Source organism: Melozone crissalis, unplaced genomic scaffold (assembly GCF_028551555.1).
Source record: "Melozone crissalis strain CALT ecotype California unplaced genomic scaffold, PUWL_Pcris_2 ptg000019l_1, whole genome shotgun sequence".
Taxonomy (NCBI): Eukaryota; Metazoa; Chordata; class Aves; order Passeriformes; family Passerellidae; genus Melozone; species Melozone crissalis.
Window position 1 is genome coordinate 18525378 of NW_026535797.1, and position 143012 is coordinate 18668389.

The 143012-nt window shown below is 42.8% G+C and overlaps 5 protein-coding genes across 7 annotated transcripts; 4 read left to right on the top strand and 1 right to left on the bottom strand.

Annotated features, from left to right (window-relative positions):
* Positions 1–2686: 2686 nt before the first annotated feature.
* Positions 2687–5650, top strand: GDF2 (growth differentiation factor 2). The gene is made up of 2 exons (XM_054277365.1): positions 2687–3029; positions 4710–5650. Exons 1-2 carry the CDS (start codon positions 2687–2689, stop codon positions 5648–5650), a joined length of 1284 nt encoding a protein of 427 aa, XP_054133340.1.
* A 6981-nt stretch (positions 5651–12631) lies between these two features.
* Positions 12632–27676, top strand: RBP3 (retinol binding protein 3). The gene is made up of 4 exons (XM_054277371.1): positions 12632–15676; positions 22403–22593; positions 25377–25519; positions 27348–27676. The coding sequence occupies exons 1-4, from the start codon at positions 12632–12634 to the stop codon at positions 27674–27676; spliced, it is 3708 nt and encodes a 1235-aa protein (XP_054133346.1).
* Positions 27677–34415: 6739 nt separating this feature from the next.
* ZNF488 (zinc finger protein 488) lies at positions 34416–52793 on the bottom strand. The gene is made up of 4 exons (XM_054277283.1): positions 52730–52793; positions 41764–41986; positions 37682–37910; positions 34416–35722 (listed from the first exon to the last, which is right to left on the bottom strand). Exons 2-4 carry the CDS (start codon positions 41977–41979, stop codon positions 34548–34550), a joined length of 1620 nt encoding a protein of 539 aa, XP_054133258.1. The 5' UTR covers positions 41980–41986; positions 52730–52793; the 3' UTR covers positions 34416–34547.
* A 3921-nt stretch (positions 52794–56714) lies between these two features.
* ANTXRL (ANTXR like) lies at positions 56715–110680 on the top strand. Its single transcript, XM_054276993.1, has 18 exons — positions 56715–57058; positions 68260–68331; positions 68457–68528; positions 70610–70691; positions 70786–70819; positions 72728–72807; positions 72934–73002; positions 73201–73281; positions 73385–73445; positions 79237–79335; positions 81593–81662; positions 82772–82850; positions 85794–85889; positions 86301–86339; positions 89422–89520; positions 90537–90704; positions 91856–91936; positions 107468–110680. The coding sequence occupies exons 1-18, from the start codon at positions 56898–56900 to the stop codon at positions 107696–107698; spliced, it is 1674 nt and encodes a 557-aa protein (XP_054132968.1). The 5' UTR covers positions 56715–56897; the 3' UTR covers positions 107699–110680.
* Positions 110681–121627: 10947 nt separating this feature from the next.
* On the top strand, positions 121628–133787 carry LOC128937415 (annexin A8-like). 3 transcript variants are annotated; one of them, XM_054277117.1, is made up of 12 exons: positions 121628–121663; positions 124948–125038; positions 125302–125396; positions 126493–126606; positions 127337–127427; positions 128032–128111; positions 128725–128784; positions 129282–129375; positions 130958–131053; positions 131299–131357; positions 132215–132337; positions 133731–133787. In XM_054277117.1, the coding sequence occupies exons 1-12, from the start codon at positions 121643–121645 to the stop codon at positions 133785–133787; spliced, it is 981 nt and encodes a 326-aa protein (XP_054133092.1). In that variant the 5' UTR covers positions 121628–121642. The 3 variants fall into 3 exon arrangements, with proteins under 3 accessions (XP_054133092.1, XP_054133091.1, XP_054133090.1); XM_054277116.1 differs by lacking the exons at positions 127337–127427; positions 128032–128111 and having other exon boundaries at positions 121643–121663; XM_054277115.1 differs by lacking the exons at positions 124948–125038; positions 125302–125396 and having other exon boundaries at positions 121643–121663.
* The last annotated feature ends 9225 nt before the right edge of the window (positions 133788–143012 follow it).

A 143012-nucleotide genomic window follows, 5' to 3' on the forward strand; every position in this document is an offset into this window, starting at 1 on the left:
GATGCTGATGTCTTGGTTCCTACAGATCTTTTTATTTCTTTGAACATCCTATAAACCATTCTGCTCAATGCTTGAGTTTATAGAGAAAGTTACTAGTGGTAAACATAGGTCAAGATAATTCCACTGACTAACCCTAAAAGAAAATGGTATGAGTAAAGAGAAAAAAACATTAAAAGAGCTGATACTAGCCAGCAAAGTGTTAAAACTCATTTTTTCTAAAACAAATCCAATTTAATTCTTTCAGGCCACTGCTTGATTTCCAGAGGTAACAGCAACAGCTACAATGTACCTAGGTTTTTGTGCAGTATTCAATTCACTTGCCAAGGCTGCATAATTCAAATAAACCACCGGACAATATTAATGTGTTTGTGTATCACATTAATTTAAAAATGTCTCACTGCCAAACCTCAAAGAACAGCTTCAAAAGGTATTTCCACTGAGTTAAACTGTTCATTGTTAAGTTTCTGCAAAGCTGACACTTGGCCTGACAGTATTTGACACCTTTTTGTATGAACTTAGAGTCTGTATATAGCAACCCCTAAAGTATTTGCAGGAGGAGAGAGGTGTTTATACAGATCATTTGATCTAGCTGCACTCTATGTAATTAAAATTAATTTTAAAGTAGACAGATACAGAACTTCAGGTACCTAGTCACAAGGAATGGAGGGGCTCCTACTGAGTGCAAGACTGCACCCCTGAAAGTCATAACCCTTAAAAATTTTGTGGCTGTCATGGATTTGTGATGCAGTTTGAGCACCCAGCATGATGCTATGTAGTAGCAGCCAGTGAAAGCTTTGGAAAGATACACACTGGAGCAGTGAACCACACAAAGAAGGGATATGTGATTTCTGCCTGTGTCACTGGTGGACTGCCGCTAGAAAACTAAATATAGCCCTAGGTTTCGCCTTGTCAAGAAGACCTTCAAATTATGAAAGAGAAACAAAAAATAAAGAATTGAAACAGGGAGAGAAAATGTCTTTTGTTACTGAAAAGAACAGTCTGTTTATCAGAAAGAAAACTGAGAAGTAACTTGATTACACTGTGCAAGCACTTTGAAAGGGGAAAATGTCAGTGCTATGGGACTCCTTAAACCAGCCAGAAAGTTACAAGAATTCCTAACTAGAAGGTAAAATCAGGCACAATGAAATTATGAACATGGCATGAAGGGGTTTTAGCTGTAGGTGATAATATTTTAGCTACAAAAATTGAAGACATTTTTGATTCTTTGGCATGTTCAGGTAAAGTCTGTTGGCACTTTAAAAGTTATGTTTATCCAAACACAAGCAATTTAACTGTGCGTATAGGTAGGAAACACAAAGGCCCTGAGAAAATATAAGTCTTGCTATGCAAGAGACAGGATCAATGCAAATTAATCCTTTTTGACTTTGTCATAGGTACATAATTAACAAGGATCTTGGATCCAACTTATCACTTGAATAGACAATAAAGCATTGCAGAAGTCTCGGATCACTTTTAATGCTGTGAATCCACTGCTAAAAAACAAGAGAAATGGCCAAAAAAGGTAAAATATGACCACATGTTTACAATGAGATTTTTGTTAATGTAAAAGCTCAATATTCTTCAGATTTTTTGGCATGTCTACAATATGAATTGAGTAGTTCTTAGAAAAAATGATACATTATTAGTATAGAAAAAGCAATTACATATCATTAGATTAAATCATAATACATTCATTAAGATAAATAAACCTGGTTTTTCTTCTACATCATGAGAAATTCATTTGCCTTGGCCTATTCTTTTCATGCACACTATATCTTCAGAGATAACCTTCTCTATCTTCAAAAGGACTTTTTACTTTCCATGTGGCCTTGGAAAGCCTAGTTCTGTCTTCATTTTGAGGTTGCTAAAAAAATGACTGGTTGTTCTTGGACTGAATTGACCATCATGAATCTATGAATTATATTACATAAGATACTATAAAAACAAGCCTAAATTCCCATACACCAAAGGAATGAAAATGGACAAGCCTGCAAACAACATGAAGCAGACTTGACACAAAACAGATATTTCACTGTGTACAAACAATAGCCCTTGGCTGATAAACGGAAAGAAGTTTTAAGGTTGTTTGTAATGTCATGAGATCATGTCTTGCAGAATCACAGGTCTCCATCAAACTAAGGGGCATTTTCCAATCATATGTGAAGAGATTGTATGAATGATTTGTGAGATATTATTTGCTAATAGCATGATTTTATTCTAGGTTTGTATTTTCTAGTCTTGCTGAAAACAGTGTAAACTTCTGCGTCCCTAAGAAAGCTTCTCTCTGTGTTGGCAAGGAAATGATAGAAGAATGTAATTAAGCAAAGATGACCCTAAAGTGAAATGTGGATTCTTTACAATATACAATGTCCTTCCCACCAGCCACATGTGTTTGTCAGATGTTTACAGAATCTTCATTAACTAAGAGCTTTGCTAGATAACAGAAGCTGAAGCATGGCATCAATGACTCTGATAAGGACAAGTGTATGACCAATCTGCTTGACAACTGACAAGAGGCTGGGGTTTGAAGCAGACTGCAAAAAGAACACCAGAAAGTGATTTGCAAAGGGCATTCCAGTTGTTTGCCTTACATCTTCTTTCCTCTGTCAGTATTGAAACAAGACTGGCAATCAGCTAAAATATCCTTGTCCTCTTGTCTCTCCACCAGAAAGTAAATGTAGAAGAAATGTGTTGTTTTGGAGTATTAGCTGCACTGTCTGTTTTCAACATCATTGCTTGTTTGACAAGAGGCAAGCCTGTGGAAGACTGGGACAGGCTGTCAGGTATGGGAAAGTCTGATGCACACTTTCATCCTGGGGAAGCAGAAGATGAGACCCATTTCAACTTTAAATCTTTCTTGGAGAATATGAAGATGGATTTACTGAGGAGTTTGAATTTGTCAAGAGTCCCCTCACAAGTGAAGACCAAAGAAGAACCCCCACAGTTCATGATTGATTTATACAACAGATATGCTGCAGACAAGTCCTCCATCCCTGCATCCAACATTGTAAGGAGCTTCAGTACTGAAGGTAGGAAAAGTCCTCAATATGTGGACTACAATTTTTAAAGAAGTAAATTAATAGTAAATAGTCAGATTCTTTTAAAATTCAGAAGAAACTGAGTTCCTAACTTCCCCAGATTCTTTAGAAATTAAACATTAAAACTTTGTATTGTATTCTTACTATATAGTTTCTTTCAATCTTTAAAAAAATGCAGTAACCTTTATTTTTCTTCTTTGATATTTTCACTGTACAATATTCTCTTCTCAAATGCTTGAGCTAAGAGGATGCACCAAATAACAAGGTTTACATGAAGCATGTTTCTCAATTCTAGCTATATCAAACTGAGTTTTTATGTTAGCATGCAAACTTTTGATCACCTATGATTGAGACTGATGCTAGAGAGCTTTTCTGTCTGGTGGGCTCTGTACATATTTAAAAACTACAGCAACCAGCTGAGAAATTTATTGATGGATCCAAACAAGGACCAGCACTGCTCCTCCAAAATTCTGGGTTAGACAAAGATTTATATGGAAATGGCTGTCATGCTTATATCAACAGAAAAAATTCAAGATGCCTTTCTATCTAACATTAAATAGACTTTTAAAAGATCCATCAGGCAGTAAAAAAGTTAGAAGTCAGTGCAATCCTTGTTACAAAAATGAAGGAGGGAGAAATGAAGTTTCTGTTTATATGAAAAATAGACATATTTTTCATATAAACAGAAAAATAACAGCACTACAGAGAATGCCAAATTCGCAAATTAGTGTCCCTAGTCCTGAAATAGAAAGAAATCTCAACAATAGGACCTAGATGATAGTTTCCATATCTCACTCTCCCCTATAACTCCTTTACAGGGTAAATGATCTGAAGAAATGGCAGCAGCAGCCAATTAAAATTGCCCTAAAACCCAGTCATGATTAAGCAGTTAGTTTACATTGAGCATTAAACAGACATCAGGAATGACTTTTAAATTTAACCAATCTGATCTTCCAGCCAAATATCTGCCCCTCCCAAGGCAGACTTGCTGGTACTGCACATAGATTTGCAGACAACAAACATGAACAAATCCACACAAACTCAGGGAGTCCAGCCTGGAACAGTCTGGGACCTGGGCATGAAAGGCTGTTTATCACCAAGACCCAGTTCAGACAGAGACTGGAGCTTCAATTCAGGACATTTAAAAACTTTTCTATTTCCCCAAACTCCCAGTCTAAACTGCTTTCAAGCTTATCTGAAGACAACAACAAAAGCCTCAACACAGCCAGTTCTTAAAGACACTTAGATACGTATATTAGAGCAGAAGAGTAGGAAATCATTGGGTTTTTTACAAATTCTTTGCGTAAAAAAGATCTTTAGCAAATTGCTAAATCTGAAAACTCTGTACTTGCCTTATTTATGTACTTAATACTGCCCACCATCATCCACAGTTTGTTCTAGGCAGCCTCTTTATGCTTCCCTCCACACACTCACCTGGCTATGCAATCATAGTAAAATACTACCAACACCAGGGACTTCCATTTCCTCTTTTCACTCTCTGCCCTTGAAACTTGGCCAGAAGACAGAATTTTTCTTTTTTTTTTTTTTTTAATGCTGTTTTGTGTGGTATAATGCTCTTTTTTTTATCTCCAAAATATATCCTGAGTCTTTTAAAATCAATTACTTGGACAGTAAGAAGCACTGTAACCACATTTTAATCTCCTATTGCAGATGTTGTTTCTTTAGATTCACCAGAAGAAAACCCATTTCAGAAACACATTTTGTTCTTCAACATCTCTATTCCACAATATGAGGAAATCACCAGAGCTGAACTGAGAATTTATATCTCCTGTCACAGGGAAGTTGGGTCTCTCTCTAGGCTGGAAGGCAACATGGTAATTTATGACGTTCTAGATGATGGCCACTGGGAAAACCCAGAAAGTTCCAAATCTTCCCTTGTCTCCCACAATATCCAGGAATGTGGTTGGAAGATGTTCGAAGTGTCCAGCGCTGTGAAAAGATGGGTCAGGGCAGACAGACTGGAGACTAAAAATAAGCTAGAGGTTGTTATAGAGACTAAATCTCTGAGTGGTTTTACTTGTGGGAAGCTGGATGTCAGTGTTACCCCTGACACAAAAAACCTGCCCCTGTTAATCGTGTTCTCCAATGACCGCAGCAACGGGACAAAGGAGACCAAAGTGGAGCTCCGTGAGATGATTGTTCACGAACAGGAAAGCGTGCTCAAGAAACTAGGGAAGAACAACACCTCATCTGAAGAGGAACAGCAGGGAGAGGAGAAGGCCATCACTGGATCCCACCTGCATTCCTCCAGAAGCAAGAGAAGTGTTGGAGCCAACCACTGCAGGAGAACTTCCCTCCATGTGAACTTTGAAGAGATTGGCTGGGATTCCTGGATCATTGCACCAAAAGATTATGAGGCTTTCGAGTGTAAAGGAGGCTGCTTCTTCCCTCTGACAGATAACGTGACCCCAACTAAACATGCTATTGTACAAACCCTGGTGCATCTCCAAAATCCCAAAAAAGCCTCCAAGGCCTGTTGTGTTCCAACCAAACTGGATTCAATCTCCATTCTTTATAAAGATGATGCTGGTGTGCCCACTTTGATATATAACTATGAAGGGATGAAAGTGGCAGAATGTGGCTGCAGGTAGTATACAAGGCTGAATCTCTAAACATAGGAACATCCCCTTTTTCTGTCCTGTGTAAATCTGTACAATAGTGATGCTAATGAAGACCATTACAAACAAGGTTTGGAGCAGGGTACAGGGTATGGGGCTGGCTGTTGTTGCTGCTTGTTTTAAGGGAAAATTGGCATTTAAAGAATGGCAATCTTTGTAAATAGCCTGCATTATATATCATGGCAAAGTGAATACTGGATTAAAATGTTGTGAGATTCAATGAACTATGCATTATCTGGTGACAGTGATACAATGTCAATGCCTTATTTCAAACTTTCTGTTTAATCAACTGTATTTAGGTCACAAACTAGAGGACTTTCAGTGGGGGTTTAGAATGTCCTGCAAAGGTTTAACAGCTCTCGAAATCTAATTCTCTCAGTCATCTCTGACATTTTCAGCTTCAGTACAACTCAGTAAATGGAATGTTGTCTGCATGATAAAGTCAGGAATCTAAATCCAGGAAGCCTTTTCTCATATCAGTAATCTCAGAGGCTTTTACAGGCAAATTATTTGTTCCTGTAAGTGAAGATTTGCAGTATTCAAAACAGAAGAGACTCTCACTTATTTCATTCCCAAGTTTCCTTCTGTGGGTAGCAGGTGCCTTAGTCTCAGCTTTCTTATCCTCAATGTCCCTATTTTTACCCCTTTATGGCACACACTTGAATGATAAGAAGTGCAGCCTTCCGCTTCCAAGACACTGTTTCCTAGGAGGAGCAGCTGCCCTTATCGCCGCACAAAGATAAGGAGCCACTTTGACCTACTGCATATTCTTAGTATTTCTTTGCAAGAACATGCAGTCAAATAATGTCCAGCCTTAGAAGCTGTATCCTAAGAGCAGTGGGGGTTGGCAGAGCTCAGCACTTTTGAAAATGTCAGCTTAGGCTGCTTATTTAGAGGCCTAAATTTGTTGTTCAGAGTCTGGCATGAGGTTCTGGTTTTGTAAAAATTTCTTCTTAGGAGAAACTCTATTTTGCATACAAAATTCTTTCACCCCTTAGAAGTCTGGGAAAAATGGAAAACTTCTATCTATGTCCTATTACATTTCTGTATGAGAAATATACTATCATACTATCATTCTTCTGACTTCAGTTTTATTTTCACTAAACAAGGACACCATCTTTCCTGCAATTAAAGTAGACCTCCTTTGATGCTAATGGAGGTTGTGCCTGTAAAAGGACAAACTGTCTTAAACTGGTTGCAGGTGACAGGGGTAAGTGCTGTACAACATCACCATAGTGCACCTCACTTCTACTCCTTAACCACCTTACACACATCTACCTGAGAACCCTTTTGGACCAAATCCTTAACAGACCTTGCATCCATTCAAAAAGGTGAAGAATATTGATGAGGCAAAAATCTAAACATTACCCTAATGTATGGAAGCAACAGAATTTAAATTGATCCATCTGTTTTGAATTAGGACAGCCTGTGGGCAAGACGAATTCATTTGGCATGAACAGGTCAGCTTGAAATCCAATACACAGTTTATTTACTATTGTTAACCTAATACAGAGCAAATGGCAGGTGAGTGTGAGCAGGGCAGTTGTAATTCTATCAAGAACTGCTGGTTGGATCACAAACCATGAGCACAAAGCACGATTCACTAGAATTCTTGAACTGATTTATAGTCTTTTTCTTTAGAACTGGTCTGCAATTGGATCAGATCTGGGATCTGGGTCCATGCAAACTCCATACATCCCTAGCTGCTTGCCATTAACCTCTTAAACTTCCCTCAGCAGTAATCCTTTTGCCACTGGCTTCTGTCATCTTACAGTCATCGTTATGTCTTCCTCCTGCCACAGCCCCCTATTGTATTGTCTCCCTATTTTGTACCTCTCTCCTAAGCTCCTGACATTTTGCAAAACTTCTTTTAAGTGACAGAAACAACCAAACATGTACTTGGTTTGATCACATTAGAAGACTTATTCACCCTCGTGTCAATGTAATTGTAGCTAAGTGCCCTCCAGTCATCTAAACACAAGGTCCTAGTTATATTTTAACTTCACTGAATACAGGAATTTGTCCATAATTAAATGAAAAAAATGGGGAAGGGGAAAAACCTTCACAGAGAGAAATTCTCAAGAATTGAGGGAGGGTGGGGGGTGTTACATTCTGAAGACAAACATCGGTCTTTATTTCCCTTCTTTGGATGGGAAAAAATATACCCCAAACCATTTTTGGCTCAAAACCTCAGCTCCTAGCTATGCTCTCAGAATTCCAGAGAAGACCTACAGATCCCATCACAAAACTGGACTAGAAGTTGCTTTTATATTCAGTGAAAAATATCAGTTGTGCTTCCAGCCAGCTTTAACGATCATACGCCCGCTGGCTTAACATTTTGGTTGGCATGGTAGGAAAATGAAACATGAATCTTTCCATAGGGTAATGAACAGGGTCAAGATGAAATGAGAGCCCAGTAGTCACTACAGCTGCTGCTACCTTCAGCATGGCTGAAGTGCGTGTCAAATTGGTGTTTGGCTTTACATTTAGCAGCTTGATTTATGTAGTTTTGCACATTTAATTTTAAATAATTGTTTGAGATCGCTCAGGTTTCAAATGCTTTGGGATGCAAGAAGTCAGCCAAGTGGCCATGATGGCTCTAGAGAGTCCACAGGCTGTGAAGAACAGGTAAGCATCTTGCCCCTGCTTCAAGCTGGGCGCCACTGGACACTGAGAAAGCCCTCATGACTGGATTGTGAATGTTGACCAGCTATTGAGGAGCAGGTTGGGGCTTGTGCAGTGTTCAGCAGATGCACAGTTAGAATGAAAACTTATTCATTTACCATAAACACAAGGCCGATGTCACAGCTGCACAGCTCAAGGGGCATACATCAACATGGGGGCCAGCAGTGCCAGGAGGAGCCATCAGGAGCCTCAGACCCTCAGCAGAACTCCATGTGGGATCAGATCAGTTTGGGGGCAGAACCCTCTGCGGGAATCAGATCAGTTTGAGGGCAGAACGATCTGCAGGAATGAGATTGGTTTGGGGGCAGAACCATCTGTGGGAATGGGATCGGTTTGGGGGCAGAACCATCTGCAGGAATGGGATCGGTTTGGGGGCAGCAATTGTTGATGGCCACCAAACAAAGCCTGCTGTGGGTGTCTGGACCTCTCACTGCTTCAAATATAACCCCAGGATAGGAGGGCTTGATACAGTATTTAATATTCAGTGTTGATGATTGGCTAACTCTGCTTGGTGTACTGAACATGTAAATCTATCCAAAATGTAGGACACAGAGAATACAGAAAATATAATGCAAGCACATAATATACCGATTATTCAGGGACTGCATGTTCAAAAGTATGTTTCTGAACTAGGTCAGGTTGCATATTTGTAATGCATTTTCTTGATGACCTCCTGAATCTTCTACTTATCTAGAATAGAATAGTTCATCTGTTCAGTGGAGCTATTCAACGTGAGTTTATCACAGCTGTGCTTCATAAACCATGATGACTCTCCACCTGCTCCTGGCTGAAATTAGAGAGATTTCAAAATGGGAACACATTTTTTCTACCCTCACTCAATCCTACATTAAAAATATAAATCATCTTCTCATTCTCTTTTTTTTTTTTTTCTTGATCACTGTAAAAACAGGGGGGAAGGGAAGGGAAGGGAAGGGAAGGGAAGGGAAGGGAAGGGAAGGGAAGGGAAGGGAAGGGAAGGGAATATTTAAAAAATATCAAAATCTAACACATTTTGGATTTAAGTTTTTCTTATTATGAATGTAATCATTAAGCAACTCAGAATGCTATTTTCATTTTTATAAAATGGAAATATTTTAATATTAAAATAATGTGAAAGAAAGCTTCCAGCTTTAATTTTAATCTATACAGGTTTGTATGGCGTAAAAACTGGAAAGCCTTGGGACAAAAAATCTAACATTACTTCTTTGTTATGGGAATTAGAAAGGAATCTGAGGGTGTTATTATTAATTCTTTTTATTTCTCAGGGGTCTAGAAAGCCTACTCAGGAACAAGTTTTCCTTTGTACCAAACAATACAAGAACAGAACAGAATAGACAGTCTCAGACCATACCTATGCAATCCAGTCATGCCTGTCACAGACAGCTATGAAGCTGTACTGACCCAGACTTGTACATCTATAAAAGGCAGTGAAGGTTTGTCTAGAAATACTTATTGAAGTCCTGGAAGCATTAAATATTTCATTAGCATAGTCCTGCGCTTGAGCTAATAAATTCTGCCTCTCAGTATTTGGAAGCCAGCTATCACCTTTAAATTAATTCTTATTCATACATATAATTTGAAAAAATGGCTGCATTAAAGGCTTCACTAAAACCAAAAGTAGTTTATCCCAACTTTCACCTTTATCCTGTTGGCATCTCTGCCAGTGAAAAAGGTGTTCTTGCTGCCACCTTCAGATGAGCCTCCTGCTACTGCGGCTTGTCCGTGACCAAATATCTGCATGAGTCTGATGAGGGAATGGTGGGAGCAGCTGCGCACGAGAAATGGGGAATACTATATAAAATGCAAACACTATACAGCAAAACATTTAATCTTGTGCCTATGGAAGAATTTTAGCATGTGACCTGAGTAATGCAGAGTCTGCAAGCAGACTGGCCTGGGACAGATAAAAAATACCTCTTTTCAGAGTATGTGGGAAATTCATACCCACAGGAAGTCAGAAAATGAAATACCTGTGGACAGATTTTAAAGGATCATAAAGTTTTATGAGTTATAAAAGCTAAAACTAGGCTTTAGCTATTTAGCTCTGCTCAAAACTAAAATCAAAATAAGACTTTGGCTTGAATTATATTATAAATTAGAATAGATGCTAGAGTTACATTTTGGATCTGATTATTCAGAGTTCAATGAACAGACTTGCATTAAACAACATATTTGATAAAAATTTAAGCTATATGTGCCCCAAAATGAGTAAGCAAATAGTCATTCTCCAAATCTTAAGGAATTCACACCACACAGAAAGGATTCTTAACTTCTAACACCATCTGTAAAGAATTACCAAGGTAGCAGCGAAAGTTACATGTCACATTGAATTCAGAAATCCATACTGAATATTCATATTGAATTTCAATAGAAATAGATTACTGAACAGATCCAGTGAGGAAAAATATTTTTTTCCACTGGCCTAGCATTTTAAATTGTGCATGTTGGAAAGAATCCTTAATTTTACATTTACATTATGAAGCTGTTTTTTGGGGGTTTTTTTATGTGGCAGCAATAAAGTACATGAGAATGAATGTGCTTAACTTAAGAGATAAATTGAGCTGTGGGGTTTTGCCTTATCTAATCACAATACTGTATATATTTCTCAGTATTTTTGCTTCATAAGAAGCTCAGCTACCGCTTCCAGCACTTCTGATATGAAAATCTTTATAGACTGTGATAAAAGCAAAACAAATTTCAGGAAAATATAGAAAACTATTTTTTCTTATCTTACAATAATATTATATAGAAATCACAGGCAGGAAAGTGCCATTTTGTGATATTTAACCTTTATATAAGGCCTCACTGGAGAAGAATATTGTTCATAACTGGAAATACTTCTTTAAATGCTATGGAAAAAATTGTCATGTAAAGAGTTAAGCAGTGATAGATAGACCTCATTTAGGTATGGAAGGCAGAGCTAATATCTGCCACACTGATTAAAAATGCTCAGTTGCAGTTCTGTTCTTGTCTCCTTTCTGACTATTGTCTTCATGGCAATTCATCCATGTCTGTTACATTCTGAGTAAGACGAGGTGACTGTTAGCACCTTGTATCTAACATCTGTGACACCCTTTGCACAGAAAGTTGAAAGCTGTGAGTGGCAGGCTTCATTCAGGACACTCACACACCAACAGAGTGCATCCAGCCAGGCTCAGACCATCTTTGGACTCCTCCCTCCACATGCATTCATGTGTGGCAACATTTTGAGAGAGTTCAGAAACACGCTCTTCCCAGATTCCAGAGTCTATTCTTGTGGCTACCTCCAGCAAACAGAGTGGCTGGGGTGGCTATTCATTTCAGACTTGAGGCCAGGAATCCGTTCCTGTATATCTTTGTCATGGAGCTCAGAGTGGTACAGCCTGCATGCTGCATATTCTGATCCTCTTTCAAACTCTTAATACAATAGGGTCTCAAATACATTGTGAGCAGAAGAAAACAACCCCCCACATTCTATTTTGGTATGTTGAGCCTGAAGTCTATTGGCTGGGAGCTGTCATCAGACATGACCATATGTTACCCAACAGTATTACAAGTAAATCCTAATTGAGTGCAAATTGTGAAGATTAAAGTCATCTCAGATTTAGCTGTATTATGTTGAGGCAAATGTGTTTCAAAGTCCTGTTTAAAATGCTGGCAATTCTCAGCACAGAAATTAAAAGGCTGTCATTACCTTGGATTTTATGAGCTGTGCTAAATGCCTGGAGTTCCTTGTTTGGAACCCTTAGTCATAGAATGTATGAACAGTCCTTTGCAGCTCTGACTTAAAAACACCAAAGACAATGTATTGTCAACAACTGTTGAAAGAATATTAAATATTGATACAACTTAGTCAGTGAAGAATCTCCTGGTATAAGCTCTTCATAAATAATGGTAAAAGGCAGGATCATTGCTGTTCTAACTGTGGTAAAAATCAGTATTGCATTTAAGCTACCCACTTTCAGGATAAGCCAGGACCAGTTTGCAACAGGCAGTACACTACCTTTTGGAAACAATTTACTGCTAGAAAGATCTTCCTTGAAGATTGGAGTTCATTACTGTTTCATAAGAGGCTTGTGAAGTAGTAAGGAGCTGAACTTCATCTATTGGTGCACTTTGGATGATGCACTACATTTTAATGAGATTAAAGGTTTAATGCAGATAAGAGATTTGTTCAGTGCACCTGGATTCAACACAGGGATTTCAGTGTGATTCAGAGTCATTGGGGAGCTATGTTCATCCTGACCGATAAGAGCTTCTGACTTCTTTTCTATTCCGTACAACGACAAAATGACCAGGACACATTTCTTGCTGTTTTCAGCATTGATCATATGCAGCATACCTGCTGAGGAAATCTTTCAGCCAACTCTAGTGCTGGACATGGCTAAAGTCCTTCTGGACAATTACTGCTATCCTGAAAACCTAGTGGGAATGCAAGAAGCCATTGAACAAGCAATCAAGAGCGGAGAGATCCTGGACATCTCAGATCCAAAGCTGCTGGCCAGCATCCTGACAGCTGGAGTGCAGGGTGCTCTGAATGACCCGAGACTGGTGATTTCCTACGAGCCATTGCCACATGCAGTTCCCAAACAAGAAGCTGAGGGTTCCCCTACCCGTGAGCAACTCCTGAGTCTTATTGAGCATGTGATCATGTATGACAAGCTGGAAGGCAATGTTGGCTACCTGAGGATTGATTATATCATAGGAGAGGAAGTTGTGCAGAAAGTTGGAGCTTTTCTGGTGGACAAGGTCTGGAAGACACTGATAGACACATCTGCCCTGGTGATAGATCTTCGTCACAGCACTGGGGGACAGATTTCTGGCCTCCCCTTCATCATCTCATACTTACATGAACAAGACAAGAGACTGCATGTTGAGACTGTATACAATCGTCCCTCCAACACCACCACTGAGATATGGACACTGCCAAAGGTGTTGGGAGAGAGGTACAGCAAAGACAAGGACGTCATTGTTCTGATCAGCCATCACACCACAGGAGTGGCTGAAGACGTGGCTTACATCCTCAAGCACATGAACAGAGCTATCACTGTTGGAGAGAAGACAGCCGGGGGCTCACTGGACATCCAGAAGCTGCGTATTGGTCCTTCCAATTTCTATATGATGGTTCCTGTGTCACGATCTGTGAGCCCCTTGAGTGGGGGTGGACAGAGCTGGGAGGTGAGTGGGGTGATGCCATGTGTGGCTACTGAGGCCGAGCACGCCTTGCAGAAATCCTTGGATATCCTGGCAGTGCGCAGAGCAGTGCCTGGCACCATTAGTCACCTCAAAAACATATTAAAGGACAATTACAGCTTAGTGGAGAGAGTGCCTGCTCTGCTGCGGCGCCTGGCTGCCTCTGACTTCTCTTCTGTGCAGTCATCCGAGGACTTGGCCACCAAACTCAACACTGAGTTGCAGGCCTTATCTGACGACCCCCGCCTGACGGTCCGAGTCATGATGCCAGGTGAAGCTGCTGATTCCCCAGCTGAGAAGCCAGTTGGAATGGCCGCTGACTTACCTGACAACGAGCAGCTGCTGCACGCCTTGGTGGATACCGTCTTCAAGGTGTCAGTGTTGCCAGGCAATATTGGCTACATGCGCTTTGATGAATTTGCAGATGCCTCTGTGCTTGTAAAGCTGGGGCCTTACATTGTACACAAAGTGTGGGAACCCCTTCAAAACACAGAGAACTTGATCATGGACCTACGTTACAACATTGGAGGCCCTTCCTCCTCTGCTGTGCCTGTGCTACTGTCCTATTTTCAGGACCCTGCTGCTGGTCCTGTCCATCTCTTCACAACGTATGACAGACGCACCAACCGTACCCAGGAGCACAACAGCCAGGCAGAACTGCTGGGCCGGTCCTATGGGGCCAAGCGTGGCATCTACCTGCTCACCAGCCACCACACTGCTACAGCTGCTGAGGAGTTTGCTTACCTCATGCAGTCCCTGGGCCGTGCCACGCTGGTCGGGGAGATCACAGCAGGAAGCCTCTCGCACACCCGGACCTTCCCTCTGCTGCAGCCCGGGCCGGGAATAACCCATGGCCTGACTATCACAGTTCCTGTTATCACCTTCATTGACAACCACGGGGAAAGCTGGATGGGTGGAGGAGTTGTTCCTGATGCCATAGTGCTGGCTGAGGACGCACTGGAGAAGGCTGAAGAAGTGCTGGCTTTCCACAAGAACATGGGAGTGCTTCTGGAAGGCACCGGGCAGCTCCTGGAGGCTCACTATGCCATCCCTGAGGTGGCTGCTAAGGCCAGCGCCATGCTCAGCACCAAACGGGCCCAAGGAGGTTATAGATCAGCTATAGACCCTGAGACTTTGGCTTCCCAGCTCACCAGTGACTTGCAGGAGGCCTCTGGAGACCACCGGCTTCATGTCTTCCACAGCCATGTGGAACCAACACCAGAAGAGCAGATTCCCAATGTGATTCCCAGCCCTGAAGAGCTGAGCTACATCATTGAGGCCCTCTTCAAAATTGAGGTATTGCCAGGGAACCTGGGTTACCTTCGCTTTGATATGATGGCTGAGGCAGAGACAGTGAAGGCCATTGGGCCACAGCTGTTGCAGATGGTATGGAACAAGCTGGTGGACACGGATGCCATGATCATCGACATGAGGTACAACACAGGTGGCTACTCCACTGCCATCCCAATACTTTGTTCCTACTTCTTTGACCCCGAGCCTCGGAAACACCTCTACACTGTCTTCGATCGTAGTACCTCCCGCAGCACAGAGGTGTGGACTCTCCCCCAGCTCGCTGGCAAGAGATATGGCTCCCTCAAGGACATCTACATCCTAACAAGCCACATGAGTGGCTCAGCAGCTGAAGCTTTCACTCGCTCTATGAAGGATCTACAGCGGGCCACCGTTGTCGGTGAGCCCACAGTCGGCGGATCCCTCTCGGTGGGCATTTATCGTGTTGGGAACAGCTCCCTGTATGCCTCCATCCCCAGCCAAGTGGTGCTCAGCCCGATCACTGGAAAAGTATGGAGTGTGTCTGGGGTGGAGCCACACATCACCATTCAGGCTAGCGAAGCCATGGCTGTAGCTCAGCACATTGCCAACCTGCGTGCCCAGGTGCCACAGGTACTGCAAACTGTGGGCAAGCTTGTGGCAGATAATTATGCCTTTGTGGACATTGGGTCTGTTATAGCATCCAACCTCACAAAGAACATCAACAAAGACAATAAAAGGATCAATACAGAGGAAGAACTTGCTGGGAAGGTGACTGCCATCATACAAGCTCTTTCTGATGATGAACACCTGAAATTACTCTACATCCCTGAACAGGCAAAGGACAGCATCCCAGGGTTCATGCCAAAACAGGTACAGCTCTCTCATGCTCAGCTATAGAGATGGCAGCTGGAATGGGAGCGTTAAGTCAGATACCTTATCTTTTTTGTAGCCCAAACCATCCAGATTTACCTGTACCCAGAGGAGAAGCCAATGCCTGAGTAGGTTTTGTGGGCTGAGCTGCCTCTGACACTTAGGGGACTAGCTTGGGGAATTAGATGGTAGTTCTGGATGCATAGATTTTGGAAACAACCTTCAGGCTGTGAATTTCAATTGCCATATCCTACGAGCAAAAATGTAGGGTTTCAGAGTTAGAGGTAAGATATCTCATTGTTTTTGTGATCCCTCCTCTTTCAATGATGCAGCTTTTTCAGCTGTAATTAATTCAGAAACCCTCTGGTTTCAAACTCAGGTTGTAATTTGAGGGAAGTTTAGTTGGACTGGAGTAAATGCGTACAACTCACTAAACATGGAGCCATGTGCTCTTTGCTGGACCTCTCTATATAAAATTGTAGCAGCTGACATCTATTACACCAGAATAATCAGCAACTCCTTTGATAGTGGCAGTGGAAAATAGTTCTAATTGTATCGCATGCTCAGCATCCGACAGTTTCCCAGTGACCTAGAAATATTTTGGAAGAAGTATCTGGGTGGAAGTTAGGTGACCCCAGGGAGAAATTGATTTTTAATAATCTACTTTTGCCCTTGCTGTGTGGTTTGCATAACAGTCTGTGCTTTGTTCTGAGCCCGAGTGTTTATACACTGGTCTGCCTTGGCAATCTTTCTTGTTCATTGTTGTGCTGGAGGGAGCTCCCAGGAGCACTTGTTAAAATTCCATCTTCAAATTAAATAGAGGGTTAGGATAACCTGATCCCTTTCTTGGATGGAGTTAGCTGCTTTCTGGCTACTGCACTAGCAGGGCTATCAGAGACGTATTTTCTCCAGGGACTCATAAAATTACTTTTGAAGAGAATACATTTGCCTTTGCAATGAACCAGAGTAGACCAAGTGTCAGGTAACTATTAAATGTTTCCTGGGGGAGGAAATCCGTGGACTTCCACACTCTGAAATTTTTGGCATGCATGATTTAAAGTGGCCATGACCTTTGTGGTATTATCACAAATACTAAGGTAAAGGACAAAATCTAGGCATTGCCAGGGATGGATTTTTTTTTCAAGTTTGTTAACCAAGAGATGCTGTCCCCATTCTTGCCTCTAAGATTAAATGGAAATAATTAATTAAAGGAGTTTTCTATTCCAGCACTCTCCTTCTTAATTTGGTTGTGTGAAGAAAACTTCACTCTAAAGATATTTCAATGCTTTTGACTAGAGTCAAAGCAGAGTTCCATGCTCAATCATTATCAACATACCAGTAGCAACACATCATAATTTCTCCCCATTCTACAGCATGGAAAAATCTTGTAAATTAGCCACTGTGTTCATTGAAGGTTGTTAATGAATACTCTTGGTGGTTTTTACTTGTTCAGATCTTACTTTATTCAGACCTTAAACATCAAGAACACTACATAGGGGACAAGTATCTTATTTGTCACATGACATAAAATTCTGATCCTGATAGAGCTAGTGAAGAAATGCCATTATGTTATTCAATGCCTCTGTTTTACCATAGTTCTTTGTCAAGCGAAATGACTAGGAGAGGTCAGGGACACATCTATAAGAAGGAAATCACATCAGTGTGGATGAAAATTAGGACAAATGTGAGATTTCTCCAAGGTGAAATAATGTATAAAGAGTAGAGGATCACATCTCTTATGAGACTAAAATGGTTTCCAGAGGCAGAAGCATTCCCTCATACTGCTGGAGGAAATGGGGAGTCAGACAAGAGAGCATTAAGATGTTAATGAAGACACTGAAGTCATTAAAGGATTTTCCTTGAGATGAAGGTAAAAGAAAATGCACTCATTCCACAGAGCCCTGGGCAGCAAGAGTACCTTCATCTCCTCTTTTGTTTTTGCAGCCATAAGAGGAATGCTTTCTGTGGAACATTTCAGAATACCCAGGAGAGCAAATACCTTTAGAGTACCGTGAAGCATATATGATAGCCCTAGCTGCATTTGTAAATTAAAAAAAAAAAAAAAATGAAATTCAGCAGCCCGATACACGGGCATAGTGGCTCTCTTGATCTATATCACATTATTTCTTAAAAACCTAAGAGCTAGTTTTTCTCTTGTGCTACCTATTGTCCAAGCCACCCTCTCCCTTGACAGTGGAATTTTACTGTTAATGACCTTGATGGTGAAGCAGATCCAACACAATTAACACAGTGATGATGAATAACTACAGGAAGGATGGGATGGGACATGGGAGACAGACAAGTGAAATGCATGCAGACCTGTGCATCTGCTGCACTAGAGTAGCTGCTGAAGCATAGTACAGAGCAGTGAATATGTCTCCTCTAAGCAGCAACAAGGTCACTGCTAGTCAGAGCTGTCAGCTGCATAAATGCCACTTTGCAAAGTCAGACTTCCTTGAGACAAATTTTGTCTATATTTTTTGTGATCCAGAAAATAACATTTTGCTTATAAGGCAGAGCTCTGTAAACTTGCTGACCTGCAGTTTAATAATCCTTGCTTCTTATTCTTCTGTCTCTCCCTCTATAGTCAAACCTTCCTCTACAAACTGAAACATTTGTGTTTGTGACTGTTTACCTGTGGATGAACTGCTGCCTGATTTTGGCATAAGGTTTATGTCCATTTTAAATGATGAGGAGTCACCCTGAGTAATTATTTTGAGCCATTCTTATTGACCAAATACTGTTAGGGCGGTCTTTACACCTAAGGGAATTTTTGTAATGACAGTTTAGATGAGCAGCTGAAAATTATCAGAATATCAGGCAAAAACTAATATCAGAATAATAGGCAAAAACTAATCTTTTGTAAAGAGAGATTTTTCTTTCATTTCAAGTCCTTCTGTTTCCAGATGATTAATATTTATATATAGGAGGGTATTGCACTTGCTGAAGGAGGCAATAGTTAGAGATGTTTCACCAGACAGAAGTACAGTTTATTTGTATCCCTTCATTAATGAGTGAAATCGAAATGGACAGCCTCCAAGTGTCAAAATAAATAATCAAATTCCTACATCTACTGCTAACAAGTGAAAAAAGAATTGTTGTAGGCCCATATCATGTTGATTTATATCAACATAACCACAGTAAAGTCCATGCAAGTTATGCAAGAGAAAAATGTCTCATATTTAACTCTCATTGGCTCTTCACCTTTTGCAATCTTTGCTTGCTTGTTTCTGGGGTGATAGTTGTTCACTGCACAGTTCTGGGAAAAAAGTAGCTTGTTTAGGGGGAGTCCTGTAAAAATGTAAATGGATGCTTCAGAGTTTATAACCTGAGCACAAGTCAATAGGGTCAAGCTGTTGGAGTAAATACTCATCATCATCAAATTGGAATGGATAAGGAAGAATATAATCAGGAAGACATGAAATCTTCTGCTACATTTAGCTCTAAAGAAAATTCATCTAGAGTATAATATGTAAGGTTTTGGGCAATGGTTTTCTGGAAAGATGTGGCTCAAGTATGGAGACAGCAGAAAAGAGGGACAGGAGTAAAGAGAGTAATGAATAAAAGTAGCCTTCAAAAAGTTTAAAATATTTGAGTTGTTTATCCCAGAGAGAAGAAAACTGAGAGGACACATGAAAACAGATACGTAAGAGACTGTTTCAAATATGAAAAGAATAATCTCTTCCCATGTCCATAGTAAATAGGCCAAGAAGCAATGCACTTAAACAGTACAAAGTTACAACTTAGACTGTTTACACTAGATCTTAAAAACATCTTTCTAATAGTAAGGCTGGTGACGTACTAGGGTGGATTGCTTGGAAATCGCCCAGTAAATGTGTGTTGTTAAGAGCAAGTGAGAATGAGCTGTCAGGGCCAGAGCTGAGCCTGCTCAGTCCTTGAGCTGGGGGCCTGGTGAACAATTTCATTCCAGCCTGTGAGGGTACACAAGGAACCCAAATGTTCTGAGAAAAGTGCAGCCCTGCCACTCAGCCCTCCTGATCTCATGGTTCTTAAACTGATCTCAGGGTTTGCAATGGTATCGCAAGGGTGTTTGCTGATAATATTTTCACAGCCAGCAGTCGACAGCACTAGCATCCATAATGGAAGTCAGAGTTATCTTACAACAGTCAGCACAAAAATAGCTATGGAAAAACAGGTTCCATCTAAATAGAAAAAACAAGAGATATATGAAAAGAGAGAAAAGAGGGAAGAGAGGCACATTTAGAAAAGTGGTTTGCCAATGTCTGGCGTTTGTGTCAGAATCAGGGATCAAGCTCCATGCACAAGTCCTAAGGCAGAATCCTAAGGTCCTATTTCGTGTGACATCATGTGTTTTACTTACACCACTCACCTGTGAAAGGGGTCTGCAGAATAGGACTGCAGACCCTTAGATAGTTAATGAAAAAACATTTTTCCTTAGTTTAAAGTGGAGTTAGCTTGGAGGTCCTTTAGTGTAGCCACATTGCTTATAGTGTGCACCTGAGCATTTATATTTAACAACAAGTCATTTGTATGTAAACACTGTCTGACTGAGCAGCAGATCTTACTTTCAGCTGCATCCTGTCCCAGCTTGTCCTTGGCCAGCAAACAGAGCCCTGCCTTCCAAAGGAGAGTGTGTGGCTCTATCCTGAAGCTTGATTTACCTCCTTAGGTATCATTTACCTCCTTACTGTCATGTGGCCCATGTGGCAGTGTCATGAACCTGCAGTTTTGTAGGGCAGCAACTCTCTAATATCAGTCACTGGCTCCTCATCTCTTTTGCTGAAAGATTCAGACACTTTCCCTGGTACCCCAAAATTACGTTCTGAGAGCTTTTCATCTGATTTCCAGTCTTAAAACTTTTAAAATAGATACATTTCATACCTTTTCTTGCAGCCATGAAGAGCTTTCATTTAGATCCTTGCACATTTATTTCACCCCATGAGACCTGGGGTGAGCAACCTTCCCACCATGAAATTTATAATGAATGTATCAAAACTGAAGTTCTCATGGAAAAAAAAATGTGATGCATCATAGTAAAAGAACAAGTAGAGAAAAAATTTATCAGATAGTTATTACTCTTAACAAGTTTATGGGTATGCATTTAGCAGTTATCACTGGAGACAGAGATAAGACATTTGTGTGTTCAGTTAAATATCATTAGCAAGTGGCTGAGATAAACAGATCAGTTTTATTTGTAGATGTTACTAATGAGTGATGCTTTTATTTTCCTCCTTGGGGAGGACCAGTGTCTCTGAACTAGACATAAGTGCTGTCAGAACAATCAATGCTTGCTGGATGTATTTTTCAAAACTGTGATTACTTAATCAAAGTACAGTAGGCAAATTAGGTATTACTGCTGTCACTGAGAAGTGGATTGGAAATGACAAACCCAGCAGTGCTGGACTGATGTGTTTACAGTCCAGATACAATGGTTATTTTCACAAGGTATAGTGATAAAGAAGAGTACAGAAAAGAGTTTGCTTTTATCATCAGGTCAGCAGCTACTGGCCAACAGAGCTTTTAAATTAATGATTGAAATTTTGATAATTTTGGTATACATCAGAGACTGAATGATGAAGTGTCTTATGGAAGGTAATCTTCCCCTAAGTAACCTCAATCTGTGTCAAACACATTCACACACCTTGGAAAAAACTCTTTCTGCTGTGGCAGACCTGCTTTAGGCAGGAGCACAGCTCCAGGCCAGACCCTAAACAGAGGTCAGGAGTCACTTGACTTCTCTGCAGTTGACGAGTGCCCTGGTGCCTGCCCAGTTCTGTGGCATGCTGTAGACTGGGAGAGCACCTCTGGCACATGGCTCAGGCTTTTGAGTGTAAAAGCATGGATTGTCTGGGGATGAGCTATGGCAGAGGGCAACTGATTAAAAAGAAGGTATAACACCATTTTCACAGCAACCCCGAGGACAAAAGACCAAATGGCTGACGGTCATATAAGTCATATGTATTCTAAATTCTTATCTCAAGCTGAGGGAGACTATTCCATTTTCAGATACTGCATACAAATAAAAGTTTAGCAATAGGAGCTGGCTGTGTCTCTATGCATACAGGGGTTACTAGGAGAACTTTATTATTTGGCTACACGTTGTTACTAAAAGATGTCTGCTCTTTAATAACATAAGCTAAGCAAAATTAAATAAATCACAACCTAACACGTGAGGCTCCAGGCACATGGCCACCACACAAGAGATTCAACATATCTGCTTCATGAGCATCCTAGCACATGCTCCACACATCAGGCTCCTCTCTCTCACAGGGACTGGGTCACTAAGAGGGGCTGGGCCACTCGCACCTGCAGCCAGCAGCTGTTTGTGCCATGAGGCCAACCAAGAGATTATGGAAGTCCCAGGTGCTGAGTTTAGAAACAACTCTAAAGGCAACATGTGGGCTTGGGTGGCAGGCCTGGGATCTGTGCTGCAGGCTGGGATTGCTCTTGTAGCCTCTTTGCTTCAAGGAAGTTCTTGTATTTTTGAAAAATAAACTGAACTCTGGGATATAGGAGGCTGATTCAGATTCTGGGTGTGTTATTGATAAACCTTATCCTGTGTAAAAATTCATCAGGCAATGCTAACCTATGTTTAGTGTGCAAAAATATTGTAAAATTTATTATGTTTTTCAAACTTGGTCACATTCCTCACACATATCCCACCTGGATTAAACACAACCCACATAATTTTGTGTCAAGCTAGTGCCAGCAAATGATTTGTTTTGTTTTTCTGTACTCTTTCAGATCCCTCCACCAGAAGTATTTGAAGATTTGATTAAATTTTCATTCCACACAAATGTATTTGAAAACAACATCGGCTATCTGAGATTTGATATGTTTGGAGACAGTGAACTTCTAACCCAGGTGTCTGACCTAATGATAGAGCATGTTTGGAAGAAGATTGTTCACACAGATGCATTAATCATAGACATGAGGTAAACCTTTGAATGGCAAATAACCAAAGCTCTTTCAAAGCAGCATTTTACTTGTAACAGTGAATTAGCTTTACATGGCTTGCTGTCCTGTTTACAGGCTAACATTGCTAGGATTGAATGAGAAAAGGAAAACAGCCAAGGAAAATAATAACAATCTGGAAGCATATCTCAAGATAAATTGTATTATCACTTGAGATGTTTAGAACTATGTAGGCAAATTTAGGGAATAGTTTGCAGAATGAAAATCTGGACCTTACATGTGTTTTATTTCTCTAATCTAACTCTCCATGTGCCACATATATATAAAAATAAGTCTTTTACTTCATGTAGTGTACTTCAAGTGATTCAACAGTCAAAAAGACAGACCCCATTTAAGGCTGTGGCCTTTAATTTAATTTAATTTAATTTGCCATATCTGCAGTGCTAAATAATTCTGGACAATCAGGTCTGTCCAGAATGGACCCTGTGCACAGAGGAACTCAGAGGTCCTGTAGCCTTCCTGGGCCCTGCTGCACCAAGCTGCAGCATCGTGCACCTTCTCTCTGCTTAGAATTCTGCTGGACACTCCGGTGTGTCAACAGGGCTCCAGATCTTATGAGCCATAAGATGTCATCCATTTGTCACCAGCTATCAAAGCAGATTAATATAAAAATGTACATATCCTGAACAATATTTAGGGAAGTAATTCCATTGTTGTGGTCCAGAGCTAATGTGTGTGAGCCCAGAACATTACAAATATAAACCAAAGAGGGACTTTGTAAGAACTTGGTTTTAATGTTAGAACCACTTGCATCTATGGTTATCACAGGGCTCTTAATATTTGGTAATCTTCTTAATATTCTTGTGGGATTTTCAGCATAGGGCAGAAAAGCTGAGCACAGTGATGAGAACAGAGATCTCACTGTGTGAGCACAGAAGAGGCAAGGCAGCAACCAACATAACACACCCATGACTGAATTTGAATTCAGCAAAAGCTCCACCATCTTCCACTAGGCTTGAGATAGCATTGGGACTTTTGTCTTTCTCACCCCAGGTTTCTCCCAAACTAAAAATTTCAGGGCTGAGAGCACTGAAACAGCAAATATGAAATCACATCTCAGGTACCAAATGGCATCATTATAGCTCTTGTCATGTGTTGTTTGGTTTTGATTTATTCTTTTACTATTTAATGAATTTTCAGTTCTTTGAATGCACATAAAAGACTCAGCCTCTGAAGGCATATAAAACCCTAAAAAATCCTTCTGAAATTTTCTGTTAGCCAATCTTATAATTTTAAGACTGATGATTTAAATTTTGCATGGGATTAACTGTAATGAATAACGTTTCTCATTTTACAAGTTGCCCTCCCTGAAACAGCTGGGTCACTCATGAACTTCATATTTGGATAATTTCAATTTTGCATGGGATTAACCAGAATTCATAATGTCTCTCACCTTGATAGTCCCCCTTCACAGAACAGCTGTGCTAGTAACGAACTTCATCTTTTTAACCCTCCCAGCATTGATAGGAGACACTGATAAACTAAAAGGTCTCCCTAAGGTCACACATGACATCTGTAAGAAGGAGTACTAGCATCCTAGAGTTAAGTTAAAACTCTGGCACCTGCTCAGTCATTATTACTGACTAAAGTGTCACTGTCTGCAAGGGGAGTGTTCCAGCACTGCCCGGCCTGCCACCACCTGCAGCACTGGTGGCACCTGCGTGAGCTGGGCCCTGCTGGGCTGGGCTGGCCCTGCTGGGCTGTGCTGGCTCTGCTGGCTGGGCAGCAGCAGCGCCACTATCACGGCACCACTGGGGACACGCTGGAGATGGCTCTTTAACTTCCAGCCAGTCACACTGTCAGTCATACAGCTCCCAAATGCTGAAGAATAACGACTTCACTCTTCAGAACAAAGGCATCCTGGATTGCTGGATCCTTTCCTGGAGGTGAAAAGTCATAGCCATAGATTGAACTGAATAAAGTCATTTTTCAGCAGGTTTTTGCTGGAATGCCTGTGCTGGGTACTCCTAAAATCACCTACAGGAAAGCACTGAATCCACACTATCAGTAAATAGAGTACAAACATTTCTAGAGCTGTATGTGCTCTAGTATTAGTGAAAAGTCACAGGCAAAAATGTTTTGGTAGTTAATTGTGTGTGTTCATAGCAGGAGTTCTCCAATGACAGGCTCTTCAGTAAAATTAATCTTCAGAGACTGCTATGGAATTGAACTGCAACCAAAGTTTTCAATTATGAGTGTGCTAAATGAAGTAACTAACACAATCTTAAGGCACAAAAAACGACCTCATTAAAACCACTAAGTTTTCTCATTTTGTGTAGCAAAAATAAGAACACAACAGTTCTACAAATATATGTTGCTTTAATTGGAATCTACTTTTATGTATTAGGGCTTAGGTTTTCACTCCTTGCTGCCCGTGTCAGGAACAGAATGGATTACCCAGAGGAGAATAACAAGAATCTGATGTTTCTCTGCAGATCCAGAGTCTTTGCTTAATTTCTGGTTTTTTTTTTTCTAGGTAACATCAAGAAAAAAAAATGGACTTTTAAGTTTTGTGTTTGCTTTGGAAGTTAGATGTGGGCAATAACAGTCTGACACTTTTAGACAGGATTTTGCTTATCTGATAGACATGCAAATGCTGGTAGGGGAGAATGACTATAAATATATCAAAATGTAGCCATAAGCCTTTTTGAGACTGATATTAAGGAACAATACTTGGAAGGGAGATTTACTGCCTGACATAAATTTTTACTTGTTCCCTTAAATATGTTTAATTTTTGAAAAGGTACAATATTGGAGGCTCCACTACACCCATAGCAATCCTATGCTCATATTTCTTTGATGAAGGACACCCAATTCTCTTGGACAAAGTTTATGACAGACCCAGTGACTCAGTAAAGGAAATATGGACCCAGCCTCAGCTCAAAGGTAAATGACAATTTATTTTCAGCGTAGCTTTCCATTTCAGATATCTCTCCTTGTCATTTTAAAGTGAGCCATTAAATCCTGTAACTTAGTTGGTAGAAGCACCTGCCATGATCAGCTCAAGCTGTGTAAAGAATGTAGAAACAAAAAATGTCCATTTCAGCCATGTCACTCAATGCCATCTACAAATAAACAATTTATCATTCCTTGAAATAGGCTATGTTAGGCACAGAGGTCCGTAAATTGGTCCCCAGAAGTTTAGCCAAATACTGTGTACAGCAGCTGTAACTTGTTGCTTTTAAAAGTTGCTAAAATTAAAAATTAATCCAGTGTTGCCCAGACCTCTAGTAAGGTCTCTTCCAACACTCCCATACAGTTTTATTCATTGTCCCTACCACCTACCTGCGTCATCCTCTACATCAGTAGATGAAAGCACCATAATACCCCAGTTTGTCCAGATAAGAGAAAGAAAAACACTAAATTTTGTACATCTGGGTGAGTTTGAAGCATTTGGCAATGAGTCACACACACCCTACACATACCCTGCCCCAGTTTGTGGAAGCTGAAAGGATGCTGCAAGATGCAGAAACAGAGCTCTTCAGTGCTCATAGGCTGCAGTTAGAGTGCTAAGAAGCCTAAAACATGGGGGTTAATTATTTCCCCCTCTTAAGCTAAGACAGCAGCAAAAAAGTTAATGGTGTGTGCAGTTGTTGGCCTGGATCGTACTCAAACGGTTAAATTCTATCCCAGTCTGCAGGGCCCATCTATTTTCCCAGGCAGTCAGAGGTGGGTTGTGCTTAGGGATATGATTTCTATGGACACACTCCAGTTCGCATCAAAGAGAACTGGCAGACTCATATTAACTTCAAAGGACCTGGATCTGGTCCTGTATTATATAGATCTACTGTGAAAAGAGTATTTTAATTGTTATTATGTTTATAGTGAAATGAGAAGACAAAAGATAGTGTGAAAATTAATTACCATGTTGTTGGGCCTCTCTCTTAGAATTTACCATGAGAATTATATGTCATACTATTACTTACTCATAAATTGACACTTTTAGAGCAGTTTACTTTTCAAGCTATCAAGTCCTAGTTGTTACCCACTGGTCACCTTTTCAAAAAAACTAAACTATCAAAAAGTATCTAGCATGTTCAGATATATTGAAAATAAGTTTCAAAGCCCTTCCTCTTCCAGTCAGCTGTTTTATGTAAAAAAAGAGATAATTGGCTCAGACCCTAATAATAAAGGGGTATTTGTTGAAGGGTTTGGGACAAAGGTCATGTATAGCATCCATTTACAAACTATAAAAAAACTGTGGGAAACCAGTGTAATTGTACTTTCATAAAATAATGCCTGCACAGTTGCAGGCCAAGCTCTATGACAGTCATGTTCCTAGAGCAGGGATGAGGGTGAAACTGAAGATGCTTCTGGATGAGTTTTGACTACTCCTGCTGCAATGGTGAAAAAAGTCATTTTTCTCACGTGTCTATTCTGCTATTCTGATGAGATCTGGAGCTCCTGTAAAAGTCAAAGCCACAGAAGCGATAACAGTAGTAATCATGAGCTGGCTTCTCTCCTCATGGAGCTCATAGCCAGAAGCTGATGGCACAAGAGCACCACAGAGGGTGACAACCTTTTTTACAGCATGTAGTCTGGGCTAGTGTTGAAAGTACTTTAATACTATCATAGGCACAAAGTAAATTTCCAAATTGCTTGGGTTAATAGCAGGTAGGGAGCAAATCCTCTATCTTGGCTTCTCTTTGCTCTACTATACAAATAACTCTCTGAAAACGGATCAATTTCTGATGGGTTTTTTCCTACCTTACAGGGGAGAGGTATGGCTCTCAGAAGGGGCTGGTGATCCTTACCAGTGCTGTGACAGCTGGGGCTGCTGAAGAGTTTGTGCACATAATGAAGAGACTGAGCAGAGCTCTCATCATTGGGGAGCAGACCAGTGGTGGCTGCCATTCCCCACAGACATATCAGGTAGACGAAACCAACTTCTACATTGTCATCCCCACGTCCAGATCAGTCATCTCTGCAGACAGCCCCTCTTGGGAAGGGAGAGGAGTCCTTCCTCACATAGAAACACCAGCTGAAACAGCACTCATCAAAGCCAAGGAGATGCTCAGTGCTCATCTACACAGCTCTAGATAGCCCAGTGGAGGAACACAGACCTAGTTCTTATGAAAAGAAAGCTAGCTACCCAAATGTAAAGCCTAGAAAGAAGTGGGAGCTTCGTTTCAGTCTCTATGGTCAGTGATTGGGTCCCTGTACATAGCTCAAGTGACTCCTTCCAACATGCTGGCATTTTTCCCCACTCTGTGCAACCCAGTTCTTTCTGTGTGTGATTGAAATACTTGAATAATTCACTGGGGTTTCTGGATTCCTCTCCTGTAGTCAAACATAAATGTTCAGTGTGTAAGTTTTTTGTAGTGCAGTTACCAATCACAGATCTTTCGTATCATAGAAAATCCCAGTTGTCAGTATTGAAAGCATGTGAACAACTTTAAAGACAGAAAAGGCTCTTCTTCTTTGGAAATGGTGTGCATTCCTATTTATACATCTTTAAAAATTAGCAGTAGTTGGAACAGTCTGTTTTTCAAACTGCAAGAGCCAAATTAAGTCTCTTCTCCATTTCACCATTTAGATGTACCAAACATACCATTCCCAGTCTGTCAGGGTGTCCAAGACTCCTGGTATTTGAAAGGAACATGCCTGCTCCTCTCAGTGCCTGTCAGAGGGGAGGATGAGCAGGACAAAGGCAGCACCTTGACTCTTCTACCCAGTGCCCAGGTCAACTGACTCAAGGAAAAGAATCATACCTTTTTTACTTAAGGATAAAATTATTTTGTTCTGTCCTGCTACAAAGACAGAAAAAAAAAAAAGGAAGCTGAAAAATATCCTTTGCACCCTGCTATCAAGCTGCATATGAAGTGATAGTGGATTCCAGAATAACTCACAGAGATATTAACATGAGCTTAATGCACAACATTCCTTGTCTTTCCTACAATTCTTAGTTAAACAAATATCTTTGTAATTATTTAGAAATATGTGTAACTTTAATCTAGATCTCAGATTTTCTCATCTCTAAAAAATGCCGGCTGTAAGATAACTAAATTAGGGAAATGGTCCCCCAAAATTCAGTTGGAGTCTACAGTAGTTACACATTGGTGTTCACCTGCTCATTTTTAAGTTCCTGCCAATTTTTTTTATAAATTGTGTTCAACACTTGACTTCCAGTTTTTACAGGAAGAAAATTTTAAGAACTAAATAGATTTTCCATCCTTTTCATTATTTGTCTTATCAACTACATTCAGTGTGATTGCTAACCTGAACTCTTTTGAGACATTTTCATGTTCTGATTTTTATGAACTAGCTTGTTGTTAAACTTCTCTGTGTTGTGGAAAGAACTTTAATTAATTAAATCCCATACAGAATTTCATGTAAAGTGATATATGTATGAAGAATATTAAATACTCTTAATGTGTAAAAAAATGGAGTAGTCAATGAATGAGTAAACAACACTAATGTACATCTTCTAATGTCTTTTCAACCTCTTTAATATCTCAATGATCCAAATAAACTGCTTTGTTTTCCTAAAAACAATCAGTTGTGCTGTCATGTACAAACAATGTTAATTGTTAAGCCAAATATTTAGAAACTTTAGCCATCCATTCAAAGACAAAAAGCTATACCATAAGGGTACAAATAGCAAATAAATTCTTCCCAGAGTAATATGGGGCATACAGATGTGTCATAAATATGTCTAGAAATTGGAATCCAGTTGGAAAAACAAACTATGAAGATGCAATTGCTGGTGAGTCCATTTTAAATCAATAATACTGTTAATTCACTAAAGTGATCGATTTCAGTGGAAAACTATTGTGCAACCTTGAGAATTTTATTACTTGACAAAATATTATTTGCTATTTCATAGTACTGGCTAATTAATTGAAACTGCCAGGCTTAACAAAGGCCAGTGTGTTAAAAGCAATTTTTTCTGTCTTCACAAACTGCTGTGTCATAGTTATGCTCATCTCAATGAGTTTAGACCTCACAGAACTACAGTCAGTAATTGTGTAGAAAATTACACTGCATTGAAAGGTCTGAAAATCACAAAAGCACAAATGCAAATTAGTTATGCAAAGTCCATGGTTTGTGGTTTAAATGAGAAAGTTAGAAGGATTTTAGGGAGGGGCAAGCAATTTCAGAAGTGCTCTTCCAGAACATAACAGGAAACATGATGAAACTGCCACCCTTCTCTCATCTGGTTCCAGAGCTGACATGGACATTCCACAATTTATAGCACCATTTTCTTATCATCCCACCTAGAGTAATTTCCCAAATTTTAATCCTAATCATGTTCCTTTTAAAGGCAGAAAGAAAGGAGTTATCGTATCAGACTACCCAGCAGTATCCTCTTTCTCCTTCCAGCATTCACAGAACTCTAACCAAGAAATGACAGCCGGCTTTTATTTCTTTTGTGCTGCCTTAGTCCAGTGATTTCCAAACTGTGCCCTGTGGGATCTCATCCAGCTGATATTTCCACCTCAGATGCATCTGCAGAGGGCTTTGACCTCAGACCTTGGCAAACCACGTACTGAGGGGGCACCTGGCCAGGTCACGGTGGGGACTGTGGGTTCTTGGGAGCTGGCATGCTAACAGAACTACCCTGCATTTGGTCAAGCTTCCGCTTCTTGTTCTCAGTTGGTTCAGGGCTCTGTTCAAATAAGGTCATGTTGCAAGTTCACGTTTATGATTGCACCTTTGCACCTCTGCCCCCACACCTGGCTGTGTTTGCCCTGCCCATGGGTCTTTGGTCACAGTCTCTGTAACCTGTGGTCTCCACCTTTGTCATTTTCATTATTAAAGTTTTCATTTTAAGGGCTAGACCGTCATTCCCATTCCTTATTTTGCCAGTTCCACCCAAGCCAAGCAGGGGGATCAAAGTGAACTCTAAACTGCAATAGTGCCCTACAGATCCAAGGAAGTGTACAGACTGCCTTGATTAGTGAAAAAATACCTCATAAAAAACAAGCAAATATATATTTCTGAAAAGCACATCTGAATGTCATTTCGATGGAAAAACACATCTTCATCAGAAAAAATTCAGGGATCAATGATCAGTGAGTGAACAAATACCGTAATCTGGCATTTCCTATCAGTAAACTCATTATCCACTGCAGAAACACAGCCTGCTTGACAGCCCTGTGTTGTGTCCTTTTTCACTGATCCAGAAACACATGTCATGGGAAACAGTTGTTTGATCAAAATTAACAGTTAGTTGCTAGCAAAGACAGGAAGAGAACCAGTCGGCTCACTGCAAATTGTCTCCTCTTGTTTTAAAAACAAAATTATTTTTCCCCCTTCCCAAGAATTTCTACTTGAATAAAAGACAGAGATCCCTACTGTAAAATCACAGTGTTTCACAGAGACAGAATGCAGTCCTTCATTTCTTCACAAACCCCCTGTTCTAGTGGAGTGCTTTCCTTCCAGCAGGATTTCATCTGCACCAATTTAAATTTTCAGACTTCTAGACATAAGGGGAAATAAGCTTCCAGCATGACTCAATTATAGGAAGTTTGTTTTTCTTTGTCTCGTTAGGCTTCCTTCTGCCTGTTCAATATTTAGTTCACTTAGCTTTAATATGAGTATTTTCATTTAAAGAAATAAAATCTCCAAAAATTTTGGATAAGCCCCCTGGTTTATGTAACCCAGTTTAGATTAGACACTCAGTTAAATTTGAGACACATAAAAGACTTTCACTGTGCCTGCACAAAGAGCTGGTTTTATACACAGGGAATCAAGTTCTGGTTCTGTTGGCATCTGTGTGGTTTTGTACTGATACCAGCACAGATGCAGCAGACAACAAGATGTCATATTGTTTGGCTGTGTGTTTTGCTAGGTGTCTAAATAAGTCTTCATTCACAAACCCCTTTACCTCAGAATAAGAATAAATTTGTTAATGCAATCTTTATACTGATAGCCACCTACAAAAAAACAAGGACAGCACTGCACACACTGCCTGCAGTGCAATTTCCATGTTACAAGAGGGAAATCCTCAATCTTTACAGACCAGGACCACAGTGCACTGCCCCTGAGCTGGAGGAGGTGAGGAAAGTACCAGAAATCAAGCTTATTAAAAACTTCTCCTCATTTTTGCATTTTGAACCAGCTCTGCCACTTTTCATAACTGCTTCTCCTCATAATTCTCTCTCTGTGCACAGAAGGCATTCCTACATTGCTTGGCATCACAGTATATAAACTGCTGTGGCTGAGATATGCCCACAAGGAAACTGGGTAAGAGTTCTTACCTTTTCTTTTTTCCCAAAGAAAACAACTCCATGACATAAAGGGAAGCTATTTCTCCCTGTAACCTTGCTGCCTGCTTAGGTCTCATACCATAAGCAAAATGGAGAAGTTTGATTATTGGTGAGTAATCAAACCTACAGGCTGTAGGTCTAACACACTCTCTGAAGAGTTTTGAGACTCAGCATCTGTTTTTCAGTGGTTGATTTTCTACACTTTGTTCAACACACAATCAGTGAAACCGTGTAACCAGCAATATTTGGTACTGTTTCATTCCGATCTAAATTACACACCAGGTGTAGTGCACTGGAAAAACAGGCATTTGGAGCAGGTTAATGTTGAAGTGATGTGCCAAAATAATACTGGAGAGCATTATACAGCTAGTCCTGTCTTTTTCCAGAAGAAATCTGAAGCTAGGTTTCTAATCATAAAACTGTTAAGAAAACATGGCATCTTTCAGTAAGTACAGAAAAGAACATTTTGCAGTAATGGTACCAAAAAATCTTTAGTCTTATTTATACTGGGACAGGCTGATCTTAAAGTAATTAATATAAATCAGGAGTAGCAACATGGAATTATTCTGGATTTTCACTGGAATAAATGAGATCACAATCTGGCCTAAACTACTAATGGGAAATATAACCCTGACCACATATGAATGCAGTTACACCACAGAGTCCTTCATTACACTTTATGGACACTGACTTCACAGTAAACTGGCTGGCACCCAGGTGGAGTGAAATTTGGCCCATTAAACTTTGCCATAAATATATTCCTTACACAGCAAATGTTATTGGACACAAAGTAGAGATGGAAAGATTATAAGAAAACCACACCATCCCCTGCTCAATGCAAGGTTGTTCCCTGTGCTCCATGTTTCAAAGTCTTTGTTCATTTTGTGTTTTAATGATTCAAGTGAAAGAGCTTCCACCACTGACCTGGAAAAGCTGTGTTACAATCCAACCAGAACTCTCTCCTGAACTCAAAGGCATAATGTAATAGTTTTATCACTTTGTGTTTCAAAAATAAAGCCTGCAATAAGAAAAATGTTTCTATTAACAGGAAAGAGCCATGTATTACTGTTCAACAGCAATATATTGGGAAGAATACAATCTCCTGACTTCCAGATATCTCCCAAGAGGTGACAGTGAGTGGGTTTTGTTGGTTCCAGCTGACAGCCTAAGACTGTCAGCCTCTCTTTTTCATTCAGATGTATTTACTTGCTGATACTTGCATTATCAGGCAAGGCATCATCATGGTAACTCAAAATTCTGTTCAGTATTCAAAAACCACTGGAGTATATCATCAGTATGTAGAACATATAGAGCATATTGAAATGTCCATTACCCTCAGCTGGGAAATGAATGGTTTCTGATCATTCTCTAACTGAAAGAGAACAGTGGCCCTTGATGAGGCAGGTGAGGTTCAAAGGCAAGCCACCAAAATATCAGACAACCTGAAAAAATACTATACAAGAGCAGGAGAAATTATTGCTTGAAGAACAAAGTGGCATAAACTATCAAAATCAAGCCCCTAAATGGATTTAAAAAGTAATGAAAGGCTAATTAGATGGCCTGCAGTAACAATAGACAGTGCTTCCTCTCACTCTGAGCAGTTAAAATTTACTGCTAAGACTCAGCAAAGCTCAAAAAAAAGTAGACAAAAGAAAAATGTTTCATGGACAGGCAAGAGAAAGAATATGCCACTTTCTTTTTTAAAAAGGTGGAATTGGCCCATGTAGAAACCAGAGGACAGACAAGGTGGTGCAAGGCAGTGCAATTCGTGTACACCTGTATCATTTTGTGTTTCTCTTCTCAGAACTGAGCCTATCATCCACAATTAAAGTGTGCAGATTCTATCTATCAGTAACTAATTGTATCTCAAATACCCTAACTGCTTCCTTTGGTATATCCAAAACCTGAAAACCACAGGCTGAACTCTACTCCCATTAGATCTGTATGCCTACTAAAGTCACACAGGTCTTAGAATGTTTGACAACAGCTCACATTTTGAAACAGACCCACATTGATTTCACTGTGTAAAAGACATTTCAAAAGCAGCAGAGCCTGGAACAGAACTTGGATATTCTGCTTTACAAGTTCCATCCTCTTTGGCAGTCTGCCAGTCAGTTGTTGACAATCATAGATTTCAAACATTCAGGTCCCTTTGAAAGCCAAGGAGATGGTAAGATGTCAGTTTTTAACTTACAAAATTGGTGAAAGCTGATTCAGCTAACATAAAGGAGTAAGAGTCCACCAAAGCTGCTAGAAATAGTAACTTAGCTTCTTTTGACATATAAGCTCTGATTTTTCTAATGCTTAAAGCTTCCTCATTCAATGATGTGGTTGTTATTTCTGTATTTATGTTTTACTGCACAGACACCAGCAAAACAAATATAAGCAAAGACAACTCTGTTTGCAAATCTATAACTTTGCCCCTACTCTGCAAATTAACACTGCATGTGGATTCTTTTCACTATTTTATTTCCTCAAAAATAGGTTGACAAGGGCTAGGTTGAGTTTTCAAAACTTAAAACCCACGCAGACTCTTGTAAACATTTAATATTTTTTCGCAAAGCATCTATTATAAATTATTGTAAACAGTGATTTCCTGAAAGAAATTAATGTAAACTCAAAAAGAAATGGATTTAAGTGAACTATCATTCCCTTCTTCATCCAACCTGCGGGGTCCCTTGGTGACATCTGCCTGCACAGCTCTAATTATGAGAAGTCATGTGCCGGGATAAATGATGGCGTTCTCGGAAGTACTCGTGGCAAATGGGACACGTCAGCTTCTCCTCCCGCCTCCTCTTGCACTGGGATTCACTTGAGGAGTATTCTTTCTTGTGATGTGACCGCATGTGGAAGACTAAATCAGATGTCATGCGAAAGGACAGGTTGCATTTGGCACACCAGTTCTGGGCAGCCACTCCAAAGGAGGTGAAGGTGGGGGGAAGAAGAGTCAAGGAAGAAGAAGAAGAGGAGGACGAGGAGGAAGTGGTGGTGGTGTTTTGTAGTTGTCCTCCTGCTTGCTTGAGCCATGGTTCTGAGGTATATGGGAAAACACTGCTCCGAGTGATGCTTGTCTGCAGCATCTGAGCATTACACAAATCACTGACAAAGAACTTGGAATTGAGAAGACTGCTGCAGCACATGATGTCTGCGGTGGCAATGAAGCCAGACAGCTCCCCCAGGCTCTTTGTTGACTCACTCATGGGATGAGAGGAATTTACTGCAGCTCTTTCTGTTATGCACTTACTGGGCTTGCTGAAAGCACTCTTCTGTTCTCCTCGAGCGCTGGTGGGCCAAACAAAGGAGAAAGCACTACCAGAGGAGTTCAGCAACACTTCCTTTGACACCTGCTCCTTACCAAGTGGGGCCATGCCATCCTCCTGCTCTGGCTCCTGCAGTCTCTCATTCCTCAGCTTCTCTTTCATCCTCCTGACCTCAGTGAAAGCACTCTGCTTTTGCTCTAAAGCATCCTTCCTAGCTGACTGCCTCCCTGAACTAAGCTTCCTGAAAGAACCATCCAATGCATTCTCTCCCCCAACCTCTTCCTTGCCCCCACAGTTACGCTCCTCAGTCAAGTTATTGGTTTTCTCCAACAGCACTGTTTTCCTGCTCCTGTTGCTCTCAGCCTCTTCAGATTTCGCTCTCCTTTCTCCAATAACACCATGTGCATCATCTTTACAAGCTGCCATTTTAACTTCCAGGTCCCTTGCCAGACTGTGGAAATTCGTGGTCTGCTCAGCTAGGCTGCCCTTTTCAGTTTTAGGGTTCTGGAAGTTTCTCCATAGCAGAGCACTCTTCTCTGGCACACAGAGGAAGCGGACATGGGACAGATAGGAATGCTCACATTTAAAGACTCGGTCGCACTCTTGGCATCTCAACTCTGCAGAAACAGAAAACAAGTGATGAGTTTTGCAAAGGTGGAATCGTGGGTGGATGCAGATCCTGATCCTGTTATTGACACAAAAAGCCAGGAGGAACACCTCATGTCTTACAAGGTTACCCATGGTAAAACTAATGCCAGGGCAGGATCAGGTCCCTTCCTGCTATGCAAAATGGTTCATTCTTATTTGCTTCCATGCTTCCGTGCTACTGGCAGAAATATTCCATTTAGACTCTCAAACCTAAATGTTATTACATAAAATGTAATTATATTACATAAAAGTACAAAAAATGGCCAGTACACCATGATCTAGATAAAACCATTTAGATTTTATAATGATTTGAAGTCTAAACCCAGATTTGGGTCTACATTTCTTAACTAAGTCATTGGCTTTCATTCAGGATGAATGTTAAACACTATGTATCCAAGCAATAATGAGTTTTAGACCAGGATTCGAAGATTTTTACATGACTCTATTTTTAGGATGCTCTGGTAGTTTAATACTGTTCAAAAGCCATCTGACCTTAATGCCTGAAGCCCTTACTCATGCTCATTTGGCAAGCTGTTACATGCCTTAAGGCACAAATGTCTATGGCACAGAAAATGATGTTCAAATTGAAACAATGTCAGTGATAGGCAGGAGGAATAAGGAACACTCTTTCCTTGTGGTCTTCAGACCCACTGCACCTCTGGTTCATTGGGATGATTGACTGCCCAGATGGTACAAAATTCAGCAATCACACAAATATGGTACATCTTAACCCTTGTAAATTATATCCATGTTACATTATTTCACAACACAGAAGTTTTACAGTGCAAGTGATGCCAGACAGCACCTGAGGCCTGGGATAGGAAACCATAGAAAACTTCATAAATTGGTTGGGTGGATTGAAAAATTCCTAATTTGGGACTCAGCACAGCTTACATCACTTCACAAACTACAGAAGCTGAACTTTTTATAAGAAAATAAGGCTGCCGAAATGGGTGGAACATTAAACCTATGAGTTTAAAGTCTTGAGTCTAGATATAGAGTTTGTTGTGCAAGTAACACTCTTCCCTGGTAAATCCAAAGGGCTGGCAGTGTGTGTCCACACAGAAATTAACAGAATACACTGAAACCAGCTGGAATGATTTAGTCAGTTCCTCCTATGAATGTGTCTGAATTACTTTAATACTAATTTACACACAAGCACATTACCATATGAATTTGCTAACACATATCTTTACCAACCTATACCTTTACTAACCAATCTATATAAACTTTGTTTAAATCAACTAAAGGGAATGTAGAAAGGGTTTTGTTCCAGTCTAACTAGGTAAAATTTGGAAAAAATAACAGCTGGAATCAGACTTGGTATGGACCTGACTAACTTGCTTGGTGTCTCTGTAATCTGGATTTTTAGTTTTGTAACAAATTCTAGGTCAACTTCTTTTGGAGCAATGAATTTTCAGCAACATGTCAGAAATTGAAGCTTGCTCTTTTCCTCATTTCCACTGTGTCCAACATTAAATAGGCAGACTGTGCTGCATGCAATACTGTTAGGTTTGTTATGTATTTTTAAAGATCTGCTCATTTGCAAGATTAAAGCTGAACACTAGTCTACACCTGATTTGTCAGTGAGCTAAAAAAGGCCAATTTCCAACTGATACTTTAGATTTTTTAGGATTCTAAGCTATTGAAGTGCAAAGATTTCCACTGCATAGCTCAAGAATTTCAGCATGAATCCCTAGTGCACCATCCTCTGCTAGAAAGTACCAATGAGAATGGCATTAAGAACTGCAAATAGTTTCTTGCTCTGTGCCTCCAGCTCAAACCTCAAAGCAGAAGGTCTTTTCTCTTAGCAGACCAGCTAAGGATTTGCACATGTTTTGTGTTATTACAAGACAACCACATACTAAAGAAGATGCAGACTCCCTTCTGTCCTCAGTGACCCCTGCAATCAGCAATTCAGTACTTACCATTCTGGGGCCTCTGAGCTTTTATCTCATTGAAACCCAAGAGGCTGGAAAGCTCCTCATCATACCAGACAAGCAGCTCCTCATTTTTGCTGATTTTCCTGGTGGAGCGATAGTATAACTGACTGTTTTCCAAGTAAGCTTCCAAGTTCTGCTCCTTGCTATGGGCAGCTGCTTGTACAAGTCTCATCCAAGGCAGGCCTGTGGGACTGTGCACAGATGTGACATCCACCTGTGAGATGGGACACAAAGAAGGGAAGTCAAGGTCTCGAGGCCCAAAGCAAGAGTTCATCCAATCCAAGAACAAAGCCTGGTTTCTGCCTTGCACTGAGCACACATGACAAAGCTGTGAGCCCAAAACATCTGCCAGTGTCACCAAATCCAAAGGCATCCCAGGGAGAAGGCTTCCCCAGTGTGGGGGCTGAGAGCTCTGGGAATGCAGCTGTGTGGGAAGGAGGAGGGGACACAGTGTTCATGTGTAACCCCCCATGGCAAAGCCTTGGTTTGTCAGTCCCTGTCCTGTGCACACCATCCCATGGGACTGTGCCAGGCGTGGATCACAGAGGTACAGGAGGTGGGATCCTCTCTAAGAAGGGGTCTCAATCCTTGGCATATGAAAATGGGAGGTGAGTCAGGAGATGTGCCAGTGCTGTGACTTGGGGACTGAGAGATGTGCAGATCAGTGCAGTGTGAAACTGGGAATGAACATACACTCAGGACAGTTACATGTGGAGTTTTTCACTGACATAAGAGGATATGGATCAGTGGGGGCAAGAAAAGTCATGGTTATTTGATTCAATACCCAAAGTAAACATCTGCATATATGTTTGGCTAGATTACATAAAATACAGATTTTAATATATGCAACTAAGAAGCACTTATATGATCTCTTTCCTTTTTTTCAGAAATAAAATTATATTTTACCTTTGCTAGATTAATTAAATTAATTTCAAGGTATCTAAACAGATAAACCTCATCACATCAATATTTTTTGTTAAATAATTTCTGAGAGCTGCAAGGGGTTGATTTGCTTTCAATTTGTGGGCATGCACATATACCAAACAAATTAAGTTTAAAAACATTTCTCAGGTCAGGCACGAAAAAGTTAAAAAAATAATATTAAGTCTATTGCCCAAATTAAATTTCTGTTCTGTGTGTATATTACAGCATAGTCCTAAATCACATATAATTTTTACTCCACAGGACTCCTGAGTCATTTAGTCACAGGTTGACAAGTAAATAATGTAAGTACAAAACATTTGGTATTGTCTTCCTCACGCAGTGTGTGACTCCAGTCTTACTTACTTTAGTACATTAAATAAGGAATAATTTATTTCTTTATAGATTTTTCCTTGGTGTTTACCACAGCAGGTCTGTGCCCTCTGCAACATTTGAAAGGGAAAATTTTCATAGCTTGAAGGTTAAAACACAGGGTGATCAAAGGCAACATTTATATGCATAAGAACTAATTTTTGACGCACTAAGTCATTGTTTAGAAAGGAAGAAGTTTGCAAATGAAAAATGTCTAATGACAAGTATGATCTAAATTTCACCCCAAGCAATGTATAGCTCTTTGTTTTCCACTAATTGCAGGGCAGCCATTCTTTGGTGTTTGGTACCAGAAACAATATTTTGGCTAACTATTTCTCTGGTTTTAACTGACTATTACCTACAGTGAAAAGTTTGATCACAATAGTAGCTTGGATACAAGAATGAAACATTAAAAAACCATTAGGATGAGAGTTACTTAGCATTAGAGAGAAAATAAATTAGCATGCCCTGAAACTGGTTCTCTCTAAATGCCAAGGCAATGAACAATGATTGAGAAATACAAGTGCCTGACAGCAACCCAGGAACACCCACCCACACACAGAGGCTGTAACTAACAGCTATGACAGAGGCTGTCATATTTTAGTTGCTGTGTTTCAGAAATTCCGAGCAGCCACCCGGTGCTCTAAGCAAAGTCAAAGGGAGCACAGCTCCACCAGGACTCCAGGGAAAGAGCTCAGTCAGCTTCAAGCAGGTGTGGAGGAGTACCAGATGTAATATAAGATCTGGGTTCTGCCGACTAGAATAATGAACTAGCTTTAGTTTTTCCATGTGTCTAGAGACACTATAAACCCAGCAAATCCACCCTCTCCTGGAGGTGTCAATCGCCCAGAGGGACCCTTTGTACACAGATATGAGGTAAGGCCTTCACAGCCCAGCATCTCAGTCAGAGCTGGGCGGTGGAGGAATGTGGCTCCCTTGGGAGACGCTGGAAAAGAAGAGAGGCAGTAAATCTCTTCCTTGAAACCCCCAAGAAGCTGTAAGGGGCAGAGGAATCAGTGAAAAGAGCCACCTGTGCCAATGGCTGCCAAGGCATCTTCTTTGCCCAAGTATACAAACTGGGCCAAGGAGATCAAATTAAGGTCTCGAAGAAAATGAGGGAAAAAAGATTATGAAGTTCTCCTTTGGTCTAAACAAAAAAGCCCAAGATGATTAAACCCTTGTTAGCAATAACATTCCCCAAAGTCTTGCTGGAGTGCTGATGAACAATAATGAACAGAAACCTCAGTTGCAACGAATCCACCTTGCCAATTCATTTTCATGTGTGTTCTGTTTGTACTACACCCAGCAGAGCAAAACTCATTTTTTGTTTTGCACTTCAGTGCCATGATGACAACATAGCATCATTATTGAATTTTTAATTAATTACTTCAAACAGTTAGGAGCCTAATGGTAGTTCCTGATTTCTGGGAGGTTTACTTTTAATTATGAGTAGTTAACAGGATATGGGACTACCAATTGCATCTGAAACAGCTACTTGCACAGAATTTCATGTATTTACTGCCAAAAGACAGAGATCTGAGCCAACTCAGGCATCCAATTTCATTGCTGCATAGCAATTACTTAGCTCAAGTGTAGAAAAACACTAAAGCCATCCCTCTAGAGGGCTCTTCCAATGTAGAAAACCTTTGAGGCTCTCTCTACAGTAATTCAAAACTCCCAGGAGAAATACAGAAATATTCCAAAAATAAAGCCTTTTTTCAGGGCAGGTCTGTCTCCAAAGAGTTTGTTGGTCTCCTGGAGTACTAATAACACTGTCCAAGAAAGCAAACTTGTGCCAGAGACTCAAAACAGTCAGATAAACCCTGAAGCCTCTTCTTCTCCCTCTTAATTTGCTTAAAGCAGAAGTGTAGAACAGGTTATCTCCCAACAACTGTATCTTCCATATTACACATATGCCTTGGGATTTTCTCCAGAGCACAGAAATCTTAGGCAAACCTGGATCTCTCCCAGACCCATCCATGCCATAGAATATGGGAAATTGGCTTTCCTCGCACTGTAAAATACCTCCCTGTCTTCATCTAGACCAACAGTGACTGAAAGGAACTCCAAGACCCAGAAAGCCGGGGTAAGTGGTCAGCATGATAAACAGTGGTTATGAAACAAAAAAAAAAAAAAAAAAGTGGAGAACCAGAGGTTGAGAGCTAACAATCCATTACAAGCCTTCCCTACAGTGATTGAAAAGTGTAGCTGTAACACAGACATACAGATCTAAGGTGACTTTAGGAAGTCCATGTACTAACAGCATAAAGTGCTGGCTGCCCAAAGTGTGTGTGGGCTAGTTGTCTGACTGCCATTGTGGTTTCACTTTCAAGGATAACTGAACACACTGGGGTAGCAGTTGCCTAGATCAGTAAATAAATGCTGTGAATGTACCACCTGCATGAATCAGTGCCACAGTCTTCCCCCACTGTTCTCACAAGGCTGTCATACCTCCTGATAAACCTTCTTTGTCCTGACAAAAGCTGAACTAGAGGTTTCTAAACTATTTGTCCCCCTTCCCTCCTATTCCAAGTCAGATCTGAAGCAGGCCATTAATCATCAGCATAGAAGTGAGACTTTGTATTCTTCCTGCAAAGGACAGAGTTTTCCTTAGGTCCTTCCAGTCTACAGCTCATAAATCAGAAATGCACTGGTCCTTTCTTTGAGGGAGCTGTTACTTGTTCTGAAAAAAACAAAAACCTACCCCTTGCAAAGTTACCTTCTCAGGGATGGTGTACCTCTTTTTGATAGGTTCATTCCTATTTTTCTCATACCTTAAATACATAGTGGACGTTCCGTCTGTCAGAACACTTGAGAGCAATGAAAGCTACAGTGTCCAGCAGGGTGTTCTGGAGCATGCATGGTCCAAAAACAACTTCTTCAGGGATGTCTTGTGTGGTATGAACAGTAGCCAGTATGTCTGGAAAATGGTGATGCAGAAGCTTGTTGTCACTTGTCCAAAGGAATTTAGGCAAAGAGGTAAGTTCCATTATAAACCTGTAAAAAACACAAGAAATCACATTTGGCACAGAGATGAAGTAGAAGGTGGCATCACTACTTCAAATACAAAGATTTCCAGGATCTGTAGGTGAATTGTAAGAGTCTGCCAGGACATTGTTGGTTACACAGTTTACAGCTTTATTAACATCCAGTTCAGAATGAGAAGGATTACTTTGCACTAAACCAAAGTCTTATGTTCGTAAATAAGTGAATTACTCTTCCTGGAATAGGCAGACAGTCCAAGTGTTCAACCACTGCTCTCTACAGACAGGAGTAAGAAGATTTGGGAAAAGTAAGCAAAATTTTCAGTGAGTAGAACTCAGCATATTCTTAGGCATATTCTCAGATATCCTTCTTATTATTAATAGATTGTAGAAGCGTGAAGAAAGGTAGAGAAAGAGAACAGCAACAAAATAAAGCAAGACTTTTTGAAATACATTTTGAGAAAGCTGTGCTTTTATTGCTTGAGTACAACATCAGTCTAGTTTCTGGTTAAGCTGCTACAAAACCAGGAATAATCTGAGTCCTGAGTCTATCCAACCAGAATGCACAGAATTTGTGGAAATTCCTGAAAAGAATTATTTTCATCCTGCCTCAAAGTATATTTTGTCAGCTATTGTTGAGAAAATCAAATCAGATTATGACTCTTTGCATAGTGATACTCCTAGCACAATGTTAGTAGAGATTTCTGTCTTTAGAGGATAAATTTTTCCAGCCTGAATGTAGAATAATATATTTGTCATTGTAGATGCAACTTCTGCAACATGAGCCACAATGCGAGAACTCAGTATGCAGCAAGGAGAAGACAGGCTTGAGTTATTTGTCATTCTAAGCCTCTCTGGGTTTCTAATAAAGATATTGCCATCTCCAGCTCCCAGCTGGAGGTCATGGAAAACCCCTCATTTACACCATCAAGGGCTGGATCAGGTCCATTAGCCAGAGAAAATTAAAGAGAACAGCAACAAGCCCTGAAGAGGCCTTAGCCTAATAAATACTGAGATAGAAGGGCTGAAGATCTAGTCTAATCTTTCTCACTCTCTGACAGCAGAATTGATTTGTTACTCACTGACTCATGACTTAAATTGAAGTGGTATAAAGTGCTCAGGAGAGTTACACTGATTTAACTAAATCCGTTTCTAAATCAGTGTAGTTAATTCAGTATAATTTATTCCTTGTGGGTAAGGTCTAAGACACTACCCTAAAAATACTAAAATACATGGTCAGACATTCCAAATGTATAAACATCAGAAGGAGGAAGGCCTAAACCAGACAACCAAGGCAAAGAGTGGGATAACACATGCCCTCAAGCATCCCTTAAACTCAATATGACAATAAAGTTTGTTTGTTTCTAAATTACTTGTTAACTTAATACGTGATAAGACAAAAAAATCCCCCAAACCTACATGTGTAAGTGCCAAAGTCTCAAAGTGCCACCCTGGCAGCTGTGGGAGCATGGAATTTGACTCTTGCATGGAAGGGTCACTTTTGTGAAAAGCTGTGAGAAGGATGTACTGTGATTACACAGCAGACGGAACAGTGACCGTCAGCCTTGCTCTAAACGCACTGGGAAGATCCCTGTTTTCCAATCACGTGGCGAATGCACCATCTAGTGTCACATCTCAGCATCACACAGTGTCCCGTGAGCAAGCGAAGCAGGGCATCCCCATCTCTGCTGCTGTCCATGCATTGCACGGTCTCAGGCTCTGAGCACCCCGTCAGGCAGGAATCGTTTCTCTCCGGAGTGGCTCATTCTCTCTGCCACCCTCTGCTCAAACAGCAGCTTGGGTGCCTCCTCAGCTACTGGGTTTGATAGGGTCTGGTCAGAGTTATGTCAGGTAGGGAGAGTCATTTAAATCTACAGTGTTGGCTTTTTGCAGTGTTGGCTGAAGATGTGCTGCCGGTACTCAGAGTGGAGAGTGGGGATCCTCTGCAACATCATTAGAAGAAAAAGGGTGAATCTTTTTCTGCAGTCTTCAAATAGCATGAGAAAGCTCTTCCATCTGCATCCACAAGATTTCAGCCTCTGTCACGAAGCCAAGCTCATCAGCAGAGGGATAACAGTGAACAAACATGACTGTACTGCTTTCAAACTGTGCTGCTACCTCTGCAAAGGGACGTGCTGCATCCTGTGGGTTTTCCAACCTGCCCTCGTTCAGGGGTCTCCATTGCAAAGTGCAGATTCATCCAGGGCAGTACTGGAACAAGTCCTGCCTCCTGCACAGGTGAGGGGTGGTAGGGGGTTCTCTGGTAGCTGCTGCCCTTACCACAGAGAACTGAAATACTGCCACAGGGCACTTGCTGGATTGTCAGAGAGGGTCAGCAGGAGTGTGACTGCATTGTGGCACCTGCCAGTGCAGAAGGCTCTATAATGGTCAATGCATACCTCATACCTTGAAACCACCACCAGAGATCTCAGAGCAGCTGAAATACAGCAGCAGCACCCACAACACTCAAAACAGACAGCAGAAATTAGCTAGGGAAAAAAAAAAGTGTAAATAGGCCAGAATACAAATCTGAAAAATCTGAAATACCCTTCAGTTTGGATGTAAGTTTGAACCTCTACATGTTTTTTTATCTGGTTAAAGCCAAAATTTCAGCCACAATCAAGGTGTTTAGAGGTTTCTTTAATAAAACCTCCCTTAAGTTTTCAGGAACTTCAGACTTGAGTCTGAATGAGAATTCTACACCAAACCATGAACCCAGTACTTGAGTTTAATTATAAAATTTTGTTTCAATGCCAATCTCACACTTTTGCCAACAGTCTTCATAGTCAAAGAAAATTAATTAAGAACTTGGAAATGGACTCATAATGAGAAATGGAGAAGGTATGCTACAATGCCTGCCATTTTAATTTGACAGGCTGAAGTAGGTGAATCACTCACATTCTTCCCAGTGAGTGAAGAGAGAAAATTCCCATAACAGAGAATGACTGTTCCCCATGACTTCACCCAACTGATTACTCGTCTTAATGCCATTGATCTCCACATTTTGACTGCCTTCTTTAATGAGCAATAAATCTGCTGTGCCTCCATTTCTTACAGATTCACTAGCTGTTGTACATATGACTTGACTCACTCTTTTCCTACTACACAGCAGTTTACAGAACTGTACCACAGGCTTCATTGTGAAGGTCAGATCTTCAGCTCTACATCCTGCAGGCAATGATATGCTTGCCCCAAACTGCCAGAGCAGGGAGGGCCATTGCTTCCCAGGATCCCCCCATACAACATGATCTTGCTGTTCCCACTCAGGTTCTGCATGAGCAGCTCCTATCCCTCTGGAATTACCCACAGACATCTCTGAGAGGCTGAAATAAAATGAATATTTATAGTGCTTTAGTAGCACATTAGACTCAGATCACCTGTTATGGGTACTCTCCATATTCTATCTGTCACACATGGGAATTCTTCATATGGATGAGTTTAGGGACTTGCTGTTTAATGGACTCTTCATCCCCCAGCCAGTATCTGATACACATATACCATGTCCCTGAGTGATGGATTTTGCATCTTGATTTCTGAGAAGTGTGACAGATCTGTCAAAGAACAAGGACCCATGGGCAGGCAACTCCCTATGGATTATGCAATTCTGAATGTTCCATCAAAAAGCACATTAAATAGATGATGCTCACAGCAAATGCTCCCAGCCTGCTTGCCTCCAAAGCAGCACACAAATTGCTAGTCAACTTTTGGTTTCCTGAGTGTTCTTCCAAGCTGGAACTCCAAGGATAGCCTTCTCCTAGTCTCTCCCCCTTTCCTAGCACTTATATAGCATCCCATTAACTAATTAGGGCTACAACTTCTACCTTCCTGAAATGTGTTTACATAGCTCCTGTACTTCATGAGAAAAGCATGTTACCAGAGAGGAAAATAAAGGAATTTTCAGATCCCTGGTTTTCTACTGCATGGCCTTCAGATGTCACTGCAAGCCCTCCTAAGAAATGTCTGGAAATTCCCAAATGTGGAAGCACTGAGTTGAGCAAGGACTCCCCTGAATTCTATTTTCAGAGGATTTGACCCGATTCTCCTTGCCACAATGACCACACTGAACTGTGTCATCATTTGGAGCTTCTTAGTGGCCCTAAAGGCACTGGTAGCCCTGCTCAGTACTATGATCAACTATGCAAGTGGGAAGGAAACAAACTAATCACATTTGCAAGAGGGGAACGGTTTCATCCAGAAATTATGTAGCTAGTTCTGCTCTTCACAATCAAAACCACAAGCAGGTAATAAAAAGTATTTGTTCAAAATTCATTTGATTTTCAAAATTGTCAATAACTACTTCACTTTCACCTTTACTTTCCATTTTAACTGTAGATTAATTTGCATATATTTATATCACTTTCAGAGCAATTATCCTAGCTGGGAAAAAAATGGCACAGAAGATACTCTTAAAAAATAATTGAAAGTATTTAATCCTGGAAACCATCACCCCACTGTCTTCCCAACCATTTCTGTGTCTACTCCAGACTTTCTCCAGAGCAGGGGTTAATGTAAACACTACAGCTCTGCATTTCCCATGTCAACAAAACTGAAAGCAAAAAAGAAACAGAAATATTAAACACTGGAGCCATCATTTCCTTCACCTTTTAACTTACTCCTTTCTGCTCCAAAGTGTGATGGCATTTTCCCTGAAGCACATAACCTGTGACGGTGCCACTGCCAAAACTGCCTTTGATTTCATTAGGAGGTCTGTCAGCCTGAGGAATCCGTGATCAGACGTGCAGTGTCATGCACAATAAACTACAGATAATAAAGGAATTGAGCTGATGCAGACAGAGTGGTTCTGTCTGCAGCCTTTATTATTTTCTGCTGTTATAAGGAACTGAGGATTCTTTACACATGAAGGAAATTTCAAGGGAATACAAAATAGAAAAGTGAGAAAGTCTATTCTTGGGTTTTATACAATTGCTTCTCTTCTATACCAGGTTTTCTTCTCCATTTATTTAAGCTGTGAACTGCAAAGCAGAAAAATAAAAACTAAAACTGAAGGAAACTGGCAGGGAATCAAATAAAAGAATGGAGAATTCTTGCTTTAAAAAACAATCCCAGAACCCATGAAATAAATCCTGAAACTAAACCCTGTTTCCTAAATTCAGTCACAAGCTGAGAAGTTCTTTAAAAGCATGAAAAGTCTAAACAAGTAATTTCTTTTAGCCCACTGCTACTGCAAGACAGACTTTATGTGCTTCAGCTTGTATGCAAGTCAGGTGTCTTTCTGAGCACAAAATGATTTCTTTGCACCTTCACTGCTGAAAATCCCACACACATGAGGAAAATTGTACAAAAACACTTGGGAGATACAGCTATGTGTTGCCATTCCCTGCCTTTCTGGGATGAAGAAAGCCATCTGGAGGTTTGGTTTGTTACCCCTCAGACAGATATTATACCCCTAGAAGAGTATGCAAAGATCTTGGATTATCTTGGAAAGAATTTCTCTGGATTTTAAAAAAAACTACTCATATGTCACTCATTTCTGAGTCTCACGCTTAGCAACCTCTCCATCTTTGAGATGGACATAAGACAATACACCCCGAATTTCTGAGCTTTGATTATGCTCTTTCCTCTTCCTATTGTTACTGGTCACAAATTTGGATCCCAGCAGTGATCCTGCAGAGAAGCAAGAAGGTGACAGATCCAGAGGTCCCTTTCCTGCCAGTGAGCCATGTCACATCCATGCATTAAGAACAGCCCAATTAGCACTGATGAGGTAAATAAGAGAACAATAATTAAACCTGTAGAGATTGGAATTTTAACCTTTTTTTTTTGCAATCCAGGGCTACAGTTAGGGCAGATTTTGAGTACCTCTCTTCTCAGTTCCTCACAGCTCTTGATGTACTGCTCATCTAACAAATCCCCTGTTCTCCTGGCATGATTCAGTCACACTTGCCTGATGTGCTTACCTGAGCTAGGCATCTAGCAAGAAGTACAAGGAAATACAACTATGCATCAAGGAGGAATTTGCTGACTGCAGAGACGAACAGAATCTGGAAGAATGGAATACAATCGGGACTGAACTAGCCTGATGCATGGAAATGGTCTTCCCTTGGCATTCCAGGCCACCCCAGCTTTCTTTCTTCACACTTCTCTGTACAGCAGCTGCAAAACTCTAACCTGACAAATACCTAAAAATGAGCAGAAATAGGGAAGCTCACTGCCTAGATTGTTCTGGAATGATGAGAAGGCAGCTCAGGGTGTGGAGTTTGGTGTCTAGTTTGAGCTTTTAGAAACTGGGCCCTTATGGAGTGAATTTCATTGTGAATTAGAGACCTTCAAGTTTATGGGGTGCCCATGACTTTGTTATTGTATCATCCCGATACCTTCAGGGAGCAGCTCTCCTGTTCTTACTATTTTAAGGCTGTGCGGTCTTCAAATTTTCCTCCATCATCTGAAATCCCCAGTACATGCAATGTAAGCTGACAGCTTTTGATGAACCATCATTATATCTTGGCTGGATACCCAGCCTAGTGAATCATGAAACTGCCAAATCTTTTTATTTATGAACAATCTCTCAAACTTCTGTGGGAATAATGAAGAAGACAGAGCTAAAATCCCTGATTGGAAATTAACAAATACCTCAAGCTCCACATTTGCTTTCAACAAGTCTTGTGACATACAGGAACCACTGGGAAGTGGAACCTAAAAGAAAAGCTTTCAAGTTTGTTCTTATTTTCTCTGAGAATAGGGAAGTTGAAGTGGCCTCTCCCCTGATGCATGGTAGCTGCCACACAGACATGCAGACCTCCCTCTCCAAAGCAGATGAACATTACATCATGTGTCTAAGACCACCACAAGGATGCAATTTCCAGTCTTTACCTGATGTCAGGTACAAAATGCCTGGGATTGAGCATCATATTTGGTTTGATGAGAAAATAACTGAGATTTGAACAAGTCCCAGCAGATGCACATACTCTCACCCCACTGGCTCTCAAATGGCAGCCCAGCACCAAACTTCCCTATGGTTTTTGGGATTTCCACACTGAACCCCTAATTCTACTTCCACTCTCTTCCATGGCCAGAAATGTGGTAGGGAGGAAAGGAATGGGCTATCCCACACAGCTGGAAACCCTGGTTAATACTCCCTTGTTGGGATGTGTGATGCAACAGTCTCTGCACAGTTCCACATGAAGCCTCCTTGGATTCAGCTGGAGGTTTTGAATCTGGCAGAACATGAACAACAGGGCTACTGAGGTCTCTGTTCCATCTCTTCCAGTGCTCAACCACAAGAAATGCAGTGCAGGCACTGGGAGAACTCTTCATACTTCAAACTGGACAATGAGCAACAGTAATAACATGCTGCATCCATTGGAAAGGATGAAGTACATTTATTTTCTACAATCCTGGTGGTTCAAACAGACTGGGTCTAGGAATTTGGCCTCATGATGCATAAAATGTCAATACTCCTTTCCAGTTGGGTTGGTCCCAAAGACAGAATGAATGCCTCTGTCTGGCACTGTGTCTGATCTAATGAATCCTGTTGGATGGTATTGGGCTGTACAAGTCACTCATAAATCAGACAATCCACCTGTGCATAAAGAGGAGATGACTACAGCTCCACAGTCTACTGGCTTTCAAAGACTTTATTTTTGTGTGAAGGGCTGACTCTTCACTGGTTTACAGCTGTTCCATTTACTGAAGCAGTGCATTTATCCACCACTTCACTCTTGTGGTTTCAAGGCCTAAGACCTAAAAAACAGGGTTTCTGTAGGATAAAGGAAAAAAATGGGTTTCTATAGAAAAAAAGGGAGCTTATTTTAATTTTTCATCCAGGACTGAGGAATATCAAACTGTGAATGTTATGAATACATAATTTCAACTGCTTATACAGCTGCACATGCCATACACTGTATGGATACACTTCAGTTCAGAGCTCACAGTATCTCATATCCAGGCCTGAATTGTGCTAGTGGTCACCTCAGGACTTGGTCTGGTTTTGCACCGGCTGCTCTGGCACTGTTCACATTCAGCAATTGACATAATGCTCTGAAACATCACAGGAAGTTCGAATTTTACAGGGACATCCAAAAAGAACAGAAAGCAAATGTTATTCCATGAGAGGGGGAACAAAGAAGGCAACCATTCATCTGTCACGCAGTCTAGGAAAGTTACTTGTCACACAGATGTGTGTGCCTGCTTTGAGCAAAATCCTTGATTCACATAAACAGCAGCCCTGACCACAGTAATCTGTGCTTACACATTTGTTCTGACATAGATCTGTGCATTGGCTCCTTCACCCAGGCATCCATGCAGACAAAACCATCATTCCCTGTATGCAGCCACAGAAAATGGAGAAACAACAGCCAACCAAACAACATGATCCAAACACAAACAGCATGAATGAAACACAAACAGGCTGAACCAAACACAAACACACTGAACCAAAATGTGTAACTTGTGAAAACAGTCATAAATATTTGTCTTCCATTTTCATACAATTCACATTGATGTCTCTTTTTCAGAAATTCTTTAAAGTTACATTATCTGGTTCAATTTAAAGATATATTAAGATATGCTCCTATTTAAGAGTCCTACCATTGATTTTGGCAGCTTTAAAAAAATGTAATATCTGCTCAAATGTTTCTTTCTGACAGAAAAGCATATACATGTGGTATGTAAGCACATACATAAAGATGGAAACATATATACACATATACATGTCTTCACAGCTGAACATAGAGCCATACATACACCTATTTAAGCCATACATACACCTGATTATTTTTTGTGATTTTTCATGTTCATAATTTGTATTTTAGAAGAAATATTTTTAAACAAAGATCACTTACTTCCACATGGCTGGTGCTGAAGATTTCTTCAACAGTACTAAGCGGCATTAACTTACATTAATCTTACTTACATTTGTGCCAAACTTACTACACATGATGTCAACTCCAGTAAGAGCAAGTGACAGAGCTGAAGGACACTATGCAAGGTGAAATTGTGGGAGGCAACATAAATAAGTTAGTTTTTGCTACAATGAAACCTTTTAATTGAAAGTCATTTGCAAATTAAAGTCTTACCTAAAACAGTTTGTTTTCCAACAAAATATTTTGCTCTTTGACCTGGTGTTTATCAATAGCAATTACAGGTAACGTAAGACTGTGCTGCAGGAAAATTATATTAACAGAATCACAGCATTACAGACATGGAAATATCCATCTGTAAATGCTAGGATTTAGCCAACTAATTTCTTTTTCAAAATCTTTGGTACACTCTGTAATTCTTACCCATAATTTATTTTTGTACTTTCTCATCTGGTTATATTACATTCAGCTAACGGGATCTAAATATTTTGACTTTACATTAGTATTTCTATGGCTACAAAACTATTTTCTCTAGAAAATTAGATCTCTGTAGAGTTCCATAAGGCAGCATCATTTTGCTTTGAAATACTAGAAAATTATTAAATACAAAAAATAATTGCATTTTCAAATAACAGTTTATGCTTTGGTGTAGTTTTATACATTAAAAATCATAAATTTAATCACTCTACCGCCAAAATAAATTCCTCTATTCCTCTCTCTAGTACCAGTTATACTCAATACACGGTAACAAAAGCTGTCAAGTGCTACATTTTAAAAAGCCAAAAATAAGGGAAAACTCCTGAGACATAATTGACTACTAAATGCTGAATTTCATGCATGACTACAACTGCTTTTTATTTGAAAGCAACTGTACTAAAAATATAAAACTATTAAAAAATCTGATCTTCCATCAAATTTCTATTGACATTTTTTTCAACTAGTAGCTGTCAGTTCACAGAAAAAAAAGTCATTAAAATGCTTCAAACATTTTCAGCGGACTGAATTCCTACAAAAATCTTTTAATGTAAAGATTTGCAAATCTAAAGATCAATGCGGCATTTTAAAGTGACAGCAATAGCAGCTCCTAACTCAAGTAAGAAATTTCTACTACATGGATATTCATGATATAAGGAATACACACACAGAGAGAATGAGAGCTATTCCAAACAAAGTTCATCAATTTCATAAAAGCAATTAGACCCTAGGTAAGTACCTAGAACAGCCACGATGCTCTGATCACCTGTCGAAGTTGGAAGGATGAGGAGCGCTGTAACCAATAAAAAGAGCAACTGATGCTCGAGAGCTCTCGGCGAGAGAAGAGAGCCGGGAGGGAGGAAAAGCGCGACTGCCGGCGGGGTGCCGAGGGGGACCCGCCTCCCCCTCCGCTCGGCACGGCCCCGGCAGCCCCGGTGGGCACGGCCCCGGCATTGCCGGCGGGCACGGCCCCGGCAGCCCCGGTAACCCTGGGTCGGCACGGCCCCGGCAGCCTCGGTGGGCAGGGCCCCCGCAGCCCCGGTGGACACGGCCCCGGCAGCCCCGGTAACCCTAGGTCGGCATGGCCCCGGCAGCCCCGGCGGGCATGGCCCCGGCAGCCCCGGGTGGGTACAGCCGCTCTGCCCGGGCCCCTCCAGCCGCACTGGAGCGGGCGGCAGCACGGCCAAGGCTGGGCACCAGTCAGCAAATGCCACCTCCGTGACCCCACCTGCTCCCCGGCCACTCCCGGCCCCGGGGCAGCCCAGCCCTGTCCCCGTCCCCGAGCAGGTCCCGGCCGTGCGGGAGAGCGGGAGTGGCCCCGGCCCGGTCCCGGCAGCTCCGCGGCTCCGGGAGCGCAGCCCGGCCGGGCGGGACGGACGGTGCTGCTCCGCTTCGCCGCGCTCTGCAGGGGCAGCGGCCGCGCCGAGCCCCCCGCCCGGCCCCTCTGCCCTGGCCCCGCTCACCTGGGGGTCCCGCTGCAGGGGAAGGGGGATCTGCGGCGCCGGGGGTCCCGCCGCACCCCGTCCCTCTCCCAGGGTCCCGCTACGGCCAAGTGCCCGCGGAGCCCTCACCTCAGCTCACCCCACCGCAGGGGCCGCCCGGCCCCCCGAGAGCCGCGCCGCAGCCCCCGCCGCCGCACCGCCCCAGCACGCCGGCACCCTCCTCCCGCCGCGACTCCCCGCCCAGAGCAGACCCCGGGAAACGCCTACCGCAGCTCCTGCCCCCGACCCCCGCCGCCAGCCAGGCGCCCCCTCCCCCGGGAGCCGCTGCCACCCCGTCCGCGGGGCCCGCAGCCCTGGCCGAGCAGAAGGCATCCTGCGGACGGCAGCGCGGGGGAGCCACGAGGTGGACGGGATTCCCCCTTGTAACGGGACCATGAACCGAGGAGTTTCTTTTAAAGTTGGGGAGGGGAAAACCATACACACGCACGCCGAAATAAACCAAACAAAACCATCTCCAAAGCCGCCTTTCCACTTGTCCTTTAGATCATCTGACAACGCTTTTGAATAGAAGGCTCTTCTAGGAGCTGCAGGTATTGACAAGAGCCGCTTAAAATGAAAACAACTGTTTTGTAGAAAATACTCGCAGGATAAAAATTAGGACTCTGAGGTATGAAACGATTTGTGGCACAGCTGGTATGTAAAATAAAACCATCAAACGTCTTGTCATAATCAAATATACCCTAAATCTGGACTAGCGACATTGCTTTTGAAAGATGTCGTTCCATATAAATGCCTTTAACGCCTGGTAGAAAATTTTTATGAACATGTTGACAAATGAAATAACCCGGGTTATTTGATTAGTGTCCATGTAATCTGAATATGGGCTTGTATCAGGAAAAGAAACGTCAACCCTTTAATGCTTTTGAAAGGATGGATTTTCGCTGCAATTGAAGAGTAATCTTATACCAATAATGAGGGCGAGCCACTCTCGCTGTGTTTTGTGATACAGGGATTATAGAGGATGAACTCAAGAGTTCCTGTTCTCTTTTAAAATTCGGCTCGGGCCGCAGGAACAGGATTGTTGAGGACAGCGGGGGTTTGGTAGCAGCCCAGCTGCCCTGTAAGCTCTGCATCCTACCAGGAACCGGTGTGCTGGTGGCATCTCCTAATAGTGCTTGGGAAACATCACCTGGTTTGAGATGCAGGTGTCAGGAAACTAAGATGGACAATTCCCACTGCACTTCACATCGCAAGAGTTTATAATTTTTGCAGCCTTTATGCAAATAGCGACAGAAGGCATAAGAAGGGACCATTAGACGTGGTCACCTGCCTTGCGGGAGCTTGAAGCACTGTGAGACACTGTGCTGAGGTAACCTGTGTCCCAAAGAGGGTGAGATGTGCACCTAAGGGTCAGCTCTCCTGGTGCTTGGTGTGATTTTCCTTCAGGCAAGACCCAATCAAATGGCTCCGAGCGCCCGGGTCACGGGCCCGGCCCGCCCTGCCTGACCCCACACAAACCTCACTTGGGCTTGAGGCCGGACAGGCCTGCCCGGGGTGTGACAGCCACAGGAGCGGCTCAGGCCGATCGGAAAACCTGTTTTGTTTGAAACAGGAGGCTCTGGCTCTGCAGAGGCGGCCCGAAAGCTCCCGCCGTGCCCGGCCCTCCTCACAGGGGATGGAGGAGCACGGAAGGGGCGCTAGCAAAGACGCAGGCCCACATTCCCCACGGTGTTTCTGCCCAGCACCGACCGAGGCAGAACTCAGCCGTGTCCTTGCTTTTGCATACGCCCACCTAGCATCTAAGCGTGCCCCCTCGCCGGGCCCTTTGGAGGAGGCAGATGAGCAGGCCATCTCTCTGTGCAGAATCACAGGCTATATCAGAGCCTAGAAAAGGGCAGTGTACATTATCGAAAAATAGTAATTTTTTTTTCTCGGCAGTGCCTTACTTTGCTTTGGAGACTACCTTGAAGTCTGCCGGGTAATTTTACAGTACTATCTGATATTCTCGAGGCACCGAGGGACTCTGACGCTATGAGCATTTTTATTTCGTTTTGAAAGGCTGCGGTGTGTGCGGGGAAGGACGGCTGCCGAGGGCAGGGGTTGCCGAGGGCTCCCGGGACCACGCGGGCTGCGGACACTAGTGGGCACCGGCGAGGCCGAAGCTCGGCGGCGTGAGGGGAAGCGGGGGATTCCTGCTGCTCAGCAGCCGTTTGCTCATTTTTTGTGAATGTCGCCAGGGAGGATGTGGGTTTTTTCTATTTCTCCATGATCTAAGTAATCGCTGGGTCTCAACTGGCCAGTGCTCAAAAAACCTTTCAAGTGGTGAGCTCAAGCAGTGCATTCGGCTTTTAGCTGTGCATAGTTAAACCAGGCAAAGCGGCTGAAAGCCGGCGGACCCTCTAATCTTTCCTTGATAAGTCCCCGACCGCCGCTGCGGTTGGCTGTGTCTGAATTCGGTCCAGCACAGAAACACGCAACTGAAATCGAGATGCCTTTCCCGAAGGGATTTCAGACTGGCGGGCGGCAGCCCACACCGCACAAAGCACGCCGAGGCTGCTTTGCTGGAGGGGCGCGGGCTCCCACGGGCTCCCAGGCGCGCCGCGCCCACGCGTGTCCCCGTCGGGCGCTGAGGGAAAGGGCCCGCCGGCATCGCACTGCTCCCCGAAGAGCCGCACACTCGGCGCGGAGCGGGCAGGGCTGCTGTGTGCGTGGGGAAACAACGCACACGTCCCACGCCCGCAGCCCCGCCCAGGTGGGCCGTGCCCCCCGCGGGTATCACCTTTGTCGGGGACAGGAGATGCCAGTTTTTGCTGCTGGAGCGTAGAAGCGAGTCCTGGCTGGAGCGTGGTGGCGCGGCCCCGGCGAAGCGCTGGGTGTTCGGGGGGCTGCGCTCGGTGGGACAGCGCGCCAGACCCCACAGGGGATGGGTTCCCTCCTCCTTGGCTCGCGATGGGAGCCTCGCCCCGAGAGAGAAATGTCTAGCCCCCACTCTGTCATGCAAAGTGACTCCGCTCGCATCCCTCCCCGTGGCTCTTTTCATTAATTAAGGGCTGCAAAGAGTGTGGGGGAGGGGGAAGCGGCTGGGAGCCACTAATTATTCAAACTTTGGAGACACCATCCAGATGAGCTGGGCAATCTCTTTAGGGCACCGCTTTGTAACCTGTGTGTATCAGGCGGGAGTGATTATGCTACTGTGCAAAGCCTCCATTAAGAGATTTCATTTCATCATTACTCATCGCCTGCAGGATGTGTTCAGACTCCAGTGTGAGTAAACCGAGATTTCCACGAAGAGAAACAATTTGCTGTGGCACGAGAGGGACGTGCCCCTACCCCCACCCCCAAGCAATAATCTTTTTAATTGCACTCAGCTACAAACAGATTTTTCTCAAGTGCCCTCTCGCGTTGTGCCCCCCACCTCCGCTTTGTCACAGGTTTTTGCCACGACGCCCATCTCCTACAGCAACTTCTCTCTGCCTTGTGCTCTGACCTCCTCTGGGCTCCAGCCGCTCCCGAGCCTGCTGGAGAGAGGCTTAGCGGGACGCGCAGCGATGCTCCGGAATGCAGCTGGGCTGCCGCGGCCCCCGGCCGGCTTCCGTGCCCGCCGGCGGCGGAATGCCCGGCCCGCTCCCCGCTGTCCTGCCCCGAGGGCAGTCCGAGAGGGAAGGAGGCAGGAACGCCCGCCCTGTGCCCCGCCGGCGGCGGGCAGTGGTCCCTAAGCTCGGTCCCTCGCTAGCTGCAGCCTTTGCCATATCGGTATCCCGGAACAGGAAAGTCCCGGTTCATCTTGCCCCCCTAAGATCCTGTCTCCCTCCTCCCGCTCCCCTCCCTCTGCCCCTTCCTGCCTTTGGCCCGTGCGAGAGGAGCCTGTTCTCTCCTCGCGGGACGGGGCTGGGGCGCTGGGGGCAGCGGGCAGGGAAGGGGGACTGGGCTCTGGGGACCATCCGCCTGGGCTCAGCCCCCTGCCCGGAGCCAGCGGTCCGGCGCCCGCGGGCAGGGCTGCCTGGAGCCCTCAGGGTTGAGCTGAGATCCTGAAGATAGTAATTTCTTTTTTTTATTTCTTTTTTTGTTGTTGTTGTTGTTGTTTTATTTTGATTTTTTTCTCTGCTCTCGGTGCTTCCGAAGCGCCTGTAAGATTTGCAGAGAGAGAGAGAGAGAGACTGGGGGAGGAGGAATTAAGGAAAGGGAAAAGATGGCGAGTTGCTGGAGCAGTGTGGAGAAAGCGGCATTTTTGTGCTGCCTTTTGCTGGCAATGGGGAGTCTCATCTGCTGCGCCCGGCCGGCAGAGGAGGAAGAGCAAGAAGAGCAGCGCTCCTGTCACGGTGCCTTTGATCTCTACTTCGTCCTGGATAAGTAAGTGACAGTCGCATTTAAAAACGTTTATTCACCCTTCAGTGACTCCTTGCAGCAGCAGGGATGTTGTTTCTTTCCCCTGTCTTCCCGGACGACTTCTCCTGATGCCAAATATAACGTGTGGGTCTCGTTCCTTATTTTTTCTTCCCAAAACTTGCGCATTTTCCAAATGGAGCATTTAGGGGAGCAGTGTCCTTTATGCTGGGTTAGTTGTGCATGCAAACCCGGGAAACTGGGTTGCTTTCACGTTGTAGCGTGTGGGGTGTGGGCTGTGAGTGTTGGATTTGAGGGGGTGTTGGTCAGTGCCCACATCGTTCCTGGAGTTTTGTGTCTTGGGCTGTGTGCAGAGATGTCATTTGTGGGACTTCTCAGTGCTAGGACCATGCAGACCTACCTAAAGATAAGACCAGACTGCTTGTCTGTGTTTTTGCAAGTTCACTTATAAGAAGGTTTTATAAAACTTATTTTTGCTCAGCTTCTTCAGAGTTGTCTAAACTTGTGTTTGAGTTACATCTATTAAAATAGGACTTCTCTTTGATACTTTGTCAGCTTAATTCAGGTATGGGGGGTATGATTAAGCTCATGTGTGTAGGCATGTTTTAGCAAGCACTAACAGAGCAAGTGGTAAACTGGTGCACCCACAGGTGTTTTTCAGAAGGTACAAATTTCTCTTTCTTCTTGTGTACTGCTCTGGTTTGACAGAGGATTAAAACCAAGGGATTAACTCAAGGAGTAAATTGTTAGTGTCCCACAGTGTGATGACTTGTGTTATCTAATACATTCTGGGTTACCTGTGTGACGGAGTATTATGAAAGATGGGAGACCGTGTGATTCTTGCCCTCAAGCCAGGTATAAAGTCTGCATTGTTCTATTTCCTATTTGGGAGAATGGATCAATCCATAAGGCCCTTGGTACAGCCTGCAAGAGGCAAAAAGTCACTGTCACTCAAGATGTATATTTCTGTATTCAAGAGGGAAAAAGTATCATTAAATAGTGATTCTGTTTTTAGAGCAAAAGAAGCTGAAGATCAAAGGCATTCTGCTGTTCTAAAAGATACACTAATGCACCATGTGGTCATTGTTTTGTTTTTCTTTTGCTTAGAATTTGTTCCTGAAGTAACCTCTGTGTCTAGAAAGGGCTCTGTGGGGGGCTAGTGTTAGTTTTCGAATTCATTCTTGCCAGGCTTCCTAGAAGTGACTGACACTGTTGTTCTGCCCAGTTCCCACACTGAATTCCCTGTAAAAATGGATGTTGTGATAGCAGTACGGCTCCTCTGTCTTCTGTAGTACAATTTGTTTGTTACAATGACATTGAGTACCCCAGCAGTCTCCACTGTGACTCATGCTACTTTTCATCTATATTTCAGAATATATATATATTTTTCAGAATATATATATATATGTAAATTAATCAATATTTCAGAAAGCCTTTTTTGCCTGTGCTGTTACCATTTATATTGTATTCAAGGAGATAAAAGCAGAGACGAGGGCAATTTGCTCAGAGATACTGGTCTTCAAACAGTAGGAAGTTGATCATCTAAGCAAGTTCCTCTCTGGTACTCTGGACCTGAAATAATGTATTTTCTTTTTGCAAGCCAGAGGTCTTTCATTTTGTTTCAGGTGCTGTCCATTCACTACAGTGGTCCACTGGAAATTGGACCTGATCACAGTAAAATGTCATTTGGGTTCCAGTGGGAAAATTCTCTTTAGCTTCAATTGCAAACTGAGTCTTTTTGAACTTTGAGAGTTACACCAAATAACTCTCCTTTGGTAAAAGCTGTGTTGAGTTACTTGGACCCCTGAGTGGTTTTAGAATCTATCCCTGCTCCCACCAAATCTGTAACAGTGGGGTGGCAAAGCTGCTGTTGGTCTCAATGAGATTGCATTACAATCCATATGGGTAATATAAGAGTGCCAGATCTTGGGAGCCATAGGTCCTGTGCTGGCTGAGGGTGTATTTATCCCAGCTGTATTCTGTGACATCTGGCACAACACAAGGAGCTTTATGGAGGCAGGGAGGACTGATTTAGCGGATACACCCTGGGTCTTGGGACAGCTCATCAGGAAGGAACTCCAGGTAGTGTTGAGAATTCATTGTTGTTGAAGACAGGATATTTCAGGTAGGGAGAAGGCAGGAAGCCTGTCAGAAGCATCTGGTAAATCTGTCAATACAGTGAACAATTTTTTTTTTTTTAGGGTTGGATACTGACATACATCTGTGAAGAACTCTGTCTGTAATTTCAAGTGGGAGAAACCCCAGAAAAACCCAGCCATACGCATGAAGTACACCCCTATAGCTTGGGGATTGCCTCTCTTTATTGGTGCCCTGCCAGTCTGGAGTTGGATGCATTCAGTCTTAGTTAGCTGTCTAACAGTGGGATTGAAGTATTGGTTGTGTGAAAATACTAGGCTTTAATCCTGTGACCGTGTAGTGAGCTGAGTGACAGCTCCTGTCTCTAAAATCAGCCTGGCTGAACCAAAATGACTTTAAGTCTGGTTTGCTTTGCTTCCCAATAGAAAGATCTGTAGGAGGAAATCTGGAAGAAGACAACAAACCTTTCTCCTTATGCAGTGTGTGTTACTGCAATGACTTTATTGGGGCATGATTTTTCCTTTCCATTCTGCCAGGCAAAGTCTGTGAGGATTTAATCCTGCAGGCAACAACCATCAGATGGAAAAGATCATCTTCTGGTGAAGTTATTGGTATAATATATGTGCTGTCAATTAGAAAAAAGAAACTTGCTGTTTTCTTGCAGTTTTTCTCTGCCTGAGTTTGACTGCCGTCCTTCATGTTAACTCCACAGGATAAGCAAGATCAGGAGAGTGCCACTAAACCTTAGATGCCCCAAAAAGCTGGCATAATGAAAGGGAAAAGCAGTGTGTGTGGGAGGGAGACCAGCCATCATCCTCCTTAGGATTGGCTGACTTTGCCAGAGCTACATTAGGACTTCCTTGTCTCTGGGGATGCTTAAATGAGGAAATCTCTTGAAGCTGGGAGAGCAGGACATTTTCTGGCTGCAGAGGCGGCTGCCTAGAGTCTGCAGTCTTGCTCTGTCTGAATCTTGTGCTTTATGAGTTGTGCAGGCCTGAGCTTGTTTGGAGGCATAGTGGAAGACTTTAAAATATCATAATGAAGCAGCAAAAGTTCTTTTGTAAGCAACTAAGTCACTCTGTGCATGAGGTAAGGCAGTGTACATTGCTGTTGGCACACCCACCTCTCCCATGGCATGCAGTAAGATCAAGTCACTTGTGATAGCAAAGCTCTCAGTTTTACCTTTAAACAAAGTAAAAAGCTTTTAATCCAGACATAATGGATTTTTGAGCAGTTCTCACTTGCTTTGGTTGCTTCATTTGCTTAGGTTGTCCCAGTGCACAGAGAACTTATTTCTGTCCCATCTCAAACTGTGGAGGACAGGCCCTGTTACAGATTTTGGTTGCTTGACCATCAGGTCTTGTAGTGACATATTTGTGCTTGAGAATGTAAATAACTCCCTTTCATCCTGCCTTGCTGTTAACATCCAGCTGTTGTTTGTAATCATACTGAGTTGCACTTGATGAGAAGAAAGGATGACTGACCTCTAGTGTTTCCTAATTATAACAATGCCTGGTAGCATCATTATGATTGTTTATTAATGCAACAAATAGAAACCCCTTTAAAGTAAGGAGTTATACTTAGCATAAATATCTGCTGCTGGCAATGCTTGACAAGACAAGTCTGAACTGCTGAGCTGTCTGTGTTATAATTTTCCAAATATGAAACAACTTCTTGGTTATTTTTGACTGTAAAATAGACAGAAGTTTTCTTATTTTACCTATTTGGGAAGTTTGCTAAAAGTTGTTTGGATTTTGAGGAAAAATGAGCTTTACAGACTTGGGAAAATGCTTCCTTTTTCTAAAGCACAGATCACGCCAGCAGTAATGTATTGGTAAAGTCTTGGCTGGTTTTCTTGGATTGTAACTGTTATGTTGGGAAGTTTGGCTTAACTACATTTTCTTCAATCCTCATCTTCCCCCTGAATTTCTGTATAGTCCCTCTTTCTCTCCTTGGGCCCACAACAATATTGCCTTTCACATCAATTTTACTTTGTCTCCTGTTTTCCCAAGAGCATCCATGTCACCAGCAACTTTGGTAGAGACATCAGTAAAATGTGCCCAGTCTCTCACTTGTAATCCATTTTTCAGCTGCCTCTCTTTCAATGTGGTAAACCTTGCTCCAGAGGTGAATGTCACTGTTAGGGAAGAGCAGAACCTCTGATTAGGTGGAAATTTGCTACCCTGTCCAATATCCTTCCTGATTTTGTTTTTTAGGTCTGTATACCCTTTCTCAGCTTGCCATTGAAAAGGCAGTGGGTGTGGGAAATGTCAGGAGGGAAACAGGTTGATCCTTCCTGATTTGCCAAAAGCTTTCAGAACAAAAGCATTTCAGGAGCTGCTATTTAAGGTCACCTTCTATAATTTTAAGATAACTAGAGGGAGTTGCTGATCTCCATGTATGTTGGTTTTGGTTTTTTTTCACAATATGCTGCATTTAATGCAAACAAATAGCATTTGATAAACACATTATTTGCCCTCCACCCCAATGGTTTCCTTGCCAATGATTTGAATGAATTTAGTGCTCTGGAATTACAAGTACTAGTGAGAACAAATATTTTTTTGCCTTAGGGTCTCACTGCAGTCCTGTGCTTCTTTTCCTGCCTCGTGTAGTCCCAGTCTAAAATCATTGGGATGGAGCTGGATCTGTGGGAACTCCTGCAGCTTCTCTCTCCATGCTCTGAGGCCACTGCCATTCTGGGTGCTGGTTTTGCACAGTGCGTGGAGAGGGGATGAGTGGCTAAACAACTTTGTTGTGGTTGGAAAATCGGACTGCTGGCAAAAAATGAACACGTGTTCTATTACCTACCTTAAATATATCAGAAAAGTTGGTATTGAGTGACTTTTAAAACACTGCTGAACTGTTTTGTCTAGGTAGGAGTATCTACCTACTGCGGTCAGACTTCAGTTCATTGTAAGATGTAGAACCTGATGCAGGTCAGCTGAGAGGAGTTGCTGTCTGAACAAAAGTATCAGCTTTGTTCCTTTGATAGCATTGATTTGTGTGTATGTATTTAGAAGTGATTATCTGTCTTCCTCCTTTTCTGTCTGATTTCCCTTGCTTATAACTTGACCACATCATCTACATGACACCTCTCATAATCTCCAGCTGCCTGTAAGCAATAGCAATATTTTTTTATTGCTTTCAAAATGTAATCTGCTGGTATTTTGCCTTGCATCTTTCTTTGTTGTGGTTTTATTGCAGCAGTGCTATGATTTGCTTACAACCAGGTATAATTGCTTGGAATGTTCCAAGGCAAATTTTATTCTATTTCAGACATACCTATGTTATTTGAACCAGGTTTTATTTGTTTGGACTTTGTCTGATATTTTCCTGCTAGCTCTGACTTCTGTCAGGAAAAAAAAAATATTCAGGAAAACCAGTTCTCCTTCCTTTAGTCCAAGAAAAAAATTCTTTATGAAACACAAGGCAAAGCTAATGGTAATGATTATTTGACATAAAACATGTACAGTTAACGGGAAGAAAAAGCCATGGCAGCTTGTCATTTGCAGTCTATTTATGCATGTAACTAAATCTGATTTATTTGGGGCTTGAGCCAAGGAAGTAAACCATGAGATTCCCACTGACCTAGGATTTTTATTTGTGTGTTCAGTGATTGAGAATTTCATTACTTTTGTCTGGGCTTGCAGGCCAAATGCAATGTAAGCTGTGAATTTGTATGAGGTGTAGTAGAACTGAATCTTCTAATCTCAAATATAGAAATGAATTGACTCCTGTGAGCTATTAACAGCTCAAGAGTTGTATATATCCCTGGTCCTGTCTATCATTTGCACCTTTTAAAGTGTTGCATCATGGCTGGGACTGTGTGCCCTGCTTTGCTCCCTGCGCTGTGCTGAAGAGTACCAGGATTCTCAGAGAGGGCCTTCTTGTCCTGATGCTGCTCAGAGCATCCCTGGAGCTTATCAGGGAGATCTGAAGTGGTGGAATGCAGTGTGAGCATGGCTTCTGAATTTCACTTTGTGCCCTGTTGTTGGTGAGGGACTTAGCAAGAGCTATAGTATGGCACCAGGTGGATAGGATTTGTGAATGAGATGGATGACTGTAGGATCAAAGGGCACTGTTTTGTTTGAGACATGATTTCATAGAAATCTGTCATATTGCTGCAGACTTTATCCCTAGGACAAAAACTAGCAACGAAATTCATGGGTTTGGTCATGAAATTTTTGGATTCAAGTAGTTTGGGTCCTGTACTTGGGTGCTGGCCTAGAATTAAAAGCCATTTTGCAGCCACCTCTCTGCATCTTCCCCTCCCCATTCCAGCCCTTGTCTTGTCCATTAATGTTACAAGTACTCTGAAGCAAGGACTGTCTCAGAATGGCTGTCTCTGCCCGTGTTTCTAATTGCCTCTGGAGCAGATGATGGAAACTAGTCCTTCCTTGCCTGGATGAATCAGCCAGTCAAGGTCCCTTCCCTGCATGGAAGATGCATTGTTTGGGAGAGGAGGATTCTTGTCACTTTGAATGCTCTGGTGGCTCAGAAGGGAGCAGAGGGGTGGATGAACACTTGGGCATGCATGTCTGAAACCACAACAAACTCAGTGCCCCAGGGTTTGCTTTTATTGCAGAGCCATTATTAGCCATGTGCAAGAATTCTGTTGTACAATGTGGTTGTGACCACAAAGAGCCCTCCAAATAACAACAGTGTCACATTTGTGAGCAGTGGACCATGTACAGGGCCACCACTAGCTCAAGAGGGTAGAGACTTAGAGGGACCTACAAACTTAGGTGGTCTTGTACTCCCCTGAAACCATATTCAGACTAAACCCAGCATCAGTAATAATGCTTCTTTTACTTGCTCCAGGGTGTCTGGAATTGCTGCCTTCAGCTAATCTGTAATGGAGGCAAATAGGCATGGTGTGTGTGTGTGTGTGTGGGTGTATGTGTGAAACAGGACAAGGGGCAGCTCTGTGCTTTCAAGGGGTTTCGCTCTGTCACTTTCAGCAGGGATGAAAGGCTCTGGGTCCTGCTGCCTTCTCTGTGTACATATGGTAATGAAAATATTTACCCTTTGGGTAGTGTTGGGGTTTTAACTTTCACCACAAAGCCAGGGGACTGCTGTACATTGCGCTGGGTGGATCCATACATACTCCTGACAGTGAATTCAGCAGAGGCTGTGGAACACATGTGCTCTAGGACAGACACAACTGACCCTCCTGCTGTTTTCCTGCTGAAGTGACTGGGCTGAGAGTGGCACCCTTTATGCCAGCCTTGTGCTGCTTCACTTCGCCAGGCTCCAGCTTCCACTGCTGCTGGGAGTCTGTCAGGAAAGAAGACAAAGTTTCCAACCTATCTTGGCTCTTTGTCTTCACAAACATCAGTGAAATACTTCAGATTGGGTGGGCACAATTCTAACATGCTCAGGGTTTTTATGCTGACACAGAGCTCTGCTAAACCAGAAGGAATCACTCCAAAGTTGGCAGGAGTGGAATCAAGCCCTGGAATCACATCACTTCCTTCCACCCCCAGAAATACTCACTGACCTCCTCTTTTCCCCTTCCATCCAGCAGTAGCAATATAAAACTAAGGAAAACAGCAGCAGCAGCTGCTCCTCTGAGCCCAGTCCTGATGTGGCCCGGAGGACATTTTTTCCTGTGTTGTGGTTTGCTGACTTTTCTCTTTGTCTTGTGTGTAATGGGAACAGAGCTCACAGAGCTGGGAGCATGCTCAAGGCAAATGGCTTCTGTGGGGTTTTTTAACTTCACTTGGGCTGAATTCTTGTTCCAATTGCATAGGGATAAACCTGAGGAAATTGGCTGCTTCTCTGGTCCCATTCCAGGTTTACCCCAGTGAAAGCAGCAGCAGAAACAGGCTCTGAGATGCTTTCTGGAACATTCCAGCTTCCCACAGCAGCTGTTTGTTGCTGTGTACTTTCCTTTACCCTGAGAATTATATCACCTCTGAGGGCTAAAGCCTCACCATCCTGCTTTGACTCTGAAAGGTGCACAAACAGCAGGTCAGCTAAGTCACTACCCTCAGAGCTCCTGTGCTACCCCACTGCTTTGCAGAGAGCATTAGGCTGGCTGGGCTTCCTAGCAGAGAAGGTGCAGGGAGGAGGGCCAGGGCCCAGCAGGGTGGTGGCAGCCTTTGGTTGATGTGAGGGGCTGAACCAGGTGTCTGATGGCTGAAGGCAGGAAATGTCAGAGATGCATCTGCTGCAATACAGTGCAGACAGCCACCGTGCTGTCGTGGTGGCCCAACTGGTACAAACCTCCACAACAGCCTATATAAGATTCCTTGTCTGTGTCACTTCCCCATGGCTTGTCCCAGGTGCTGATGAGTGTCTGTCACACCCCAATGTTTTTGTGCACAGTGCTGGTCTTTGGCAGGCTTCATTTCTTCTCTTGGTCTGGTCCTGCCACAAAGGGTAGCAAGTTAGTTTATGCTGATAATAACAGTGATTCTGCAGTGTGGAAGATAAGGTTCCAAAGGCAGTGAAATGGCTCAGGATTTTCAATAGTGTGGGGCAGTTCTGTTTGTCAATAGTGGATCTCATATTTGATGGCATTTGACAACTTCGTATATTATATATATATATATCTATATCTATATATATATACATACAGACACATGAAGTGGCAAATAAAAGTCCTTTACAAATAGCTTTACGAACATGGATATTTAGAGGGATACTTGGGTAAGAGGGGAGGGTAAATCAGGTTCTTCTCTAAGCCAGGCCACTCCCAGTGGTGTTCATGAGGGCTTTGACATGACTGGCATTGATGGCATTTTGGTACCACTTGCAGTGGGAGGTGACACCTGGGCTTGGAGGAGTGTGGAGAAGTGATTAAATGCTGACCACTTCCCTGGTACTCCCTCTATGGGATTTTAAAACTTACATTTTTGTCTGGCCTTGACTTTTCCCTGTTGATAGATTGGATACTTCTGACACTTCCCAGCCAGTTAGCAACATGTCGGTGCAGAATTCCTCTTAGGAATTCCTCCACTGCTGCACTGAAGTAACTCTGCTCTGCAGGGCTGTACCTCTGTGATGTAGAGCTGGGCGCTCTGAGAGCCCAGTACACTTCCAGTGAGGACTAATCCATGACACAGACCTCCCTAGTTTTTCAGGGATGGGCACCTACTGATTTATTACAGTCAGTTCTCCTCCTGGCTGTACCCTTTCCAAGAAAAAAAAAGAAGTGAGAAAAAAGGAAAAAAGAAGGAATTCTGACCATCCTAAGAAGGTACTGGAAATGGTTTGTTGCAGTTTGGAAGAAAATGTGCTGCTACTTTTTTCTGGATTGCATCAGTGCCTCTACAGCTGGCAGTAGAAATTTGATAGTTCATGTAAAATAGGTCAGTCTTTACCAAGTAAGAAATTATGGTTATTCTGTGAGGGGCATTGACTTCATTGAAGATTTCAGGAGTTGAATTGAAGTCAGATGGCAAGCTGAGAATGAAATTGAAAGTGTCAGCTTCGGGGCGGGCTGAGGGGGAAAGTATTTTAGAGAAGTTTGGGAGCTATAGATGCATCTTGGATGGATTCAAGGAATTTTTGACTTCACCATGTTTAGATATTCAGCATGGGACTTTAATAAAAATCCTGGAGAGCTATAGAGTATTGATGGAGTTAATTAGGTAATAGTGCCAGCACCTTTCATTGGTGCTGTTCACAGATGATAAACCTGTTGTTGTGTGGCACATACAAACTGGGGACTGCAGAGGATCCAGAGCTGTGGTTTGAGAAGTTCCCAGTGTTTCCTTGCCCCCCCTTGCTGCCTGGAAATTTCTTCATTCTTTGTTAACTAGTTTGTTCTGTGAATGAATCACCAGTTCTCCAGAAGAGCAGCATGAAAGCACAGGGTTACACAAGCCAATTTATTCTAGCTTGTGCACTTCAGGAGGCTTCCTTGGTCCTGTCCCTTTGTCTACCCCTTGTCCACTCCACCAGCAGTGCTGCAGGGCAGGCAGTGCCATCCTGCATTGCACATGTGGGCTTCTGTGCCTGACATACAAGGGCAGGAGGAACTGGCATAAGATTGCTTGGAAAGCCCATAGCAGAACTGAGAATAGTAAAATGTACTTTTTCCTCAAGTTTACACAGAAAAATGCCTAACAGCAGTTTGAGGAATCCTATTGCTATATAGTACATGAATTTCAGAACTTTTTTTCAGTTCTGCATCAAAGCCCCTGTGATTTTTTGTGTGTCCATTGTTTCATTTATCTCTTTTTATCTGCCTGAGACACCTGATAGATGAGTTCAGCAAGCAAGGAAAGCAAATGGGTCATTCTTTCATAAACACCACAATCCTAGGGAGGGCTTTAAAAACCATTGACTTTCATGTTTTGTAGCCTTTTTAATGTCTTGAAAGTGTATGGTAAAATCAACATGGTCGAAATCAATAATTTACTGTAGGGTTGCTGTGTGCAAGGCTCTGTTTGAGGTCTCAGTCCCATCAGACTGTGGGGGTCTCTGCTTAAACTTGGAAAAAAGCCAGGGAGGGCCAGTAATACAGTTTTATATAATGGAAGTGGCAGCATGGATGTCTTCTGCAGTAGAAGTAAGTCTTGGCATATAAGTCTTCTGCATGTAACTAAGTTGTGCAAGTTTTCACAAGAAATCCATAATGAAGCCAGGGCTTGACTGTCCAGAGCATTACTCCAGCAAATTAGGCAAGAGTACTGCTTTCTCTTTTGAAAGAAATAGTAATTCGTGGAAAAATTTCTCCAATGCATTCTGGGAGGATAGAAGATCAGTCAAGATTCTCTGTGTGTGGTGCAAGGGCAGAGCTGTGCTCTAGGAAAGCAAATAATCTGATAGCAGATAACTTAATGAAGTCAAATAAAATTAATTAAACTAGAAGAAAATATTTATATTTTATGCTATAAAAGGAACAAAAGGAAATGGAAGGACTACTGAGTTGTTTCAAAATTGTAATTTCAAAAATGGTAAGCCATTTCAGACCTTTTACTCCTTGTCTTGGAGTCAGTGGGTTTTGTCATCATGGTTCTTATTACAGCTTTCAGCACAACTCTATGTAATTTGTGTCCCTAACCAGCTCTGGAGTAGGCCAGGCTTAAAATTCAAAGTGGAACAAGGAATTGCATTGCAAAGAAAGCTTCATGTAATCTGTTATGTTTTGTATGCAGATCTGGAAGTGTCAAAAATCATTGGACTGAGATTTACTCCTTTGTGGAAAGCCTAGCTGAGAAATTCATAAGGTAAAGTTTTTTTAAATCTTTAATTTCCTGTGCATGATCTGTTTTTCTGTTTAGTGCTTATTAGCAAATGAATTTCTGCTGAGGTAAGGAGTGTGATGTGGATCTGGCTTGTTTTTCTCTTTCAGCCCAATGCTGCGGATGTCCTTCATTGTGTTCTCTTCACGGGGCACTACGATCATGAAGCTGACAGAGAACAGGCAAGTTCCTCCCGCTGCCCTGCTCCAGAAACGCCCTCTGTCCCTCCTCTCACACAGCACATGGCCCCACACCCAGAGTTTGGGGTCTGTCTTGGTCCTTGTGTGGCAACAGCTGAAACCCTCTCCTCCATTCCCTGCTGGAGGAATGTTTAGAAGGCCTTGGGGTGTCCCATTTCAATTCTCTTTTCAGCTTTGTGAAAGGCAGCATTGGGCTGTATGTTCTTTGCTGTGGTATTTCAGGGAGAAATTGCATTTCCAGTTGAAGATCCCAGTACATACTTGCTATCCCCAGCTACCCAAATAAGGAAGCTTTTGTGGAAGAGATTTCAGACCCTGAACTGGTGAGCAAAGGAGTGTATGAAAGATCCCCAGTGCCCTTGGAAGGGACTCAGAGCCCTGACCTTTACACCAGGTAGTCCCTAGTGCTGGAGCAGGACTTCACCAGGCTGTGGCACCCCTCTCCTGGATTGCCTGCAAACAGCACCCGTGCCAGAGGTGCTTTGCAAAGCCAAGTGACAGTCTTTGTAGGAGAAAAAGTGGAGAAAGATTCTGGTTGCCAGATTCACAACCAAATTTTCTTTCTTTAAAAAATAAGTGAATAAAAACCTCCAAATCACCGCTGAAAACAGCCCCAACACAAAAAATCCCCACTCCAAAAGGTTATTTTTAAATTTAATTTCCTCTACATATACAAATCCCTGTCATCTGGGTGTTTCTAAATATTTTCTTTCATTTCAGCTTCAAGCCTTCACCTTTGCTGCTCCTGTCTGTGTGAGAGGGCCTCAGTAGTACAGGGCACCCTATAAATCGTGGGAACTCTGGAGCAGGAAGAGCAGCTACTCCCTCAACTTTGTACTCCAGGGACTCATCCTAAGCCAGACACCCTGCAGGGCTCTTGCATTTCTGCTGGCTTTCCTGAGCTTTTGTTTCAGGTCTCCATCATGTATCTTGGTGGCAGAGCTCAAAATTGCTTACTTTTCTCTGGGTGAATTTGCTCTTTGCAAGGTAGAAAGTTCAATATGTTGAACATGGTATTAGAGTGTTCTCTGTCCTTAAATCCTACTCTCTGTACGGATCAGTGTGCCTTTTCAGCTCATTTTATGCTTCAAAAGAGAAAAAATGTGCTTTTTGCACTAAGGGCATCCCCAATCCAAGCTCCTGATTTTTACCTTCATCCCATATAGGCTCCTGTATTCTCTGTAGTTGTGGTTGTGCCACCTAAAATACCTGGTTGCAAAATGGAGTTTAGAAAGGTTCTCACTATTCTCTTAAAGGCTGCCCCACAGCATCTGGAGCTGATGTTTGAGCCGCCTGTGTCTTATCTGTTGAATATTTGTGCCTTGTGTTCCATTAATATGATGAAAACCCTTGTCAAGGATCAGGGTCTTTTGGTGGTCAGCGATCAGTTAAATTATTAATGTCCCTGAACAATCTTTTTGGTTAATAGGTATTTGGGGAGTAAGAAGCTATGCAACAGGGGTCATGGCATGCAAGTGCTTCTGTGTCCAGGAGTAATCTATGACCCAGGAAGGCTGATGAGTCCCTGGTCTAGGATAGGAAATTCTCCTCATTCCCATCCCAGTCTCTTATCTTTTGGCCACTTTTTTAAAATGGAAAAATCCTAATCCAGACTGTCCTGATGACTGATTCAATACAGAGCTTTAATTTGTCCCAATTTTGTGACAGGGTCATAAGTTTTTATACTCTGTTTTGTTCTCCAGTTTATTAAAGTTTAATATCTGGCATTGGCTTTAATTCAATCTTATCCTGGCTGAGAATATACAGGAATGAGGGAGCAGGGACAGAACTTCATCTTTGAAATATGTTGCCCTAATGCTGTACCCTGTGTCTGGTTTTGTGCTCCCATGGGTGTTTGGGTGATAAATTGTGGACTTCAAAAAAAATCGTGGTTCAGCCAGTGTTCCAGCTGATGTGTATGCACTCTGTGCATTTGATTGACAGGCTGCATAATCTAGCTGTGGTACAGGAATATCTCAACAAAAGAAAAAAAAAAACTTCTAATAAAACATTTTCCTGGGATTTTTTTTGTTTATTTGTGTTTGGTTTTTTTCAATCCAAAGGGAAGCCATAAGACGAGGACTCGACATTCTTAAGGAAGAATTGCCTGGAGGAGACACATTCATGCATGAAGGATTTAAAAGGGTACACATCACAGTACCTACTTCCTTTGTTTTACACCTAGAAACTTTGCTGCTGGTATTCTTATGAGCTAACCATGTTCTGCACTTCATTGCAGGCAAATGAGCAGATTTACCATGAGACCTATGGAGGTATGTGCTGTGCAGCATTCATGTTAATGTCTGCATTGAGGAGACTGAGGGATTATGGTTCTTTTTGTGACCTGCAGTAAACCCACTGACAGAAGTGCTGGAGAAGAAGGGCTGTTATGCAACACCACATTCCATTTTGACTGCAGCCCTACTCCTAAATGGGTGATTCATGGTTTATTGAGATCAGAGAAGACCAATATGATCCCAGATCCGGCCATTGCAGAATGCAGACCAAACCATAGCAGTCAGAGCTGCCCATCTTGCACCCAGCAGGCAGGAATTCCCACATTTTCCTGGTCCTTTCTATCCTGATGCACTCAGTCCTCTCTGCTTTGTGGTCCCACATCCTTGTCCTCATCAGTATGAATGAGAGTTTTGCATCAGTATGAATGATTTTTGTTCAGATTCTGAGTTGCTAAAATGTGCATTTTCACTAGATTTTAAGAGGAAAGTGTATTTGTGGTTTTTTCTGTGCCAAAAGAAGACCTAGTTAGTTAACAAGACTTAGTTCATACCTTGGTGTGAGGTTGTTCTCATTTGTGGGCTCATGGTCTCTTAGGAAGATGGAGAAATGGGTCAGTGCCTTTTTATTAAAATAGACTGAGTGTAGGAGCAGCAGCTCTGCACAGTGTTGCAGCATTTCTGCCAGTAAAATCAGGAGTCCTGAAGTGTCCAACTGAAAACAATTCTACTTTATAACATATAGCTAAGAACTAATCAAGTATTCTGTAAATTGAATTAGGAAGGAAAAAGAGTAGATGAGATCTGGATCTAGAAGCTAAGCTACCTGGGAAGAAACAAGCATTGAAAAGAAAACAAAATAAGAACTCCAGTTTTTTAAGCATATTTCAAGTGTTCTGGGCACAAAAAAAAAAAAGGAATCCAAGCTATTTTTTCCCCCAAGTTGCAGGTCATTTTTTTAAGATTTATGTCTGTGTCTGACATGGCATGGGAAGGACCGTGTGGCATAAGAAACCTGTCAGAACTAATCAGTCTGTAATTTCAGACAGTATGGAGGAAGACACTTGAAATTGTAACAGATTATTTTGAAAAGATAACAAATACTTGCCTGAAAGTAACATGTATGTGTATTTGTTACTCTGCTTAAGAGCTGTGGACTCTAAGGTTGGTTGAACCATAGTTTGAATGTTAATTTGGTTTAATTGTGTTAACTGGTTGCATTTTTCTAGGTAGCATTGTATTCTATACTGCATTACATATATACATCTCTGCAGTCTATGCAACCTTTTCATTTAAGTGAAGGGTTGGGATATAAAATGTTGTATGACAATACATGATTTTTGCCCTAATGAACCTGATCTTAAGGTTTCCACATGCTCAGAATCCTATGAATTTCACTGGAAGTTCTTGTTTCTGGAGAACTGTAGGACTGACCTCCCTGTAGAAGCCCATTTCATGCCATGCTCCGTGGGGTTGCTCTTTGAGAGCCTGCTGGAGGGAAAGGTAGGATGGCAGGAAAGATCCTTTTGCAGAAGTATCTCTTACCGCAGTCTCTGGACAATGTTTATGTAGAGACAAGTTTGTCAAGAGAAGAGGGGAAACCTCTCCTGTGTGAACCCATTTTGTCAGTTCTCCACGTGTCTGTCATCTTGGTAGCTGCTCTATTTTATTCAGAACAGAAAAGCTGGTGTGTGGACCTGGTTAGAGCAGCACTCCCCCTGCAGTGATGCTGTGGTGTGAAGGTGCTCGGGTTTTGGCTCGTTGCAAGCCTTGCATCTGGCCTTCAGCTGGTGTCTCACCAAGTCCATACAGACCAGGCTGAGAGTCTGGCTTAGGGCTTTGTATTTATTTGTCAGTGAAAAGGATTGCCTCACTGCAGAGGTTTTTTTCCATTGCTGAATCTTGTGCCATGTGTGTGCAATCTGTTGTTGACTTTCCTCCACGCAGGAGTTCGGACCGCCAGCGTGATCATTGCCCTGACGGACGGCGAGCTGCAAGACGCTCAGTTCTATTATGCAGAGCAAGAAGTAAGTCACTTCTGTCTTTATCCAAACTAATTTATGTCATCTAAACCTCCAACACCTGTGCACATTTACTGCTGACTCCACTGATTACACAGCTTTGCACTTAATGGCACTTCTTGGGTTTTTTAGGCCAACAGAGCCAGAAGCTTTGGAGCTACTGTTTATTGTGTTGGAGTGAAAGATTTCAATGAAACTCAGGTAACTTGCTTATTTTCTCTTGTGTTTTTCTGTTACGCTACTGCACAAGGAACAGCATCAGATGAAGGCATTTATTTAATCACTTGGGGCATAAATCATTTCGTGTCACTGTGATGTCTGTTAGCAAGTATGAAAGGGCCCAGTTTTGTTCACTGTAATTTTGTTTTCCTCATGATTTATGATTGTCTTTCTTTGCAGCTGTCAACGATTGCTGACAGCATCGATCATGTTTTTCCAGTTAAAGGAGGCTTTTATGCCCTAAGAGGAACCATTGATTCAGTAAGTTGGATGTTCTGAAATACAGTAAAGGCTATCCTTCCCTGCATTAAGACAGCATAGATGAAAATGGTTACCAAAAAATGCCTTTATCTAAATCTTTCAGATTCTGAAGAAGTCTTGCATTGAGATCCTGGCAGCTGAACCATCCAGTGTTTGTGCAGGAGGTAAGTTTCCACAAGAACAGTGTGTTAGGCAAATGAATGACACTGATGAAAGGTCAGTAAGTACCTAATGTGGTACTGGAGCTGAAGCCTGTGGATGTGTTAGAGCATCCTCTCAGGCCATGGCTAAAGCCCTACATTTCCTTCTCATCTTGAGAAAAGCATTCTGACAATAAACATGTAGCTGCTGTGGCCGAGTACCAGCTTGGAGAGCTGACAGGGGCAACAAAACTGAGCAATTGAGGATACCATTTTTTAAAAAATCAGAGAGGGAGAGACAAGAAAAGTAATGTAAAGCCAGACTGACAGAGGTATTTCAGGGTCTAAAGGCAATATCTCACAAATTTCTGGAAAGATTGCATTCCTGGCATCTGCTGGGACTTGTCAGCAGTTAGAACAAGATTTTGCAAAACGTTTACAGAAATTCAAGCTTTATTGAACCAAATATAATTTGCTGCATAGGCCAAGAAACCTCTTGTGATTTCCAAAATGCTAATGTTTTATTTATCTGAAAAAAACATTATTCTTTGTGGTAAACATGAAGGATACCCAGAGGAGTTGTTGATAATTTCGTGCCTTTCATGCCTAGTATATTTAACTTGGATTTGTTCTGGTTTATGTTAGCAGTTCTCTTGTTGAGTTTTTTTCTACTTTAGAGGCTATTGCAGCAGAGTAAGAGTGACACCATAAGTTTGCTGGAAGGTACAGTTTTTCAGCACGGTTATTTAGCTCTAGTGTCTTGTGTTCATTTCCTTATACAATGTAAAAAGGAGCACATAAAAAATGGCAATGATGCATGAAAGCTGACCTTGAAAACAGATAAAATATGGAACTCAGAAAAAATTTAGTATCACAGAAGAGAAATTGTTCACTCTTCACTTCCACATGTCAATCTCAATATGATCTTACCATGAATGTTTCAACTTAACATGAACATCATTGTGTCTCTTGAATTATTCCTAAGTATATTATTGTGGACTAGATGTAAAATCTCATCTGTAGAAAATTTAAAGCAATGATTTTACTTTTAAAAGTGTTCTGGAGTTGTGTAGGAGAAAACAGTTTTAAAACTTTGACACTTAAAGCTTTTTATTTCATAATGATACTGTCATATTTTTGCTTACTAATTGTATACCTGACAATTCTTTGTGCAAAGCTTATTACAAACCATCCTGCTCAACAAAAATGCCTTTAGCTACATAAAAATATGAGTATTCCAATAGAAGGGATTTTAGTATTCTTGAAACTGTTTGGGGCAATGTTAAGAATATGGGAAAGTTGAACTGGAAACAATGTTTTTCAAATGGCATGTTGAAAATATTTTTATAATGTATTTGAGAAAATAAATTCTCAAAAAAAATATTATTTCAACAAAATTAATATATTTCAGCATATCAAATCACTTCATTTTTTGCTAAGCTTGCTAGGTAATAAGTTTGACAAATGTGATTAAAATTCCACAAGTACACTTTAAAAATAGTTTGCCCTGAAAAAAAAATTTAAAAAAAGGCAACACAGCTCAAACAATATTGTTACCTTACTTGGATCTGTAGAATTGTTCATTGTCTTTGTGGCTTTCAAACAAGACCAATATAAATTGGGGAGAATCAGTCTTTGGTTGGTGGTGCTGATTTGGCAAGGTATCGGTGCTTCTTTCACTTGAATTCTGAGGTTTGCTCTGTCTATGTTGGCCCAGCAAGGGCTGGCACATGGTGAAGCTTTGCTGCCCAATCTCTGTGCTTGAAGGAGCAGCAGAGAGCTTGAAAAGAGGAGGAAACCAAGGCTGCAGCTCCACATGATGTGCACTGTTTGTATACCATGGTATTTAAAGTATTAAAACCTTGAGCACTAATAATCACGCCTGTGATAGCATTTATCATTATCCCACAAGCCACAGCTGGAATTACCTCCTGCAAGAGGTTTTACAGCATGAGGCTACAAATATTTACATTTGTGCTTAGATTTATTATCCTTTATTATCCCACTTACTTCAACATAACTAGAGGTACATCTTTTTAGATTTGTGCACCTCTGTCTCCTGGAAGGAATCTCCTGGGAATAAGCAACTTTTTTTCATAGTAGTGTGAATCCAGATCTTGAGTTCAGTTCACTGGACAGCTATAGTGTTACTCTATGTGTAATGTGGTTTATTTTTTTAATGTGCTTCATTTGGACTTTACTTCATAGGCTTCACTATTTTTTGCATTATTGTCAGAATTTTTATGCATTTTAAATTTAGGTAATTACTGATAACGTATTGTCTCAAGATCTATAGCCACTGAAACCTGCATCAACATATACATACACTTTCATGGTATATGTACCCACTGGCTGAAAATTAGAGCATAACATTTTCTAGGAATTCCCCATTCCTCCTTGTTTAGGTTAGGAGTGTTTGTTTGTTTAAATACATAATAGAATTTTTCATTTCAAAATTATGATTGAAAAATAATGGACCTTTGGAGAGAGTGCAATGTATTATCACATTCTCCAGCAAAGATACTTGTCTATTTACAGCCTTGAAATATGTCTGTCCACACTTTTTGTATGAAACTTATCTGAGTGAGGAGGGGATAACTGGTTTAGCCTTTATTTAGCATTGCTAGTAATTTTTACAATTTGCTATGGATTGTGAGGGTATTGTGTGGCTCAGTGGAAACAAGGGATGATCAGGGCTTAAAGCAGGGTTTGAGCCCCTCCTTGTAAGTGTTCTCCTAGTTGCTGCTGTGTTGGTGATTGCTGGTGATCTTGGCTTAATTTTTGACTTCCAGAGGTTTAGTGAAATGTTTATGGAACAATTTGTGTGTGTTGACAATTCCAGTTGGGACTCTGGCTTTCTGTGACGAAGCTATCTGGCAAATCCAGTTACAAACTGATCTCGTCATATGGTGACAGCTATCTGATGTTTAATGCTTTTTGACCCTGCAAATTCATTGTCCCCAATGTGGAGCAGTGTAGTTGGGTCCTTCCTGCTCCCTCTGATTTAAAGTGACCAAGACATGCAGCCTGTAAACAGGCTATCAGTGGAGAATCGGAGGTGCCTCATATCCCGTTTGACAGCATCATTGCTTTGATTATGCTTATGGTACACAGACGTGATTGAAGGGTTTTGTTGGATGTGGCATCCTAGTGGCCACATCAAGTACCAGGTGTGGATGCAAGCAGTCAGCTTCTCATCAGAGGCAGAGAAGCGGAGCCGACAGCCCAGCCAGTGCACACCAGCTCCAACCCAGCATCTCGCTGCCAGCGCCGCCCGGTGCTTTCAGTGCTGACCTTTTTCCCTTCGCTGTCTTGTCAAAAGCTGCAATCCATGATCTGACAGTAACTAAGGAGGAAAAGGACGCAGCCAGAGCCAGGGCGCAAAATTAAATGGAATTAGCCATTTCAACAGGGCATCACCCAGAACACGTTCATGCTCCAGAGCAACCGAGGTACCAGCTGGTTACGTTTCCCTGGTATATTTTCAGCTTGTGTTGCTGGACAGGTTACTACCCAATCACTTGTTCACAACTGACTGTGCAGAGTGGCAGTCACAGTGAAAAGAACGGCAGGAGAGGTAAATTGTCCTGACAAGACTAAACTTCTAGATGTAGCTTTTACCTTGGATGTCTTGTGTGGAAATTTTCTTACTTGCGGCATCTTTTTAAAGCCACTGAAGCAGCCACCAGTTAAGCTTTTGTGATTGCTGCCTTTTAAGGCCAGTAATTCATGAGAAGAAAAATTTAAGTGCAATTTTGTTTCAGCAAGCTTCTTTTAAAATACAAAATTGAGATGGGGAGAAATTATCATCTTGGCTGGGTGTTCAAGCCCCCGTGAAGTGTGGACTGGTTACGAGCAAGTCTGCCAGTGTTGGGTCCCAGGCAGGTAGTTCTGGTGGGTGGGCAGAGGCCCAGTTGCCCTCAGGGCTGGTCATGACTCTCAGCTCTGCTGGCGAAAGAAGGGCATGCTCATAATTCTCAGTATGGCAGCTGGGTTAGATGTGCAATGGCTCAAGGCACAAATCTGACTAAGAGTAACTCAAGATTCTTATTGGAGTAAGAAGCAGATGAATCTACTTTACAGTACATTTTCATTTGTTTAAAGAAATGCTCATTACCCCCAGTGTGAACCAGGATGTAAAACTCTTCCCACTAAAAAGAGGCCAAATTCTGATGCTGGATTTGTGTATTTGGCTCTTGGTGTGCTCATTGAGATTTCAAATTTTATCACTTTTCTTTAGCAAGGTACCTAAGCACATGTTTCATTTCAAAATGCACTCCAGTAGATGCTTTCTTTTTCTCCTCCCAAAATACCTTCTTTGATTCCCACGTACCTTGTGGCTTTTGTCAGTTCAGAGCCCTGCTCTAGAGCAAATTACCATGATGAAGACCAGAGTGTGGATTTCCAGTGCATGATTGTATTTTGTAAATGCCCCAGTCCCATTCACCTGGACTTGCATTAGATCTCAATAGAGTGGTAATGGCAGTTAGTGAGAGTGTTTTTGACAGAAACAAGCTGTTTGTACAGAAAAGTAAAGCATTCCACGTCCTTCTGCTAGCTTGCCTTGCAGTAGCTTGATAAAAGTGCAGGCAGATGAGGCTGTGAATGTATTTGAGCCACCTTTGGGCCTCATGTAGTGTGATCCAATGAGTTCTTCCTCCAAAGCATAGAAATGACATGGTAGTGCCTTGTATGGAATGATGCTAAAAGCCAAGTCTTATATCACTAAAAATCATGTACGGCTCCCCTCAATCCTACCAACATTGTTTTGTTCTCCTTTTGAGTATGTTCATCAAAGTATAAATGATAATGCATGTAAACCTGTTCATGGTTTTACTCACTACTAATGGAGTACTATGTAATTTATTCATGTTTTTCAATGTGAAGCTTGAAGACTAATTATTCTTGTGTTGTGCTGTTATACCGCTTACATTGGACTGATCTCAAATGCTGCTCAGAGGCTGGTGTGAGAGCCCTGTGGAGGATTTGGTTAAAGTAGGAAAGTCATGCGTGAAGGTGCAACTTGAGTTCTTTCCCTTGCTCTGTGCCAGCAATCTCAGCTGTCAGCTGGCTGCTTATCTGCAGTGTCAAAGGGAGTTTCAAAAGTGTGCTGGGTACAGAACAAATTTCTAACGTGTCTCTCCACCTGCCTGCATTAAAGTTCTTACCTCTGTGGTGTCAGTGTAGCAGCCACAATGGCTTTTTGTGTCTTAGAGGGAAGTTTCCCTTGCCATGTCCCTTGCTGGTGCATCTTGTGCCTAGTTTGGCAATTTAGGCTTACCCCAGCAGAAAGGGGACTGTGGCTCTGTGTTGGGCCCTACCTGTGCACAGTAAAGGGAGGGAAGAATAGCAAACTGTTGTGTTGTTAGAACTTTGAGTCACAGGAGGTTTGGGAGGCAAGTTTTCTGTCACCATCTTCCTGAGCAGAGCTCTGCTGAAAGCCTGGTGCCAGGAGGAAGGACTGGTACAGGTAGTTGGCAAAGATGTCTGTCCCAAAAGCCATGAAGGAACTACGAGATGACATCAGTCAAGTCAGACTTAGTTTTGCTGTGGCACTCTTAAGGTATTGCAGTTGTGTGTTACACTTGTGGGAGCTGACTTGAGACAAAGAGAAGACTCTGAAGCTCTAATGCCACTGCAGCACTTTGGGACATTGCTGCTGAATAGAGGGAGTGTCTGTGGGGATGTTTTATTTCAGGCACAGGGCATAGAACAGCAACTGTCATGTTTTAATTTGGGTCACTCGGAACAGAAAAGCTGTATTTGAGTTATTTCTCATAAACAAATCATAAATCTTCAATATTTTTCCTTACAGAATCCTTTCAAGTTGTGGTGAGAGGCAACGGCTTTTATCATGCGAGAAACATCGACCAGGTGCTCTGCAGCTTCAAGCTCAATGACAGCCTTACTATCAGTAAGTGTGCAGGCTGGAGGACTGCAGTGACCCCTGTGGCTCTGTCACCTCACAGGCCAGTTCTCATCCATGTTAAGGGGAGCCCTTGCAGCAGATGTGAGAGGGAGCTGGGGTAGAGGTGTGCACTTAAAAGGAGCTTGAAATTCATCCTTGTTCAATGCAGTGACCTGTGGGCACTGTGTAGTGAGCACTTACATGGGACATGGGGCTGTACAGTGACCTTAGCACTGTTGCAGTGATCCACGTGGGTGCTGCATGCAGCAAAAGAGGACTGAGGATCAGGTTTTAAGATGGAAACTTAAAATTGTTTCCTATTCCCTTATCCATCAGCAGTAAAAAGAAATACTGCTATCTTGATCCACTGGTGGTGCTTTCAGAGTTTTTAGTCACCAGTTCAGGAGACAATTGCCATAAAGCCAGGCCTCCCAGGCACTCTGCTCCTCTCTGACACCAGTTTCTGGTCCCATCACAGTGACTGTGTAACATGGAAACCCCCTGTCCTGTTGTGATGAACAGGATCTTTTGTTTGCTGTCTCAGCAGCCAGGCAAAGGATTGAATGGCCAAAAAAAGATGGAGTGTCCAGTTTCTCAGCAGTCCTCTCTCATTCCTGAGAAGCCATGTGTGTTGGGCAGAGTGAAATATGGTATGGGGAGAGGAGCTCTGCTCCTATTTCATATATGCTGCCCTTGTGGCCTGAGCACAGTGGCAGCTTTCATATGCTGTCGTGGCCAGACTAGTGCCTTCCCAGGCTGTGAATTAACTTACAAGAGGGAACACATTAATTGCTCCTTCATTTCCCATCCTGGTTGTCTATGTTGATGCTGCAGTCAAACAGCTCTGGTGGTCTTGCATTTATTCCACTTACAGATATGCTTTAACCAGGATTTGTTTTTTGTGGTTTATCAGTTAGACTTTTTGCTTTTTCTTCCCTTACCCCAATCATTAGCACCTTGACTGGACTTCACACAGTGAGTGCTCACCAGGGCCTGGAAATACACAGGAAGAAAACTACTCTGATTACATTCCAAATCCATGCTGTTTTCCTTGGGTTAAATCTGCAACAGATGTTGTGATGAGATACTGATTGGTGATGCCTTTTTTTCCCTCCCTAAAGCATATCACTGATTTCCATGCCCTTATCTCTGCATGGAAGGGAAATGAGTTCTGTCTTCAGGTGTGCTTGAAGTGGGTGAAGCATGAAGGAACAATTCTTACATCTGTGTTGCTTGAGTCAATTTTTTTCCTACATAAAGAGTAAAAAAGCCTCAAAAGGATAAATAAGATGGCAGCCTTTATCAGCCCTTTATTCCCTTAGGTAGACCACTCTTTGTCCAGGCTGGCAGCACAGCTGTTTGCTGGTCACTCAGAGCTAAGCTGCAGTCACTGCAGTGGTGTATCTGCTCTTGTGCCTCAGCTTACACACCTTTGGTGGAGTGGCAGTGCAGGATTACTGCTGGGCCTCCTGTCTGTATTCATAGGACTTGGCTTTCTGGGTGTGACTTTTGAAAGTGATGGGATTAACACTGCTGAATCTTGGAGCAGTGAAATGCTTCCTCCTTAGGTGGGAAGATGTGTGCCCTTGTGTTTGACCCTGCCTGCACCAAATCCTTAGATAGAAACATGGGCTGTTTACAGATGATGCTGCCACAGAGGGGATGGGTCCAGGAGAAGCAGAGCAGATCCTCAACATAACATCAGTCATGGCCCCTCTCGGCCTGTTTCCTGTAAATGATCAACTGTCTCTTGGGTTTGGTTTTTTTCCCCCAATATTTTTCCATTTCAGCTCCACCCCATCCCTCTCCTTCCTTTTTCTTGGGCTCAGACAGTGCAGCCTTGGATTTCTTTCTCTGTGTATTTGAACATAGGTAGACAAAAATTGAACCCTAAGCTTTTGAGCCCTTGAGTAACTTGAGGACTATTCAGTGTGAGTAGAGGTTGCACATAATTTTCAGATAGACATGATGAATACTGCTCAAAGCTGAATTCCAAATGGCTGATCACACTGCTGTCAGGAACAGAGATAAATGTCCAATTCTTAGCTGTGGTATCTCTAGCCTGATAGCATCATGTTGGCATCAACATGAATGGTTATTCTAGTACTTGGATTTGTAATCAGCACCATTCTGGAGTATTGGTACTTGCCAATACATTGAGTTCATCTGTGGCTGTCATTGGTGTCAGCACTTCCCAAGGGGGTGGCCTGCTTGAAACAGTTTAATTTTTTCATCCCTGAGAGTTATATCCATTTCCTTTCAGGTGAAAAGCCAACTTATGTTCATGATACATACTTGCTTTGCCCTGCCCCCGTGATAGAAGATGCTGGACAGTGAGTATTGCATTTCAGCATGTGTTGAGAGGGTGGACCTCTGGGTGAAGATATCGTAAATTTGTGTGTGTGTGTGTGTCATATTGCAGCCATCTGCTTTGTACCGAATCCTTTCCTAATATGAGCCAGCATAGCTCTGTTCAGTGTTGGGTCTTCAGCACAGTTTAACCAAAGATCTTCTTGGACCATGGCCCCATATCATAGAATCACAGAATGGTGATTCCTCCTCTCTTCCTATATCCTGTTGTTTCAGACCAAAGACTGTTTCAAGACAGTTCATTACATTCAAGACAATTACATTTAATTTTCATGGAAAGGAGATGCTTGATTTGAATTCCTTTGCTGTTATTGCATATGTTGCTTCCTGTATTTTGCTCTGCTGTGTCTAGTGTTGACATTTTTCAGCCTTTTTAGTCCTGTAGACTTCTGGGAGACATGGCAGAATGTCCAACCTACCTTTTTCCTAGGTGATCTTGTGGGTGCTTAAATGCTGTACTGGGGCTACAGGTGAATGCCTCTCTTGCCTTTTGTATTTGTAGGTGAAGGAAATTAATTTGGTGGGGTTTTGTCATTTTTTTTATTATTGCTTTAATAATTTTTTCCCTGGGCCTTTTCTCTGATATTGGAGAATGGCTAGGGAAAATTCTTCTTGAATTTCACTGGCATTTCAGTGTTTTTACCCTTCTTGATCTCAGTGCAGGTGTTCTGGATTTGCTTGGATACAAAAGATTACACTCTTATTCATTAACAGAAGGATTTCTTTAAATAAATAAAAAAGTTTTAGTTTCTTGTGCTATGTACAGTAGTATTGCTGTTGTCTGAGGCATTGTTATGACTCAGTGTCCTGGTGCTCTTTGCCCCAGGTGGGATGGGTTTTTTTAATAAAAAGCATATGTCCCTGCTCAACTAAGGTAACATAAAAAGGTTGGCTCCTGGGTAAGCAGGGAGGCAAATGCAGGTAAATGCCTGAGGCCATGAAAATGCCCTGACTCAACAGGACCCACTATCCATGCAGATTCATAAACCAGTGGTTAAAACAGAGACAGAATAAAGGTAACAATGGGTGTAAAGATGACACTAAAAATAAACATATCTGTTTTGTGCTCTAGGGTGGTTTTCCTACAAGTCAGCATGAACAACGGGCTAACGTTCATCTCCAGCTCTGTCAGCATCACCAGCACACATTGTGTGAGTAACTCCAATGGGGCTTGACAGAGGAACCATGAGACCCTGCAAAGAAATGGTTGTTCTCCAGGCAAAGCCTCCTTGAGTGAGCCTGACCTCTCTGCAGCTTCTGTGTCACTGCTACTGACTGATCCCAGCAGCTCTTGGGAAAATAACCAGGGCTACTTAAGATCAAATTGTTATTGATGGTGGATAGATCTTAATAGATTTTCTGAGTAAAAAATTAGAGTAAGAGGCACCCTGCCCGTTCCTACCCCAGGAGAGAGATCCTCAAAACTAGGATCTTAACAGAAGGAGACCTGAGAAAATTATCACAGGAGCATCAGGGAGCAACACTGTTGAGCCTTGGGGTCCCTGATGGGATTTAAGGTAAAAGGCACAACTCTTAGGACTTCTATCTGGAAAGACCACAGAGAGAAAGGACATGATGCCTGTCCTGCATCATGTGGTCAAAAAGACCAGGTAGAGTGTCAGGGACAAACAGCTAGAAGTGATCCTTTATCAAAATCTGATGTTTAGAATAAAATAAACAAAATTAGGAAACTGACTAATAGATAAGGAGTTGTCTTTCTTGCCTTGGGGTAAAAATAGGCAGTGCTGAGAGCTGGTGTGAGCAAGTACAGTAATTAAATATGTGACCTTGTGCTTGTAGTCTAAATCAAGCTGGCTGAAGTACCTGATAGCAGTTTGTATCATTGTTATTAGTGTCAAAAGGACTTTTATAGCCTATGCCAAATGCTGTCATATTGGTTTGTAATCATTGTTAGCCATTTTGACAGCTGGAGAACAGGAGGGCAGGAATACACATAGAAGTGACTGTAACTTGTAAATCTAATTTTCTGATGTTTGCAGCAATGAGGGTGTGAAATATCACACCAGAATGCTGAACAGCCTGGGTTGTAGGGAAACAATACAGCAGAGATGTGTTTGTTTCTTTATGGGATTATTCTTATTTTGCTAAAACTTTCTTCCAAGTTTTCCATACTGAGGACTGATATTTTCACATTTAATTCCACTCTTTTACCTCAGGTACAGTAAAGCCTTTCAAGTCTGCAGAAGTGTTAACTGATGCATTTAGTTACCCATATGTAATCTATTTCTGATGAAGACTGAAGTGTCAACCCTAACCAGGGTTCCTAAAGGCCAGAGCATGGATGGAGGAAGCTTTTCCTTTTGGTAGCCTTAGGATAGAAAAAGGAATCCAATCTCCAGTCATGTCAATCTGACAGTTTTTGACCAGCCTCTTGCAGATTGAATGTGAAGGAGGCAGGAAGCCTGATTTGCAGCTGATAGAAAAATACTGTCTTGCTCCTGTTCTGTCCTATAAGCAGCTAGGTTGGCAGTCCAGTTTCCAACTTTGTCTTAATTTCATGCGTTTCACTCTTCTTGTTTTAGAGACTCCCTCCATTTCCTTTCCCCTCCTGTTTCCTTTTCTGTGGGTGGCAGTCAGCTGGCCTGCTCAGCTCTCCTCCCCAGCTGGTCCTTCTGTCTTTTCTGTACAGTAAGTATCTTCACTATAATCCAAAAGCCTCTGTGTGATCCCCTTGCTTATTTCTGTTCAGCTGCATGAAGTCTGCTATTTTCTTTTCAAAGTCCAGCTTCACTATGGAGCTTTGTATCATTAAAATCATTAAAAGAAGACTCTTTAGCTTCTTGCTGCCAGCGGCTCCTGAGCTATTGCTGGCAAATGTCTCAGCAATTTATATGTGCAGTTAGCATGGGAAAAGCAATGCTTGGAAAAAAAGGCTACAAAACAAGGAGGTAATGTGTGTTTGGAGTAATAGTAGCAGTGGTACTGCATTGCTACTGTACTTGGATTTGTTTTTAAGGAGTGCAGCAATATTTCTTAAAGTTATGCTTGATTTTTACTCAGCAGTCTGGCTTTACTGAGAATTCATTTCTCTTTAAGTATCTGCTTTCCAGATGCATTAGTTGTACATGGGGCCATGGGAGGGACAGAGAGGGGGGCTTAGCACTGAACTACAGCTGGGTACTGTGTCCTCTAACAGGACTCGTTTGAGCAGGACATTTGGCACATTTTGGGCAATCCAGCTGCTCCCTGGCCAAAAGAAGGTGAGCCAGACAGCATATCCTAACACAGGTGGGTTTGTTGCATCGTTAACCAAAAGCCGCAGAGCAGAGTAGGGATGGCAATGCTGTGACTCAGATATGGGATACTAGGTTACCTGTTTAAAAGCATGGAGTAGGAGCTGTGTTTGTGTTAGTCCCTTATTGAATGTGTCAGTCCTGGCAGCTCTAGGAATTGGCCTGAGAGAGAACTAGGTACCATCTAAGTTGGGCGTTCAGGATCTCACCTAGACTTTGCAAAGTTCTTACCAGTTGGTGCTTTCCACTCTCAGCTTTTTCATTGTGTGAGGGGAAAACAAATGCACTTAGAATAGTGAAGGAAATCCCTGTTGTAAGAAGGGGCTAAGCATCAGTTTCTGGTGTCATGGAAATTCAGCAAGTTTCAGTATAATAGGGTGAATCTCATTGACTTTATCACATAGAAATTACTTTTGGAATTTGGCTTCTTTCCCTTTATCCTTTCACCTATCCTTTGAAAATCTCTTACAACTTCCTCTCTAGCCAATTCCTCCTTCCTCCTCCTTCCTCAGCCTGATTGACAGGCCCCAGGCTTTCCTCTAGTTTCCTGATAAGTTTTTCCTGTTCCCTGATATCTCTGTTGCTGGTGAATTGAACCTTTTCTCAAATGTGGGAAATCTACCATTGAAGAAGTTTCATTTCCCAGTGTATATTAAAAAAAAAAAAAAGGCTTAAACATCAGAGCTAAAGTTAGTATCATTCCAGAACCCAGTACAGTCTGAGGATAGGGCATCTGAGACCTCATAGTGGTGGAAATCTGACTCTAAATGTGTAACTTCAGGACTCCTGCCTTCTTTGAGGCATATAAAAGTAACTCAGAAATAATCATCTTGTTTGCAGCTGACTGGGACCATCCTTTTCATTGCTCTTCTGATTCTCTTTCTGCTGCTGGCTCTGGCTCTTCTGTGGTGGTTTTGGCCCCTTTGCTGCACAGTGGTAAGTAAAGTCTTTTTATTCCCTTGACTTGGTTTCATATAGTCTTTGCCAGTTAAAGTGTTGGAGCGGGTGATTAACCTTGCTTTAAAAAACTGCCACATTTGTAAAGCACTGGTTCAACAATTTGCACTTTAGGCAAATTTTTTTTGCATTTTGTTTGTTGGGGTTTCTTTAATTTATTCAGAGGAGCTGCGGATTCTGAGATAATATCTTTGCACTAACTTGGTAATTATATGGTATTTTTCATCTCATCTGGGTTCATTTTCCATGAGGCTAATGAGAGGATTGAATGGGGGGAATGAAGCAGAGTGACTCATTTGTGACATGGGCAAGAAAGCAGGGAGGATATAGTTATTGAGAAGGATGAACCCTGCCATTGTTTCAGATTTCTCCATTGTTTGTTTATTGCAGGTGATCAAGGAGCCACCTCCACCACCACCTCCAGAGCCTGTAAGTGTGCTATTTCTGAGCTGTGGCACTGCCTGCAGCACTGTAGTGTGCCATGCTGCCCAGGAATGTCAGCCCTGTAGGTGTCTTAATGACATCTTAAAGGCTATGAGAGGAAGTGCTCTGGGTCAGACACTTATTTTTGCCTCCTGGCCTCTTTATATACATACAGCAAAACTGCTTCCATCCAGGGTGAAAACAGTTGCATAGCTCAAAAATCCACAGGCCAGCAGTTCCTATGGTATTTTGTTCCTTCTGCTGTGCATCAAACAGGTGTGTAAGCAAATCTCTGCTTCTCAAGCTGTGCTGACAGCTGTCCCTCCTCCAGTAAAGCTGCCATTGTTCTCAGCAGGAGTTTAGCCCAGATTGGTAGTAAGGAACAGTCTGGCAGCTGGAAAAAAGGACAGCAAAGGCCACATTCTTGTGGCTTTGCTACAGGAGGGGAGACAAAGCCTGCCCTGGCTGTGGCTCTTCTGCAGAGTGACCTTTGGAAGGACATTTAGCCTTTCTCCATTTAGGTTTTGAGCTGTGTGAGGCAGGATTATGTTCAGCTCTTTTGGGGACAGTCACTCACTGACCCTGACCTCAGTTTAGTCTCACCATACTAGTTTCATGAAAATAATAGTAGCAAATCAAAGCACCTCCAGAGAAAACCTATGCCTGCCTTCATGTCTTTCCTAGGCATAGACAATGAAATAATGGAAAAATACTTGCCTAACCCACAAGGGAAGCTTATAGTTTACTGTTAACTTGCTGTAACTTGGCATGAATGTAGGGAGGCAACCACAGCTGCTGTTTTGAGGTTGCTAGAGGCCACCACTAGCATGTATGTGATCCTGCTACTTGTCCTGAGCAGCAGCACTGTGACAATTTAACTTCAGAATGCACACCAGAATTCATGCTGGGGTTAGTGTGATTAGTGCTATCACAAAGCCTGCAGTTGCAGCCATGCTGCATTTGAAGGAGGTTTCAGAGAGCATTACAGCCCTGCAGAAGTTCCAGATGCTTTGCAATTTTAAATGCAATCAAAGAGAATGAACTGATGTAAGCCTCCAGGAACAACACAGAAACAGATGTTATCCATCCCTTTTCTTGGCCTTGTCTTTATCCAGCATGAGTTGTAATAGTCATGCATTGTAATAACTGTAACTGTGTGATGAATTCCATTACACTTAGTATTTACTAGGCTCCCTAGGTATGGTGACCTGCCCTTCAACTGATACAGTGTGGTATTGCTGCTATTAAACTGAATATAGGTGTGTAAAACTTGTTCTAAAGCACAAGCATTCGATTTCCATGTGGTAGCTGTTAATGTTGCTTTGCTGTGTGTTCAGTGTAGGGGATATTTGGTATAAATCCTTTATCAACTAGAGGAGTATCAGCTGTTACTGTTGGCTCTGCCCTGCTAGAGTCAGGCTTGCCAGCAGTAAGAGCTGTTAGACATGAACACTTGCAATCTGTGTTACATTGCATGGAAGAGGCAGAGTATCTTAAATAGTACTCATGTTCACAGTGAAATCAAATATTAAAACACTGATGCAGTTCACTGGGTACTGGTTTAGATTGGCATGAAGTGGGATAAAATTTGTGTGTTTGTTGTACTCTCCAAAAAAAAAGCTTACTGAAACAACACCAAATCCAACACCAAACCACAATACCTTCATTGTATACTTATTTTCCCAATTTAGGATAAAACAAAATAACAGAAAAAAAAAAAAAGGTTAAACAAACACCAAAAAGCCAAACCACAACAATAAAAACCCCAAACTCAAACTCCCCTTACTTGTTAATGCAAATGTCAGCTCTAGTCTTGACTGGCCATAGTAAAGAATTTGTTGGAGGAACTGACCTATTGAACTGTAGCTGAGAGACCACTGAAAAACCTTTCTCCAAGGCATAATCTCAGAGGTAAATACAAACAAACAAATATTAAAGCCTGGTTTCAAAAAGCTGTTATTGTCTTTTGAGCTCTTAATTCCTTTTCCATTCCAATAGAAACGTGTAGGGCAATTTTGTGAAAATGCCATCTAGTGATGTAACAGTAATTTACATCTATCTATAGTATTTGGCTTTTTAGTTAATTTTTTTGGTTTTTTTAAATAAAAAATAAGTTCAGGTAGTGTTTCTGGCAGCATCCTTGTACTGAGGAACAGTAGCAATGAGCACTGTGCATGGCCAGTCCAAGACCAGCATGCATGTCTGCATATAAGCATGAGGTACAATTATTTGAGGAATGAAGGAAATATTGTAGGAGGTTTGTTGTGCCTTCTCCTCAGCTATGTGTGTACTTGGAGAGTGTCAGGCTGGGGCTTTCAGGTATCTTGACTTAGTGTAATGATATGGAGTCTGAGAAATCGTCAAGATGCTGGAGTTGGAGATGTGTTCCCAGGCTTGTTGAACCAGAACCATTTGCCAGCTTTTAGTTAGGCAAGAACAGAAAAATGAACCTGAAGTTACTTCCTGATTCAGACTCTCACATGTTTCAGAAAAGGAATCTTTGTCTTTATGATTGCTCTGATTCTGATTGCCCTAACAACTGTGAAATGCTCCTGTCTGAATCCTTTTTCAAATTGTACAACTTGAGCCAGACTCCACAAAGCATCAAATAGTGTAGAATTACTGGTTACAGCTGCCATGAGAAAAGGATCTGATGCATATGTTAAAAAACTCAACAGTGGTCACTTTTTTCCTCTGTTAGGTGACATTAAGTTCTAAAAGTGCAATTAAGAATTTATTTCTCCAGGCCAACTCATCACTGCATTTTCTGCATAGCACAGTGGCAAGCCAGTTTATGTACAATTCATCTATACTTTGCCTTTCCTTACAAATCAGTGGAGATTTTGGAGCTCAATGCATATTTGATTAAATAAAAGCAGCCTGGACAGAGGAATAGGCAATCCTCTCTGGCTTCCCTAGTTAAAATTGCAGCTGCAGAGACAAGAGACTTCCTTAGTTTTTGTCAGCAAATAAGCATAAAATATAAAGCCAGATATCCAAGGGTTGGACCATAGGATGTTCAGCTGTTTTCCACAGTTTATGCTTTTTATGTGAGAGCAGCATTAATATCTCCCTGTGTTTCCCACAGGACTCAGATGATGAAGATGGATTGCCAAAGAAGAAGTGGCCAACCGTGGATGCATCTTATTATGGAGGCCGAGGTGTTGGTGGGATTAAGAGGATGGAGGTATTTGGCTTATTCTTTAGTGTTATAAACCCCAGCACATTTAATTGAAAACTGTTCCACTGTGTTTTCATGTGATTCTTGAAGAGGACTGGAGTCCGGGATTTAATCAGGGCTTGTGTACCTAATTCACACCTGCTGTCCAAATAACAGGCATCAAGCTGCTGTCATTTGCATGAATAATTAAATGAATCTAGCATTAAGAGCCAGAGAAAATTTGCAGGCTAAGAAATGAGATAAGCACCAAAAGAAGTTTTAATCTCGTGAGTCAAACCCTTTGGTGCAGTTGCAACCAGTTCTCTTGTCAGAGGAAATTCAGGCAAAGCTACACTGGTTTTATTTTTGAGGATGCTGTCTGTGCAGTGCCTGGTTTCTATGAAAGGAGAGGTTTCTCAGCAACTTCCTGCGAGACTGCAGATGAAGTATTACATCTTAATATCCTTAACCATTTTCCTTGGAAGAATTTTATCCTTGATGCTGAGAATGTATGCTGACTGTGACACCGTGGATCATATATTGTTCTTGAATGCAGAGTCACTTCTCTGCTTGAGCTAAGTCAGACAACAAAATCACATATTAAGATATTAGATACTGGAAAGAATTTCTTCACTGAAAGGGTGATTAGGAGTTGGAGCAGGCTGTCTGGGGAAGTGATGGAATCACTATCCCTGAAGTGTTGAAAAGATGTGTGGATATGGCACTTGAGGTATGGTATAGTAGGTGCTGGATTAATTCAGTCATCTTAGAGCTCCTACCAGCGTTAATGATTCTCATCTGCCCCAGATGCTGTGAATTCCCACAACACCTTAGATTGCTGGAATGTGCAAAGGCTGGTAGTTCCAGCAGTTTTTGAATGAGACTGTTTTATTCTTAAATGTGTATTTCTGATTATGGTAGGAGTTTGGTGCTTTCATAAATTTGACTTAATTCTGGTAGCACTTGGTCATCTGATGGGAACTAGATTAATACCTGTGGGGACTGCTGAAGTGTCTCCTTACAGTGTGCTCTCCTGACATCAGGTGCGATGGGGAGACAAGGGGTCGACAGAGGAAGGAGCAAAATTGGAGAAACCCAAAAATGCTATTATTAAGTTGCCAGAACAGGAGTATGAACCGTGGGAACCCAAGCCAAAGAAGCCCCATGTGAGAAAACCACCTTCCCAGCGAAAATGGTACACTCCAATCAAGGTAATGTGTCTGAGCCTCCATTTTAGCAAGTCTTTTGTGTCTTGCAAGATACTGTATCCCACTTCCTTAGCACAGCCTTTCTTTCAGCAGAGCTGAGTGAGACTATTTAGAAAAGTGGCCATTAATTCTCACCTTTGCCTGGTTTTGGAATGTGTATTTCACTTGGCACTGTGTTGCCATAATTTTTTGAGAAGAGTAGAGGGCACAAGCAGAGATCTTCCTTTCCTCAGCTCATGCTGTCTTTTCAGGTTCTCTTGCCTGGTGTGCAACAGCAGATCCCTTGAACCTTAGGGAGGGCAGATGCTGTTTTCTGCCATCTGAAGGCAGCATAGAAAAGGATCAGATAAAGGGCACTGTCCTTGCTTTGACTGCATTGTGGCTAAGGGCTTGGGCTGGGATGCAGATCTCTTTCCCCTTAGTTCAACCACAAGACAGTGGTGTTTGGTTTTTGGGCAAGTCACTCAGTCTCCCCGTATTTTCACCCTCAGTTCTCCCATGTCATTATAATATCTGGTGTTTCAATGTCTTTTAATGTATGTATCCTCACACAACCCTAAAGGCAGGGAAGAGCTGTAACCTCTGCTTGCAGAGAAGGAAGCTGGAGGGCTAGCACAGTCAAGGCTGCCATACTTTGCTCATCCCAGGAATCTATGACCATGTCCCAAAACAGTGCTTTGTGAGATGAGTTCCCCCTTTCCCTGCTTACTCACAGATCAGTTAAACAGTGCTTGAATGTTTCTGGAAAGCATCTGTGAATGTTAAAGCCTGCCTAGGCAGGTATTCTTCTGGCTGTTCATCTATGCCTCAGTTCTCTTCCCATCTGTACCATACTTTTGTTCTGCCTTTTGTAACATTTAAAGGTTAGTACTTTAAAGTAACACCTGTCTAATTGTGCCTCTTAAGGGAGTTGTTCACAATAACCTCCTCTCATCCTGCCTGCATATTTGGTATTTCTCCACTGAGGTTCTTCTGGTTGTCCAGATAAAGGGTACAGGTTGTCCAGATAAAGGGTCCACACACAGGGTACAGGACCAGTGTGTGTGCAGACAGCTTAATGCAGAAAAGCTGTACCAACCCACCTGTTGTTTAATCTCATGCTATTTTTACCACATTTCTTGGTCATATCTTGTCTCCTTTTTTTTTTATTGCAGGGTAAACTTGATGCCCTGTGGGCTTTGGTTCGACGAGGCTATGACCAAGTCTCTCTTATGAGACCACAGCCTGGGGATAAGGTAAGGCATCTCAAATGCACTGGCATCACTCCTCTGGTAGTAGCAGCAATGCTCTTCTCTCACAATCAGCCCATCTCTTTTATTTTCATAAGCTTGATTCTTTTCACAATACCCTAAAGCTAAAAACTAAACATTTTTAATGTTTCTTGGATTTAGTAATGGAGTTCAATGATTATTGCAAAATCATGAACTGTACAGATGATGAAAAAACAAATCATAGTAAGGTTAATGGAGAACAAGTTGGTTGAATTGTGTGCAGGCACATTTTTCAGTCATCTCCTACACATAGGCAAGGAGTATGTCCTGCCTTGGTGAAGTCTATTGGCCAAAAGTAGGTCAGGAGTACTGGGAGGCAGCAGGGAGTTTGTGCTTTTCAGACCCACAAAGATGTCTGTGTACTGTCCCTGGGTCACTGGCAATAGCTTGGTTCAGAGCTCTCACAGTTTATGTGAGCCTGGCACTGTTATGGTTGTCTCTATTTTGTTATTCTGAGGGAACAACTCCCTAAGAACTGAGTGCTGCTGCTTTGAGCTGTTTCACCATCAAGGTTTTGCTTTCTGCAATGGTTCTTTGTAACGTGAGAACGAAGCAGACACAACAGCATCTCTCTTTCCCTGTGGGCAGAGTCCATGCATTTCATCACCCTGGCTCTCAGGTGAGGGGATTATAGAGTTACAGCAATAGGGTCCATAAACTGCTTTTTTGGGGATAGGACTGGTGCAGATGCCCAGGCTTGTTTGCCTGGGTAGTTTTCACACCTAATGACAGACTTTAAAAGTAGCTCTAATTTGCATCAGCTAGGGCAGTAAGTTGCATGTCTTATGCTTTTGGCAAAATATTATGCCATTTGTCTAGTCATTACTCAACCATGCTGCATCAGTATTTAAAGTTTAATCTCATCCATTTTTCTTTTGGCACATAAGGAAACCAAGAGAACAAACCCAGCTTCTTATACTACTTTGTAAAATGGTCTTAAATGTTTCACTAAGCTGCATTTTCAAGGCAGCTGTGCTTGAGACACCTTATTTACTTTTTAAGCACGATCTAGAGCTTCTGAATAGGCTCTTTAGGTCCAGCTGTATTTTGATAGCACTAACATTGTATAATATGAATCTGTCCTCTGCCTTTCACTCCCTTGGCTGGGACATTTCTGTCAGTGCAGAGCACAACAGAGCCTCTGTTAGCCGGCATGGTGAAGAAACATACAGGGGGCTGGCTCAGAACAGAGATCCTCAGTTCCTTGCCTTCCAGCTCTGCTGTGGGGAGAACAAGGGGCTGAAAAGAGGCAATGTAAAACATCAAGCTGAAGGATTATTGTATCAGGGGTAACATAAGAAAAATCAAATGTACATCTGGGAAATAGGGTGGAAAGAATCCTATTGAGCCAGATCCAGTGGAATCATAGAATCATCTCTGTTCTCTGGCCTGTGAAATTAACTAAGGCTGAAGAATATTGAAAGTGAAACAAGAATATAACTAGACAGCCTTCTGCTGTTTAAAAAAAATATCACAGGCCTGTATTTCATGGAGAGAACTAGCACAGAAAGGAACAAGTTTATTATTTGTTCTTTGAGTAACATCTCTAGTAGCAGTCTCTCAGTGGATAACTGCCTCCTTGTAAGCTGGGTTTTTGCTGGGGGTTGTGTACAAATCCACCTGTATGTGCAGGTCAGTAAATGTGAGCACACGCACACAGGTGCACACTCATCATGGTGGGGGAAGAACTGGGAGATCAGGTCAGGGCTGGGAGGGAGCAGCAGCACAGAGCTTGGCAGCCCCAGGAGCAAGGGCACAGCTCTGCCCCAGCCCAGGCAGGACGAGGTCACTTCTTGGCCAGCTGTGCTGGCAGCAGGCACGGCATTTAGCGTGGGGCTGGGGAGATGGTGTTCATCCACAGGCCAGGGAGTGTAGGGTGATCTTGGAGAGGTTGCTTTGGTTTGTGTGGTTTTGAGGGACTGAGGGGAGGGAACAGGGGAAGGAGTTCTTGGTGGGGTCTAAGTGCACCTTTTTTTAAAATTTTAAGGTCATTTAATAGCTGTCCATCCATCTACTTTTCTTCCTTCATCATGGTCCTGTTGCCATTCCCCATCCTGCTCTTTTCCTTACCTGTGCCCTGCTTGGTCTCCTGCCCTAGACATTGCCTTCTGTTTCCTTCTGTGGTTCCTTCCTCGTTTTCTCTCTCAGTTGATGTCTGCATGCCCTTGCCCTTGATGAGACAGACTGATTCCCTGCACTCCTGTCTTTGGGAGCAGTGGTTGGTCCCCAGGTTAGCCTGTTCCTCTCACACTGCAGGACCTGAGCTGCTGGTAGCATCATGCTCTGGGCTGTGGCCTTGCTGCAGAGCTGGCTGAAGCTCTGAGAGTTCCCTTGCCCTGGCTCATGTCTTCCATGAACTTAGCAAGAAATGGATCTCAGGATGGATGATTTGTTAGTATTAGGCAAGATTTTATTAATAGGACTGTATTAATCCTTGTGAAAATCACAGAAGCTTTTTGGAACTGCCTATTTAGAGAAAACCATGCAGGCACAAGCTCTGGTGCTCCTTCTCCTGTGTGCCCACAGTGTTTTGCTTGGCTCTTGCAGACAGCTCTTCCTCTTGGTCTCCATTCAAGAGTGTATCATTCATGTCATAGCACCAGCACTGAAATGTTTTGGTTTGGCAAGTTCCTCAGTAAAGGTCACAGGATCCCTCCGGCTTGACTTCCTCAGGTCACCTCTAGCAAGAATTTCTGTTGCACCAGGATGGGACAACAGGGGATAAACACACTTAGCTCTACCCCACCATTAGCAGCTAGGCTGTTATTTGTGGCATGGAGTTTTGCTGAGCTCTCAGACAGCATCAGCAGAGGAGAGGAGTGATAAAAAAGGGCTTGTGGCTCTGTGGTGGGTTTCTGGACCTTCTGCCTTGCTGGAGTGTACAAAGGTGAAGCCTTTATAGGCATTTCTGCTACTGCTGCAGTAGTGGATCCCTTAGAGCTAGGCTTTCTTCCCAGCCTTGCTCAGAAATCTGTTTTAGAGGACCAGCAGTCACTCTTCTGGCCCAGGAAAGGGACTGACAGCTCTGAGGTGGGGACACTGCTCATCTAGCCACAGGGGTATCTCAGTGTCCACATGGCCTGATTGAGCTCTGTTTTGCTCAAGGTGTTCAGATTTTCTTGAAGACTTTCCCATCACTGTGTTGATGTGTGTTCTCCTGAGCTTGGTTCTGAGCTTGCAGCAGCTGCTGTGAAGGTTGGCGTTTGGGAAATATTAGTGTCTGGCTATCTTGAAATATTTCATACGAACAAACCCCAGTAGCTGGCAGGGCAGGCTGTCAATAGCCTCTGTGAAAGGTGAGTTTCAAGCTTTGCCTTGGCCTCATGGTTCAGAAGTGGGCTGTTACCAATGGCAGCAGGCAAACACTGCAAGCCCCAGTGTAGGCAGAGAGGAAGGGGAGGTGCTTTCCAATGGTCTGTTAGTTGCTGCTTTCAGCAATTCCATTCCAGTTTGCCTCTCAGCACGTACTGATTGATGCAGGAAATCCTTAGAGGCTTGGTTTACCAAAGTCCTTGACTAAAAACCCAACATTTTTCCCCTCAGGCAGAATTGATCCTTTACTTTAGAGACTTAAAATGTGATCTCATTATTTTCACTGAAAATTTTGTAGCTGCAACAGGGAGTGTAGACTGGATTTGGCTGTCACCATCCCCTTGCATACTCCTGGGACTTTACTTAGTAAAAAGCAATGCCTTAGTGGTACTACCCTGTGGTTTGTACATGTAAAGTCCTTTCCTGGGGAACAGGACTAGAAGCAGGCTGCTGTGCAGCCAAAAATGTCACAAACTATGAGCTGCTGGTCCTTTTAGAAGCCAGAAGCTTCTGGATCCATTCAAGTTCCCACCCTTGAGTTACGGTGTGACTTTGAGCAAGGCAGAGAAGCTGCAATTTTAAACTGCAGCCTCTGAAATGAGGAGTGTATGGGTTCCTTATTCTGTGCATCCCTTACAGAGTGATCACTCCTAGTCTGATAGGTTTGTTGAAGCTCAGAAGGTCTGATTACCCTCAAATTTTGTGTGATTACTTGTAATGCTGACCATGACATCTATGTGCCTCAGTTTTCCTAACAACAAAAATAATCATTAGAACACAGTATTTACCTTCCTTACAGCTGTGAGGTTTAGTGTTCTGCCAGGCATTTGGGACACCAAGCTTATGGATTATTAATGACTAATAATTGCTCTCTAGCTGCTACTTACAGGTGGTCAGCAGCTTGACTGCAGCCCACGGAGATGGCAGCACCCACCTGTCACGCCACGCTGGCTGCCCACGTGCTGCTGCTATTTGCAGCTTATTCTAATTGCTTCTCTGCCAGACCCAGTAATGGCTTTTAATAGGCTTCCCTGCCTCTTGCTTGGAGATGTGTTGTAATCACCCATGCAACAACTGGCAGAGCTACAGCGGGGGCTGGAAAAGCAGCCCTGAGCTCCTGCAGACTGGAGTTATCAGTGGCTGCTGCCTGGTCCTGGGGCTTTTCTCCCTTTGCTTTTTACCTTCATAAGCTGCTGAAAAAGTTAAAGAGATGAGGGCATTGCCTGCCACAGTGGGTGATCTCACTTTGTCAATTTCAATGAAAATGTGACAGGTTTAGCTCCCTTTTTGCTACTTTTTCTTCTTTTTTTAAAGGACATAGGCATCTCTAAGATTTATTCCTGCTTTAGCAGACATGGCATGAGGGAAAAATCTCCCTTTCTGTGGTATGGGACCAATGTCCTAATGCACAGTTCCCAGGACATGTTGAGAGCTGCAGCTGGAAACATGTAATCAGTGACTAATGAATTTCCTGTCCTACAAGAAGCCCACATACTGCATTACCCCTCACTTGTGCCAGGACTGTGTTATTTCTGTTGTGGAGGAGGAATTCACAGACTTTGGGGAAGGATGCTGCCTGTCTGCACCCAGGTCAGACCACAGCCTGTCCATGTCTTTGGCAGCCAGAGGCGTGCTCAGGAGCAAGGGGCTCTTGTGAAAGATGAGAGCAAGTCCAGGGCTGGTGTTACTTGGCACACAACAGGGTGAAGAAGGATTGGCCTCATGGTTAAGGCACTGGCTGTAGCTTGCATAAGTTACTTCACTTCTGTTCTACTGCAATTGTACAGTGAATGAGTGAGGTGAAGAGTAAATTCTAGGAGCTGAGATCATGTTCCTACTGGTACTATGAGCACTTAGTAGACAGACTCTGTTAGGTAGAAAGGGGACTCTTCTTCTAGTCTTAAAACATATGTGCCACTTTTCTCTTTTTCTGATATTTATGATAAAGGAATAGCTTCATCAAGTCTGATTCTCAGGGCCTTTTTATAGGAAACATGTCTTTGGGATAAGGCCTGGTGAGTTCATCCCTCATTAACTGCAGCCCTGACATGTCTGCATGAGGGGAACAGGCTCTTGTGTTATCACAGTTTTCCAGGCATCACTTCACTGATGCTCCACAATCCTACAGTGTGTCCAGGGGCCTGACTTGAAGCCTGGAGGCTGCCTTGGGCTTTAGCAGTACTGGTGGCACACCTCTTTTGAGAGGAAAAGTGCACAAATGCACACGCCCTTACTAGGGCAGCATGTACAGATCCACAGTTTGCACATGGACAGGGATGCTGCAGCCAATGTGTTTATCTGTTTCTCAGCAGCACCCTTGGGTCAATGCTGAGCATCATCTGACTGTTTCAGTTGATTGCTGGGATCTGTGCGTCCCTCATTGTCTTTGAGTTGGGTAACACTGCAGAAAGTAACCTCCCCAGCCTTCCTTAGCTCTCTGCTTACATTGCATACTTCTAGTAATTATGCAGAATGTGTAATGCTGTGACTGTCTGATGGTGTTTGAGCTGCAGAAATAAAAAATATTGTGTAAGAGGATGTATTCACACTATTATTCACACTAAAGTTATTGTACAGAATGATAACTAAAATTCAAAATGTATTGCCTTATTACTTTGCTCAGAGGAGCTGTACTTCCAGATGTCTCTGTTCTTGTAGAAATTATTGTGATTCAAAAATTATTGTGGTACCAGAAAAAAACCCAAATCACAATCTCCCACTATACAAGTAACAAAAAGTCACTAGACAGCAAGAAGAGCTTAGATCTGTGTGTGTTAGGTCTCGAGATGAACCTAATCTTGCTTTGAACATTCCAGCTTTATGTACCAGTTTTAGTCTGGAATATAAATAGGAATTTAGATAGGAACAACAGGACAGCAAATGCCTTGTGCTTTCTGTGGCAACACTGAGGTTTCTACAGCATTTAAAAATCGTTCAGGTTGGTTGTTTTGTTTTTTGGGGTTTTTTTTTGCCATGTGAATAAACCTCTACTTTCCTCATCCTTTAGGAATTTAATTGCCTAAGAAGACAGATCTGTCTTCATTGGCTTATTAAGGAGTGGGATATACAGAAACTTTAAAGTTAGGCCTAAAACGAGCAGTGTCCTTTCTTGCAGTGCTGGTGCCAGGCATTCTGAGCTGAGCTTTGAAAATGAGAGGAGGTGTATTTGGGGTTCTTTCTACTGCTGGGGGACAGGCCACTGACTGCTGAGGTGAGAGCAGGGTGTGCAATAGAGTTCCTAGGAGAGAGCTGGCAATGGAGTGCTCATGGAAAAGAGTTACTGCAAGGTGCACAGGGAAAACATGGTAGGGATCTGTTTGCATAGTGTTAGGTCTCTGGCATACCTGAAATGGGACAGAGAGTTCCATGTCAGGACTTTGGTACTTGGGTTGCTTTTCTAGTGCGTTCGTTCTTAGAGTGAGGTAGTTGTGTCCCAAGACAATCTGGCATTCAGTTTAACACAGGAGCTTTTGCTGCAGAAGAGGTTTTCTGTGCTTTGTCACCATGCCAGCTCTGATAATGAACTGTATGAGTCCCATCCCAGAAGAAGAAAATCCATGTGAGATAAGCACAGGGAAAGCTGAGAACTGTGGATTTACCATCTGCTTGCTCTAGGCAGCAGTAGAGCCATTTAAGGGCCAGTTACCCAGAGAAGCACTGATGATAGTTGTACCTGTTTCCAGATCTACACAAAGAGGCACCCTGAGTGGTGGGACAGGATCTTACATTTTTTGACTGAGGCAAGGAAAAATAATAACCATTTCCACCAGGAATCTCTGAGTTTCCATCATTATTCTATACCTTAGTCAGGTGAATAACATTGTGTACACAATAACCCCAGCTTGCTCTTGAGAGACACTCAAATAATTCACTCAGGAAAGCGTGATGACACTTAATTGCAGTTTGAGCAAGATCAGTTATGGTCCTTTGTGGCCTATTTGCTACTCCCAGCAAGCCACCAATACCTCAAGGCTGAGGCTGTTGCACCCAGCAAATGTTTGTTGCCTTTGTTGCTGTGCTCCAAAGCCCTCCCCATTCTAGGGGATGGACAAATGCAAAGTCCTCTTCCCTGAAAACAACCAAAGAAAAGAGGAAAATCTTTTGCAAAGCAACCACTGTTGTGTTTTTTTCTTGAACCACATTTTAGTCTGGTCAGCATTCAAGTCTGGAAATGTGTGGTGCTGTGGTTAAAACAGGGGATGTGAGTCACAAGTCCTCAACTTGTAAATACCATTTTTTCCCCCTGCATAACCTTGAGTAGATGACATGACCTGAGAGTGGCTCTCCTTGCTTCCTCTAGTCTGGGACCCTCATCCATAAAAGCTGTCAGGAGAGAGGAAGGCAGTAAAACATGTGTGTGCAGGTTTAGGTTAAGATATTTTTCTGAGATTTGGATGGGATTTGGTCTGGTCATACTCTGAGATTCATACTGAATGTAAGGTGTACCTGATAGACCTTGGTTATGTCCAGTGTTACTCTTCTGTTCCCTTTGACACTTCTGCTTTTTTAGGGCTTAGAATCAACAGGCTTTGTTATGAATCTGCACTGTGCATTAGCTCAGCCACAGCCTCAGCAAGGTCCAAGACATGTGATGTTTTGTGCATTCCTGCAAGATATCTTGTGACTCTGGCCATTCCTTCAGGAGATGTCTGTAGCCCATTGCTGCATTTCCTTGCAGAGGCAGGGCTGGAAGCAGCATGCAGTTTCCTGCTGAATGGAGTGTGATGCATATTATTTGAATAGCCCTGTCTTCAATACTGGGGTGGGCTCTTCATGTCTCTTTCCTTGTGTGCCTAAGCTGAAAAAGTGGTATCAGGCATGAGAGAGCTGGATGGTGGGCTTGTGTTCAGCAAAGTTTATTTTGCTGAAGGATACTTGTCCTAGCTTAAAAGTCTGATTTCCCTGGCTGAGCTATTCCTCCCTCAGATTCCTCATTATTATCCACTTTCTCCAGTGGTAAATTGGAAGTAGCCCCCTTGTCTTCAGTGTATTCCTGCACTGGTTTCCAACCTAACTGAACAGACTGCTCCCAGCAGACCCACCCCTTGTTTCAAGCAGTGCTGTGCTCAGCTGGGACTATGAACTGGGGAACAGTGCAAATGTGTGTCTGGGAAAACTGTCAGTACTTGATTGTATTCAACTCTCAGTATTCTGGTAAAAGAAGCTACAGTAACCTGGGATAGTGCAGCTATTAATCTTACTGCAAAACAGCTCCTGTTTTAATTGCCTGGTAGAACTGAACACAGTTTTCCTTATTACTGTCTTTATTTTGATTTTAAACTGTTCCTTTAGATAATCTGTAAATGTTTTTTCATGTTAGTAGAATTAGCTGAAGTTGAAAATATACCCTTGAAAAAATTTCAATATTTTCAATTTTTGTTTTGATACACCTTTTCTGTCTGAAACTCAAAGATTATTTGAAATGAACAACACATGTTTCAAGCCTAAATTAAACTTATTTTGTCATACTTGTTTTACCTGAAAAATTAAGACTTTTGGTTACTGTTGACTTTTCCTTAGGCCTGCAAGTGAACCAAAAGATGAACTTTTATTTCTGCTATTATGTGCAGTGCATGCCGTGGATCTGTTTGTCAGTTTGTCCTAGCAACCTACCTCCCTTAGTCCCTGGGGGATCCCTGGATGGGATTGTCACACATTTAGTGTCAAAAGAAGACCTCCTGTGCTCTCTCATCCCTTCCCCACGCCATAAATCCTATTTTCTCAGCTATTTGGCCCCCACAGCCAGGGTGTCTGAGGGCATACTACACTTGGAAGGATTTTTTTTTTCCTCCCAGCTTATTTATAAACAAGGCTGGTCCCACTTTGCCTCTATGAGAGGGCTCAGGGATCTTGCCTGAGCTTTTTGGGCAGCAATGTCAACCATGCTCAGCCAAGACAATGGATTTTGTCCTGAATGTGCCAGCAGCCCAAGGAATAGCTTAGCTGTGTGTCACTGTCCCCATGTGCCCAGCTCCTGGCCCATGTGCAGGATGTCATTGTTTGGGAGTCAGAGTTTGTGAGGCAGGGATTAACTTCTGTGCTGTGTCTCCTGGGCTGCTCCTGTGAGCCAGTTTGTGGGTGGTTTCGTTTGGTTGCTAAAAGGAGAGAAAGCAGATATTTACTTATAAGAGGGTTTTTGTGGACTTTGTGAAGGATTCACACGTGCCTCAGCTGCTTTTCAATATCACTGCCCTTTCCTGGGTCAGGATCTGTATCCTGTTTAAAGCTGGGTTACCTCCCACATCCCAAAGCTCAGGCTAATTCCTTTTGCAATGAGCAGCACGATGGGTGAGCCCAGTAGGTCACACCTCTTGGTAGCATCACCTTGCTCATGCTGTGCTGTAAACAGAGCTTGCTGCTGCTGCTAGGATCGTCCTTGTGCATTTGCATTTTCATTTTGTAATTCTCTATTTGAGTTTATCTGATGTGCCTGAGGGCATTACAGGGTCCTGACTGTTACAGTGAGTGATTCACAGCCCACAGTGCAGTGATTTCCCTCCCCTGCAATAACTGCATCATAGAAGGGAGGGAGCAGAAGTGACAGGAGCTTCCTTAGGAAGAGGCCTGATAATACACTGGGAAAAGAATGGGTGAACTTATTTTCCTTTTTAAATGCAACACAAAAGGAAATTATTACATTCTCATTGCTGGACACTGCCACTTTACTGGACCTTACCTACAAAAGCATCTTCTCTTCAGTCAACCCCATTTTCTCTTATCTCTTCATAGTTTTGGATTGCCATCATTATAGGTGTTAGTCCTGAGTGCCAAATAGCTTACCAGAAAATTTTTATGAACAAGAGAGGACTTATTAAACTGGAATATATGTATAAGAGTCAGGTTGTTGTGCAAACAAATATTTTAACTTGATGATATTTAATGTTTTGATTCGAACCCTGATAACCTAAAGTGGCTTCATATAAAAATTAAAGACAATTTCATAAAATAATTGTTAATGATTAATGAAATAACCACCATATAATTAATTTTGATTATTATAATTTAATAATTTAATAATATAATTAGAAAATAATTATAAATTGCATATTTATTAACCTGAAAATGTGGTCAATCACCTGACTGGTGATAAGGGAATTTCTGGCACTTCCAATACTTTATTTTTCAACACAAAAATGATATCTGAGTCCCAAATGTAAGAGCAGGAGTTAGTAAAAGTAGCTTGTATGTGCCTGAAAACCAGGCAGCCCTGGGTTTTACGTGACAAACTGTTTCAGCAGCTCACTAATTTCTAGCCTGTCTGCTGGAGGGTAATCAGTGCAATTCCCAGGAAATCCATGAAGGTTTTAATGAGCCATGACATGTTGAGTGCACAGTCAGCGTGAAGCAGTGCAGTGTGAGGAAGCTTTTGGCAAAGGCTGATGCTCATAGATGCTGAGGAGCCAGCTGCTAATCCTGACACTTGCCCAGGGAACTCAAATATTGGGAACTCTGTACCACCCTGCTTCATCTCTTTCACTGTACAGGTGTTGTATCCATAATCTACCTGTGATAAATGAGTTTCCCCTACTGGCTGGTTTAGCATATTCTGTGTAGGTGTTTCTGCTACAACACTCTGGTTCTTTATTAGAAGACAGGGTAGTCCCTAATTTTGCCAAAATTCAGTTTTTCCAAAAGTCTCTGGTCTTTAATGGTGTCTGTCTCATTGTTTTCTGGGTTTGTGAATCAAAGCCTTCACTTAGCTAAAGTAATTGTGACTTTTTGTTTATGCTCCCTCTTGCGGTTTTGTAAGTAGCATCAAATCTGAATCTGTTCTTTTGAGATTTAGAGCTACATTTTTATACTGAACTGAGAGATATTTAGGAAGTGAAGCTACATGCTGATGAACCAGGTCCATAGAAATCTGGCAGATTCATCCCACAGACAAACATAGATAACAAAACTGGAGAGAGAGACCAAGGAAATTATATTAATTTTGGATTTCAGCATCCTAAATAATACTTATAGTAAATAACCATTAATAATTATTAAAATTACTTAAATTTAAATATTATTAAAATACTTAAAATATAATAAAATTATAAAACTATAAAAATATTATAACATAATAATTAATAATTTAATACTTCCTTACTGGGAGCAACTTCATTTTTAATTTGGTTGTCTAATGTTTTGAATGGCCATGCTCAAACTTTAAAGAACTTACTTTATTCCATTCTAACATGCAAGTATCATATTCTTAAAAGATCAAAAACAAGAAAATTTAGTAAAGTGAAGCTAACTCTTTCAGTCAGATAAACACCTCTTCAAATCCAAATTGCAGCACTTGGACTCCATAATCCAAACAAGAGGGAATGGAAAATCAAGCAAAATTTATAACAGGAAGGATGCCTTTTATTAGGTCAACTAATGTAGCTAAAAATAAGAAACAGGCATACTTTTGTGTACACGAACACTGACATGCACAGAGATGAAACTAGATTTGATTTTTGTTAAACACCAATGCATGTATTAAAATGAAGAGGGAAAAGGGACAGCTACTGGCAGATGGCCTGGATTTTTAAAATTCTTTTTGCTGAAGTATTGCTAGTATCATGGGTGAAGAGACTTCCCCATGGCACTCTTTGAATTGCCTGGATTCTTTAGCAGTCATTTCTGTCAATTGAAAACTTGCTGAGTAGTAGCTAAGGATTTTGGGGAAATGAGTGCTGGGGAATGATGTAGTGAGCACTGTGATGAAGATAGCCCAGCAACATGAGGCGGTGGCTTTCAGGAGGCTCCTCCCTTCCTGCTCCCCTTAAACCACACACAATAACACATCCTAGGTGGTCGAGGAGACTTTGCCTGGAAGTACAAAGTGCCTGAATTGCACATGTGATTGTTACACTGGGATAAAAGCTGGAGTCGGGACGGGGGCAGATCCCACTGCTTCAGTATTTGTACTTTTTGAAAAGCCAATTTGGCAAGCAGCATAACAAGAGCCTAACAAGTGGATGGACATATGGGGAGGCAAGATAATAGTGCATGAGGAAGAGGGTGCAGATGTGAGCTGCAGCAGGGGCGTAGCTCCATATGGCACGCTGCTGACCTTCGGTTGGTGCCTGAATGGCCGAGCGCGGCGCGGAGCCCAGCCAGCAGGGCTGGCCCCACACACATCATCTGCCTCCAGAGCACAATAACACAGCTTCCACAGCTGGGGTGCCTGGCATCATCCTGGTATTGCTGCACCTTGCAGCTCTGACACCTTCCCTGAAAAGCTTGGTGTGTTCCATGCTTCTGGAAAAATATATACCATTACCACTACTAACGTGGTGGTGGCTCCTTAATCCCTGTTAATCCTCTGTGCAGGAAGAGCAGAGATAAGTGTGCAGGGTACTTAATTTCTGTCTGTGTTCCCAGGGTTTAAAAGCCTTTATATGCCTTTGGAAAGGAAATTACTTAATTCTTTCAAGCAGAGAATATTAAAAATCCTGTGGTTAGCATGTTTATTTGAGAAACATAGTGGATTTTTTTTTTTTTTTTATAAACTAACCCCAGAGGGATGTGCATGTTAGGTAGAAAAACAGAGGCACTCTGTTATAAGGAGACTGTGATGTGTGGAGGGCTTAATTCTTCAACCTAGAAATCCTTTGACAAAATACACTTGATAAGTCCAAACTATCACTTATGATTTATTGTCATTTGTTCTTCCCTTTCCCTTTTCAGCTGTTAATCCTGACACTGGCTTAGAGTTTGGCCCCATTTTATCAATGGCTGCTTGAAGTGCTCAGGAGGATTTGCTCCAGTATTCAGCAGAAGTCTTTGATATATGAGATTGCAGGCTAACACTGATAATCTTTTGTGAGGAAGTGTCACAATACATACATCGATCATCCAGGCCTCTGTCTGTCAGACTCTCCCAACCCAACCGTATTTTTCATGACACAATGCAGCGCATGGCCTTTAAATTACCCATCTGTCTGACAAATCAGTGAGTATGGCAGAAACTGGCAGCAGTTTGACGTCGCCTATCACTTTAACTGAAGTGAAAGTAATGCAAACAGATTTATGGGATCCCCTTTGATTATAGACTATGAATATATTTGGAATTGATGTTTGTGAGAGAGACACAGCAGAGGGGCAGGAAAGGCTTGTAGGCAAAAGCACTAGTGTTGGGTTTGCAGCTTTGCATTTACTATGAAGGAGATTGTTCTGCCCTAAATTTTTCCCTGCCCATGTGGTGCATTTCATCTGAGCACCTCTGACCTTTTTTCTGTTTAGTTTTTTTTTTCTTTCATCCTGACTGATTATTTAGCTGCTCTAAATTCATAACTTTATAAATATCAAGGCTGAGTTTTCTAAAATATTAAATTTTAGAAATTTAATATTTAGCTGTTAAATATATCTGCAACATTCATTGCATGTCAGTAAATACTGCTGAATTTCCAAGTGGACTCTGAATACAGTGGAGCACAGCAGAAAGCAAATAGCTAGAAAGGATGGCTGCTTGCTGCAATGCTGGTGAGGACTTGAGTTCTGTGGTGGAATAGAGCAAAGCATTGGCTTGGCTTTTTTGATCCAATGGTGTCTTTGCAGAAGTAACCAAGACCTTGGCTTTTGCCTCCATGCAAATGCTCTCGCCCCAGTATAGTATTGCCATGAACCTGGTTCATAACCAAAGTCTGGGAGAGAATTTTATCCTACTCATTGACACTGTTGTTTAAGTGTAGTGGTGAATTGTGATGGTGAAAGCTGGGACAGAGTCCTGCTGAGTGTGTCTCATGTGCAGGCAACAACATGTCCATTCAAACAACTTGTGTCTGCAGCTGAGCTCTGGAAGCCCAGAGCCATTCAGTCCAAGTAAGTGGTAGGGTGGTACCCTTTGGGTTTTAGTACATTTGTAAAATCATTTTCTGAGCTCTGGAGCTTACACAAGCTTCTTTTGAAACACTGTTTTCCTTTCTTCATAGAAGCCATAGATAAGTGATTCCCCTCTCTCTAAAGAAATAGTTTTCATGAACAAAGGTGCAGACATTGGAAGTCACTCAAAAAAACAGTTGAGGTTCTGCGGTGATGGCTTTTGCCTCATTTCCTGAGGAAACTGTGATTTGTGAGTTTGCCACAGAAACTCAGCTCATTCTCAAAACACCTTCAGAGTTTTCTCGTGCCAGGCAGCACTGAGCCAAGAGAATCAGTGACTGATGTGGGTTTTTGTATTCTTGCTGCCATAGCTATTGGTGGCTGGGGATGATCATGATCTACAGCTGCTTTGAGATAAGTTTTCTATATTTGGAATCCTTCCCCAGATTTGCTCAGGGGATGTTGTTATAACCTCAAGCTGAATTTAGTTTGTTGATTCCAGCATGCAGCCTATCTAAGGTGCCTCACTGAGGTTGCCATGTTGCTTTTGCATTACCTGGGAGCCTCTGGCTGCTTCCCACAGGAGAGGCTAGGTGGTCTTTGGGGTCTCTGTCTTTCTTTCTTCCTGTCAGGAACTTGGATAGTGGGAACCTATGCAAAGCTTTATTTTGGCTAAAGGAACCCTGATATATTTGCATTTAGCTCCTAGTTGACTAGGGCATCCTCAGTGCTTGCTTTTTTTTCAAATCCAAGCTACTCCTATTTAAACATTTCCACACACAGTGCTCCCATAAGGTCCTGCCTGTCTGCATCCCACATCCATCCTGAAAGCACACTCATTGGAGAGCCCTCTGTGCAAGTCCCACACCTTGTTGGTGTTTCTGCAGTTCCACACTGCAGCACAGAAGACACATATACTATCCCAGTGTAATGTTCAAAGCACAGACATCAGCCAGGCTAGGATCACTTTGAAAATGAGAGCTATGGATTGTCTTTGCTAATGTTGTTGCTCTGGTATAATCCTGTACAAGATTTTTCGACCACAGCTTTGCAGTCAGGAATCCCACCAAGGCAGGCATGATTTGGGTGGAGCTGTCACTTTGGGCATGTTCTGCTCTAGTGGCACAGCAGAGAGCACATGTGAACACAGTCCCAATGTGGTCTCTTTTGGTTTAAGCCAGTCCTAGGCTATTATCTACAGGCAGTAGCTCTGAAAATCAAGTGAAGTACGAACTTTAATACAGCGTAGTTTGAATGTAATTTCTAGGACCAAGAGAATGATACTGGATGAACTGTAGCCTGACCTCTCTGCTTATAGTACCTTTGACTAACTACTGATGAGTCAAAATACCTACTTTTTAATCATGAATTTTTCTTCACCTCTAGGGAAGATGCATAAACTTCACCCGTGTGAAGTCAGATGGGACCTCTGCCCCTTACAGCCCACCGCCGAAGCTGCCCTTGCGCGACAACGCTCCCCTCAACAACGCTCCAAGGAGCCCTTCCTCTCCTGTGTCTCTGCAGCCTCCTTCCAGGCAGCCACCTCCTGGGCCACCTCCATCCCGAGCCCCTCCTGGACCTCCTCCTTCACGCCCACCCCCGCAGCCCATGGCTTAGAGTGCAGCAAAACCTGATCGACACAACACGTCTCTTTGCTGAACACAGCATATTTATTGAGTATTGGTTTACAGTTAAAGATAACAGAATTTGTTGCTGGTCAGCAAAAAGAAAAAAAAAAGAAAAAGGGAAAAAAATATTGCCAAGTGTCAATTTTAGTGTATGAATATATTTATACCACACGTGCTGAGTAAACATTCAGTGGAAAGATTCAGAGCTATGGGGTATAGAAACAAACCAAAATGATCATCTAGATACAGTAGCAGCTTTTCTGTGTATACTTTTGGAGTGTATTTAGCTAGGACAGTTGTCTGACTTGGTGTGTCAGATCATTCATTAATAACTTTAGCCGGTACTCGTGCATCAGTGGCTTCGATAGCTGCCGCCTACAAGTTGGTTCAACATAGCTCATTGAGGAATTTGCTTTTTTTTTTCCCAACAGTACTGCATCCAGATGTTAATATGGATCAACAGTTTCAAAGATAACTTTCTGCCTTTGGTTCTGCAGGTGGAATTTCCATGGAAGTTTTAAGGGGTCTATAACAGTCATGAGATAACATAAGACTATGTGCCAATAATCTAGCTCAATAATCTATCATAGAAGAGGGATATATTTTTTCCCCTAGAAAAATCAGTTTTGAGCCTGCTATCTCTGAATACGTTTAGACGTGGTTGCATAGGACAACCACTGAAAGTGAGATACTTCATCTAGAAATCCAGATTTTGTATAAGACTTGAGTGCATATTTGTCCAAAGTTCAGAGGAATTTTGAGAAAGCTAAATACCAATTGACTTGGTGTTTAGCTTTCATTTATAGAAAGTGTAGTCCAAAAGGAAGCAAACATACATGGAATTTGAGCACAGATGCTGTAGTAAGCAAACAGAATGTGTTATTTATATCAGCAGCATTGAGGGACTGATTCTATTGCTATTTGATTGGATAAATTTCCTTTTGATCTTACTGCCTAGAAGAATTCGATCCTTTTGTGATTAAAACATAAATTCCTCTTTAAGTAGCTATTTCTTTAGACAGTTCAGATCCCACTAATATGTAACCCTGCAGTCTACCTGTGGCTGAGAGGCATGGTGTGAAGAGTGAGCATGAGCTTTTATCCCTGTTTTACATGCTTGGCTGCTCTCCCATGCCCTCAATTTGGGTGTCACCAGAAGGGGATGTGAGCGCCCACACAGGGGTGGGAATTTCTGACGCGGGACTGGGGGCCAGCCCATTATTAGTGTTCACTGAGCAATATCTGAGTGGGTTGTGCCCAGAGCATTCCCTAGTGAATCAAAATAACACCTGAGCTTGCTTTTTCTCCACCACTACCTATTGTATTGGAGAGGGAACCTATGCTGGTCTGCTTTGGCACTGGCTGTGTTTTTAGGATAGTTGTAGAAATAATGATACTGCATTATGTTGCATTATGACACAGCATATACCTATTTCTCCATCTGTGTGTGGGTGTGTAACACATCACAGGAGTTATTGGCACATAAGTCTAGGATAAAACACTAACTGTATTGTGCAGTTGCTCCAGATTTAAGACCTTTTCATGCAGTTGTTACAGGCATATAAAGTTGTACTGGCACAAACAGAAATCAAGCTTAATGTTTCCAGTGGAAGGCCCACTTGCAGAATACCACCAAGCTCTCATCAGTCTATGCTGATCACTGTGACATGCCGTATGTATGCAGCTGAGGCTGTCAAACATGACTCAGAAGAACCACAGAGCCTCTTTCTCCTCTTGCACTGCTCTGCTCTCTTGAGCTTAGCTCTTACCTCATGTATATTGGTGCAGGTAGTGGAATCATGGTTGTGAGTGCCAGCTGGCCTTGGAGCTGTTCCTAATTTAGGCCAGAGCCAGCAAAGCATTTCTGCATGTGTTAAAATATCCTGCAGGTCAAGAGAAACTTCCTTATGCCCAAGTGCTTTGCTGACTTGTGACTTCATTGTGATCAGAAAGGAGAATTGGGATGCACTCAACCCTATCCTCATTCTTTTTAGACACTTGAATAGGGTCTGCATAATTTGGTTCATGAGAATGGATTTCTGTTTGGAGGGGAAAGAAGAGTATGTGTGTGTGTGTGTGTGTGTGTGCGTGCCTGTGCTTGTGTATGGGAACTGTGCAGGGTTTTGTTTGGTTTCTCTTGCTTTACAAAAATTGCTTGAGAGTTGCACTCCTATGAATAGAAAGGCCTTTTGCAGCCAGTGTAACACACAGAGTCATCACCTATCTCTGTTTCTTTCAGCTGAAAGGTGAAACTAAAGCAGTTCTATTTTCCACTGCAGTTCTGGTGAAACTCTGGTCTTACCCCAGTGAAAGGAAGTGGCTGACTGCAGTGAGAGGGCAGGAGGAAGTTTGGGGAAGGTGCTTCACAAACAGAGATCATTGATGGGCATTATACTGGTAATGTGGAAACCCTACAATAGCCTTGCTGGGTCTAAGACCATTTGTAATGTGTATGTACAGTGAACCTAACAGCTTCTCACATTGGTTGTGTGAGAATAATTATCCAGCAAATGCCAACTAGAAATTGAAATGGCAGAGGACGATAAAACTGATACCCATGCCAGGAAAAGCAGGGCATTAGAGCTTTAACTTCTTGTGGGGCTGCAACAGACCACTGCTCTGTAGATGCCAAGTCTCTTATCAGCAGGCAGCAGTGAGATTGAAGCAGTGACTTGGTGGGTCAAGAGTTAACTTTAGCTAATGACAAAGCCTGGGAGCCAGATTTTGTCTTGTGTTGCACCTGTAGAGATCTTGGGAGAGGCGAGTCGAGTTGGCGATTTGCCCTCATGTCAATGTTGGTGGAATGTGACTCCTTGCCAGTGACAGTGGAGCTGTTGGCTCAGGCAGGGCTTCTCACAGTCACACATCCAACATGCCTCTTGTTTGCAGTTGAGGAGATGATTGGTCTTTGCTGGAATACACAGACTTACAAAGATAACACATGCTAACAATTCTGCACAACTTGCAAGTGCAGCAGCTTAGGCTTTGCCAAATCCCAGGTGAATGGCTTCATGTATGATGAAGTGGGAACACCACCATGGATTTGAGAATTAGATTTGGCATAAATGGAATTTCCTGAATTCTCACTGTAAAAAATTAAGCATTTGGTGTGTAACTCAAGTTTTGGCTGCAACCTCTGTGACAGGAGCACTGCAGGTTTAATTTGCTGGTAAAGCAGAAAGGGAAAGTGAACTTTTTTTGCGTTAAACTGAATTTTCTTTGCAAAGGTGGGAGTAGTGAATATGCTGCACTGGCTACAGAAAGGCCTTTTGGTTGTACAGAAATGTACCCATTTGCAGTGATCTCAGGCACTGTAACAGCACAGTAAGAGAAAGTAGTTGTTATTTTATCATCTATTGAGCTTGATCGTTACCTGGTATAAATCAAAATAGACCAACTGAAATCAAGGCAGTAATATTAGTGTCCATCAGCTGAGAAATGTCTGGAAATATAGGAAGGGACAAAGTGCCTCAAATGGGCCTGTTGTTTCAATGTTTGTTTTGGCATTCTTGTATATGCCAATTGTGATTACAGTTGTTACGCTGCTAAGAAATGTTCTCATGTGGGAATGATTCCCATGTATTTTCCAGTGTATAGCACCATTTGACACTTGCAAAAAAAGTGAATATCTAATTCTTCCCAAAATCCTAGAGGAAAATGTGGATTCAGGAGACCTTGGTCTCACACTTAGTACAGATGTGAAATGACACAAGGTGCAAAGCAGTGGGGAGGGAAATTCAGTGTGTTTAAACCTGATACAGAACCACATTGATCAAAGCATATTTGTGCAGTTGCTCAAGCTCAGTGCATGTGTTGCCATCTGTGGGAGTAGCCTGCAGAGCAGACGGTCCTAAATAGAAAAAGGAGAAAAAAGGAAAAAGAATCAGCTTCTCATGTGAAAGAGCAAGCATAACAATGAATGACATTATTTCATGAACTGTACCAGTTCAAATGCATGTGCACCTGGTGCTCGTAATGCTTTTTAGTCCTGTTGGTCTTCAGACAACACGATCAGTAATACGCTTTCTCTCTTTAATCACTTGCAGTTTTTATTGTTGTTACTTTGGGTTTTTTTGTGGTTTGTTTGGTTTTTTTGGTTTTTTTTAAAGAAAAATTTCACTGAGAAAACAGCCCTACTTCTGTAAATATAGAGTTTAATTTGGAGGAGACAGCACACTTCTGGATGTTACTGCTGGACAGTTATTTATTAAAAGGGACTCAAGGTGAATAAATAGAGGTGGCTCAGGATCCATGCATGCGAGTGTGATAATGCAGTATAGCATTTTCAGTTCTCTGTAGTTTTGGGGCAAGGGGAATTTTTGGGTCATCCTAGTTTTTTTAGAAGTTTGTTACTGATATACCTTTGAATAATGCAATAGAGATTCCTATCATATAACATTGCTTGAACAAATGTGTAGATTACAATAGATTTTTTTTTTTTATTTGGGAGATGAGGAGAAGGGTTGTGAGGGATAAATGTTTTAGGAAATGTTTTAGTTTTTATGGGGGGAAATGTACTGTACTCAATTTTTTCAGTTTTTGTTTGTTTAGGAAGATATAGTGTTTTCAGAAACAGTGGGGAGTGTGGGCTGATCAACAGCTGGGGCATGGAGATGTAGGACAGAGGAAGCAGTAAGATATTTGAGGGATAAAGAAGCTTTACATGGGGGTGTGGGTTTGTTACTGGTACATGTGGTACAAATTTCTGTAACTGATATGCTGCTTCCATGTTATAATCATGTAACTTCATGCATTTTAGGCACGTGCTCTGTTTTTCTGAGAAAACCTTGCAAATGTAATGCCTGCATGCAAATGTGGGAGATGTAGCCAAAATCTTGTAATCCAACATAATGTAGTCTTAATGGCTTCAGAATCAACAATAAAAGTGCTTACTGGTTAAACACTATAAAGAATTTTATTGCAGGGTGATTTTAAGAGGTGATAAGCTTCTCTGTATCTTCTTTCTGATCAGCTCAGCTCAGGTCAGAAGAATGTGGAGTTGGGCTGTCACAATTACCACCCTTGACTTGCTTCTAACTTCATTAGAGACAAGAGTATGTTCTGTGCCCCAGTTTCATGTCTCTAGGCTGAGAATTTCGATCTTTGTCTAATTCAAAGGTAAGCCATTGTTTTTTGAAACCAGCTAGAAATGTTGAGTAAATTGAACTGGGCTCAGTTCAGACTTTTATAAGCACATGGGGCAGAGCCTGAAATAATTGCTGCTATCTTAAAGAGGAGTCATGGAACACACAGACATAAAGTAAAATCCATCCAAGACAAAATGCCAGAGCTCCAGACTTTAACAATGAGAAATTCCATGGGAAATCCTACACTTCTGAAACCCCTGGAGTCACCAGGCTTCAGACAGAACTACAGATTTTCAGTCCTCCCTGCTTCTAATGTTTCTTCTGTATCTGTTCCAGCCCCACTGAGGACTGGAGGCAGAGGGCTGGTGGACATAAGGCAGGAAAAAAATTCAACAGGGGTAGGCCACAAAAATCTCCAGCCAAGCAGGCTGCAATTATGGGCAGTCAGGGCTGCTGCAAAGCTGCTGAGCTGTGGTGTGCACTCAGTGTGCCCAGCATGGCAGCCACAGCCCTGTGTGCCAGGGGAAAGGAAGCTGGTCTTTGCACACACACAATCCCCTGAGCCTCATCTGCAGAAAACGCTGCGCACCCAATTTTGGGGCTCTGGTCCACGTGGACTCATTGCAGCAAAGCAGGTGGGAGCTGCCTGGTGCGCTCTGGGCAGCTCCAGCGGGCTGTGCTGCTAATGGGAATTGAAATCCTCAGCCTGGAGCTGAGCTGCTGCCTCATGGAGGCAGGGCTATGACAAAGAGCCTGGCTTGCTCTCACCCTGCGCCCCAAGCTGGCAAGACAATAGTCACCCAGTGTGGTTTTGTGGCCTTCGCTCTGTTTTGTTCTTCCATCTGCTTCTTACTCAGAAAGCAGGCTTGGGCTCTTGGAGGAGATCAGATAAACAAAAGTGCTCCTGCAGCCAAGGCTCTGGGCATTTTTACTCTGCATTAACAAAACCCCTACATTGGCTGCAGCTGTGGCTGCTTAGGTTTACGCATGCCTGAGACAACAAAATTCAGATTTGACCTGAACTTTCCCAGAGACTGGGAATGTGCAGATCCAGGTCTTTAGTTATAGAATTTTCTATAAATAGCCTCTAGTGCTGATTTAGAATCTTTCATCAAATGTCCTTCACAGTCTCAGGAGTGGCATTTATATGTTCACATACACCAATCTCTGTGCCCTATCTGTGTGCATGAAAAGTCAGCAACAAGAATTTTTTTGGCTTCAGCAACTTGAGCCAGGAATGGAAAAAATGCTCTTTTCCCCTCTTCTCTCATTCCTTGAGAAACCACAGGCAGAGCATGTTGCCCATGCTGGAAGCTGTCTGGTCTTTGCTCTGTGAATGTGCTTTGCCCTTTGGGATGGGACTCATCTCAAGTTTCATGTTTCTGTGACAAATTTCCCCTTTTCCTGCACATCAGAGCACCTTCCTTTTCACTGCACAGGAGGCTGCACTGGAGTTTCCTGGCCAAGAACATCACTGATTTCTGGCTGCAGCTCAGACTGTGAGGTTATGTATGATATGAAAATGTTCTCTAAAAGAAAGCTTTCCTGCTGGAAGCTTTTGACTGTGACATAGATTGAGAAATGTTTCCTTTTAAGCTTTCAGAAATGCATGATTGCATGGGTCAGTACTTCACTGAAGGTCCTTAGATAAGCCCATCTGTGTCTCAGCCACAGGTCACTCACTGAGGTGAGCTCTCCTCATAGCAGCCTCTCCCTGCCATGGAGCAGCTGCCTTGCCCTTCATCCACACTGATGTCCTGCATCTTGCTGAGCCTCTGGGCCACGATTCTGGAGCTCAGGCTGTCTGATTCTTCAGGGTAGAAATAGGAGCCCTGCAGAACCACCCTAGGTCCTGTGACCCAGAACACCTCACACCTAGAATGTACACTTTTCCCTCTGATGGCAGAGGGACAAGATTGAGAGCATGTTTTCCCAGTGAGCACAGGAACACAGCTGCCAAGCCATAGCCATGCAATAAACACCCATGTGTTTGCCACAGGGTACCAAATACAGCAACTCTTGCCTTACTGATTGTGCCTCAGGCACTCTTAGGGTAAAATACTTAGTGCCCTCAAATGTTTTCTAGTTTCTGGTTTTTTCAGTACATAGAAAGATGTTTTGAGGTGGAAACAGGAGTCTCAAGATTCCCCTTCATCATCAAAGACATATTTGGCCAATCAAAGCCAACAGAAAAATATGGCAAGCATATGTGGCAGCTCAATCTCTTCAGAAACACAACTGTTCCTGCTTTGTGCCTCTCTTTCCTTTTGCATCAAGAATATCTTCGGTATCAGTGAATGTGCCTAGGGGGAGAGGTTGGTCCTAGTTCAGCTTTTATTGTTGTTATTATTTTTGCGGTTTTTTGGTTTTTTCCTGGATTTCTGGTGCACCTCTGTAAGGTATGTTTGGATCACCAGTGATAAACGGAGTTCAACACATCAGTGAGGCTGTTGTTTCCAACGCGGAAATGCTGCAGTGCCCTCAGCAGCCAGTGCCTTCAGAAGGCAGGTAAAAACCCTTGAAAGCCATCGTCACAATAGCAGACTTGGCTCTGCTATAGCTCACCAGGAAACTCCAGCTCCAGGAGTGCAAACAGCCTGTACCTGGGACAGCAGGAGTGAGTGTCCTGTCTGCCAGGACAGTGAGAGAGACCCTGGTGGGGTCTGTCTCTTCCCAGGCTAGTGGTTATGATTAGGGACTACTTGTGCCTTGAAGCACTTTTCTCTATGGAAAAAAGCGAGCTGGGAGAAACTGTAACTCTGCAGGCTCTGGAATTTCCCAGCTCTGTTTCTGCCAATATTAATCATTTGTATTGCTTAAGTAACTCACAAATGAAAATGTGAAATATCTCCCAGGAGTGGCATTTATATGTTCCCTGGGTTCCCATTCCCTCTGGGCCATACACAGGAGCAAAGGAGCAGCCCTGCCTCTAACCCAGGCGAGCTGGAGCCAGCATCACCCTTGGAAGAGAAGACAGGATGCCTCCCAGGTGGTCTCAGGAAGTGTCTGTGCCATGGTCTCCTGGCAGTTCTGTTTGGAGGCTGAGGATTTGCATCCCTCATGGATCCTGTTCTCCTTTTCCTGAGCCATGCAGGGGTGGTGCTTGTCTGCTCCCCATGGGTCAGAGCTGCAGCCTGCTGATGCCAACAGGGGCTCTGAGGGGCTGCTGGAGCACCTTGGAGTTCAAAAACTCTGCGCAGTTGTTTTTGTAGAGTGCCTTTCCCTCCCTCCTGTGAGGCTAGTGCAGGCCAATCAAATTATGTTTGTTTCTCTGCCCTCCTTTTGTGCCTCAGTTTCCCTTCCTGCAAGGACAGAGCCCAGCTCTGGCTGTTGGAACACTGCAGCTCAGCCCTCCTGGCCAGGCAGGTTCAGCAATTGCAGCTTTGGGGCTGCTCTCAGACTTAGCAGCTGCCAGCTTTCCTCTCTGGGTACCTCTGCAGCAACCCCTGGGGCAGAGGCAAGAGGCTGGAGAGGCTCCTGCTCCTGGCCAAGCACATGACTCATGGCATTTGGCATTCCAGTATTTTTGGTAGCTCAGGAGCAGCCCTAGCTTAACAGCAGGAAATAAGAATACAACAGTGTGTCAGTGGGTTTGCAGCCAAGCAAAGTGCATGATCCTCTCTGGCAGGGCTGGCCCCATAGCCATGGCCCCAGGACAGGGAAGCATTATTTCATGGCTCTTTGTTTTGTTTTCCTTTGGCAAGATTTTAGGATGCCTTTTCTACACCCTCCAAGAGAGACCTGGGTACCCATTGCAGTGTTACCTGTGTGAGTGGCACAAGCACACTGACTTGAGTGGGGTCACTGCAATTCTGCAGCAGTGGGAAGGGAGCCAAAATCAGCCAAAAGGCCATGGATGCTGCTCAGCTCTGACATAAATAACTGGGAGACTGCAAGCACTGAAGTGTATGTGGCTGCCTTGCTACAAACAGCTGGACTCTGACACATCCAGGGATGTGAGCAAATTTTCATTTTTTACTTTTCTCTTAGGTTGCTCTGTGTGTCTGCCTCCATCACAGGGTCATTTCAAGCAGCAGGACTGAGTTTAATTGTGTACAAACACCTGTACTTTTTCCATCAAGAAGCACACAAAAACGAATTCCCATAGAGGCAGGTAGGTACATGCACAAAATACATCACAGCCAAGCAGTCAAAGACTTTCTGGGTGCTGCCTCCCACTCTCTGCTGGCATGTGAGCTCCTGGCGCCTGTCATGTCCCCATCAGACCCAAGTGAGCTGCCTCTGACCATTCTGATTCACAGGGTGCTTTCTTTGTTGGCCTTTGGGGTTAAACAAGTACAGCAATTGCCTGTTTTGTGTGGGGAATGGTTGTTAGAGCAACTGGGAGGAATTCCTTGGCACCAACACAGGCTAAGAAAAGAATGAGCAGAAAAATGCTCAGCCAGAGTCAGTGCCAGGGCAGAGGCAGGGCGAGTGCTGGTGCCTCACCCTGACTCTCCCACCTGCAGCAGAGTGTCCTGGGCAGGGAAGCTGCTGGGAAAAGCCAGATCCACACCCTTCACTAACCTCTGTGCAGAGAGCCCACAGCACAGGCACCCCTGACACTGAGGTGCTCAGGAGAATCTAGCCCTGAGTTTTTACCCTTTTGTTCCTTCTGTAACTGAACATGCCCCACAACATCCAATATGAAATTTCTCTTATGCTTGGCTCATAGCTGCTTGCAGTACAACTTCAAAAATTAAATTGTGATAATGATTTTCAAATGGAAATAAACCTATTTTGGGGTCATTTTCACTGTGAAGCTTGGTTCAAAGGCACTGGAAAAAATGGCAGGGTGAGTAGTGAGCTGACAAGTAGTACAATTTTGGCAGGGCTTTAGGAACTTTATTTTTACATTACAGATGCTCTCCTTGCTCTAAACTGCTGCCTTCCCCATCTGACCCTTTTCCCCACCCAGCTGCACCTCATTCATAAAAAGATAATAACTTTGTTTGGATAGGCTTGCTGGCAAATTTACACAGCTCTCCATTTAGAGATCTGATTTCAGGTGAGGTGATTAAGGGTGATAAACAGAAAGAAAAGGAAGAAACAGAGGCAGTGGGGTGGTAGGGGTAGGGAAATGGAGCAGCAGAAGGTAGTGCCTGCTCTCTGCTCTTGTTTACACAAGGGCTTGAAACCTGCAGGATGGAACTGCCACGGTTTCACAGTGATGTGAGCCTGTCTGCAGGCACGGCAGCTGCTGCAGCAAGGGGCTGGGCCTTGGAAGGGAGGGCCAGGTGCTGTTAGTAATGGGTGTCAAGCTAAAAGACTTCTGTAAGAGTAATGTTCAGATCTGGAAAGCACAGAGCTATGTGAGTTTGGTCATTTCTTTTGTACATGAGCAAAACCACTTCTGACGTTTGAATTTCTGAACTGGGTTCTCATCAGAGCTCCAGTTCTATAGGGTTCTGCTTACAGACTGAGTTACTATCCATTTTGTAGCCTTGTAGCAGAATACCCCTCTCCTGCTTGGTCTAAAGGGTATGCTCTTCAAATTTGAGTACTTATGTCATATGGTTATAGTATTATTGCTTTGCCCAACAGTACATCTCTGTGTTTGGTCTTCCTTTCCCTGAATGATTCCACTTGATTTCCAAGTTCCTGACTGAAAAAAATCAAGCAAATGCATACTTTGGGATGAAATTCCCAATGGACTGTGCTGTTTTGTTAGTCTTGATATGATTTTATTAGAAGGAAATTGCTGAGCATTTGAGAACCTGGTTTCCACAGGCTTTCATGGTCCAAAGAAGTCAGCTCTTGGCCTGAAACTTTCCAGGCATAGTGCCAGACTTCACAAGCTCATAGATGGAAAAGGGGGCTGCCTCTATACCCTAGAAGACTTTCGTGACTCTCTATCTAAATTAGAGCATCCTTTATGCTGTTGTCATTCAGCCTACAACAACCTGCCTGAGATTAATGGGTAGCAAAAGCTTCTTGAAGTGATGTCAGTCATGTATCCTTCCAAGGCTATTGGTACCTTTTTGTTAAAAATCCTGACTGTGATTTCTGTTCCCTTTGTGCTGGCTGAGTACATATCAGGGCAGCTCCAATGTCAGCGATTCAAGCTTGGGAAGTCCCAGGGCAGAGTCAAGAAAAGCTAAGTGTACTGGTCCCTGCTGCATTTTGTCTAGCTGAAAATTGGTTTGGACTAAATGGCTTAAAAACGCAAACCCACAGCTGATTATGGTGTAAGATGCTGCTCTGCTGGAGGTTGCTGCCCACTCTTGCTGGCTGTGCTGGGTGTGTCAGCAGGTGCAGGACTCTGGAAGCCTGGAGGAGGCCGGAGGATGAGGCCTGAGGGAGTCACTGCACTGACACACTGTGGGTGTCTGCAGCCATGGTGTGACTGACCCACTGCCCAGGCACTCCTCCTGCAGACAGATCAGAGATGGGCTGCACTTCGTGGGGTACTGCAGTGTAAACACAATCACTGTCTGAGACAAATTCTAACCACCTTAATACTCTGTTGAGCGGAGTTTCTGGACAGTGTGGTTTGTGCATTTGGGGTTCACTTCCCAAAACAGAGTAGTACCTGAAATGCAGGTGTGGCCCCTGGGCTGGGGGACAGTGCCAGGGTGAGAAAGCTGAGCTTAGGAGAATCCATGCATCATCTTCTGCCTCTTTTCTAAAGAGCTGCATGTTCCTGAGGGCAATCACTGAGCTATGTGTGAGGCTGTGCCTTGCATTGCTTGCTGGTGCTGTAACAGCTGTTATGTCTCTGGTACACAGCAGTAAAGTCCATAAACCACAGATAAGCTCTCTCACACAGCACAAGTGCTAAGGGGGAGACAAGAACTGCAATGAAGACAAATCTGTTCATGTTTACAGCTGCTCAGGGTAACTATATTTGCACAAGCAAAAGGGATACTGGTCTGCCCTCTGCTCCACTAGCCTGTGAGTGCTGACTGCTCTGGTCTATATTGAGTCTGTGCAGCCTTGCTCTGAGTCTTGCAGCACATTTCAGGTTCTCCAGACCTTTCCTAGCCTGTCCATATGGATTAAAATGTGGCCAGTGTTTCTATGCATTAAAATTCCCTGGTTTGTCCCTTCACAGCCTTTTTAGTTTATGATGGCCAGAATGACCCCTCAGACTTTTTCCCATTTGCTGTCTGGTTTAGTCTCTGCTGCCCTCTGTGCCCTATGGCTGCTTGCTGTAACTCTGTGATTTTCTGCCTAGAAGGGCTTCTTTGCCCTTGGAGTCCTCAAGAAAGCTGATCTCCATGGCAAGCTGACCAATTCTATCCCAACAGAGGGAAATGTGTGTGTAGGCAGCAGATACTGGCATCCAGAAGAAGCAGATGCACCCTGTGAGCAAAGGCACTTTGCCACCCAGGAGGAGGAGGGCTGAAGGACCACTCATGAGCCCTCCTTGCTCTGTGCTGTGATCAACCTGCCTCTCACATGTGAGTGGGAGCAAAGCCAGTGCAGACCCAGCAGCATGTTTGTTATACCACGGGCGATGCCGTTCCTCCTTCCCAACATGCCCTCGCCATATGATGGATGTGTTGGAGGCTGGCCCAGCTCATTCTCTTGGGAATAGCCAGGGCAACTTCCCAGGCCATCAGGGGCCTTGCTGAGTTAAGTGAAATAGCAGTGTGTGGGACGGAAATAAGAGAGGCCCATAGTTTGGTGTTTACCCAGCATCCCACGTGGGCCTGTAAATGTGGAGGGCACAAAGCTCCTATATAGCAAGTGTTAACGTACAGCTGGTGGGAATGCTTCCAGCAGGGCAGCTTTCCACTGCAAATAAATAAATAAATGCTGGCATGGGGAGATTCTGACAACAGTCTAGACAGGAAAATATTGCTACAACCATAAGGTATTTCAGATGACTTCATAGAAACATTTCACCAAATATAAGTATGAGAAGCTGTTCAACTCAGTTCTTTTTCTTTTGAAAAAAGAGAAGTTTTGCACTCAGCTCCTAAACCTTAACGTGTCACAGCAGCTACTGCAAGCCCTATGACACTTAGCTGGGGTAGTCATTACTCAAACTTGTTAGCCTTAGATGTGTTGGTCCCACATTACCCTAGAGAATGTTTGTGACTCATGCTGTGGAAGTCTAGGTGTGGGATTTGGGACCTCCTAAGTGTCTGTACAATCTGATGCTTTATGGAGCTCCAATGTAAGGTATAGGACATGGATGATGTGGAGTTTGGCTGGGTATGTGGTTTGTTTGGTTTGGAAATTTTTTGGTTATTTGGCTTTGAGTTTTTTAAAATAAGATTTTGAAGGGAGGTAGAGGAAGGTATGTTATGTTTCTAGAGTCCTGTTTGGCAGTGTTCCACATTAGCAGAGACACAAAGAGTCTGTAATAGTGAATGGCTTGTTCAGTTATAGCTGAATTCATCTAGTCTCTTTCATGCTGAGAAATTACCTGGTTGTAATTTGTATGTTGTATCTGTGCCAGAGGCCAAAATGTTAGCAGGGAAGGACGTGTATTGGGAGAAGCAGTGGAAAAATTACAATGAGTCAACAAGGTTGAATTTAGGACTCCTCACAAGGGAAGCCTCGTTTATTAAGCAACTTGAACTCTCCCTGTGAGCTCATACGTGGAAAACAGGTTGAGCCATGTGGGAGGGTGTTGCCCTGTGGAATTTGTAGATAAGGATGCTTTATACCTGCGTGTGCCCGAGAGGCCAGTTACATTCTGCGGCTTCCAGAGGGAACGAGCCTCCAGAGGAGTACAGTTATTCCATTTTTCTTGCCGTGAGTTTATTGAAAAGAGCTTTTGTTTCTTCCTCTCCTCCCTATGCCTCCCTTCAAATCTCAGATTCCCAAACTTTGAGGTGTGATATGTGTGGTTTTCTTCGCCAACAGAGCCAGGTAACACTACTGAGACCGCAATGGCATGGTGGAAGGCCTGGGTAAGTAGAGGATATACTGACACTCTGGGGGTTTTTGGCACTGTAATAAGGTAACTTACAAGTTGTATCAGGCACTGTGTGGGAATTAACAGTTTCCTTTAAAAATCAGCAAGACCTTTTTACTGTTTTTCTGGCTATATATTAGCATTCAGCACTTCAAAAACATTGATGAAGGAGGGTGTTGATATGACTGCTGGCTGTAGGAGGAGGAGCAGACCCTATGTGTACCCTTAGCTGAGAGAGGTGCAGGGGGTGTGTGTGTCCCTGTGTTCATGCAGAGATGCTACCATGCAACAACAAAGTTACTCAGCTGAAGCTGTGGGCTCCTGCCTGCTCCCTTGTCCTGTGGCAGTGAGTTCAGGGTGCTGGCCTGTCCCCATTTTTGGTCCCCTGTTGTGCTGGCAGGCTGTGGTCACAGAGGCAGATACGGTCAAGCCACAATGTCTATCTTGAGTGGGTTTTTAATATTGCAACAATAACGTGTCTTGAACAGCCTGTCTCTTTGCCAGGAGCCAGAAATGCTGTGTATGTTCTCTTGTAAATGCTTGTGGCTCTGAGGGGAATGTGGCAGGATGGGAGAAGCTCATGGGCTGTGCTGAGGCAGCACCTGGGGTCTGGCTCAGACCAGGCAGCAGGTAGCCCTGGTGATGTGCCAGCTCCCCCATCAGCCTCTGTGGGAGGCCAGGTTGACTCCCAGGTCTCAAAATATTTTTTTCCCCAGAAAGATTCAAGTTGTAATCTTCCTTCTGAGTTTTCTCTGTCTCCCTGTTTCCTTTGGAAGTTTGGTATAATAAAATAGATGTTTATCTTGAGCTTGGAGTAGCTCTCATTTCATTTTTTCCCTTTTGGATTACCTATTGTCTTCTACCCCCAAGCTGGAAATAATTTGTAAATTATAGCAAGAAAAGAAGGAGAAAAACTCTTATACTCCAATGATCCAGTACCAGCTGGTGTTGTAGGGGGTGGAGGCATGAGAAGAAAATGAGAGGTCCAAAGAAGGATGGGGAAAATTTTTGGTTTTCTAAACCCTTCATTAAAAAATACAGTTCAAAAGCAGAAGGAATGAAAAAATGTGAAACTTTCTCAGAAAATATTGACTGAACAAAATGCAAACAGTAACCCAACCTGTCCCCAGATTCCAGTTTTTTAAAAAGAGTCTATCGTTTAGGTTTGAAAATATTTTGGTAGTAAAACTTTTATTCCTTCTTCCTTTTATTTATAGGTAAAACTTTTCACAGCATCAGCTGTAAGGTACACTGCTTCTGCTGCTTTCATGCCATTTTTTTATATTTACATGAGCACAAACGCCTTGAGTAGTTTCACTTACGGAATTGTAGGATTAATTCATCTGGGAAACAAGACCAAAGTGAGCAGGGATTCTCTGAAAAGCTGGTGCAATTGTACTTGTGCTGCAACAGCTATGTGCACAGAGAATGAGGTGCAGGAGTGAGTCACAAATGTGCTACTCAGCCAGGAAGGGCCGTAACTGTTTATCGGAATTCGTACCAAAAAAGATCATTGTTTAATTTGTTTCCACTGCCTCCAAATGAAAGCTCAGCTTTGTACTCCCTCTTTCACTGAGTCACCAGGCTTGCGTCCAGAATGTTTGGGGGTTTCTTCACAGGGCCCTTGCATGCAGCTGGAGAGGACTGGCCATCCTTTTCAAAGCAGACTCAGATGGATGAGTCTAACCCACTGCCCAGGGAAGCTGTGGTGGTGCTGGCCACCTTGGCAGAGGGCTAGAAAGGAGAACTTGAAATGGTCCTCCCAGCTCAGCCAAATTCTTCTTGGCCAATGACGAACTGTTGGAGGTGGCAGTGCCCCCTGCTCTGTCACTGCTGTTTTCTGCAGTAACAGCTTCTCCTCAGCCTTATATTCGCTGCTCGGTGACCACTGGGATTCCAAGCTGCATCTCTTGTGAAGTTTTCTGTTGACACCATTTGCTTCACAGCTGCTCTTTCGGCTGGGAGCAAGGTGTGGTGCTGCAGGGGTGTCTCTGTGCTGGCTGTAAAGCAAACTTTTCCAAGTCTGGCTGATTGCTGAACATTCTGCCTCTCTCAATACTCCTCACTGTCACTGCTCCATGCAAAGGTGACAGCTGTATCCACTGGTTCTCTTTCACATGGGAAGTAAGAGCAGAAGGGATTTGCATCATAGCAGGAGGCTGATGGGCAGCCCTTGGTGGTCCATGTTATGTAAGTCATGTGGGACAACCCTAATGCTTCCTTCTGATCCATAATCTCTGATCTCTTTTATCTCACTGTGAAACCATCCCCATTAAAATATTTATCAGGTCATACTGATACCTGATTAGTTTAATATTAACCCTGCCTCTAAAGGCAAATTTATGAGAATATGGTAGTTTCCGACTTAAATATCCTTGTTTCTGGGAAGGAGAAAATTGTGTTTATTATTGTAATAAAGTGATGATGACTCCTCATGCCTACCCACCCACATACTCCCCCTATTGACAGGACCAGCTTGTGATGGATATGACAATGTTTTCAAGCCAGTTCCTTGACTACCAGCTTTGTTAAATTTTGCCTGTGTTCTGGTTGATGGCCCTACTACCTTGTGGTGACTAAAGTAAGTCTCAGTGTGTCTTTTATGCCCTGGGACTGATACTGTTAGCACCTCAGGGTTTCGTTAGGAGGATTCTGGTGTAGTTGTATCTGATTCTTGGTACAGGGAAGAACATCAAACCTGCATTCCTCCAGATGGATCTCTTCCTTCAAAGTAGTCTTTTGCCCCAAATCCTTCCAGTGGAGATGCTCTCTTCTTGAAACCAGCTGTGCAGAAGTGCAGCAGCAGCTGCTGAAGAAAATGGTCTGTGAGAACATGACAATTTCAGGAATTGAAAAAGCTGTCTAAAAGCTACCCTGCACCAACCCACTGAGAAATGCAATATGGTACAGCAGCATCCATGCTGTGAAGGACTGTAATTAAGGGGTGAATAGGGAAGTCCAGTCTATTACAGTCTGTGCTTTTTCTGCCACTCTGCTTGACCTCACAATGCTTGCAGCACTGTCAGCCCTGCTTTGCACTTCATGTTCCTGCCAGCAAAGGCTGGTACAGGCAGGTGGCAACAGGAAACTTGCGCTCTCTTTGGAGAGAAACTTGTGTTCTCTTTTTGCTCTGCTGAGAAACTTCTGGCCAATCTCTCCTATTTTCTGTGACTTCACCATGTGTAGGCTGTAAATATCATTAATGTACATTTCCAATACTTTTCCTCCAGTTGATGAAAAGCAGTGGTGAAAAGTTGTTTATTTTTCTTCTTCTTTCAGAGTGAAGCAGAGGGCAGGTCTGTGGCTGGTACTTTACATTTTAATGCTGCACCTGATGCTCAGACTCTGTACAACGCCATGAAAGGGCTGGGTGAGTTGACTCCAACCACATATGTAAATTCTATGTTCTTATAATTGCTAAGTTGAAATCAATTCCTTAGAAAATTTGCATCCAGAGATATCACCTCTATTTTACTGTGAAAAACTAATATTAAAGTTTCCTTGGTATGTACTTAAACTTCTACACAGAGGCAGTGAACAAGACAAGGTTGTCTGAATATTCAGATTGGGATTTTGGACCAGTCTCAGCTTATTTTATGCACTGTATTTATGATTTATTGTTGCTTTCCCCAGGGACTGATGAACAAGCTATAATTGATGTCCTAACCAAGAGGAGCAATCTGCAGCGTCAAGAGATTGCCAAATCCTTCAAAGCACAGTTTGGAAAGGTTCTTCTAAAACAATGCCATATTCAATCACTGGTTTACTGCATGCAGGATGTAGTAAATGGGCGTACACTTCTTTCTGAAAGCATGATGCAAACTATATGCAGGTCTTCTGCAAATAAGTAGGCTAATATCTAATTATAAGGCCTGTGATTAATGTGTAAAATTAATGTTTGGCCAGGAAAAAATGTTTTTCTCCTAAAAATTCAATTTTTTAAAAATGCATTTTGACCAGAAATACTTTTTTAAAATCAGTCTTAATTTGAAGTGAAGCTTCTTATTGATTTGAAGCTGTAACAAAAATTGATACCCATCTAAGTGACACGTTGAGTAAAATATTGGTTTGTTTCAGGCCTTTTTAAATGTCAAAAAAGTTCAATTTAAAGACTTATTTAATTACACTTGTTTAGAAATTCCGTGGTTATCGACAACTATGTTTTCCTTTGTTTCTCTTTGTTTCTTCTTTTTAAATCTTACTTTTATTGGGAAAATCTTTTCACCAGCAGACTGTATACCTTCAGCCTTACTGTGAGCCTTCCTGGAAAGGGGACTGCCATGCAAAAGCCTAAGAAAGGGAAGCAAATATGGGGGTGGTGGGTATGGAACAATGATTAAATAGAGCCCTTGCATCCCACTAAAACAGAGAGAGTCATTCAACAGAGAGAGGAAAACCTGCACTATAGTCAGAGGGAAATTTGAAGTGTATCTTCAAGCAGACTGCAGTCCTGATTCTGCAGATGTCCTGGGTGCAAGTTTAGATGCAGTTTTGGGAATTTCTCTGTAGCTACACCCTTGCTCAGTGCAAGGCCTTCAGCTACCTGGTTCTGCTCTGTGAGTTAAGCAGGGTGGAGCAAGATTTGCTGCAGGATTAATTATTGGGAAAGCCCAAATATCAAGAAAACAGGGAATGTGTAAGCACCTAGACAAACCCCATTTTGGAGTTAGGTGCCTTTTTCAGTCTCAGGACCTTTTTTAATCAACTATCAGCAATGCTGTCATTCAGCTTCATTACTTGGGACATGGGGATGGAAGCAGCATGTGCAGCAGAATGATCCTGTGGGTCTGTTTATGTAACCATGTGATGATGCACTTTTGGCAGGATCTGATTGAAAGCCTGAAGTCTGAATTGAGTGGCAACTTTGAGAGGCTCATTGTAGCTCTCATGTACCCCCCATTCAAGTATGATGCCAAGGAACTGTATGATGCCATGAAGGTAAGCATGTTGCATGCTGATATTTAAGTAGTCGCACAAATACACTGCTAATTTCCTGCACTTGTGCAAGTGTTAATAACTGGACTGTTGCATGGCTAAGTTTGTTATTAGCAGTAGCCTTTGAGAAATACTTAATTGTACTATTAGTGTTCTGGGGGAAAATGCTGCTTAAATATTTATGACTATATGAAAGTTTCTATACATATGTGACTCAAGGAGCCTGGGAAGGCAACAACAAAACTGAATTCACACCCAAACCTGCTGCCCTGATGCCCCAGCTGAGCCCTGAGACCTTTCAGGGATCAAGGAGTGGTGGTGCAAGGGCCAGGCTGGGGTCGGCTGGGATCCTACCTATTGATAATGTATCTTTACAAGTTTCAGATACAGAGTGGTCTGTTAAAATGGTATAAAGATGGACTGACTACTAAGGACTGGTCTCCCTGCATTCCCTTAATGCTGTCTATTGTCAAAGATCTGACTCCAGAAAAGCACTGAGGAAATGTAGGGTTACATAAAGTCATCCTTTACAAATTAGGCACCTTGGTAAAAGAAACAGTGTGCAACCCAAATGTGTTTTGTGCCTCCAGCTTTCATCACGATGGTTTCTTACAGCTCAGCCTGACTTTGCTGCCATCCAACTCCTCCCTTCACCGTACTTGTCTAGCAGTAAATCATTTCCATGACTAGATGCCTGTCTCCACCTTTATTTCTCCACTGTTTTCTATTATAGGGCGTGGGAACAAGGGAAAGTGTTATCATAGAGATCCTGGCATCTCGGACAAAAGCGCAGATCAAGGAGATAATCAAGGCGTACAAAGAAGGTAAGTGCCCGGGGCTCAGATTTCTGTGGTCAGAGCTCAACAGGCAGGCGTTGCCAGCTAGCATTGTCAGCAAGAAAATGGCTTTTCTAAAAGCATTTAACTCTTGAAGCAATAAACTCTGCCTTCCGCTGGCAAACAGAACATGGCTATGCTGAGAGAATTTGAAAATACCTTTCTAGGTCTTCATCCAGCTGCAGCCAAGGATCAGCAAATTATGAATTTGGTTCAGTTTGGGTATAGAGTACTGTCAGAACATAGACAAAATGATAGCTGTGCACTTGGCGTTTCTCCCCATTAAATACATGGGAATTTATCAAATATGTATTTGTAAATATTTAATCTTGTTCATCCCTTCAGCTATACCTCTAAAATTAGCTCTGGGTTTATTGCTTGGACATTAGGGGAGCTGGTGGCTCAGCTGGATACAAATGCTGACCTGGGCATCACACAGGGTGTGAGCTGCTCTCAGACCTGTTTTTCTCCTTGGTGATCCTCTTGCCCAGTGTCAGGCTATTGTGTGGGCTTGGGTTACTGGTAATATCTTTACTGTATCACCTAAATAGATAACAAATCCTTCCCTTGTCCTTCTCTTTCCCTTGGGTAGCATATGGTTCTGATCTGGAGCAAGACATAAAATCGGAAACAAGCGGCTACTTGGAGCAGATTCTGGTTTGCCTTCTTCAGGTAATGCTTGAGAAGAGAAATGAGGGTATAAAGGTCTTCACATTGCTCTCTTCTTTTCTGGAGAAGACATGCAAGAGGAGAGCCAGTACAGTCATGATCACCAGATAAAGTGCAGAGACAACCATGTCACTTGGACTGGATCTGTTTCAGCTGTGATGTGACTGAAGCAGGGGAATCTCTCTCCCTCAGCAGCAGTGAGAGAGCTGGGAACTCACAGCCAGCTCTCCTGCAGAGACACATCACTTTCACCTGTGTGTAAAGCCACTGTACTCTGCAAGGGTCTTAAAAAACAGTGCCACTCCACCTGGATTCACCACTTTTCCAGGACCTGTGCCCTCAGTGCCTGAGTGCATTTACCTTACCACATTTTTGGAATTTTCCTGCCTGGTAGCAGAATAACTGAACAATTTTTTTACTCTGCTTCGTATGACTGATTTCAGCGCCTTTCAGTGAAGGAGTTAGCACTCATACTGTCTGAAATATTACTGCTTGATTACTCTACAGGAATAGATAACTGAGAGGATAATTGATCTTTGATCAGAATGAATGCTCTGATCCTTATTTATGGAAGAATCTTCATGAGACATAATTGTAACCCTTTTTCTGCTCACAGGGTGAGAGGGACAATGCCACCCTCTATGTGGACACAGCCCTGGCTCTTCAGGATGCAGAGGTACTCTCAAATACCTGAAATCCCTGATATGCCTGCATTCCCACCTTCTTGAATACCAGAGTGCTTCAGTGTCAGCAGAGGGTTGGAGTCACAGTAATTTGGGGTGGGGTTATCTTTAAGTAACTTGGGGTTTTTCAATTTTGCCTGCACTGCTGAGCTCTGCCATTCCAAAGAGGGGTGATGAGGCCTGGGCTTTGGTTCATCTGCTTTTGATATGGCTATGGTGGAGTGGAAGAGCAGAGAAAAGGGAGAAAACCTTAAGTGTATTGCTGGCTGTTCCAGCTGCTGCAGGAGGGGTAGAAAGGATGGAGACAGTGGATGTTCCATTTGTCTGGAAGATAGAAAGTTTTTCATAACCAGCCCTTCTGGAGTCTGGTTCACACGGTGGTTTGGGTTACTCCAAACCCCTTTACCCCAGCCATGCCTTCAGCCAAACTCTGTTCCTTTAGCAGCTGCACACACAGAACAGCTCACTAATAGTTGTGTGCTAATTCCAGGCTCTCTATGCTGCTGGAGAGAAGATTCGGGGCACTGATGAGATCCAGTTCATCACCATCCTGTGCAAAAGGAGTGCCACACACCTAATGAAAGGTAAGGAGCAGAGCCCACATTGCCACCACTACACCCCCAAGCCTCCAAAATCACAAATCACGCTAGCCAAGAAGAGGAGAGGCTATAGATGAGAGACATGAGTGGCCAGAAATAAGTACCTGAGCCTGTTTTCTAATTCCTGGTCACCCAGTAAACAAAAGCTGCCGGCAGATTTTGTGAAAGGTTATGAAGATTTAGTTCTGCTGAAAATCAGTTGGCTTTTCCAGGAGCCCCTATACAGTGGTGATAACCGGATAGTTGTTTTTATAAATTCAAGAGGTGACTGAGTACTGTCCTAATTAAGTAGGAGCGTGTGGTGAACAGACAGGTCCCCTTGGATGTGGGTTCCTCTGGGGGAAAAAACAAATCACTAAAAAACTAAGTGATTATTCAGTGCTGGAGAATGACAGGGTGCAGCCTGCATTTCTGCCCCAGGTCCTTTTGAGGGCATCAGAGGCTGCTGGGAGGGAGGACACAAGCCCTGCTCCAGCTGAGACCTCAGCTCCCCACTGTCCATGCAGCAGAGACCAAACCTTGTCTTCTCAATGCTTTTCAGGCATAACAGATTTTGTTATGTTGGCTGAATCTAAGCATATCAAGTACTGTGTGAATCAGGTGGACCTAAAACTGATAAATTTAGCCGAAGATAAACGAGATATGCCTGAGCTTTTTTTAAGTTGAGGTCCTCTGCAGCTGTTTCTATGCCCTGGAAGCCAGCTCCCCCTTGTGTTTCAAATTCAATCTCTCAAGGTCACTTAAAAAATAAACAAGACAAACAAAAATAGGTGGTCTCTATAGTATTTGTCTGTATCTGTCTTTAAGAATAGAGTTTCATCTTGTTGTGATAATGCAACCAGTCTTTTGAACCTACTGTGGCACTAAGCAATTTCTTCTGTACCTATTTGTCATTAAGATCTCAGTGTAATTATTGCAGTTTTTTAAATTTGTTTTTAATAGAAAGAGTTGTTTGACTTGAGAAGTTTGTATCCATCTATCTATTCTGTATTCCATTTCCCCAAAGTGTCTTGAGTGTTGACGATATCGGGTGCTGAGCAAAGTTTCTTAAGATGTCTATTGCATTACACAGCAGTTTTCCTTCTTTGTTAGTCCTAGAAAGCTAGGAGTAAAAACAGATATCTGTGTTTCTGAGCCTTGGAGTATCCAAAATGTATAAGGCAAGCAATGACCTTGTTGCTGAGCATTTGTTACTGTAGGAACTCAAATATCTTGGAATCTGCAGCTGTATTTTACTCATCTTTTCTCAGTTGTTTTTATTTTAAATTGTGGTTGAAATAATAAGTTTACCCAAATGGTTTTGTCATAATTTTAAAGTCCATTGGCTGTGAACTGCACAGGGAATTAAGAATCATGAATGCTTTGGCTTTTTGTAAATGTTAACATCCATCTTTGTGGCTGATTACTGATGTTGACTAAAACCTCCTGAAGCTGGTGCAAATGTGGCCATTGCTTTTGCAGGATCTGTGTATTTATATTGCCACACAAGTAATGCCTGTAAATATTGTACACAAAAGGCCTTGAGGGTTACTTGGTAAAAAATATAAGTTCTTTGTGTTTCAAACAGTGTTTGAAGAATACCAGAAGCTGGCTGGTAAGAGCATAGAAGACTCTATCAAGAGTGAAACTCGTGGTTCACTTGAGGATGCCATGCTGGCTATTGGTAAGTGGTGACCTTTCCCTTTGCTTTGGCAGAGTCTGCTGCCTTTTCTTCTGCAGTAGTTGACTTATATTAGACGGATCTGCTTTATAAAGGTGTCTGGTATGAAGTAAGGGGTACCTCCTGGATAAGATAAACTCAGATTCCAGGAGCACAGTGAATTAATGGGAAGCATGAAGGATCTCAGTCACCTCCTGCCCTGGGCTGGAATTACCATTGATTCTTACTGAGCTTTTTTGTATGCCTAGTGAAATGCACCAGGAACATCCGTTGCTACTTTGCAGAAAGGCTGTACAATGCTTTAAAGGTAAGACTCTCCATTGCAACACACTGGTTTTCATTCAGACTTAACTTGTAGCCTGACTTCCACCAATTCAAACTAGAAGAGCCAAGGTTTTGGTGAAATTCAGCACGTTTAGTGCAATTGTTGCAAAATATTCTGCAAGAAATAGCAGAATCCTTTCAAACACCTTGAGTAGAACAGTACCCTTTAAACTCAAGATAAAAGGGGAGTCTGGCTTTTCTGGCTTAGGAGTCTGCAGGGAGCCCAGCCTCACTTTCTGGAACACAGACAAAAGAGGCTTTTCTGGGAGGTTGTTTATGGGGAAGACTTGCCTTCCATTTAAATAGACTGGAACACAGTATTTTCTTTTTAGGAAGCAATTCTCTCAATGGCAGTATAAAATGAGATTTTCAAATGGGGACACATAAGGTATTTGCAGACTGTGCCCCTGTAATACTTAACTGGTATGTACAAGATGTCAGCTCTCCAAACCTTTTGGAAAGCTGAGATTACATTTTTGTTATCCATGTAACTTTAATTTTCCTGTGAGTGATTAAACAATATTGGCTAAAGCCAAACAGTGCCTGGGTGATTCTGCAGAGGGACAGTCTGTATTCAGTGCCAGCTCCCACCTCTGTAGCGTGTTTGCTTTTGCATTTGACATGTGCAAAACTTGTGCACACCTCCACGGTGGGTTTGTGGTGTTGGCATGGTCCCTGGGAGGGGTGTGAGGGTGGGCCCTCCAGAAAGAGATGCAGATGTTCCACAGGAGAGGTGCCAAGTGGTGTTTGAAAGCTGACTCCTCCTGCCCTGGACTAGTTTGTACAGCTTGTCCCTTGAACAGCCAGTAGCATCACAGACTGCTGTATCTGTTGTTCCAGGGGGCTGGCACCGATGATGGGACTCTGATAAGGGTGCTTGTTTCTCGAAGTGAAGTTGACCTAAATCTTATCAAGCCTGAATTCCAGCGCATTGCAGGAAAGCCTCTCTCCACTATGATTTCGGTAAGCAGAATCTTGGTATGATGTTCGCAGCCATTGCATGTATTCCTAATCTTTCCAGCACTGTGGGATGCTTCCGTGGTTGTTTGCAGTAACAATTTAATTTCTGCTATGGTCATGTCTCTCCTTCACTAGGCCTGTTAAAAGCCATGTCCTTGAGAGACACCTGTGTCTGAAAGGTGAGTCAGACCGTATGCTCTCTGTAAGGACTTGGACAAAGCAAACCCAAGGATATACTGCACTAGGATTTTCATGGACCAGTCTTTGTATCCATGCACTGCATGACATTCTAGATGAATCTAAATTAAATTAATCATTTCTGTTATACCTATCCCACACTGCTGTGTCATTTTCTCCTCTCTCTCTCTCTGCCATCCTTAACTACCTCAAGCCAGTGCCATCCATATGCATCAAAATAATGCTGGGGTATTTTTTTCCTTTTCCTTTTCCTTTTCCTTTTCCTTTTCCTTTTCCTTTTCCTTTTCCTTTTCCTTTTCCTTTTCCTCTTCCCTTGTTTGAAGGGGTTTTGCTGCCTTATCCCAGGTGAAAGCCTTGTCTACACTGTGATGAGACCAGTTCAGAAACTGAACCTTGTCAAGGCTTATTGTAGCATTTGAGTTTCAGCTCCGAGTGAATGTGCCTCCCCTGTTAGTGCTGAAATGCTGTTTTTTACCATTTGTCCCCAGGACTTTGGGACATTCCTTTGCCCCTGTGCAAATGGCACAAAAGCCCTGTCCTCAGCAGTCCCTATGGGAAAGTCTGGGTCTATAATGAAGGGCCCTTCTTATAATTGACATTATCAGTGTCTGTCATGTTGATTAATGATCAGCCTTCAAGGGTCTGTACAGAATATTCATTCCTTCTGAGAAGTGGAACTAGCTTTACACCTGTCACCACAAAGCATTCAAAGGGAGGAAATTTTCTTTACCTAGTGAATATTTTGTGTAGTGCTTCTAGACCAAAATGACCACATTTGTGGCTTTTTTAAAAATGCCATGTATCAGGGCTAACTATATAACTGCCTTTTCCCTTCCTGTAGGGAAGAGGTGCTACATAAACACCCAGGGACAAAAAATCTGAACACAACAGATTTGCTTGCTGTCATTTGTGCTGACTTTGTGCTGCTCTGTGGGACAGAACCTTGATCAATTGCTCACCTGCATTCCAAAGGAAAAATTTGGCTTGATGAATGTTATTTCAGGTGGTAGCTACAAGCCCCATTTCTCTGTTCACTTTTGATGGTGTGTCAGCTGGCAGCAGCTCTGCTGAGGTCTGCCTTGCTCTTTCCAAAGTCCTTTTCCTGTGTGGGCATATCCCACAGACTGACACCGTCAGCACTTGGAGCGTGCAGAGGAACTTCCCTACTCACCTATATTTTAATGTTTTCTCCTGTCAGGAGGACACCAGCGGCGATTACAAGACAGCCTTGATGAATCTCTGTGGCAGTGACTGACAGACTCTAGGAGGAAGATGTTGAAAAGGATACAGAGAGAAGATTAACAGTGAACAAGGGTCTGAAAATGTACTTGTAGAAAATCTTTCCATTGATCCAAGTGGGGGTGAAAAGAAGATCAAATTAATGGCTGAGATTTCCAAAGCTCTCTGAGGGATGTGGATGTCCATTACACACTGAATGCTATCCACTTCCCAAGCACAGGGGGGAATGTCAATTTCTTGTTTCCATTTTCTTCTTTGAAGTTTTCTTTGTATTTTAACCTATGGTGAAGGATGGCACTTGACATGGAATTAAAGGTTCTTTTAAATCCTCTATAGCTCTTTCACAAGTCTGAACAACCCTACAAAGCTTGGCATGCCCTGAAGCCATGCTGATTTCACCAGGACCAGCTGGTAGAGCAAGGCTGTTGGATGCTTGAAGGATGGGTCTGGAAGGAGTCCCAGATATTAATGAGGATTTAGGACACGGGTCAGAACAGAGAACTTAGTGCCAGAGGCAGTAGTTTGGCAGCCTTATCTAGATAACTTCACAGGGAGCTCCCCAAGGAGCAGTGAATGGCAGAGCCAAGTTGGCTGCTGCAAGCATGTGAAAGTTGAAGGCTGTGTGCCTGATTTCCTTCTTGCTTGTCTGTTGGGGAAGAGCAGCAAGTTCAGGTCCCCACATCAATGTCAGACCAATCAAAACTGGCGTGGATGATTTGGTTTTGGTGAATACAGGGTACCCTGCCCATGGGAGCAGACCTGTTTCTGCTTCTAGTGTCACAGCAACTTCTCAGCAGTCAGTGGACTCCCTCCAAAATTGCCTCCAACCCCCATGACTGCACCACCAGGGGCCTGAGTGAAGCCCCAGATGTGGACAGTGGTACAGAGAGAACAGTCTGAGAAGTTTGGGTCTGCCTTGACCATTGGTTCTCCACACCTAAACCAGTCCTTTAAATGTGTAGTTACAAAAAGGCTTTCAGTAAATGTGTTCAGTAAAGGAGCTTTTCTGATCCAGTGAGTGAACTTTTTGGCTGAGGAGTGCTCCCTTCCTCCTCGCACTGCTGAGATTATCAGGAGTGCTATGCGAGTGGCAAGTTCAAAAGGTCTTGGTGAGTCCAGGACACAGACCAGGTTCTGGGTCAGGGTATCAACACATCTCAAATGAACACAGAGAGGAGGAGGTTTCAGTCCTCGCCCTTTTAAGTGATTGTCTTTTCAGTGATATCCCAGTTTCTTGCCTGGTTTCTGGCTGAGCATCAAGGTGGGGGGTTCTTCTCCCAGTTTTTGAGGGACATGGGCCAGCTGTGGGCACCAAGGGACGGGGACTCGCATGTCCCTTCTGCTGTTCTCACTTGGTTTTTTGCAGTCACTTGTTCTAATTGACACCGATGATGGGGTGTCAGTTTGGGGGTTTCGCTTTGGTTTGGGGTTTTTGAGCCTGTTGGGACTTGCGATGTCTGCGGGAGCTGCGGCCGCGGTGAAAGCCGCGCTTACACCCCCACCTGCTGGGGACCGCCTGCGCGAACCCGGCGGCGGCACCACCGGGCACCCGGGCATCCCGGGGTACCCCGGGGTTTCCCAAGTATCCCGGGGCACCCTGGGCATCCCGGGGCACCCCGAGCATCCCAGGGCATCCCGGGGTACTCCGAGCATCCCGGGGCAGCCTGGGCATCCCGGGGCTTTCCGAGCATCTCAGGGCATCCCGGGGTACTCCGAGCATCCCGGGGCACACCGAGCATCCCGGAGCAGCCCGGGCACGGCCTCCGGGGAGCCAGGAGGAGCGGGCGGGATTTGCCCCTGCCCCGTTCTGCAGAGCCGGACCCGCAGGGCTGCGCTCCCTGTCCCTTGCAGCCATCCCAGGGCTCTCAGCCCGCAGCCCCCGGCACGGCCACGGGCTCTGCAGCGAGGCACTGCTCCGGCCAGAGCCGTGCCAGGAGGTTTTACTGAAGGCATGACCCATTCTGGTGTGTGGGCGGTATTAACTTGGAAAGCCCAGATAGGAATTTGTGCCTGCCTGAGCAGGAAACAGGAGTGACTTACCCTGCTGCACCATAACATCTCTGTTTCCTGGAGCTGGACAGGCAGCAAGTGAAAAGCAATCCCAGCTTTGAGGGGCCTAAACTCTGACTAGGGAAGCCTAATGAAAGCTCAGCTCTTGAAGAGTGTTTTAGTTCAGAGTTGTGTGATGATTTCACTCAAACATTTGTGTTTATGTTGCCCCAGAGCTCCCGTTGTTCTTATTGTTAGCACCCTACTCAGGTCAGAGGTTGGCTTTTCTTCTTGGCCTGTGCTTAGCACAGTGGGTGTGGATTAGAGCTGTTTCACTGTGATTGTGATCCCAATTTATTAATAACAGCCTGGGAGATGTAAAGTGAGTTGCCAGAATGCTCACAGGAGATCAGTAGTAAAGCTGGAAAGAGGAACAACCAGGGGAAGCTGATTCTATCACTGTAATTGCTGGGAAACAAAACAATTGTAAAACATCAATGAAGATTTAATTACATATTGATTGCTGCTAAAATGTTCCCCGGGTGAACAGGTGCTTTAATAAATCAGGATCAATTCCTAAGCTGTTCTAACCAGTCTTTTCTAAGTGCAAATATTGACTTAGGGCCTTTCTATTCATTCACAGTTTTATTAACATGATTTTATTGCACAAAAACCAAGATAAAAGCTTGGCAAGGAAAAAGTAACGGGCAATGTAAAAAATGCTCAGGACTGGTGCAGGCTTTCTGCTGCCTGTTTTCAGCCTTTTTCTTCCTCCTGTGCTCCAGAAATACCCATGTGCAGGGAGTCTCCAGGGACAGCACTAATGCCACTTTGCTGTGCTCTCCTGTGTCCTCAGACAGGGGGACAGCACACAGCACACAGCAGGACTGTGCTGCAGCCTCGGGGCTGTGGGTACATAGCTCAGCTCACACCCAGGTGTGCCTAGGGATGGCTGTCTCCAACTGTTAGCTCTGCTCCTGCGACCTGGAAAACTAACAGGAGTCTGTTCCAGACAGGATGCTGAAGCACATACTTCGTGTTTAACCCCTGAGAATTTCTGTTCCAGAGAAAATTGACCTCATTTAGTCTTACTCAATTCTCCCAGAAACCCAGAGCAGATGTGACCTGAAGCCCAGGAGGCCAGCACAGGCAAGCAAAGGCCCTGCTTCTTAAGAGGCATGTCATCACTGTGACTTCTGGAGAGAAGATTGGATTGGTTTGGCTTCACTTGTATTTCTATTTTGCAACAGTTTGGAGTAATTTTTGGATAAAAAAATGTTGGAGTGTTCAAACTGGGGTTAAAAGAACATTGTTCCTGTCAGGAAGTGGAAGATGTGAATAGCAGATACCTTAGTCAGGCCGAGTGGGAGATCTCTTTACCATCTCCTCATGTTAAGGAAAGTGTTTCAAGAGCAGGAAATAATCTGAGAGGGATGTTCAGTCTTCCTTTTTCCCTGCGGTTTGCTCAGCAGCACGCAGAGGGAGCCCTGGCTGCTGGGAGGGGCTCCGGCCGGAGCCTTGCCTGAGGCACCGGGGCTGACTCTGGGGCATCTTCAGGCTGCCATGCCCTGCCAGCCCTTCTCTGGGAGCTGAGGGTGGGGTGGACAAAACCCAGCACAGTGTGAGGCCCGGGAAGGGAAGGTGGGCTGTGATAGCAGGGATGACTATCAAACCACGGCTATGGTTTGTTCTAGGGTGGGCTGAAGGGAGGCTCAAGGCAGAGCACCCTCACTGCTGGGCAAATGGGAGCCCTCCTGAATGGAAACTGCTGGTTATTATTTATTCTTAAATTAATAAATTAATGGTGAATTAATGTTGATGTATTAATGTAAAACGCGGTTTTTAAATACTGCTTGCCACAGATATCCAGATGGGATAATGAAGTGTCCTGGTGTCATGGCTCATTGGCTGGCTATCCTGAAGCAGCCTGGTGGCCATCTAATCATAAAATATACACCTTCCTCAGGGATTACTGTGTGGAATCTCCTTTGCTGGGAAGATAGCAATCTGTAAGATGCTAAGATGGGAGTATGCCAAAGACCTGTCAGTCTTTCCTTCATCTTCTGCCCCGAGCCCAAATGCCTGAGCTGACTCCAAAGACTCTTCACTTGTTTAGTGTCTGGGGTCAATAACTGCAGAACATCCTCATGCCTGGGATGCTGCAGCACCAAGAGATGTTTTGTTTGACACAGTGCAGCAAGCTCTTCTCCTCAGACCACATGCAAACAAGGTCACTCCAATTCCCATCTCTCTCCTCACTGCAAACATTACTGGCCTTGCAAGTAATTATTGTTCAGTCTTCTGGTGTCATATATTTGAACCCAAAGAACTCATCTCTGACATTCCAAGAAATTGCCAGTAGTTTTTGTTGTTCACTAAAAACTTTATGTTAGGCTGCAGAAAAGAATTAATAATTTGGGGTTTGTACCTCATTATCCTTTGAGAAGACAGAAGGAGCCAATCCTGAGGACCTGGGCTCTGTTTGGAAGTATTGCTTGTTCAAGCTGTGTTTCTGTTTCCGCAACATTTCCTGTTACAAATCTCAGTCAGCCATGGTGTGTTGGTATCATGCCTTGGACTTGTTGGAGGGTCAGAGTTGGCATTTCTGACTGAAAGGTGTGTGCCCAGCAATTAAGAGTGTCACTGTATGGGAATTCGAAGTTCACAGGGACTTCATCCCATAATACTTTGCATTATCCCAGTTGCAAATAAATACTTACGGTGATAATTTTCTGTGATATAGAAGTCATATGATACATCCAAGTATAGTCCTGAGAAACCTTTTCTGCATTTCTGGCTAGACAAAAGTACTTATTACAAAAGAAACACAGATGTCTGTAGGTTCTGTACATGCAGGAACTTAACATTTGGAGAAATAAATAGCTCTGGATCACACAGAGGAACCAGTTCTGTTCTTTCTGTGGTAATGAAGAACAGGATATGTTGTAGGCACAATATTATTAATAAATAGTGAGCAATGCAATATGAATCTGTAATTCAATTTAGGATTTCAGCTGAAAATGCTCTTTGGAATTATAGATGGCAGTGAGCTCTCAAATTGAATTACAGTACAAACAGGAACTGAGTCATGTGTAGCAATGGTCTAGGGAAGCATAGAATAACTGGGCAAAATATTATTGGCAGTACTATATTCACAGAAAAGAAAAACATTTGGTGGACCTAAATGAAATTTAACTGATCTTATAAATTGATGTCAGGCAGAAAAACAGGGGGAAATGAAAGTCAACATTTACATCTATTGATTTTAAAATGGCAACTTTATTTTTAAAGCTGATTCAAGCTGAAAAACAATTATTGAAAGGTTTCATTAATCTGAAGCTTAAACATGACATTTTGGAGGGGAAAATTTTAATATTCAGTTTGCCTGAGAACATAATTTTTACTTTCTGAAATATCTCCTGAATTTCTGTTTTAGTTGAAGCCAGAGAACCAGAGTTTTCCCCTCAGTTCCTCAGTTTAGCCACTGAGATGAAAGGTCCCTTGTTATTTTAGCCAGAATAAAGGCTGATGTTTTTCAAAAAGGAGGGGAGAGTCATTGCTTTAAATGTCACTAGCAATCTTCTCTAACAGAAGAGGTCAGTGTTGGGGGTCTGAGTTTAAACAGATCCCCAGAGGTTCAAACAAGAAATAGGAAAAGTCCAGCTACAGCTGATGTCCATTTCTGGCCTTGCCAGAACTGAAACAGCAGCACAGGTTGCCCAGAGAGGTGCTGGATGTCCCCTCCCTGGGAACATTCAGGTTGGACGGGGCTCTGAGCAACCTGATCTGGTAGAAGATGTCCCTGCTCATTGCAAGGGGGCTGGACTGGATGTCCTTTAAAGGTCCCTACCACTGGTCAGAGAAGGCAGGATACTGAAAACCAGGCTACCTTCAGAGAAGAATTTGACAAGATCATCTGTTTTTACATATGTAATATATTTTCTAACAGCTGGCTCCCAAAATTATATCAGACAAAAACTTAGAACTGTGGCTCTGGGTTTTGGTGGAGGATAGGGTGAGTAGTGTATTTTTACATCAGCCACTAGGCATTGCAACTTTTTTCTGGTTTCTTGGTGAACTTTTTGCATGGTTCTAATGATAGGTCATAACTACTTTGTTGAATGTTTCAGTGACAGTAAACACCGCAAAAATTATTGTCTAGAATACATTGTTCCTTAATGCCCTCTCACTAGTTTAGGAAAATTGTGGCTAAAAACTATGGCATTTGGATGACCTTCCTTTTGCTGTTCTCCAGCTAATACTAACACTCAAATCTAGTATAAATAAAGGCAAACATTAGTGATAATAAACTCTCAAACTCAGTCACTGGTTTGTTTATAGCTAGGTTGGTACTTGAGGGATCCAGTGCAATTTAAAAGGCAATAAATTGAAACAAACTCACTTGTTTTGGAGGCTGTTTATGAACCTTGTTAATTTGGTGTCATATTTATTTGGGAAGAATTAGATTATCCTATTCATTAGATGCTGTGGCCAGTGATGAATGGAACAACATTCCACATCAATGGCATTAATTGAATCCTCGCAAGCACAGATAATACCCCTGCAGGAAACAGGAGAAGATGGAAAAGTTCTCCAAAGTAGGTCTGCAAATCCTGCAGGGATGAGGGAGCACTACTGGACAGCCAAGATAGTTGGCAGCAGTTGAATGCTTTTCATTTTTTGGTGAGACCCCTTAAAGAGTCGTCACTCTGGGCACAGAGCTAAAATTGATCTCCGCAGTGCTGTGGGCTCCACAAATCTGACACAGAACCAAGGAGGGGGTACAGGGCTCCTGAGCTGCAGGCTTGTGCCATAACTAAAGATTTGGCCTCAGGGGAAATTTATTTCAGAGGGAAACATAATCAAAAAGACTGACAGGCCTTTCAGCAAAACTGATTTAAAGCTTGGGTTTGTAAAAATACCCAGATGATTTTCTCCTAGCTCATCAATAATACATGTTTGGGTCTGTTGAGGATTTCTCAGAAATGTGTCACTCTTCCAGGGAGTGTGTCCTATTGATAGAGCCATAAGCCACTGCCAATTAATCAGGGCATAATGCAGTGTTCAGAAATGAGCATGAGCTTTTCATGCCAGTCCTCTTTGATTCATGCCTCCGCTATGATTCATGCCAGTCTCTCTTTCAGATGAGCAGCTGTTTCTTATGAGCAAATTACTTTATTGCCCATGAAAGGTGAAAACCAGCCTGAGACATTGATGGGCTTTGATGCAGAGAGAGTAGAAACTTCATCAAAATCTCAATTTCCTGCTTGCATCCTATGGAAGAAACTTTGCTCTCTCACATCTCAGTGGCACAAAGCAGTGAACAGTGGCAAACTAGGTTGAAGCAACAGTGCCCTGAATGTATGGGATCCCCCCAAGACCCTTGATATGAAGTCCCTGTATGGATCCTTCCCATCACTGATGTTCTTCCAGTCAACAGGCAAGGGGCAGGTGTCCTCAGCAGTGTGTGCACCTGAACAGCTCTCCTGGGAAATTCTGGAACAGTAGTTGGAGGGATTTTTCCTGAATGTTCTAATCACACGCCCCAAACAATCTTGCTGGTAAAACAAGAGCAGGAGGGCAGCACGTGTCAGGAATGGTGATTACTCATGCTTAGAAAAGCAAGTACCAGAACTGGCCACTGGGAATAGTGGTGACTCTGAGCTGCCCCACAGCATGTCCTCTGCCACAGGCAGTGAGCTGTACCTCATTTCACTGCCGCAGAAACACTGGGGAGTGACCAGTTCAGGGTCAGCAGTGGAACAGCAGGGATTAGGATGCAGTTCACCAGAGCCCCAGACAAATCACCCACCTGACGACTCCACGTCTTCTCACTGCTTGTGCTGAGCTACATCCTTTTTCTGACCTGCACTCTCAGAATTGCAGCCCTAAGAAAGTGCTCTCAGCCAAGGTCTCAAAGAGGTTAAAGCAGTAATGTCCAGAGAGGGAGTAACAGGGGCATCTATAAAACTAACCATTTCAGAGCACTAATTTCATCAGCAAGCTAATTGCAAATATTGTACCTAAGAACATTTCCAGCCATCTGCAGGAAGGGAATGTCACAGTGCTTGAAAGGCATCTTGTATTTATGATTGTGTCTTGCTGATACATAAACCTGGCACAGTGAGTTTTGGATGTCATTATGATAATCATGCAGAAGAAACACACCTTGCTTGGGAGACATTTGCACACCACCTTTATTGTGGTATCTGAATAGTTCCTTGTGTGTGTAAAATGCTGCTACATTTCACCTCTGGTTTTGAGTATAGAACTGAGTGAATACAGAGCCTATTGCTAATCCCTACAGCAGGACTTGACTGTGCCTGATGTCACATGGTAAAACTGTGATCCTGCAAGGAACAAAATTACTGGGTCCAAGGCTGACACTCTGCCAAATGCATTTCCCTCTTACTGTGGACTTACTGTGGATCCAGATAAATATTTATATTCTCAAACCACTTTCATCAGACTTGGTCCTGAGGTGAGATCAGTGTCAAAGTGACCAAGAAAGGGTGTGTGTCTGTGCCCCATTCTGAGTAAGAGCAGCAGCAATGTCAGGAAAGTGGAAGTTCAAGCTGTCCCTTTGCTCTCTGTATTCTCTGTAAGCTGGAATTCTCCCTTCCTGGAGCTGGAGATTTTGACATGCACCAAATCTGCTCTGCTGGAAGGTAAATAATTTTTTTTTTAATACACAGGACAAGATTCACTATGTGGTACAGTTTGGTTTTGTTTTTGATGCTCCCTGAAACAAGCAATGATGATTGAGCTCTAAAGAAACCTACCACCCCATTGGATAGAGAATTTGCCTTTCAGTCTACTTGGAACCAGCTCTTGATGCTTGCTGCTCCCTGGGAACCGAGTTTTGATGTTAACTCTAAACCATCTGTCAACTCTTAACTCTAAACCATCTGTATTTGCAACCAATGTTTTTCAGGGATTTGCATATAGTGTATAAATAAATTTAGTTGTGCTTACCTTTTTTTCTCCTGTGCAAAAGTAACTTGTAAGGGCCTGATATATGAAGCTACCTGATGAAGTGGGAATGTAACAAATAACTTGCAAGCTCTCCCTTCCACTTACCTGTTAAATAGTTATATGTCTGCATACAGACAAGCCAAGCAACTTGGAATTTTATACCAGCACAGGTCCTGTGTTGCAAAAGCCAGCAGCGTTTTAAAGAGCAGCCAAAATTATTTTTAAAAATACTTGTTTGTGAGTCAGTTTAAAGAGGGACATTGTTCCACTAATCCTT

Coding starts and splice junctions, on each gene's coding strand:
- GDF2 (XM_054277365.1), top strand. CDS start 2,687: ATGTGTTGTTTTGGAGTATTAGCTGCACTGTCTGTTTTCAACATCATT. Junction 3,030..4,709: donor AAGGAGCTTCAGTACTGAAG/GTAGGAAAAGTC, acceptor CTCCTATTGCAG/ATGTTGTTTCTTTAGATTCA.
- RBP3 (XM_054277371.1), top strand. CDS start 12,632: ATGACCAGGACACATTTCTTGCTGTTTTCAGCATTGATCATATGCAGC. Junction 15,677..22,402: donor CAGGGTTCATGCCAAAACAG/GTACAGCTCTCT, acceptor GTACTCTTTCAG/ATCCCTCCACCAGAAGTATT. Junction 25,520..27,347: donor GACCCAGCCTCAGCTCAAAG/GTAAATGACAAT, acceptor CCTACCTTACAG/GGGAGAGGTATGGCTCTCAG.
- ZNF488 (XM_054277283.1), bottom strand. CDS start 41,979: ATGGAACTTACCTCTTTGCCTAAATTCCTTTGGACAAGTGACAACAAG. Junction 37,911..41,763: donor ACGTCCACTATGTATTTAAG/GTATGAGAAAAA, acceptor CCCATCTCACAG/GTGGATGTCACATCTGTGCA. Junction 35,723..37,681: donor AGCTCAGAGGCCCCAGAATG/GTAAGTACTGAA, acceptor CTGTTTCTGCAG/AGTTGAGATGCCAAGAGTGC.
- ANTXRL (XM_054276993.1), top strand. CDS start 56,898: ATGGCGAGTTGCTGGAGCAGTGTGGAGAAAGCGGCATTTTTGTGCTGC. Junction 81,663..82,771: donor GTGATAGAAGATGCTGGACA/GTGAGTATTGCA, acceptor TTTGTGCTCTAG/GGTGGTTTTCCTACAAGTCA. Junction 85,890..86,300: donor GGCCCCTTTGCTGCACAGTG/GTAAGTAAAGTC, acceptor TGTTTATTGCAG/GTGATCAAGGAGCCACCTCC.
- LOC128937415 (XM_054277117.1), top strand. CDS start 121,643: ATGGCATGGTGGAAGGCCTGG. Junction 126,607..127,336: donor AACTGTATGATGCCATGAAG/GTAAGCATGTTG, acceptor TTTCTATTATAG/GGCGTGGGAACAAGGGAAAG. Junction 131,358..132,214: donor GGCTGTACAATGCTTTAAAG/GTAAGACTCTCC, acceptor CTGTTGTTCCAG/GGGGCTGGCACCGATGATGG.